Source organism: Schistocerca cancellata, chromosome 12, assembly GCF_023864275.1.
Source record: "Schistocerca cancellata isolate TAMUIC-IGC-003103 chromosome 12, iqSchCanc2.1, whole genome shotgun sequence".
In the NCBI taxonomy this organism is placed as follows: Eukaryota; Metazoa; Arthropoda; class Insecta; order Orthoptera; family Acrididae; genus Schistocerca; species Schistocerca cancellata.
Genome location: NC_064637.1, coordinates 60,986,752 through 61,130,930, shown reverse-complemented (window position 1 = coordinate 61,130,930; position 144,179 = coordinate 60,986,752). Strand labels below are relative to the sequence as shown.

General features: G+C 41.7%; 1 protein-coding gene across 3 annotated transcripts; it reads right to left on the bottom strand.

Annotated features, from left to right (window-relative positions):
- Nucleotides 1–30,199: 30,199 nt before the first annotated feature.
- LOC126109593 (uncharacterized) lies at nucleotides 30,200–122,606 on the bottom strand. 3 transcript variants are annotated; one of them, XM_049914631.1, is made up of 9 exons: nucleotides 122,487–122,533; nucleotides 111,199–111,346; nucleotides 92,256–92,583; nucleotides 63,058–63,283; nucleotides 54,215–54,567; nucleotides 49,742–49,942; nucleotides 37,087–37,266; nucleotides 32,228–32,458; nucleotides 30,200–30,465 (listed from the first exon to the last, which is right to left on the bottom strand). In XM_049914631.1, exons 3-9 carry the CDS (start codon nucleotides 92,510–92,512, stop codon nucleotides 30,318–30,320), a joined length of 1,596 nt encoding a protein of 531 aa, XP_049770588.1. In that variant the 5' UTR covers nucleotides 92,513–92,583; nucleotides 111,199–111,346; nucleotides 122,487–122,533; the 3' UTR covers nucleotides 30,200–30,317. The 3 variants fall into 3 exon arrangements, with proteins under 3 accessions (XP_049770588.1, XP_049770589.1, XP_049770590.1); XM_049914632.1 differs by lacking the exon at nucleotides 111,199–111,346 and having other exon boundaries at nucleotides 122,487–122,606; XM_049914633.1 differs by lacking the exons at nucleotides 111,199–111,346; nucleotides 122,487–122,533 and adding an exon at nucleotides 122,425–122,466.
- Nucleotides 122,607–144,179: the final 21,573 nt, after the last annotated feature.

Here is a 144,179-nt window from a genome sequence, read left to right as displayed (position 1 = left end):
TTAACATAGGGGGGTTATGTAGGGATTTTACTAAAGAGGATCAGGTAGTGATTGTGGGTGGGGCTGGGAATAGTATTGGTAGGGATGGGGAGTATGATATAGATGGTGACCTGGAAAAGATAGCCACTCAGACTGGCAACACGAATGTGCATTTCGTGGAACTGTTTCAGCGTCACGATCGGCCTCATCTTAATACAGCCGTCAGGCATAATAACATGAGACTTGGGGGTGCGCTGATGACAGAAGGCACGGGTCACATTTTAGTGGTGTTGGTGGAGTCTATCAGCAGGACGGGTTTTACTAGACATGGTCTGCACCTCAACAGGTATGGGAAGGGGAGGTTGGCAAAGCTTATAGGTGACAGCATAGGTGGGGGTGGTGGGATCACTCATGGGAAAATTCCTGTAGTAGTGGGTGTTAAAGCTGCACCTTTTTTAGACTGAAGTTAGCTGATACGTATTCCTGCTAAAGCGAAGTCTCTCTCCCAAAGGAACCACTTTCGACAAAGCTTAGGTATCCGAGTAATGAGGGAATTAGTATATTTCATCAAAATATACAAGGTATTAGAGACAAAGTTAAGTGAACTGCTTATAGATGTTGACTCTGAAATTATTGTTATATCTGAACACTTCTTAAATAAGGAAATAATTCAGAGGCTTCCTTTACCAGAATACAGGTTGGCTGACAGCTTTTCTAGGAGCTCTTTGTGGTGTGGGGGAGTAGCCATATATGTGAAAAACGGCATCCCATTTGAGTCAATTGATGTTTCAAAGTACTGCACAGAGAAGGTGTTTGAAGGTTGTGCAGGTGTGGTTAAATTTAGTGGAGCTAAACTTCTAACTGTTGTTATTTATAGATCCCCAAACTCCAATTTCACAACATTTTTGCTAAAGCTAGAGGAGGTTCTTGGTTAACTTTATAGGAAACACAAAAAGTTATATGTGGTGACTTCAATATTAATTGTATAAGTGATTGAGTAAGGAAAATGATGCTGGTAGACCTCCTTAATTCATATAATCTTATGCAAACCGTATTCTTTCCAACGAGAGTGCAAGGGAACAGTAGAACAACCATAGACAACATTTTTGTTCATTCCTCATTACTAGAAGGGCATTCTGTTAGCAAAAAGGTGAATGCCTTTCAGATCATGATGCACAAATTTTAACTCTAAAAGATTTTTGTGCTGCAACACATGTTAAATATAGTTATCGACCGTTTAGGAAAGCTTATTCAGTTGCTGTAGAGACCTTTGTAAACCTTATCAAGGAACGAGAGTGGCAAGATGTTTATAGTGCTGATACAGTAGACGATAAATATAATGCTTTCATCAAGACTTTTCTCGTGCTCTTTGAAAGTTGCTTTCCGTTAGAACGTTCAAAACAGGGCACTAGCACAAACAGGCAGCCTGGGTGGCTGACTAGAGAGATAAGAATATCTTGTAGAACAAAGTGGCAATTATATCAAAACGTTAGAAACAGTCAAAATCTAAATGCAGCAGCCCATTACAAACAGTATTGTAAGGTGCTTAAAAATGTTATTAGGAAGTCAAAAAGTATGTGGTCTGCAGATAGAATAGCTAAGTCTCAGGATAAAATTAAAACCATATGATCAGTCGTAAAGGAAGTTGCTGGTCTGCAGAGACAGGTTGAGGATATAGAATCAGTGCGTAGTGGGAATGTCTGTGTTACTGATAAGTCGCATATATGTACAGTATTTAATAATCCCTTTCTGAATATAGCAGGTGAACTAAATAGAAACCTAGTCCCAACAGGGAATCATATAGCGCTCTTAGAAAAAAGTGTTCTGAGACTGTTCCCTGAAATGCTCCTCCATGATACTGACAAGAGGGAGATTGAGTTAATAATTAAATCACTAAAGACCAAGAACTCATCATGGATATGATAGGGTATCTAGCAGAATACTGAAGTATTGTTCTATGTATGTTAGCTCAGTACTTAGCCATATCTGTAACTTTTCCTTTAGGAGTGGTCGGTTTCCTGACCGATTAAAGTACTCAGTAGTGAAGCCACTTTTTATAAAGGGAGACAGGTATGTTGTTGTTGTGGTCTTCAGTCCTAAGACTGGTTTGATTCAGCTCTCCATGCTACTCTATCCTATGCAAGCTTCTTCATCTCCCAGTACCTACTGCAGCCTACATCCTTCTGAATCTGCTTAGTGTATTCATCTCTTGGTCTCGTTCTGCGATTATTACCCTCCACGCTGCCCTCCAGTACTAAATTGGTGATCCCTTGATGCCTCAGAACATGTCCTACCAACCGATCCCTTCTTATAGTCAAGTTGTGCCACAAACTCCTCTTCTGCCCAATTCTATTCAATACCTCCTCATTAGTTATATGGTCTACCCATCTAATCTTCAGCACTCTTCTGTAGCACCACATTTCAAAAGCTTCTATTCTCTTCTTGTCCAAACTATTTATCGTCGATGCTTGACTTCCACGCATGGCTACACTCCATACAAATACTTTCAGAAATGACTTCATGACACTTAAATCTATACTCAATGTTAACAAATTTCTCTTCTTCAGAAACACTTTCCTTGCCATTGCCAGTCTACATTTTAAATCCTCTCTACTTCGAGCATCATCAGTTATTTTGCTCCCCAAATAGCAAAACTCCTTTGAAGTCTGAGGGAATTTCGCCTGTCTCATACATTTTACTCACCAGATGGTAGAGTTTTGTCAGGACTGGCTCTCCCAAGGCTGTCAGTAGTTCTAATGGAATGTTGTCTACTCCCAACTTAGGTCTTTCAGTGCTCTGTCAAACTCTTCATGCAGTATCATATCTCCCATTTCATCTTCATCTATATCCTATCCATTTCCGTAATATTGTCGCCAAGAACATTGCCCGTGTATAGACCCTCTATATATTCCTTCCACCTTTCTGCTTTCCCTTCTTTGCTTAGATCTGGGTTTCCATCTGAGCTCTTGATATTCATACAAGTGGTTCTTTTTTCTCCAAATGTCTCTTTAATTTTCCTGTAGGCAGTATCTATATTACCCCTTGTGAGATAAGCCTCTACATCCTTACGTTTGTCCTCTAGCCATCCCTGCTGAGCCATTTTGCACTTCCTGTCGATCTCATTTTTGAGACGTTTGTATTCCTTTTTGCCTGCTTCACTTACTGCATTTTTGTATTTTCTCCTTTCATCAATTAAATGCAGTATCTCTTCTGTCTCCCACGGATTTCTAGTAGCCCTCGTCTTTTTACCTACTTGATCCTCTGCTGCCTTCACTATTTCACTCCTCAAAGCTACCCATTCTTCTTCTACTGTATTTCTTTTCTCCATTCTTGTCAATTGTTCTTATGCTTTCCCTGAAACTCTGTACAACCTCTCGTTCTTTCAGTTTATCCATGTCCCATCTCCTCAAATTCCCACCTTTTTGCAGTTTCTTCAGTTTTAATCTACAGTTCATAATCAATAGATTGTGGTCATTTGTCTTACCATTACATAATCTATCTGAAACCTTCTCGTATCTCCAGGGTTTTTCCATGTATAAAACCTTCTTTCATGATACTTGAACCAAGTGTTAGCTATGATTAAGTTATGCTCTGTGCAAAATTCTACCAGACGGCTTCCTCTTTCATCTCTTAGCCCCAATCCATATTCACTTACTACGTTTCCTTCTCTTCCTTTTCCTACTGTCGAATTCCAGTCACCCATGACTATTAAATTTTCGTCTCCCTTCACTACTTGAATAATTTCGTTTATCTCATCACACATTTCATCACTTTCTTCATCATCTGCAGAGCTAGTTGGCATATAAACTTGTACTTCTGTAGTAGGCATGGGCTTCGTGTCTATCTTGGCCACAACAATGCGTTCACTAAGCTGTTTGCAGTAGCTTACCCGCACTCCTATTTTTTATGCATTATTAAACCTACTCCTGCATTACCCCTATTTGATTTTGTATTTATAACCCAGTATTCACCTGACCAAAAGTCTTCACTACTTCCCACTATATCTAGCTTTAACCTATCCATTTCCCTTTTTAAATTTTCTAACCTACCTGCCCGATTAAGGGATCTGACATTCCACACTTCGATCCGTAGAATGCCAGTTTTCTTTCTCCTGATAACGACTATGTCCTGAGTAGTCCCTGCCCGGAGATCCAAATGGGGAATAATGTTGACAATTTTAGACCTATTTCTATGCCATCGGTGTTTGCTAAAGTTATCGAGAAGGTTGTATAGACAAGGTTACTGGAGCATTTAAATTCATGTAATTTGCTGTCAGATATACAGTTTGGTTTTAGAAAAGGTTTAACAACTGAAAATGCTATATTCTCTTTTCTCTGTGAGGTTTTGGACGGATTAAATAAAAGGTTGTGAATGCTAGGTGTTTTCTTTGATTTAACGAAGGCTTTTGACTGTGTTGACCACAAAATATTACTGCAGATGTTGGACCACTATGGAGTAAGGGGAGTAGCGTACAATTGGTTCGCCTCTTACTTTAAGAACAGAAAGCAGAAGGTAATTCTCCGCATTACTAAGAGTGGTAGTGATGTTCAGTCCCAATGGGGCAGTGTTAAGTGGGGCATTCCCCAATGGTCGGTGCTGGGGCCACTGCTGTTTCTTATTTATATAAATGATATGCCTTCTAGTATTACAGGTGATTCAAAAATATTTCTGTTTGCTGATGACACCAGCTTGGTAGTGAAGGATCTTGTGTGTAATATTGAAACAGTATCAAATAATATAGTTCATGAAATAAGTTCGTGGCTTGTGGAAAATAATTTGGTGCTAAATCACAGTAAGACTCAGTTTTTACAGTTTCTAACTCACAATTCAACAAGAACCGATATTTTGATGAGACAGAATGGGCATATAATAAGCGAGACGGAACAGTTAAAGTTCCTAGGCATTCGGATAGATAGTAAGCTGTTGTGGAAAGACCATATTCAGGATCTTGTTCAGAAACTAAATGCTGCTTTATTTACCATTAGAACAGTGTCTGAAATAAGTGACAGTTCAACACAAAAAGTAGTCTACTTCGCATATTTTCATACGCTTATGGTATTATTTTTTGGGGTAATTCTTCTGATTATTTTTGGCTCAAAAACGGGCTGTTCAGGCTATATGTGGTGTAAGTTCGAGAACTTCTTGTCGACCCCTATTCAATAGTCTGGGAATTCTGACATTGCCCTCACAGTATATATTTTCTTTAATGTCGATTGTTGTTAGCAATATTAGCTTATTCCCAAGAGTTAGCAGCTTTCACTCAGTTGATACTAGGCAGAAATCAAATCTGCATGTGGAATGCACTTCCTTGACACTTGTGCAGAAGGGAGTGCAGTATTCTGCTGCATCCATTTTCAATAAGCTACCACAAGAAGTCAAAAATCTTAGCAGTAGCCCAAACGCTTTTAAGTCTAAACTGAAGAATTTCCTCATGGCTCACTTCTTCAATTCTGTCGAGGGGCTCCTGGAAGAGCTGAAAAATTAAGCAAATTCCAGTGTTACATTGTTGATTTTCTTAATTTAAACTTACAACTTGTCACCTGAATATGTTTCTTATATTTGATTTTATCTGTTTCTACTATTGTGTTATAATTTCATGTATTGACTCGTTCCATGACCATGGAGACTTCTCCTTAATTTGGTCCCACAGAACAATAAATAAATAAATAAAAATAAATAAATAACTAAAAATAAATAAATAAATTCTTTAATGTTGGCAGATGACATATGGACAGGTGAACTGTTGTTAAGTTTGCTCCAAAAATGTAGTTCATATTCAGCAGTCAAACATTTTCAAACTGGTCTCAGAGGGGAGTATGTGGGGTCGGGATTCCCCCCTCCCACCCCATCCTTTATACGCTGCGTCCAGCGGGCGCTTGGTCCTGCCTCCTCTGCCACCTGCCCAGGGCATCCCATCCCTCTTTTATCTCTATTTTAAGCTACTTTTAAATGTGGTTAGCCCTGTACCACATTTCAGTTTTCGAGGAATACCCCTTTAGATTGACTCGGATGAAAGCAAGACATTAAGAATTCCTTATCCTTTATGCTATCAAATGCTGACAGTTCAGTTGAACAGGTTTTTATGCTTCCTCAAAGGGGGTGTCTTACATTCCCACATTAAACCCTCAGATGCGTGAGTGGCTGGACTATCAAAAAATCCGTGAGAGGGGTCTGTGAGAGAGTATTATGACACAGAATGAATAAGAAAGCATTTATTATGATGCTGTGACCTTTATTTTAGTATAATATGAAATACAATATTATAAATTATAATTTACCAATGTTTAGTGATGTAAGTGTCAATTTTACTGATCCACACCAGAATATTTGCTAATCAAAAATTGTACTCTTCACAAATAATTTCACTGTATTCTTTGCATAAATTTTTTTCTGCACTTGCAGAATAGTTGACCACTTTTGTTTCTAACTGGTGTAAATGCATGAAGCAGCTTCTTTACAGTACCTTCCTGTTTTCTCAATGTTTGTCTGTCGGTGAATAATCCCACAGTGTGTTGTGGTTTGCAGAACTTCAGTTTGGTGGTGTGGCTTCTTGATTCTCCCCTGCATGTCAGAGAAGGTTTGCTTTATTCAGATCTGTCTTCCATGTAATAGGCATATCACTATGAAAATAATCAGAAAGTACACTGCTGGCCACTGTAAATGCAACACCCTGAAGGAAGCATCCGAATCAAGTGAAATTTACACCATGAGTTTGCAGCGATGAGATATGCAACTGATTAGAATGTCAGCCCAGACGCACATCACGCGCGCCTGTGGCGCCACCTCATAGCGCCATTTAAGGCTTGGCGATTTCGACGAGTGTACGTTCGGCACGTGTGTTTACCTTGTGGTTGTTTCACAAGACGATCAGTTATGCCTCGTAGAAAACAGCGAACATCTTTTGATCAAGTATCAAAGTTCGACAGAGGAAGGATAATGGCTTACCGAGATTGTGGATTATCATACAGAGAAATCGCTAGTCGTGTTGGACGAAACCAAACAACTGTAATGCGGATATGTGACGGTTGGATGCAGGAGGGTACGACGGACCGACGTGGTCGATCGCATTCACCTCGGTGCACCACTGCACGTGCTGATAGGCAAATTGTGCGCATGGCAGTGACGGATCGCTCAGTGACATCCCGAACCGTAGCACAGCACATTGCGTCTGTAACGCATCATCCAGTGTCTGCGCGTACCATTCGACGCCGTTTACAGCAGAGTGGTCTGTCCGCAAGACGTCCATTGCTTCGTCTACCATTGACGCAGAACCACAGACGTCTCCGTCACCAATGGTGTGATGACAGATGGATGTGGACGGCAGAATGGAATGACGTCGTCTTCACTGACGAGGCACGCTTCTGTCTGCAGCACCACGATGGTCGGATTCGAGTGTGGAGACACCGTGGAGAGAGGATGCTGGACAGCTGCATTATGCACAGCCACACTGGTCTTGCACCGGGTATTATGGTATGGGGCGGTATTGGATATTACTCTCGCATGCCTCTAGTACGCATTGCCGATACTTTAAATAGCCGGCGCTACATATCCGAGGTGCTGGAGCCAGTTGTCCTTCCTTACCTTCAGGGCTCGGCCACAGCCATATTTCAACAGGATAATGCGCGACCACACGTGGCACGCATTGTCCAAAGGTTCTTCGTCAATAACCAGATTGAATTGCTTCCCTGGCCGGCTCGCTCTCCGGATCGTTCACCGATAGAAAACATGTGGTCCATGGTTGTTCAATGAGTGACCCAGATTACATCCCCAGCTGCCACACCAGATGATCTTTGGCAACGTGTGGAAGCTCCTTGGGCTGCTGTACCCCAGGAACACATCCAACGTCTCTTTGACTCAATGCCGAGATGTGTGGCAGCGGTGATCTCCAACAATGGCGGCTACTCTGGCTACTGATTCTGGCAGGAACCACATGTCACAGACGTCTGTAAACGTAATCATTTGATACTTGGTCAACATGTTATCTACAAAATAAATTTTGTTGTGCTACCTCTTGTCTTTCTCGGTGTTGCATTTACGGTGGCCAGCAGTGTATTAACTGCTACTACATTCAATACATTTGTGTGGAAGACTAAATACTGTCTTCGTGACTGTCCCTTCTAAGTTTATTTAAGTCCCCTCTGGTCAGGAGAACAAACCCACGATTTATGTTCATTATAGAATAATACTTCCTCTTGCTCGTCTTTACATTTTTCATCTACAGTGGTGCTCTGGTGCAGAGGCTTAGCAATATCACGCATTTGTTCTGTTTGACCACAGAACATACCACTGTCAAATTGTCTTTCAGATGGAAATGATGATTATGTGAAAGTCCTCTGGACATGGAATTCGTCTTAAGTGGATTTTCCATTTTATTCAGTTGCACTACCTTTTACTGAACCCGGGGGTATTTTCATGATGCACTCGGATTTTGCTCATTAGTGACAGTGATTTCTTCTATTGAGATCCACCACGGCCCGTAAGGAAATCAGCAATTTTATATTGACAAGGGGAGGCCACGACGTTGGGATTACAGATTTACTTCAAAATTTGTACGCCTTTAGTAGGCCATTAAAACAATATAATTTGCAAGTAGTAAAGTGCACTATTCTGACAATTCTGAGAAAAATGCAAGAGCAGTTTTATGCTTCTATTATGTAACTGATGTATCTGTGCACAGGTTGTGGACTTCGGAGTTCCACGGTAATGAAGAGCGTACTTTAGCAGCTATATAACATTATGTAATTTACTCTGTCACTTATATATAACAATTGATATATTTTGCACATATTGATTACTACATCTGTTGCATTATTACTTGGTTATCTAATAAATGTTAAAACTATTAATACATTATATAAAATAGAGTACTTCATTTGTGAACTTCACATCTGTTGTAATGGAGATATGTGGTTCCTGGGCAACCTGAATGTAGACTAGAGTGTGCTTTATGTTCATTCCCATTTAATTGCTCTTTTTTACAAGTATTTACATTTTGATGTTATTATGAAGTGTATAAAGATGCAAATGAGAAATAATCTGGACTTGTCTAAATTAGTTTCAATACCCCTGAAATATTGGATGTTACAGTTATAAGGGCAATCCAGATAACCCAATGTGTACACAAGGGTTAATCAGATAACAATTAAAAACCTTACATTTTATGAGGTAAATCACTGTTCAGTTAAACAATAACAATATAAACTTTCATTCTGTCACTCTGTTGTCATGTACAAGTGTTACTGCACAGTAATGGACCTTCAAAGCATTAAACAGCACAGTTGCATCATATCCCAGCCAACCTCTTATTTGATTGCTATTTCATAGACAACTGCCTCTTTGTGGGAGTGTGCTGCTAGCTTGGAATCTGGCACATGTTTCTTGCACGGATTGTAATTTGTTTCTTGTCTAGCTTGTTGTTTCTTTTATATTACTACTGCTCACTTGGACATACGACAAAACAACTTATCAATGTGTTACCTGAAGCAATAATTAAGGTACAGATACAGCCTCACAACTGTGAAACAACAATGGATTGGTACAAGACAAAGTGAATTGCGGGTGGTGCACTTTATACATAGATGTGCTCACTTGAGGGCAAAAATAATAATACATTGTCATGTGGGGCATGATACACTATTTCGGTCCAAAGTGTGCATAACCTTCATGCACATTGCATGTTAGTTACATCATATTTTCTGTAGGTATACACAGTAACCATTTATTTAATTTGCTATTCTTATTAAAAAAAATGCCTTTGTGTATCTTCAAAGTTCCTTTGTTGGTGGTGTTAACATCCTGTAAATAGTGATTGTGAACATATAGATTAACATTTTGGTCTTTCAGGAATTCTAAATTGTAATAGACTTTAATAATTTCTTTTCTGATTTTTATTAACTTTTAAAAAATGTATGTTATGTGAACAACTACAAATCGTCAAAGAAACGCCAGATGATAAAACAGAATGTGTACATCCGATAAAATCTGAACAAGACAATTTAATTCAGATTTTAGAGAAAGAATTATTAGAAACTATAAACATATTACACAAGTTTATAGGTGCAATTTCAGCAATCAGTAGCGAACTAAAACCTAGCTTGCAGAAACTTGAATTACAATGGAATCTTCGAACAAGGTAAACATCAAACCTAACGACCCTTCTGAGACTGAAGAGACAGTATACAGAATCAGTTACAATACTCATAGGTGATAGATCAACAACTAGACTTAATCATAAATTTCCAAAATTACAGCATCAGGAGATATGCATCTTGTTTTATTTCTAAAATCTTTCACAAATATGGAACAGATTGCAATAAAATAAAATTTTTGATAACTCACACAGCACAGTGGGGATTTTCAAAATACTGGGGCGATGGGGCTCAAAAGAAGCTACGTCCAGAACATTTATGTTCCGAGCCTTACAGCAATAATTATTGGTAGGGCTACAGAAACTTCATATAGTGGCATATTAATGAAGCAACAGACTTTGACAGGCCATAACGGAGGAACATTTTTTACAAGTGGTTGTCAGTTGCTGATTATGGAGGGCAAGAGACAGACTTTTTAAAAAGAGACTGGAGTAAAATTAATAGTTTATTAGAATATTTGGAACACATAGACACCATGGAGCAATAATCAGAAAGGTGGGCTAATAGTAATAGAAAAAGTGACCAAGACAATACCACCTATAGTCATCACAATAGAGGAAATGATGGTCAGGATCGTAATAGATTAGGACGAAGATATAATAATAGGAAGAATAACAGGGGACATCAAAATAGGGCATTCAACAACAACATTTGTAATTTAATTAGATTGGTGATGGAATAAGTTTAAGAGTTGGGCTATTATAGGGAAATATACAGTCCATCAAAGATTGTATCAAACATATGCAAGTATGGGAGATTTTAGAATCTTGCAGTGATATTTCAGTAATAGATTACAAATTTATAGAACAAAACAAAATGTTTCAACTTTTTCCATGACTTCCAGCAACCAGAGTCAAGGTCGTAGGAACAACAGGATCTATAAGTAAACTGGTAAGTAAAGAACTATTCATTGCATTTTTGTTAAACAGAAACCTACAACACCAAAGATTTGGTACTGAATGTTATATTTATGTACCTGTGATTTTAGGAATAGATTGGTTAGCAGAGCACAAAGTAACATCAGATTTTGAAAATGCTTCAGTGAGATTTCCATATAGAGCAGATGAAAACATACACTACTGGCCATTAAAATTGCTACACCACGAGTATGACGTGCTACCGACATGAAATTTCACTGACAGGAAGAAGATGCTATGATATGCAAATGATTAGCTTTTCAGAGCATTCACACAAGGTTGGCGCCAGTGCCGACACCTACAATGTACTGACATTAGGAAAGTTTCTAACTGATTTCTCATACACAAACAGCAGTTGACCGGCTTTGCCTGGTGAAACGTTGTGATGCCTCATGTTAGGAGGAGAAATGTGTACCATCACGTTTCCCACTTTGATAAAGGTCGGATTATAGCCTATTGTGATTGTGGTGTAGCGTATCATGACATTGCTGCTCGCGTTGGTCGAGATCCAGTGACTGATAGCAGAAAATGGAATCGGTGGGTTCAGGAGGGTAATATGGAATGCTGTGCTGGATCCCAACAGCCTCATATCACTAGCAGTCGAGATGACAGGCACCTTATCCGCATGGCTGTAATGGATTGTGCAGCCAGTCTCGATCCCTGAGTCAACAGATGGGGACGTTTGCAAGATAACAACCATCTGCATAAACAGTTTGATGATGTTTGCAGCAGCATGGACTATCAGCTCAGAGACCATGGCTGCAGTTACACTTGATGCTACATCACAGACAGGAGTGCCTGCGATGGTGTACTCAATGACGAACCTGGGTGCACGAATGGCAAAAGTCATTTTTCCGGATGAATCCAGATTCTGTTTACAGCATCATAATGGTCGCATCCGTGTTTGGCGACATCGCGGTGAATCCACATTGCAAGGGTGTATTCGTCATTCCCATACGCCATGGCGTATCACCCGGCGTGATGGTATGGGGTGCCATTGGTTACACGTCTGTCATCTCTTGTTCACATTTATGGCACTTTGAACAGTGGACGTTACATTTCAGATGTGTGACGACCCGTGGCTCTAGCCTTCATTCGATCCCTACGAAACCCTACATTTCAGCAGGATAATGCATGACCGCATGTTGTAGGTTCTGTACGGGCCTTTCTGGATACAGAAAATGTTAGACTGCTGCACTGGCCAGCACATTCTACAGATCTCTCACCAATTGAAAACGTCTGGTCAATGGTGGCCGAGCAACTGGCTCGTCACGATACGCAAGTCACTACTCTTCATGAACTGTGGTATCGTGTTGAAGCTGCATGGGCAGCTGTCCCTGTACACGCCATCCAAGCTCTGTTTGACTCAATGCCCAGGTGTATCAAGGCCGTTATTATGGCCAGAGGTGGTTGTTCTGGGTACTGATTTCTCAGGATGTGCGCACCCAAATTGCGTGAAAATGTAATCACATGTCAGTTCTAGAATAATATATTTGTCCAATGAACACCCGTTTATCATCTGCATTTCTTCTTGGTGTTGCAATCTTAATGGCCAGTAGTGTAGTTAACGTATGTTCTGAATTGTTACCTACACAAAAATTGGGTGTAATGCTTGGAAGTTGAACATGTGAGTACAATTAAAGGATTTCATGATAATGATTTACAAATAACGTAAGATGATGCAGTTAGTAATATTACTAAATCAAATAATCCTAACAAAGAAGAAAAGTTTTAATTTATGTTGATGACATTGTAGTTGTATCTACGTAGCAGTGTGAACACATTCAATCTCTGGACGAATTTATTCATAGACTAAATTTGCAAGGCATTACAATTAAACTATGAAAATCACAATTTGGTAGAAATGAAGTAAAAATTTTGGGTTGTTTTTGTTGTAGTCTTCAGTCCTGAGACTGGTTTGATGCAGCTCTCCATGCAACTCTACCCTGTGCAAGCTTCTTCATCTCCCAGTACCTACTGCAACCTACATCCTTCTGAATCTGCTTAGTGTATTCATCTCTTGGTCTCCCTGTACGATTTTTACCCTCCACGCTGCCCTCCAATGCTAAATTTGTGATCCCTTGATGCCTCGGAACATGTCCTACCAACCGGTCCTTTCTTCTCGTCAAGTTATGCCACAAACTCCTCTTCTCCCCAATCATATTCAATACCTCCTCATTAGTTATGTGATCTACCCATATAATCTTCAGCATTCTTCTGTAGCACCACATTTTGAAAGCTTCTATTCTCTTCTTGTCCAAACTATTTATCGTCCATATTTCACTTCCATACATGGCTACACTCCATACAAATACTTTCAGAAACGACTTCCTGACACTTAAATCTATACTCGATGCTAACAAATTTCTCTTCTTCAGAAACGCTTTCGTTGACATTGCCAGTCTACAATTTATATCTTCTCTACTTCAACCATCATCAGTTATTTTGCTCCCCAAATAGCAAAACTCCTGTACTACTTTAAGTGTCTCATTTCCTAATGTAATCCCCTCAGTGTCACCTGACTTAATTTGACTACATTCCATTATCCTCGTTTTGCTTTTGTTGATGTTCATCTTATACCCTCCTTTTAAGACATTGTCCATTCCGTTCAACTGCTCTTCCAAGTCCTTTGCTGTCTCCGACAGAATTACAATGTCATCGGCGAACCTTAAAGTTTTTATTTCTTCTCCAAGGATTTTAATACCTGCTCCGAACTTTTCTTTTGTAAATGCTTGCTCAATATACAGATTGAATAACATCAGGGATAGGCTACAACCCTTTCTCACTCCCTTCCCAACCACTGCTTCCCTTTCATGTCCCTCGACTCTTATAAATGCTATCTGCTTTCTGTACAGATTGTAAATAGCCTTTCACTCCCTGTATTTTACCCCTGCCACTGTTAGAATTTGAAAGAGAGTATTGCAGTCAACATTGTCAAAACCTTTCTCTAAGTCTACAAATGCTAGAAACGTAGGTTTGCCTTTCCTTAATCTTTCTTCTAAGATAAGTTGTAAGGTCAGTATTGCCTCACGTGTTCCAACATTTCTACGGATTCCAAACTGATGTTCCCCGAGGTCAGCTTCTACCAGTTTTTCCATTCCTCTGTAAAGAATTCGCATTAGTATTTTGCAGCTGTGACTCATTAAACTGATAGTTCGGTAATTTTCACATCTGTCAACACCTGCTTTCTTTGGGGATTGGAATTATTATATTCTTCTTGAAGTCTGAGGGAAATTCGCCTGTCTCTTACATCTGGGTCACCAGATGGTAGAGTTTTGTCAGGACTGGCTCTCCCATGGCTGTCAGTAGTTCTAATGGAATGTTGTCTACTCCCAGGGCCTTGTTTCAACTTAGGTCTTTCAGTGCTCTGTCAAACTCTTCATGCAGTATCATATCTCCCATTTCATCTTCATCTATATCCTATCCATTTCCGTAATATTGTCGCCAAGAACATTGCCCGTGTATAGACCCTCTATATATTCCTTCCACCTTTCTGCTTTCCCTTCTTTGCTTAGATCTGGGTTTCCATCTGAGCTCTTGATATTCATGCAAGTGGTTCTCTTTTCTGCAAAGGTCTCTTTAATTTTCCTGTAGGCAGTATCTATCTTACCCCTTGTGAGATAAGCCTCTACATCCTTACATTTGTCCTCTAGCCATCCCTGCTTAGCCATTTTGCACTTCCTGTTGATCTCGTTTTTTAGATGTTTGTATTCCTTTTTGCCTGCTTCATTTATTGCATTTTTATATTTTTTCCTTTCATCAATTAAATTCAATATTTCTTCTGTTACCCAAGGATTTCTACTAGCCCTTGTCTTTTTACCTACTTGATCCTCTGCTGTCTTCACTATTTCATCCCTTAAAGCTACCCATTCTTCTTCTACTGTATTTCTTTCCCCCATTCCTGTCAATTGTTCCCTTATGCTCTCCCTGAAACTCTGTACAACCTCTGGTTCTTTCAGTTTATCCAGGTCCCATCTCCTTAAATTTCCACCTTTTTGCAGTTTCTTCAGTTTTAATCTACAGTTCATAACCAATAGATTGTGGTCAGAGTCCACATCTGCCCATGGAAATATATTACAATTTAAAACCTGGTTCCTAAATCTCTGTCTTACCATTATATAATGTATCTGAAACCTTCTAGTATTTCCAAGGTTCTTCCATGTATACAACCTTCTTTCATGATTCTTGAACCAATTGTTAGCTATGATTAAGTTATTCTCTGTGCAAAATTCTACCAGGCGGCTTGCTCTTTCATTTCTTAATCCCAATCCATATTCACCTACTAAACTACACTATGGGACAACAGCTTTACCAGCGCATTTAACTTGGACAGCACTGGCCGGTCATCTGGTACAGCTAGCCTGCAGTGACGTGGCCAGCTGCAGTTTACGTGTAAAAAGAGACGACCAGGGGAGCAATACAGCTTCGAATGTAATGTAATTTTTATGCATAATGAAATAATACACTGCCATGCTTTGTGTCCCGAATGAGTTTATCGTCCAATAACTATAATTGGGAGAGTTTTTTTGTTGTGCCTATCTGCGACTCGGCATCTCTGCTATATGGTCAATAAAGAATAAACATTTATTGATTTCTGTGGCTTGTGGTTCAGCAAGCCCTCGAGTAATATTCTTCAGGACTGTGCAGGACATGTCACAGATATCTACACTCTCTGCATGTTTATATGTATTCACTATTTGTCCAGTGTCCTTAGGGTGCAAGCCCTTCTAGTTTTTAATAGTGTAACAGCTTACATTTTTGATATGAGCTGAGGAATCTAAACCTGAGTCTGGAATTTCATTTAAAATATTTCTTACTATCCTTACAAAGTACTGATTGAAGGCACCAGGACTATAGGAATTTATGACTGAAGTAGGCTTCTTCCAGTGCTCATTTACCAGATTACGAGCTGTTTTGCACGGACTGTGAGCCTGTTTAATATCCTCAACACCGTTTTTGTCAATCTTCTTGTCTCTTAACTAGTTACAATGAAGCAGATCTCTAGTTGGAAAATCTGAATCTGTCTTCATATGGTCCCTGAACATTAATATGGCACCTTATAATTTGTATAGCTTAGGGTGTTTACTGCATCTTCCCTGTAATAGGTTTTTCCCTTCCTTGTCATTTGCCTGTAGGATACTTCTTGATGATTTTTGGGAACCTGTCATCAAATTTTGTTTTCAAGGTTTGGAACAGACATTCAGATGTGGCACTGGCTCCTGTTACTGAAATTTTTGCTGCCAATTCACACCAGACAGCACTTCTTTGAGATCAGTTAATCTCTCATCTTTAATAACCCTTTTACTGAATGTGTAGCTTGACCATTATGCGCTTGATTGCAATTTACACTCTCTCTCTCTCTCTCTCTCTCTCTCTCTCTCTCTCTATTACTAACACACTGTGATCTGCAATCATTGGTTCAACTACGTTGATATTGTAAACCCAAATATTAAGGTTGTTTCGCTTCCCGAGCACGGAGTCCCGGGTTCGATTCCCGGCGGGGTCAGGGATTTTCACCTGCCTCGAGATGACTGGGTGTTTGTGTTGTTCTCATCATTTCATCATCATCCGGGAATGTGGCGAAATTGGACTGAGCAAAGGTTGGGAAATTGTACGGGCGCTGATAACCACGCAGTTGAGCGCCCCAAAAACCAAACATCATCATCATCATTAAGGTTGTTGATAACTGTGTCTAGACAGGCATCACCCTTAGTTGAGAATTTGTTTGCTGCAAACAGCCCACAATACAGGTTTAGATTTAAGGTGTGTAAGGTAAGATAAACAATTCTCCATCTGTGCAATGAAGTTTTCAAAGTTACCACCTGGTGAATGGTACAAAGAGATAACAATGACATCAATATTTGCTGACACTAGTGAAGCCAGATTGAGATCCAGGTCTGTACATTTTTTTTTAATCAATGTACTTTATACTAAGATTTTTATTTGTAGTCACAGATATGCCATCACAAATTGTAGTGGATCAATACCGTGTATTTACCATATCTAAATATTAGTATAACGAGAAATGAGAAAATTGGTAAGTGCTTATGAAAGACTTATAACAACACTGAGGTAATCAGCAACTGCCGGAAGCTATGTTAATCTGAAATTTTGTGCTGTTTTGTTAGCTTATTGTTGAGCCACATAGTTGGGGAAACAAGTCGTGCCATACACTGAGGTACCACGTGTCACGGAATTGCAGTACGCACATATACACATGGCGGTTGTATCGTGTACACGAGGTTTATAAAAGGGCCGTGCATTGGAGGGATGTGACTTGTACTCAGGTGATCACGAGTGAAAGGTTTCTGACGTGATTATGGCCCCACAGTGGGAATTAACAGACTCTGAATGCATAATTGTAGTTGGAGCTAGACACTTGGGACATTGCATTTCGAAAATTGTTAGGGAATTTAATATTCTGAGATTCACGGCATGAGAAGTGTGATGATAACACCAAATTTTAGGCATTACTTCTCGCAATGGACAACACAGTAGCCAACGGCTTTCACCGAGAGCATTGGCGTTTGCGTAGAGTTGTAACTATTAACAGATGAGCAACACTGCATGAAATAATCACAGAAATCAATGTGGGACCTATAACGAATGCGTACCTGTCTGGACAGTGTGGCAAAATTTAGTGTTATTGGGGTAATGGCCGCAGACATCTAATGTGAGTGCCTTTGCTAACAGCACATAATCACCTGCAATGCTTCTCCAGGCCTCGTGCCCGTGTTGGTTGGACCCGAGACTACTGAAAAATTGTGCCCTGTTCAGATGTGTCCCAATTGCAGTTGGACAGAGCTGACTGTAGGGTTCAAGTGTGGCACAGACCCCACAAAGCCATGGACCCAAACTGTCAGCAAGGCACAGAGCAAGCTGGTCATGGCTCCATAATAGAGTGGGCTACAAAATAGCAGGTCAGCAACTGGAAGCAGTTAATACCATAAATTATCTGGGAGTACGCATTAGGAGTGATTTAAAATGGAATGATCATATAATGTTGATTGTCGGTAAAGCAGATGCCAGACTGAGATTCATTGGAAGAATCCTAAGGAAATGCAATCCGAAAACAAAGGAAGTAGGTTACAGTACGCTTGTTCGCCCACTGCTTGAATACTGCTCAGCAGTGTGGGATCCGTACCAGATAGGGTTGATAGAAGAGATAGAGAAGATCCAACGGAGAGCAGCGCGCTTCGTTACAGGATCATTTAGTAATCGCAAAAGCGTTACGGAGATGATAGATAAACTCCAGTGGAAGACTCTGCAGGAGAGACGCTCAGTAGCTCGGTATGGGCTTTTGACAAAGTTTCGAGAACATACCTTCACCGAAGAGTCAAGCAGTATATTGCTCCCTCCTACGTATATCTCGCGAAGAGACCACGAGGATAAAATCAGAGAGATTAGAGCCCACACAGAGGCATACCGACAATCCTTCTTTCCACGAACAATACGAGACTGGAATAGAAGGGAGAACCGATAGAGGTACTGAAGGTACCCTCCGCCACACACCGTCAGGTGGCTTGCGGAGTATGGATGTAGATGTAGATGTAGATGTAGAATGGACTGGGTCCCTGGGCCCACTGAACAGATCATTGGCTGGAAATGATTACGATTGGTTACTCGGAGACCATTTGCTCAGATAACCTGACAGGAACGCCTTCTAATGTTTACGGAACAAAATCGAGAGGTCAGTTCGTGCACAACATCCTGCACTGACAACACTGATGCAATTATGGATGGCTGAGGAGGCAGCATGCCTCAATATTTCTGCAGGGGACTTCTAACGACTTTGAGTCCACACCACACGGAGTTGCTGCACTGTGCTGGACAAAAGTAGATTTGACAAGATATTACGAGGTACTCCACGACTTTTGTTACCTCAGTGTGAAGTACTGAAGCATTTAAACTGGTCTGCACATCTGGTCTGTGTCAATTCGAGGGCCGCCACGCTTCGCACAGGCCGAACACTGACAAATTTTTCAATTATCGATTCATTCACGTGCAACTATTTGTCTGGGCAAACACTGCCCGCATAGACGAGTCGGCGCAAGTATTGCAGTGTGTAAGAGGCCCTCAATGCTCTCGTGCCGATTGAACAATCCCGTGATGAAGCGTGCCATTCTTTGTCAGATCTACCCTATCTCTTCTGTTAAATCAACATGTTAAGAGACCTAGACTAGTGAGCAATACTGCAGAATTGGTTGAACGTGTGCCTTGTAGGCCACTTCTCTCTTGGATGAATTATATTTCCTTAAGATTCTTCCTATGAATCTGTCTCGGGCATCTGCCAATATCTACACTGCAGTGGGTCTCGTGGTGGAACAGAGCAAGCTGATTATCGCAAGATCTCTTGTCTGCAGAATCTGTGTAGATTTCTATAGGGAAGATATTTGTTCTCCAAAAATGTCATATTACATGAGCAAAAAGCATCTTCAACAGATTGATGTTAATGTTATAGGTCTATAAATATGTGCCTCTGTCCTAAAACCCTTTAGGAAATAGAAATGACCTGCACTTTTTTGTCCGGACACTAAATACTCTTCTTTGCTTGAGAACTACAATAAGTTGCTGCTAGAAATGGTGCACGTGTTTTCACTTAATCTCTGTAGAATCGCACAAGATATCTCGTCTGGTTCACGTGCCTTTCTAATACTAAATGATCGCAGTGCTTTTCTCTTCCGTGATCACTTACCTCGATATCTGATGTTGCAGTTTGTGTGCAGTGATTGAAAGCAGGTACTGTATTGTGATCTTCTGTAGTGAAACAGTTTCAAAAGACCAAATTCAGCATTTTGGTCTTCTGTCACCTTCCATTTCACCGCCAGTATGGTTACGACAAGTGAAAGAGAGTGAGATAGTGAGAGGAATTTACGTGTGTGATGAATCCCTTTCCTCAAAATTTCTTTCCTTCATACCTTCTCTGTGTTACCACAGATAACGGTGTCACTGATATTATTCATACTGAGATTGCAGTACACGTGAGTTGCCTAGTTGCTTCCTCCACCTTGAGTGGAATGCATAAGTTCTGAATAACGCTCACCAACTTCCGATCTTCTATAGTTGCTGTGCCCTGCACAGATTACAGCACGTAGGTAATGAATCCATTATCTTGAGGCTGCAATAAACAATTAGTGAGGAACAGGTATTGTATAAATAATTAAATTTTGAATTAGTTTGTTTAAATGAGATACCACTTGCTTTTAATTAGCAGACTATGAAAAACTGTACAGTTATAGTCCGCTTTATGAATCACAAATAAGTTTCATTCTTCGCACTTTCACTGCGTGCTTGTGTAATTGCTAACAGATTAGTTCTTATGTCCAAAAACCGTAGATTACTAATAAAGTTCTTAACCAGTGCTGAATGTGGCACACAATAGTTCTATCCTACGAGATTGCCAATGGAGCTCTGAGCTGACAGTTGAACCACTTTGCCCACCGTCCAGATTAGGTGCATCTCGAAGATCTCTGAAGTGCTTTGTCTACCTTTTTCTTTAGCAATTGTTTATTATTATGCTGGTAATTAACACTTTTGAAATAATGGAATGATAGCCTGCTATTGAGACAAGCATTTTATATGAAATGCAAGTAAATTAACTGTTCAGTTTATCATTTCGGCGTGCTACTTCCGAACACAGTAGCCAATAGTGGAGAAGGATTACAATTTGGGCGGTCGTTCTCGTGATACACGTACCCCATAAACCACTTTTCACCAGTGCTTCACACAACGTTGCGTCATCTTCCCACTGCTGCCTTCTCGACTGCTCTAATAAGGCTGTCTATAAAGCCAGAAATATAACATGGTCCCTGGCTGACTGACTAGATGATTTCGATCCACTTACTTATTTGATGTAAGTCCAAAACTTCTTACCTGATGGCCAATTATATGGATAATTCAGTGCATCTAAATGACATTCAGAGTCCCTCGCAAGCTGCCATGTCTGTTTGCATGTGTATTGTGTTTATAATATACTGACTGGACCAGGTTGAACAGAAGTGGGAGGATTTTTTAAAAAAAAAAAAAAAAAAAAAAAAAAAACTGATAGCAAAATGCCAAAATAGAAATGAAAAAATGTCATTCTGATGTTTATCAAATGATTCCGTCTAATCAAAGAATTATGAAACTGACATTGGGTTCTGTCTAGGTATGTATCAATGTATCTTTATCCATTTTCTCTACATGTAAATATATATGATCACTCTGCAATTCACAATTAAGTGCCTGGCAGAGGGTTCATCAAACCACATTTAAGCTACTTCTCTACGGCTCCACTCTTGAGCAGTCCATGGAAATGAACAATTAAATCTTTCCAAGCAAGTTCGGATTTCTCTTACTTTAATGTAATGATCATTTCTCCCTATGTAAGTGAGCACCAGCAAAATATTTTCATACCCTGAGGAAAAAGATGGTGACTTTCATGAGAAGGTCCTGATGCAGAAAAAAAACACCTTTGTTTTACTGACTGCCACCCCAGTTCGTGTATCATGTCCATGGCATTCTCCTCCCTATTTTGCGATAGTACAAAATGAGCTGCTGCACTTTTCTGAGTTTTTTCGATGTTCTCCATCAGTCCTATCTGATGCGGATATCACACCATGCAGCAGTACTCCAGAAGAGCATGGAAAAGCATAGTGTAGGCAGTCTCTGTAGTAGAACTGCTTTATTTTCTAAATTTCTGCCAATGAATCACAGTCTCTGGTTTACTTTCCCCACAGCGTTTTCCTTGTGATTGTTCGAATTTAGCTTAGTTGTAATTGTAATCGCTCAGTATTTATTTGAGTTTACAGCCTTTAGATCTGTATGATCTATCATGTAACTGAAATTTAGTGGCTTTCTTTTAGTACTCATGAAAATGACTTCATACCATTTGCCATTTGCCATTTTTTCCACCATATAGATATCCTGCCCAAATCATTCTGCAATTTGTTTTGATCATCTGATGATTTTATATGGTGGTAAATTACAGTATTGCTGTCAAAAAATCTAAGAGGACTGCTCAAGTTCTCTTAAATTCTTTGTGTAGATCAGTGGCAACAGAGGGCCTATAACACTTACTTGGGGAATGGCAGATATTACTTCTGTTTACATAACTTTCCATTGGTTATTTCAGACTGTAACCTTCCCCACAGGAAATCATATATTCAGTGACTCATCTGAAATGATATTCCATAGGCATGCAATTTAATTACAAGTCACTTGTGAGGATTAGTATCAAAAGCCTTCTGGAAATCTAAATATATGGAATCAGTTTGACATACCCTGTCAGTAGCATTCATTACTTCATGTGAGTAAAGAGCTAGTTGTGTTTCATAAGACTGATATTTTTCTAAATCTGTGTTGGCTATTTTTCACTTAATCATTTTCTTGAGGATGATTCATAATGTTCGAGCACTGTATATGTACTAAAATCCTACTGCAAATTGACATTTGTGATATCGGTCTGTAATTCTGTGGATTACTCCTATTTCCTTTCTTAGGTATTGCTGTGACTTGCTCAACTGCTGTATCTTTGGATACAGATCTTTCTACAAGTGAGAAGTTCTGTATGATTGCCAAGTATGGAGCTATTGTATCAGCATACTCTGAAAGGAACCTGACTGGTATACAATCTGGACTTGAGGCCTTGCCTTTATTAAGTGATTTAAGCTGCTTTGCTACATTGAGGATATCAACTTCTAAGTTATTCATGCTGGCAGTTGGTTTTGATTCAAATTCAGGAGTATTTACTTTGCCTTCTTTTGTGAAGAAATTTTGCAAAACCATGTTCAGCAACCCTGCTTTAGTGGCACTGTCATCAATAACACCACTATTGTCATCATGCAGTGAATGTATTGATTACATCTATCTGCTGGTGTACTTTACATATGGCCAGAATCTCTTTGGGTTTTCTGCTGGATTTTGAGGTAGAGTTTTGTTGCAGAAACTATTAAAAGTACCACAATAGAAAAAACTAGTTTCAGAACAGAGATATTTTGACTTTGTGCTTTGCTTGATACACTTCAACTAATTCACAAGGCTTTTCTGAAAATGTATTAAAATTAAGAAATGATGTATCTCCTAGAGAACCTATTATGTCACTGCAAATGAGAGGTGATTTTGACTTCCAGTACATGTTAGTAAAGATTGGGGATAACTTCTAAAAGAGAAGCAAAAATTACATAAATTTTTTTGAAGCAATTTGTAAGCATTTTCTTCTGATTATTCATTTGTTTCCAGAAGGCAAAATTTAAGTGAATGTGACATTTTGAGACACTGTCTATTATATATTAAATAGTTTTTATTATTTCACAAGCAATTTTGACTTTCTAAGCTATTATCCAGTGATAAGTATTAGAGTTGAGAAACTGCTGAGATCATTAAATCTAAACAAGACTTCAGGCCCGATGGAATCCCTATCAGATTCTATACTGAATTTGACCCTCTTCTAACTGTAATCTGTCGTAGACTCCTTGAACAAAAAACTGTGCAGAGTTATTGGAAAAAGCAAGGGTCACACCCGTCTACAGATCCACAAAACTGCTTTCCAGTATCAATGACATCAGTTTTTGCTGTGGAACCTTATAACATATTCTGAGCTCAGATAAAACAAGGTATCTCTAACAAAAGACATCCTCCAGGCTAACCACTATGGATTCTGAAAACACCGATCATGTGAAACCAGACTCGCACTTTTCTCACATGACATACTAAAAGTTTTGGATCAAGGCAACCCGGTAGAAGTAGTATTTCTTGATTTCCAAAACGTATTTGACTCAGTACTACACCTATGATTATTGTCAAATATATGATCATATGTGGTATAAAGTGAAATTAGTGGCTCGATTGAGGACTTTTTGGTAGAGAGGATGCAGCATGCTATCTTGGATGGAGAGCCATTGTCAGATGTAGAAGTAACGGCCAGTGTGCCCCAGCGAAGTGTGTTGGGACCTTTGCTCTTCGTGTCGTACATTATGACCTTGCAGACAATACTAATAGTAAAATTAGAATTTTTGATGTTGCAGTTACCTATAATGAAGTACTATCTGAAGGAAGGTCCGCCGCTCGTGGTCTCGCGGTAGCGTTCTCGCTTCCCGAGCACGGGGTCCCGGGTTCGATTCCCGGCGGGGTCAGGGATTTTCACCTGCCTCGAGATGACTGGGTGTTTGTGTTGTCCTCATCATTTCATCATCATCCAGGAAAGTGGCGAAATGGGACTGAGCAAAGATTGGGTAATTGTACGGGCGCTGATAACCACGCAGTTGAGCGCCCCACAAACCAAACATCATCATCTATCTGAAGGAAGCTGCATAAATATTCAGTCACATCTTGATAAGATTTAAAAGTGGTGCAAAGATTGGCAACTTGCTTTAAATGTCTGGAAATGTAGAACTGTGCACTTCACAAAATGGAAAAACGTGGTATCCTATGACTGTACTATCAATGAATCACTGTTGGAATCGGCCAACTCGTTCAAATATCTGGCTGTAACACTTTGTAGGGATACGAGATAGAATGATCACATAGGCTTTGTTGTGGGTAATGCAGGTTGTAGACTTCAGTTTATTGGTAGTGTAATGGGAAAGTGCAATCAGTCTACAAAGGAAAGTGCTTAAAAATCACTTGTGTGACCACTTCTAGAATATAGCTCAAGTGCGTGGGACCAATACCAGATAGGACTAATAGGAGATACTGAACGTATACAGAATAGGGCAGCACGAATGTCCGCAGGTTTGTTTAATCCGTGGAAGATTGTTACAGAGATACTGAAGGACTCGAATAGGAAGACTCTTGAGGACAGACGTAAACTATCTTGAGAAAATCTACTGACAAAGTTTAAAGAACCAGCTTGAAATAATGACTCTAGTAATATACTACAACCCCCTATGTATTGCTCACAAAAGGATCGTGAGGATAAGATTAGAACAATTACAGCATGCACCGAGGCATTCAGAGAATCATTCTCCCTGGGCTTCATATGTGAATGGAACACGAAGAAACCCTAATAACTAGTAAAATGTGACGTACGCTCTGCCACATGTCCACAGTGGTTTGCGGAGTATAGATGCAGATATATAGATAAGCTAGAAGTGTTGCCACATGTAGAAAAAGGCAACGAATTTCAGCTTGTGTTTCCATTCATTTTCGTTTACAAATTTAACTGTTCTTGACATTTTAAGAGTTAACTGGCGCACTTAAGGTCCTTACAACACATTCTCTACTCCCGTAATTATCCCGGCCTCAACCTACACTAACATACTGTCCCCACACCTTCCACCCAACAGTTTCCACCTCCTCTGTCCTCTCACCTCCTCCCCATTCTCATCTCCCACCCCCTTTGGTTGCCGCCCACTGTCAACACACCCACCCATCTTTCCCCACTCCTCTCTGTTTTTCCTCACCTCTCCGGTCCACCCCCTCCTGACACTGCTGCTGTTGGCATTCTAGTCCCTGTACACTCTGCCAGGCACTGTTCCTCTGCCCCCCACCCCCACCCTGTACACTACTATCCCTTCCCCTTCCCCATTGCTGCTACCATCCCGTGTAATAGTTGCACTCTGGCCTGAGCTGCTGGAGTTGGCAGTTGTGAGCGTGATATGTGTACGAATGGTGTGTTTCTCTGTTCCTCTTTTGCTGATGAAGGCCGTGGCCAAAAGCTTTTTGCAAGTGGTGTCTTTTAATTGTGCCTGTCTGCAACTCAATGTGTCTTCTTTACAGTAAGTAGCAACCTATCTTTTCCTACATTGTTACAATACATGAGTATTCCTTCATCTTATCTGTTGTTCTGTTTCCACCAATCATCATAAATGTTTTTGGCGTAGTTGTCTAATTGACGATTCGTGCTTGCAAAATGGATATCGGGGTTCTGATTAATCCCATAAACATTACTAATTGAAAGATCAGAGGCCATTTGAAATGTTCTTCGATATGTTTCATCCCTTGTTATGTGTTTTAGCGTCAATCCAATACAATGGACACACAGTACTTTTGCAACACTTCCACAGTAGACAAAGTCCAACCTAGAACTCTGCTGTTAAAAGGCTTTGCACAAGGATGCGACTTAACAAAAAAAACCTCATAGGTCATTGAGGGATTTTTCCAACCAGTAACTTTTGTTTATATAATTCCAATTAAAATTTACATCGTAATTAATGTACTCTATTTCTGTTAGGGTCAAAATTTTTCATAATGATAATTTTATATTTGTGTTATCTATAAATAACAGTTGTTACTTTAATTTTAGTAATTTCATTCAATGCAAACATATTATGAGGATGTAAGAATTTAAAATACACGACATTTATTTCTGGTTGATCATTTTCAAATGTTTAAACAGCCAATAATATTACTTACAAATATAACAAAATATTTAAAAAATGTAATACATAAACAATAGCAAAAGCAAACAAAACTTTCATAAAGAACCATAACTTACATTGTTTTCAGAAGGATTTTATACTGGTCCTTTCATGTTGTTGTTGTTGTTGTTGTGGTATTCAGTCCAGAGACTGGTTTGATGCAGCTCTCCATGCTACTCTATCCTGTGCACAGTTCATCATCTCCCAGTGCCTACTGCAACCTACATCATCCTTCTGAATCTGTGTAGTGTATTCATCTCTTGGTCTCCCTCTACGATTTTTACTCTCCACGCCGCCCTCCGATACTAAATTGGGGATCCCTTGATGCCTCAGAATATGCCCTACCAACCAGTCCCTTCTTGTAGTCAAGTTGTGCCACAAATTTCTCTTTTCTCCAATTCTATTCAATACCCCCTTTCATATAAACAGCAAAAGGCTAACCCAATATATCACACATGTAATATTTTTGTACTGTGTCGTATACCAAAGTGAGTGCAAGACCTTGTCCAGGATCATTACAAGTCTCACGGGCAGCACATATCCTGTGACAGGGAAGTTTCCGTAGTGGAAGCGCATTCTCGTAATGGACCTTAGATGTTGACTGTCGTGTGACTGATCCGTAATCCACAATCTTGTGGGATGAGCAAATTTCTGCTCTTCTTCGTATGTGTTGTATTGCTTTGCTGTAAGTTCTGTGATGTGGTCAGATGCACTGAAATTTTGAATTGCTATGTGCTGTGATGAAATTTCATCCAACACCTGTTGTGTATTAGTTAGATGCATGTTTCCGCCCCTCAACACTGTTACAGGGTTGAGAACTGAGATTACAGTTAATGACTCACATATGATGTGCATCTTGGTCAACTACAGCAGTTCCTGCCCGCCATCCATGTGGAGCACGTGTTGGTCTCACCACGGACTTTTAAACTGAGCCACACACAACTGATTTCATCAAAGTGTACGGGCCTGAAGATGGTGTTGACGCAACATCGAAACTAGTAGTGAAGTAAATACAGAATCTTAATTACAACTGGAGGAATTTCATTTTTAATAAAAATAAAATGTTGGTTCTACTACATCCGTTATTGTCAGTTATCACCCACTGTGTTATGTTTATTATTTTACAGGTATTGTTTGATTTTTCTTTAAAGAAATATGAGTACATAGCGTACAAACTGCCAACGACTGCCATAATTTTCTTCTTCTTATCGTCCATACTTTCCAATATATGAAATACTTTCGAGGTGCAAAAATGTACTAGGATAAATAAAATGTCTATAAAACACCGCACTGTACAATGTACTTGTGGTGAGGCAGTCGCAATTCCTGAAATCCATCACCCGTGGCCTCTGGCCTGCCGAGGAGCATCGCAGTCCTGGATGTGAGGATAAATCGTGAAAATCCACCGCATTATGCAGTCACATTTTAAAAATGCAGTACATAAGTACTGTTGACGACTATTCAGGCTGCTTTAGTTTTATTTCTAGACCATGCCCTTTTAGACATATTATAGATTCAGGTATATCTTCTGAAGAAGGCTCAATTACTTGGGCTGAAGCCTAGGTAAAGGTTGGTTTCATTAGCGCAATCGAGGTTGGTAGTTTCTTATATATTATGCAATTGAAAAGCCTGTGGCACCAGATGTACTGTGTGGCCTGATACATGGTGAAGAGTGCTGCTGCTAAAGACTAAGCAGTGTTATATACACTGATACCAGGAAACATCGGTGCCAATGACAAAGGCACACCTGACACCACGATCAGTGTACACAAAGGTACTATCGCGAAGTTCTGTGCGAAGGTTGTGAAACTGAAGGTGATAGAGTGAGGTTTGCTTGGTATCCTTAGAAGCAAATAAAGTCCAAGGTGAACACGGGCCACAGTGTGAAACTGAGGTGCTGAAGGGTTGACACCAACCAGGAAAGCAGCAGATAGCATGAAGTTAAACTGCCGGAGCAAGATCCGAAAGCGAACTCCTGTGGAGGTGGGGTGGGCAATGGAACACAGCTTTAGGAGGGGTGGGAAGGATGTTCCTCATTTCAGGGCACAATGCTAGATAGAGCCCAGACGAACCTATATGGGAGGGATTTTATGGTGTGGAAGGGATGGCAACTGTCAAAATGCAAGTACTGTTGGTGGATTTAATGTGGGGAGATGGAGCCTTCCCTTCGAAGGAAATTTAGGTGTATGAGCTAGAGAGTTTGGGGTTTGAAACACATTGGGGAAGGAAGTGTCAAAATTGCAGCAAGACCATGGGCTTGAGGCTGTTGATGTATAGGGACATGGCATCAACAGAGATAAGCAGGAATCCAGGAGGTAAAGAGGTGGGGATGGTGCAGAGTTAGTGAAGGAACCGATTGGTATCTTTGACATGGGAGGCTATATTAAGGGCAAATGGTTGAATATTTTGTGTAATGTGTGCCAAAATCCATCCTACGGGGGCACATTAACCAGCTAGAGTGCAGCATCCAGGATTGTTGGGTTTGTGAATTTTGGGGAGCATGTAGAAGGTGTGTGTGTGTGTGTGTGTGTGTGTGTGTGTGTGTGTGTGTGTGTGTGTGTGTGTGTGTGTGCAGTGTCATAGAAGTGAGGAGGCAAATGGATTCTAGCAAGTGCCTACGGCTTTAAGTAGGGATTGGAGGTTATGTTGTGCTTCTGGGATGGCACTCTGGCAGACTTTATAGGTCAATCAGCAGAGGCCTTCCACCAGAAAGTCATTGTGACTCATCATGAACAGTGGCACAGGCTTCATCTACAGGGAAGATGACTAGGCGAGGATCTGTTTTTGTGACTGTGTATGGCCGTCTTTACCTCTGCGGAAAGGATGGTGTACGTAGGAAGGGACCTGGGGAAGGATGGTGAGGCCAAGTTGGAGATAAGGAATTCCTGAATGTGACCAGGGGGTGGTTAGGTGTGGAGGATCAGGTCTGGATGGTAGTATGAACTGGGAATTATATTGGCTTTGGTTGGAGGCATTGATGGCAAGTAGGTTTTTCCATTGCAGGGATTGGGAGAAGAAGAGTAGGTCTTTGAAAAGTCGAATGTGGTTAAACTTGAGTGTAGAGCAAAAGAGGTGGCCCTTGGATAGAACTGAAACTTCGTGGAACTGAGAATTTTGGTGAAAAGGTTGATGACAGCGTTGTGGGATAGTTTAAGCTCTGGAACTGGAACGTTGGCTGGAAGTTTTAGGAGCTGTGGCAGGTTGAAAAGGCCCACTAGGTAGGGTCTGGGTGCTACGAGGGATCGACCAACGGGGACACTGTGGGTGGGATAGTGGTGCTCAGAGGTGGCTGCAGGATGTCAGCTGTTAACCTGTTAAAAAAATTTTTACTTTTGGGAATCCCTTTCACAATGAACTGTTTTTCCATAAAAGTAGTACCAATAATTTTGCCATTTTCCAACTACAGAGATTAGCTACGCTCACTTAAATGTCTTGTATTTTCTTTTTTATAGGCAGCATGTAATATGCTCATATTTTATCATTTGATGACTCCTGTAATACGCACATCTACAAAGAGGCACTGCGTGAAACCTTACTCAGTCCAAGCTATGTAATCCAAATATAAAAATATTATTTGGCAATTCCTGTTTGGTATTTAAACAGTAATTATGCAGGTCAGTCAGCATCCAACAGTCCGAAAATATAAACCTGTGCGAGTGAGGCCCTAGCTGGGATATCACGCGTAGAGGAGGTGAACTTTGTCATACTTTATGTGAGGTAGCTTACTGACCTGTATCAAATATTGAAGATCCTGCTTGCTGGAAAGGTGATGAAAGAGAGGAACATTGGGTGGCAACAAATACAAAGACATTGCAAATCAAGTTACTATAGTGTTATGTACTTTATTTAACTTAAGGTGCATCAAATCCATTAACAGCAGATGGACATTCAGAGAATAAATACCAAGAGACATCAAAGACATAATTATAGATCAGCTAAGCAACAAAGTTGCGAACAAAACTTCTTCCATTGTCTGTTGAATACTCGTGTGTCAGTCGAAAAGTAGTAATGAGTTTGAGCCGAGGCATGCTACGTAGCAGCTCAGAGAAAGCATTTCCTCCCTCATATGCCACATGTAGCTCCCTGTTAATCGAGGAGAGAGAAAAAGGCATATTAGAACAACACTTGAATTTCTATAATTTGTTAAAACTTATTTATTGTAATACTCACATAGAGTACACAACACCAACTCTCAGTGTTGTGTTGTAAAGGGGGTGCCAAGGAAATTTATCAGGATATCTGAAACTGGTGAACTGAAGTCTCCGTAACTTCAGAAGCACACAGACCAGCCAATAGTATTCTGCATGAAGTTCTATAAATTCTTAGTTTGTCATTTTGGATAAAACATTAGTTGACCATGTAAGCGGAAGCCTTAATGTCTCATACTAAACTGCACTGGCTCTGTTGTTCTAAAATACTTTGCAGTGTTCTTAAGACATGTCTGAGGGAATGGGCAATGCAGCGATCAAAAGCTGCACGAAATCTAGGAATCATATTCACAGCTGAGGATACAGCTAAATTTTTATCGGGATACGCACTGGTAACAACTGGACCTTCCACTCGATGCTAGCTGTCGCCTCTGCTACCCGAGCACACTCTCCGGACCGATTCGAAGTTCCACATGTCACCACTGTGGTCTGCATCATATGCTTGCATTCCCATAATTTCCCTGTATTCCTCTCCCTTTCACAACTGCTGGGTAGGAGAACAATCGTCGGTAAGCCTCCATACGATGTCTGACTTCCCATGTAGCAGAAAATTATATACTATCTGATTCTTTTTGGTATGCACATTCTTAGAATTCAGTGGCACGCTGCAAGATTTTTTACCAGTACGTTTGATTAACAGGTGACTATTGTGGAAATGCTCCGTCAACTTGAAGCACAACCCGTGGAGCAAAGATGACATTCTTTTCTCGAATCACTTAAGAGTTTAGAGAATAGTAGTTGCAAAAAATTGTAGAACGATTCTACTGCCACTGACATATCGTGTAATGTATGTAGATGGTGTAAGGACAAATGCACACGATGGTCAATGGGAGCTGGTGATCTGCACCCTTAATGCCGATGCACAGCTTGGTTTACTGACGAAGCCCACTTTCATTTGGACGGGTTCATCTATGACCAAAATTTGTGCATTTGGGGCACCGAGAATCCACATTTTGCGATCGAGAAGTGTCTTCACCTTCGACGGGTGATCGTGTGATGTGGAACTTCCAGTCGATCGGTGCAATATTCTTTGACGGCTCAGTGAGTATCAAATCGTAGTGAAGATTTTGGAAGACGATTTCTTCCTCATTATCCAAAGTGACCATCATTTTGACAAGATGTGGTTCGTGCAAGACTGAGCTCGACCCCACCAAAGCAGGAGAGTGATGTCCTGGGGAAGTACTTTGGAGACCGTATTCTGGCTCTGAGGTACCCAGAGGCCACTGACACTGGCCTGGATAGGCCGCCAAATTCTCCAGATCTGAATGTGTGCGACTCCTTTTTGCGGGGCTATATTAAAGAGGTGTACAGCAATAACCCCAAAACCATTGCTGAGCTGAAAACAGCCATTCAGGAGATCATGAGGGCATCAATGTTCTAACACTCGAGTGGGTCATGCAGAATCTCGCTATTTGTTTATGCCACATCATTGCCAATGATGGCAGGCATATCGACTGTGTCAGAATATCTGTAGTGATGTGTGTGCACGGAGTAGTTTTTAACAATTTTTTGTTTTGTTCATATACTTCAATAATTGTAAATCGCCACTGTGTTTTCACACAGGGATAGGTGCCAAATATACACACACTGATTAGTACTTTACTCGTGCAGAGGACAGATGCAGCAGTACTACGCACCTGAGCTTCTTTAGTCTGCCAGGAAATTCACGGAACGGCACAGCTCCGATGTTGGAGCTGTGCACAATATCCAGGCACCGCAGTTCCTTCATGTCCAAGATCCTGCGAAGGCTCGGTTGCAGCACAGACAAGTCGTCGAGTGCCCGGAGGACCAATGTGTGCAGAGCTGGTAGCTGTGATATAAAAGCCATGCAAGCTCCACCCAACCTTTGGCACCCAGAAAGCTCCAATCTGCAAAAAACAAAACGTAAAGGTACCAAAAAGTTAATTACACATTGTGAGAGCTGTGACTGTCCAGTCCAGAAGAACTGGTGGTCTCCAAACCGTGGTGTGCAGAGCGACATCCTGTCAGCTGGTGGATACTCAGTGGCGAAATTACAGTAACAGAAAACTGCTTTGCACATGTTAGTTTACTAATTACTACATTCCCAAAAATAATTCCAAACTGACGTGTGTGTTGCGATGACATTTGCAATGAAACTGGGCAATGCTACACTCATTTTGAAGTTAACAAAATACACAACTTACTTAACTATACGATACACCACTTCATTAAATAATGTGACACTGTAATGCCACACACGGGTCTGAGGTTTCCGAATTACTACTAGAAAGTTATTTATACTGTGTACACGTATACATCCATATGAAATGTTCCTACATGTAAATGATGTTAACTGATAATAATTTTTATACCTTGTCGTTTCTTTACAGATTTTCTTTATTCTATTACATCTGTTACTAATGTTATCAATTACTAAAACTTTTGTATACAATAAACGAAAAAGGTAAGACAAAACTGCACTGCTAGACAGACACACCTAAATACATTTGTTTCCTAGACAAAATCACATACACTCGTCACTCACTGGCTATCACTTTTACAGTTTTAAGTCTACAACAGTGCATTTCTGACCTGTAGTTCTCTGGGAAAATTTTCTGAATTTGAAGTCCTCTGTCCTGGTCTCAACTTATCAGCTTGTTTCATTCCATCCTATGTAATATAAAACAGAACAAATTAACATACATTAATAAGGGAAGCGTGTGCACGAATAATGCTGTATGGCACATTTTGCAGTTTTTAGGAAATTGACAAAAATTAATTCCACAGAATTCTTGCGAAACAATTTTATAGCAGATATGTATTGTTTGTACATACAGACTCTTGAAAATACTTCATTGTGCTTTTTAAAATTGCACTAAGCACACTTTTTTTTTTTGAAAATAAGTACGTATTAAAATGGGAAAAATACTGTATAGCAATGAATGGGCAGATCATTCTGTATTCTACTGCAATGGTGAAGTTGTCTAGAATCTAAAAGTTGTAAGAAAGAAAATTATAACAAGACATAAAATACTTATTGTAAACTGATTTCTTTGGTCCTCAAAAAAGTAAGAGAACACGAGCTTTTATCAAGTTGAGACACACATCTGTTACATAAAACTCAGTCATAATGTCCAAGGGATCCCTTTTCTTCTCTTTATGAAGTTTCAGTGCCCCACTGTAGAGCAGTTCGAAACCAGAAGGCAATGGAAATTTTTTTTTAGTTGATGTTCAAAACCACATTTTAGAACAGCACGTGTGTCCATGACGCACACTTACATCTTACAGGGTCGTCACTACACAGCTTTGATCTGAGTACATCAAAACTTTTCAAACCATATGGCTTTCTTAAAACCAACTCAATGGATCCCATGCCCTCGATGGGCAGTTTTTAAGGACTGACAAAGGATTCGGCAATGACATACTTCTATCCAGAAGGAACCATAACTCTTAACACTTTCTTTCTTTTCTTGATCATTGCGATGTTCCAGTCGTTACGTAGGAAACTGTGACTTGAACATAACTTCTGATGTATTCCTGTAAAGTACATGCATCAAAATAAGTTTTGCCTCACCTCGGTTCCAAGACTTCCGGAACCCGTACATAAAATTGGAATTGAGATCAACATAAACATCATTTCCGTCCTTTTTATTGCTCATGAAAACCACACATTGCATGTTGTACCACCCTACAGTGAGACCTTGAGGCGGTGGTCCAGATTGTTGTACCTCTAATACCAAGTAGCACGCCCTCTTGCACTGATGCATGCTTGCGTTTGTCATAGCATACTATTCAGAAGTTCATCAACGCACTGTCGGTCCAGATTGTCCCTCCCTTCAATGGCAATTCGGTGTAGATCCCTCATAGTGGTTGGATAGGGTTCATGTCTGGAGAACATGCCGGCCACTCTAGTTGGGTGATGTCATTATCCTGAAGGAAGTTATTCACAAGATGTGCACCAATGGAGGTGCAAATTGTTGTCCATGAAGACAAATGCCTCGTCAATATGCTGCCGACACGGTTGCATTATCGGTCAGAGGATGACATTCACGTATTGTACAGCTGTTATGGCACTTCCATGACCACCAGCAGCATACGTCGGCCCCACATAATGCCATCCCAAAACAGCAGGGAACCTTCTCCACCTTGCTGCACTCGCTGGACAGTGTGTCTCATGCGTTCAGCCTGACCAGGTCACCTCCAAACACGTCCCCGATGATTATCTGGTTGAAGGCATATGTGACACTCATCTCTGAAGAGAACAGGATGCTAATCCCGAGCGGTCCATTCGGCATGTTGTTGGGCCCATCTTTACCGCGACGCATGATGTCATGGTTGCAAAGATGGACCTCGCTGTGGGCGTTGTCAGTGCAGTTGCGCATTGTGCAGCCTACTGCACACATTTTGAGTCTTTACACAACATCCTGTCACTGCATGAAAAGCATTATTCAACACGGTAGCGTTGCTGTCAGTGTTTGTCTGAGCCATAATCCGTACATAGCAGTCATCCACTGCAGTAGTAGCCCTTGGGCGGCCAGAGTAAGGCATATCATTGACGGTTCCTGTCTCAGTGAATCTCCTCCATGTCCAAACAATATCACTTGGGTTCACTCCGAGACACCCGGACACTTCCCTTGTTGAGAGCCCTTCCTGACACAAAGTAACAATGTGGACGCGTTCGAACCAAGGTACTGACCGTTTAGGCATGATTGAACTACAGACAACGTGAGCTGTGTACCTCCTTCCTGGTGGAATGACTGGAAGTGATCGGCTGTCGCCCCCCTCCGTCTAATAGGCGCTGCTCATGCAAGTTTTCCGTGCCCATTTTTAGGAGGGGCCATCCCATCTTTTAGTTTATGTTGAAGAGCTTGTATTCATTGTTGGATAATGCAGAATATTTCAAGCAATGTTCTTTGACACACTTCTTTTGACAGGACTTTGTATTTGAAAGTAGCTCCTTTCCATGAAGTATCTTCTGTCTTTCTTTCGTCTGGCTGGCACATGTATTTCCACAGATTTTATCCAGTAAATGGACTCGTACCATGACATGATATTCTTTCGACAGCTTTAACTTAATTTCCAGTCTATGTTCTCGCATCTTTCTTTTGAGGATACTTCTGGATTGCATACACGAGCCTGAATATGCAGACAATATCATTCAACTGGATTCCAATATTTCACATTCTCTTTTAATAATATAGCAGTGCTCAGATTGAGCATTATACTTTTTCATTGATGATAACTACAGAACTGTAGTTAATTTTATTCATGTTACATATTCCTACTGTAATGTTTTCGGAAAATTCAAATAATGTATGTTGCCAGAGCCATGTACTCCACAGGGCACATATGCTACTCTATATACATACATCTTTTTACAAAACCCATACAGCATTATTCCACTCACATGCGGCAGAGGCTGTTTCACAGGAACTAACTTTCCTTTTCACAATTTATTTTGCAATCTGGCATCACAAAGCCTATCGGTCTTAATATCCTGCCAATTACTGATGTTAATTTTCTGTTTCCACGCATTATTTGCACATTTCAAACCACTGACAGTAAGTGTCGCCTCACTATACTCAGCCATTCTCATAACATACAGCACTGTTCACACAGAGGAGCGAAAACTGTTTAGTGCTGCCCTCAGATAGTAAATGGATCAACTATTACAGCAGGTGATGTATGCTACATTTTTCTCCACAATTATATAAAATGTCAAAATTTGCCATACAGCATTATTCGTGCGCACGCTACAATAAATGAAAACTACCTCAGCTGCGATACTATGCATTTGTCGTGTTAGACCAGTCTATCATGACTGGGTTGGCAAGTTACGCTTAAGTCGTGACACGAATGGTCTGTCTGCTGGATGTAATGTTAAAGACCAAATCGAAAAACACCCTGCTGACTGCCGAGCAGAAGTATGGCGAGCAAACATGTCACATACATGCAGTAAACTCAGAACCAGCAGATTCCTGTTTCCAAAATGATATTTTCACTTTGCAGCAGAGTGTGCGCTAATAGACAAACTTCCTGGCACATTAAAACTGTGTGTCGGACCGAGACTCGAACTCGAGTTCAAGTCTCTGTCAGACACACAGTTTTAATCTGCCAGGAAGTTTCATATCAGCACACACTCCACTCCAGAGTGAAAATCTCATCCTGGAAACGTCCCCCAGGCTGTGGCTATGTCTCTGCAATATCCTTTTTCCAGGAGTGCTAGTTCTGCAAGGTTCGCAGGAGAGCTTCTGTAAAGTTTGGATGGTAGGGGAGGAGGTACTGGCAGAAGTAAAGCTGTGAGGACGGGGCATGAGTTGTGCTCGGGTAGCTCAGATGGTAGAGCACTTGCCCGCAACAGGCAAAGGTCCCGAGTTCGAGTCTCAGTCCGGCACACAGTTTCAATCTACCTGGAAGTTTCACAGATTCCTGTTAATTACTCTACAGAAGGAGCCTGTCCTGGCTGCCTCTGGCAGTTACTGTGAAATTTAACACCCGTGGGACCTAACATTCACCAGTCAGATATACTACTCACATTTCCAAATGTTCCAGACGGTTGATCATGGCCAGTGCTCTGTCAGTAATTCTCAGTGAAAACCTCAACCTCAGTTCACGCAGATTAGGACAGCCCTCCGATATGGCAAGCACTGTGTCGTCCTCGAGGTCACTGGCAAACGGCAGCTGCAGCCGTCGGAGCTGTGTCAGACATCCGGGCCTGGAATCGCAAAAAAGAAAGATGTATAATGGAGTTTCGGGTAGGACTACGTACTCCACAAAAAAATGTGGATGTCTCCACTGATGTCCACAGAAAGAGAAAGTGCGTCCCATAAAGAATGCAATTTATAAATTGAGCAGCCCTTTCAGCTTGTTAGGTAGCTGGACCTGAAATTTAAGCGACTGTTACCAGTCGGTACTGCAATTACCTATCGTCACAGCGAGTTGGCATTTGCGCTTATTGGTGTCAGCTAAAATGGAGCGATACACGACGGACCGACATGTCAGGAGTTTGAAAGTGCATGTTGAGTTCGGTGAATGCTATGCAGAGACAGTCTGAAGACTGTAATTTTTGGTAGGCAAAATGCACCTATGTGTCAACAGTGCAGAGACTGGTGAGGAAATTTGAACATACAGGATTGACAGAACATGAAGTCACCTGGACATCCAAGTCCACGTCCTCGTTCCCATCGTTCAGTAGATAATATCACTGTCGTCAGTGAGAGCATCACTACGAGGCGTTCTCGAGGGTCGGCCGTTCCGAGAAGCAGTTTGTATCAAATTTTAACAAAACACCTGCATTTGCATCCTTCTACAACCCAACTAACACGAGAACTGTAACCGATGGACCGTTTGAAGTAACGAACATTTTCCGACTGGATAGTCACAAAACAAGAATTCGATAGCAATTTTTGTTACAAAAATAATATTCAGTGATGAGGCACACTTCCAGGTTAATGGTTATGTGAATAAACAAAATTTCTGGATTTAGGGCACGGAGATTCCTAGCACGGTCTGCGAGAAGTCTCTCTTATCTGGAGCATGTCACCGTTTGGTACCGGTTATGGGGTGGCGGATTAATTAGGAAAAAATTTTTTTTAAGACAGTGACAGGTGATCATTATCGCCATGTGATAAAACAGTTTTTATGGCTGCAAATGCAAGAACTGAATACGGAAAACATGTGGTTCAAACAGGATGGGGTAACCTACTACACTGCCAGGGAAATAACGAGGTTGCCGAGAGAAAGATTCTCCGCTCACCTTATCTCTCACAATGGCGATCAGAACTGACTACTGAGATCATCTGATTTGACACTGTGTGACTTTTTTTGTAGCGGTGTGTCAAATCTTGTACTTATGTAAACAATCCACAAACCATCCCTCTACCCGAGGCAGGGATTAGACGTGTCATGGGTCAAATTCAAACAGAACTTTGCTCCAGAGTCATTGAAAATTTCGCCAACAGAGTAGATGTGTGCAGATGTAGCCGTGGATATTTGCCTGACATTTTGTTTCAAGTATAATTGTAGTCTGTATGTTTCATATTGACATAATACTACCAGTAATCTTAAAATATATTGCGTGTTTTATTATTAAATTAAAAAATGCAGTCTTCATGGGACACCCTATACTATTCTACACTGTCATAATTGATACACTCCAAATGCTTCCATTCTTTACACTGTCAAACGGCAGAATCATTCATCACAGAATTTGAATTTAACATAATCAAATATGAATTCTCCATCACAAGTGAATGTGAGTGTTCATTGTTATCAATCTAAAAATACATAATTTACTCCTACTTCTTGACCTTTCAACAATTATGGCACTCTTAACACAGCCAGCCCTCAGCCATTTTTGAGTATATTATTTCACACAAAAAAAAAAGTGCAAAACTGTAGAAATATTATCCGTTTATCATTTACGCAACCAAAGCCAACATTTCACAATTTTGAATCCAACAATGAAGCACATAACATAATGACGCACCGCCGACGATCGAAATTCACACTCACTGTTCTTCCTGTCTCCAAATACATCTCACATAATCTTGGTCCTAAAACCGGCGATGTTATACGTAATGCAGTCACGAAGATATTAGCAAAAGCACTTCATCACTCCTCACTGCAGTGCTTTCTCCAGATCTCTGACATTATGTAATCTTCCAGTAGTATTCCTTGATCCCACAGGATGTGTACTAACAGCATATCCCTTATTTTAGTCAAGTTGTACCATAAAGCACTTTTATCCCTAATGTGATGCAGTATTGTTTTATTAGTTACTCAATCCAATCCTCCTGCCTTCCAGTGGTGGTCTACAATGGACTTCTTCACGAACATTAGTATGACTATCTCCAAATGTTCTAACCCTTTTCTTCCCATTCCACCACTCATACTGTCATACTGTTTCCTTCATAAACACCTCTAAGTTGTCAATGAATTTTGAAACCTTCATGCAATATGCACATGGAGACTGGATCACTGTGCATTGCTCACACATGGCAGGATTTTCAATAAATTGTGGCACTTTCAATAAACACAAAAAAAGTGCAACGACAAATGCTTCTGTCATGTCACTACCAGTAGCCAGTCAGTGAAGGGTAACAGAATGCACCCTTGGATCACTGAACACAGGATCACAGCTGCCATATTTAAATAAAAAATTACATCTATATCTGCCAGGTGAACCGGTATGAAATGAGCGTTTTTTTCTGAAAATGAAACACTAATTTTGAATTGAAAAGTAAAAATATTTTATTCAAAGTACTGATCATTGCTTTCTATACATTTTGACCACCTTTCTGGCAATTTGTGGACACCACGCGAATAGAAATGTTCATCTTTTGAAGCAAACCAATCAGACACCCAATTTTCAACTTCTTCGTACGAATCGAAGTGTTCCTCAGCCAATACGTGTCCCATTGATGAAAACAAATGGTAGTCAGAAGGGGCCAAGTCTGGTGAATACGGCAGGGTGGGGTGGCAGCTCCCAGCCAAGTGTTTTGATTGTATCCTGAACCAGTTTTGCTTTGTGTGAAAGGTGCACTGTCATGTAAAAAATTTACTTTGCCATGTCTTCTGGACCATTCTGGTCTTTTTTTCGATCAATGCATAGTTCAAATTGATCATTTGTTGTCTGTAGCGAATAGTATTCACAGTTTCACTGGGTTTTAGAACCTCATGATACACCACACCTTTCGGATCCCACCAAACACAAAGCATTGTCTTCTTGCCGAATCGGTCTGGTTTTGCAGTCAATGTTTATGGTTGTCCCGGATTAATCCACGATTTTTCCCATTTAGGATTTTTAAAATAAATCCATTTTTCATCGCCAGTAACAATTTGATGCAAAATTAATTTTCTTTCATGTCTTCGAAAAACCATTTGTCAAATTTTGCTTCAGTTTTCCATCTGTCTTTCATTCAAACCAGGTGGCACCCATTTTCCACACTTTTGGATCTTTCCCATAGCTTTCAAACGGTCAGAAATTGTTTGTTGTACAACATTTAGTACTGCTGCCGTTTGCTTCTGACTCAAAGTCCAATATTGCTTGCAATTCGCTGTCTTCGAACTTTTTCGGTGGTCTTCCACGTTCTTCATTTCTGAACAGTTTAAACCATCTTTTGCATGTTGCTTCTGATAGAGCATGATCACCATATGCCTCGACAAGCATTCAATGTGACTCTGCAGCACTTTTCTTCAAATGAAAACAAAAAATTAATGATTTCCGCAAATCATTACTTTCTGGTACAAAATTGAACACTGTTAACACGATGAAAACATATGATGATGTTTGTTACATGACTTGATGTATACTAAATATCTTTGACAGATGTCATACCAACCAAACAAAAACAAATTAAGGCTCGTTCACAACAAATGTTCCCTATTGACACATTTGTATCTTAATGCTCATTTCACAGAGGTACACCTGGTATACGGTACAAACAACATAAATGTGCAGCAGAGAGTACTTTCATTTTTCTACTTATTAGGGCTTCTACCAATTTCATTCGCATAAGAAGCACACGAAGAAGTAATGCTTAAATACACAGTAATCAATCTAATTTTGTGTAATAGTTGAGACCTACCTTCAAGCGTCCACCAGTTCAGGTTTATGAGCATTTCTGTTACACTTCTTCCCAGATCACGCAAACTTGTGACGATATGCATTGTTGTTATTGTCATTGTCCTCATCATTGCCTTCAGTCCAAAGACTGGTTTGATGCAGCTCTCCATGCTAATCTATCCTGTGCAAGCCTCTTCATTTCCTAGTAACTACTGCAACCTACATTCTTCTGAATTTGCTCCTGTACTCATCCATTGGGTTGCCTCTACAGTTATACAGAGGGAGAGTATGTCCCACCAAACAATCTCTTCCTTTTGCCAAGTTATGTCATAAATTTATTTTCTCTCCAATTCTATTCAGTACCCCCTCATTAGTTACATAATCTATCCATCTAGTCTTCGGCATTCTTCTGTAGCACCACATTTCAAAAGCCTCTATTCTCGTCTCACCTAAACTATTTACCATCTGCGTTTCACTTTCAGATGAGGCTATACTCCAGGCAGATGCCTGAGAAGAGACTTCCAAACGCTTAAATTCATATTCAATGTCAACAAATTTATGTTCTTGAGAAACACATATCCTTGCCATTGCCATTCCACATTTTATATCCTCTACTTCAACTAACCATCGTAAGTTATTTCATTGCCCCAATAGCAAAACAATTACTTCTAGTGTCTCATTTCCTCATTTAATCCCCTCAGCTTTGCCCGACTTAGTTCGACTACATTCCATTTCGCTCATTTTACTTTTGTCAATCTTCATATTACAATCTACTTTCGAGACACTGTCAATTCCGCTTGGCCGATCTTCTCTGTACAGGTTCACTATCCATTGACAGTACTACATTGTACGAATCCCACACATTTGAGCAATATTCTACGATGGGTGGCAAGAGTATATTGTAACCAGTCTGCTTTGTAGGCTTGTTGCATTTTTCTATTATCTGACATGTGAATTTAACTCTGTCACTTGTTTCAGCTACAACTGAGCCTATGTGAATATTAGCATTTGAATACATTTCAACCCAGTTGTGACTCACTATTACAGTCATAGGATGCTACACTTTTTTTGTTTTCTGAAGAGGACAATTTTAGATTTCATATTTGAAGCAAGTTTCCTGTCTTCACACCACTTTGAAATCTTATCAAAAGGTGACTCAATATTTGTTTAGCTTTAACAGGCAATACCTTGTTACAGATAAATGCAAGATGTGCAAATATTCTGAGGTTAATATTAATATTGCTCCCAGGTCATTCACACACACACACCATGAACAGCAAAGGTCCCAACACACTTCCCTGGGGCATGCCTAGAGTTACTTCACCTCTCAATGCCTACTATGTGGACTGGTACTACAAGACAACTCAACACATTCTTGAAAAACTTAAACGGTCAACATAAAAATATCCAGTTCACTATGGAAATTGGCAACAAATCCATAAACTTCTTAGATCTCACCATTGACATCAGTACACACACACATTGTTTCAAAATTTACAGAAAAACAACTACTACAGCCACAGTAATACCTTCTTGCTCACAACACCCCATAGCTCACAAACATGCAGCTTTCCACTCAATGGTACACCGTCTCATATCCATCCCCATGTCCAGAGATGATTTTAAAGCAGAGTTAGATACAATAAAATTTATTGCCTCAGCCAATGGCTACAATCTAGTTCTTATTGACCACATCTTGCACAGGAAACAAAAACGGAAAATTATACCCCTCCTCTATGCCCCACCTGCTTCCCCATCCACTGTCTGCAAGAAATGGTGTACTATACCATTTCTAGGTCAGGTATCACAGACTATAGCCAAAGCACTGAAATCCTGCAAGTATAGGGTTTCCTACTATGTCAGGAACACTACAGCGTTTTTAATAGCAAAGATAAGATCCAGTTATTAGCCAACAGTGGGGTATACAAAATCACCTGTTCTGATTGTGACAAATTTTACATTGGTCAGTCAGGCAGAGACATATCAACTAGGCTGGCTGAACATGAACGCAGCTGGAGGTTGCAGAATTCAGACTCTGCATTTGCTGAGCATGTACTGAGTGAGGGTCACAACTACCAGCCAGTGTCCCATGTACTTCACTTAGCAAACAAAGGCCATAAACTCAACCTGCTGGAAGCCCTGGAAATTAACAAACATCTTGCTCACAGTCCAGATCTCATCCTAAATGACCAGACACAACTCAACACTTCCCCTCTCCTAAACTTCATATAATCATCTTTGTTGTTCATTACTTCCCACACTCTCTCTTCCTACATATTCCCATTTTCCTGTAGTCATTAAGTTGTTTTATTTGTTGCAGTTGTCTTTGTATTCCACATATGCTGTAGTTTCAATAGTTAAGGGTTTGATTTTAACTTGTACTTGTATTACTGTCCATGTTTAACTCCACTTGTAGTTGTCTCATCAAATACTGTTCATATTTTACTTTGCTCATTTATTTAATGTAAACTGGTATACAGCCACTGCTTTGATTATACTGTTAATGTTAAAATGCAGTACCACCACACTCTCAAACTGTAGGTTCCCTCAAACACCTCAATTTTCCTGCATTTATTAATTTCTGTTTATTGTATTGATATGGCTTAAGTTCCTCGTGTATTCTGTATTTACATTGACAACTGTCTCTTCTTTTTTAATTGGTTGTGTATTACTCTCCATGTTTCATACCTCTTGATGCAGCCTTGCCTAGTACTAATTTTATCTTATTTCAATAGTTTTGTTTATCAATAGAAACTGTTATGTAGGCATGCTATTCTTATTTTGTGCTAAAGGTTTTCCTGTCAACTCCATTGTTATTTATGTACTGTTCCGTTTTTACTATTTCATTGCAAAGATGTTATTCACTGTATGTTTCTACTTCACTCTAGATGTGTTACTTCTCTTCCAATGTTGTCTGCTAACATTTAACTTCTTTGGTGATAATACTCAGTAAATGCCTGAAGATGGCCTTGTAAGCCGAAAACCGGTTAGCAATAAAAATAATATTGTAGAACAAAAGCAAACTGGTGCTTTTCATTTATTATTATAATGTTGTTCTACCAAGAACCGACGGAATATTCTGTTAATATGATAAAGAAGACACTTCAGGTTGCAGACAGATACAATTAAAACACACTCACATATAGCTTTCAGCCACAGCCTTTGTCAGGACACACACACACACACACACACACACACACACACACACACACACACACACGCCAACTCCAGCATCTTGGGCCAGACTGCAACATCTTCGGGCAAGGAGGGGGAGAGGGGGGGCGGTGCAGTGCTCAGGTGGGGAGAGAGACTAACACTATCTGGTGGAGTGTGCAAACAGGTGCAGTGTCAGTAGGTTGTGGGGCAGGAGGGTGATATATATATATATATAGAGGGAAACATTCCACGTGGGAAAAATATATCTAAAAAGAAAGATGATGAGACTTACCAAACAAAAGCGCTGGCAGGTCGATAGACACACAAACAAATATTTGTGTGTATGTTTGTGTGTCTATCGACCTGCCAGCGTTTTTGTTCGGTAAGTCTCATCATCTTTCTTTTTATATATATATATATATATATATATATATATATATATATATATATAGGAGAAGACAAGAAGAAGAGCAGAGAAATACAGGTGGATGCATTGGCCGAGGGCTGCAGATAAACAGGCTGGGAGACGAGAATGGGGAGAAGATGATAGCGTGGAAACTGTTGGGTGGAGGGTGTGGGGACTGTTTGATACCTTTGGTTGAGGCCGGGATAATTACACGAGTGGAGAATGTGTTGTAAGGATAGCTCCCATCTGTGCAATTCAGAAAAGCTGGTGGTGGAGGGAAGGAACCAGATGGCTCCTGAGCTGTGCTAAAATTTGCTGTTTTGAAGAACACATCGCAGCACATAGTGTAAAGCAGTCGCCTTCCGTTTCTGGCGGTGGCACCGCTGTGGCAATCGCAGCTTTGGTGTCTCCCTCTGGTGGGAAAGGGGAAAAGTTGCCTGTTCACGTGCATTTAAGGGGTGCTACGAGCTCAGCAGTCATTCAGTCTGGCAGTCGGGACGAGTCTGGTCAGTCGGTCAGCCAGGTCAGTGTCTGTCCGTCGTCCGGAGTGCAAGTGTGTGTTGGGCCGCTGGTCTGCTGGAGTTAGTCCGGGCAGTGTTTGTTGGCGGTTGGATCGATCAGTTGGTCGGTTGTGCGCTGAGACAGGGGATGACTCGTCCGTCTTGGGCGTTGGTGTGTGTGAGGTCGCCACGTCAGTCCAGTGGGCCGTGCCATGTAGCGGGACGAGTGGCTTCGCAACCGTCACAAGAGCGGCAGGGGTCAGCCCATGACGTCGGTCTGGCTGGTGCGAGCTGCGATGCCGTGAGACGGGAGATCGGCACGCCTTCCTGCGTCCATTGAAGCGGCTGGCAGCGAACGGTTCAGAGAGCGTTTTGTGGGTGCTGTGCCAGGTCTTTGCCAGACATTGCAGTTTATTAGAAGTTAAGTGATTTGAGATATGTTGTTTCATTTCACTTGTTAAATTCGACTTGTTTTCTTGGTCAGTCTTTTGTCCCCAGCTTGCTCGTCTGTCTCTCGTCCGCATTTATTAGGCAGGTAATGTATGTATGTATGTCTGTCTGTCTGTCTGTCGGCCATACATTACAAGCTGCCTCTGTCGGATTCGGTGTTAACAAATTTATAGAATTAAGGTGTAAAGGCTGAATTCCTGAAATATGTTATTATCTTGCCTATCATCTTGTGAGGCGGTATATGTGTAATGTAGAGCACATTGTTCATTTCATGGTTTTTTTTTTAAATAGTCATTTTTATAAAGTTGCCATCCTTCCAACATAAGAGTCCTTTTAAAAACAAATTGCACTTTTGGTGGCATAGTTTGTGTGTTGTGTGAGTTGTTAAAATTTTTAGTTTAAAGTAATCTGGTGTGTTGCAGATTTGCACTAGTGTAGTCTTTCAGAGGTTGTTGTGAGCGGTCGTAACTACGGCCGTGTTGAAAGGGAGCGGCAAGCTTCTCATCCCGAAGGCTCGTACTGTCAATATTGTAGTTTCTGCCTCTAAATAACATTGTAAGTTGATATTTTGAGGGCGCTTTTCTGCTTATAAATTTTAAATCTGTTTTCAAAAAGGCTTTTATGAATAAAATTCACATTTGTTAAATGTAATTTCATTTTCATCAGTTACTTCCTGGCAAATACTTCCACACTCATCTAGTGTGATTAAATGTGTTAATGTTCTTGGCTAGTAAATAAAGTAAATTCTTTAAGAAAAGATTTTGAAAGTAAATTCACGGTTCAGCTCCGGTAGTGAAGCAGCAATTGAAATCAAGTGTGTTGTGTTCAGCTGCGCTTTGAGCCCCACAGTTTGGCAGTGGCCGTTCATCCTGGTGGTTAGCTGGTCGGTAGTCATACCAATATAAAAAGCTGTGCAGTGACTGCAGCAAAGCTGGTAAATGATGTGGTTGCTTTCACAGGTGGCCCGGACCCTGATGGTGTAGGACAAAGCTGTAACAGGACTGGAGTAGGAAGTGCTTGGTGGGTGGATTGGACAGGTTTTGCACCTTAGTCTTCCCTTGTGGCAAGGGGTTGGGACTGGGAGCAGCGTAGGGATGGACTGGAATGTTGTCGAGGTTGGGTGGGTGACAGAACACCACTTTAGGAGGGGTGGAGAGTATTTCGGGTAGAATGTCCCTCATTTCAGAGCACGGTGACAGGTAATCTAAGCCCTGTCGAAGGGTGCAGTTCACCTATTTCGGTCCAGGGTGATATTGGGTGACGAAGGGGATAGTCCTTTGTAGCTGGTTCTTGGGGGTGGTGCGAGGATTGGGGTTGTGATGGGAAATGGCACAGGGTATCTGTTTGCGGACTACACCTGGGCGATAGTGCCTGTCTGTGAAAGCCTTGGTGAGACCCTCAGCATAATGAGCATGGGAGTTTTGGCACTACAGATATGCATTCCCCAGGTAGTGAGGCTATATGGGAGGAATTTTTTGGTGTGGGAGGGATGAGGCTGTTAAAATACAGGTACTGTTGCTGGTTGGTGGGTTTAATGTGGCCAGAGGTGCAGATGGGGTCATCAGAGAGGAGGAGATGAACATCTCAGAAGGTGGCACACTGGGTTGAGGACGATCACAGAAAGTGGATGGGAGAGAAGGTGTTAAGGATGTGAAGGAGCAAAGATAGGCTGTTTTGGGCCAATCATGAAGATATCACCAATGAACCTGAACTAGATTAGGGGTTTGGTGTTTAGGGAGGCTAGGAAGGTCTCCTCTAGAAGGCCCTTAAAAAGTTTGGCACAGGAGGGTGCCATGTGGATGATGTTCTGGGAAAGAGCTAAGTCTTGAACGTCTTCCCAGAAAATGTCCCACAAATCCATTTCCTCCTCGCCCCTACACCCACCTTCTACATGCTCCCAAAATCCACAAACCCAACAATCCTGGATGCCCCACTGTGGCTGGTTATTGTGCCCCCAAGCGAAGAATTTCAGCACTAACTGACCGAGATGTCCGTAATCTAGCCTCCCGCATCAAAGACACCAACCATTTCCTTCACCGACTCTCCGCAATCCCCATCCCTTTACTTCCTGGATCCCTTCTCATCACTGCTGACACCACCTCCCTATACACTAACATACCTTACATCCATGGTCTTACCGCTATTGAGCACTACCTTTCCCAACATCGTACAAACTCCAAACCCACTATCTCATTCCTCATACATCTTATTAACTTTATCCTAACCCACAACTATTCTCATTTGAAGGGAAGGTATATAAACAAATCTGTGGCACAGCCATGGGCACCTGCATGGCACCTTCCTATGCCAACCTTTTTATGGCCCATCTAGTGGAGACCTTCCTAGCATCCTTATAGACCAAAGCCCTATCTAATTCAGGTTTATTATTGATATCTTCATGACCTGGACCCAGGCCCAAAACACCCTATTTTTGTTCCTTCACAATCTCAACACCTCTCCCATCCACTTCATGTAGTCCACTATCAACCTAGCATGCTGCGATCGTAGACGCTGACCACTCCTCTCTGATGGCTCAAACTGCACATCTGTCCACATTAAACCCACCACCCACCACAGAACTCGCATTCTGACAGCTGTCGTCCCTTCCACACCAAAAAATTCCTCCCATATAGCTTGGCTACCCAGTGACAGCATATCTGTAGTGACAAAAACTACCATGCTCAGTATGCTGAGGGTCTCACAAAGGCTTTCACACACAGGCACTATCCCCCAGATGTAGTCCGCAAACAGATACCCAGTGTCATTTCCCCTCACAACCCCAATGCACCCACCACCCCCAAGAACCAGCCACAAAGGACTGGCCCCTTCGTCACCCAATATCACCCCAGACTGAAACAGGTGAACTGTGCACGCTTCGACAGGGCTTCGATTACGTATTGTCGTGCACTGAAATGAGGGACATCCTACCCGAAACACTTTCCATCCCTCACGAAGTGGTGTTCCATCACCCACCCAACCTCCACAACATCATAGTGCATCCATATGCCACACCCAATCCCAACCCCCTGCCACAAGGGTTGTATCCCTGTGGAAGAATCGGGTGCAAAACCTGCCCAATCCACCCACCGAGCACCTCCTACTCCAGTCCTGTTACAGGTTTATCCTACACCATCAGGGTCCGGGCCACCTGTGAAAGCAGCCATGTCATTTACCAGCTCTGCTGCAGTCACTGCACAGCTTTTTATGTTGGTGTGACTACCAACCAGCTGACCACCAGGATGAACGGCCACTGCCAAACTGTGGCCACCGTGTGGCACAACGTGCAGCTGAACACAACACACTCGATTTCAATTGCTGCTCCATTACCGGAGCCATGTGGATCCTCCCTTCCACCATCAGCTTTCCTGAACTGCGCATATGGGAATTAGCTTTACAACACATTATCCACTCCTGCATGTATCCCAGCCTCAAACTAAGGTAACATACTGTCTCCACACCCTCCACCCAACGGTTTCCACCTTGTCTGTCCTATCATCTCTTCCCCATTCTCGTTTCCCACCTTGTTTATTTGCTCCTCTCTGCCAATGCATCTGCCCGTCTTTCTACACCACCCTCCTTTTTTGTTCGTATATCTGCCCACCTCCCTGTCCCACAATCTACTGACACTGCGCCTGTTTACAATCTAGTTCTGGCACACTCCACCAGACAGTGTTCGTCTTTCCCCCAACTGTGCACGGCTATCCCAACCCCCTCCATATTGCTGCTTGCAACCCATGTCCGGCCCAAGATGCTGGATTTGGCTGTCGTGTGCGGTGTGCGTGCGGGGAGGGGGTGTGTGTGAGAGTTTGTGTGAGTGTTTACTGATGAAGTATTTAGCCAAAAGCTATATGTGTGTGTCTTTCAATCGTGCTTGTCTGCAACTTGGCATGTCTTCTTTACAGCAAGTAGCAATCTATCTTCTCCTACAATGCCGGTATTCCTACCTGGAGTTTCCATTGTTTGCTTTTCAGAATATGACACGTACGCAGAAAACATTCCTCGTATCCACCTCTGGTCACCTCAAAGACAGAAATTTTGGGAATATAAACTATAACAGTGCCAAACTTAACAATGTTGATATCTAAAACAGTAATAATGACAAGTGACTTACTGAAATGCATAAGATACTGTAAGTGGTACACGTGGGAAGAGGCGCTCAATGCACAGCTCCTCCAGAGTGTGTAGCTCTCCGAGGGCTCGAAACGCCGCGGTTTCGTGACGCTCGGCATCCAACTCGTTTGTCACATTAAAATTGACCAGCCGCAGTTTTTTAAGTGAAGTGTTATACTTTCTCAGCAGCTGCACAGTGCACCTGTGGGCAGACCACACAGTTCATTTTTTTATTTCATTTACACACACAAATGTCAAAGATATGGAGGCTACAGAATAATACTACCGAGAACTCTGGACTGAGGGACACTATAAAGAAGAAGAAATAGCGAATTCAGAGGATGACAGGGACTAATTTGTGCATCGAGGAAATGACAAAACACTAGGCAAGATACGGGAGAGGCCCTGAAACAGATGAAAAACAGAAAATCTGCAGGACGTGCAATCGACATACTACTTCTTCAGTATACAGGATTAAAGCTACAACTGGGGCTCTACAAGACAAGGGTGGTACCTTAGTTATGGAAGCCAGTAGAGGTGATACCACTCTACAAAGAATGGTGACGAAATGTCCGTGAGACCTACAGAGGAATAACTCTATGCGATTATCACCTACATTCGACGTCACAACAACCGTTCACAAATGGGAAGCAGTACTATAATTCAATTCTTTTTCTTAGCGGCTCGCGCACGCCCGCCCAGACGTGAGAGATTGCTGCATTGCCAGTTGCAAACGACACACGTGCCAAGAGAAGCAGCGCCATAGTATAGTGGTAGTATAGTACAGTTTGCAAACTTACGTTTAGGGGGGAGCGTGCAGTTTATGAAGTAAAGCCACCACAGCTGCATTAACCCTTTCGCTGCTACAGAGACACGCTCCCCGCATTCTGCGCTGTGTGCGATTTTGTCATAATTGCACTGCTCGCCTGTGCAGACACATGGTGTTCCGACTGCTTTGACACACTTGACCCCAAAATTAGAAAAACTGAAAACTTATTATGATTATAATGAAGAGACAAAGCACTAGAAATTTCAAAAAATTACATTCAAACGAATAAAATTCATGAAGTAAGACACTTCAATATTGTTTTTAAATAAAGAAAATATTAAACACCGATCAAGGTTTGAACTCAGAACCTTTCGCTATGCAGCCAAACACCTTAACCATTATGCTAACACAGCTCCTCATTCAACAGAACTCCTGGAGGACTCTAAAATATCACGCAAAATAACGACAAACACTGTTAGTATGACTATGAATTACCCACGTTTCGTTGAAGTACAATAGGAAATAAACAATTACTGCTGTTCTTTATTAAGAAAAAGCGCTTCGTGAGAATGATACAAACACCTTTCTTTGCTATCGCCTGAATTAGGAGGCTTATTGCTTGTTTGGTTTAATTAATTAATAGAATATGAAGCAATTGGTATAAAGAATGCTTTTTCCAAACTTTTGTACAAAAAAGTCTGCTATCAAGACATTGCTTTTGTTCAATTACTTTATTTATGACTGAACGTTTCTAAAACTGAAGACACTCGTCCGTGCTCTGCACTGCAGTCGAGCTCTGGCAACGTCGTTCTCTGTTCATTGGCTGACTGTGTTCTGTGACGTCAGATGCGCAGAACGAACCTAAACTCGGCCGCCGTCGTAAATGACGCGCACTGTAGTAGTGGAGGGTACATAAAGATGTCAGGGGATACAGAAAACGGGGCATTCGTCATCTTAACGCAGAAACGAAGCGATTTACCGTAAGTCCAAAAGCAGTCCATTGGCTTCTGGACCAAGAGTGGAACCATTTCCAAAATGACTAAGTTTGTAAACTCTCCGCAGGGGTAAGAATGAGATTTTCACTCTGCAGTGTGTGCTGATATGAAACTTCCTGGCAGATTAAAACTGTGTGCTGGGCCGAGACTCGAACTCGGGAAGGTAGGAGACGAGGTACTGGCAGAAGTAAAGCTGTGAGGACGGGGTGTGAGTCGTGCTTGGGTAGCTCAGTTGGTAGAGCACTTGCCCGCAAAAGGAAAGGTCCCGAGTTCAAGTCTCGGCCCGGCACACAGTTTTAATCTGCCAGGAAGTTTCTCCACAGGGTGTCAGATAGTGCGGTCGTAACAGTAGTCATATGTTGTACGTGATTTGAGATATCAGAATGAGACTTTTGCAAATGATAGTACACAACAAGGCACATATGTCTACGTCTACATCTACATCTACATCTACATCCATACTCCGCTAGCCACCTGACCATGTGTGGCGGAGGGTACCTTGAGTACCTCTATCGGTTCTCTCTTCCATTCCAGTTTTGTATTGTTCGTGGAAAGAAAGATTGTCAGTATGCTTCTGTGTGCGCTCTAATCTCTCCGATTTTATCCTCATGGTCTCTTCGCGAGATATACGTAGGAGGGAGCAATATACTGCTTTATGCCTCGGTGAAGGTATGTTCTCGAAACTTCAACAAAAGCCCGTACCGAGCTACTGAGTGTCTCTCTTGCAGAGTCTTCCACTGGAGTTTATGTATCATCTCCATAACACTCTTGCAATTACTAAATGATCCTGTAACGAAGTGCACTGCTCTCTGTTGGATCTTCTCTCTCTCTTCTACCAACCCCATCTGGTATGGATCCCACACTGGTGAGCAATATTCAAGCAGTGGGGGAACAAGTGTACTGTAACCTACTTCCTTTGTTTTCGGATTGCATTCCCTTAGGATTTTTCCAATGAATCTCAGTCTGGCATCTGCTTTACTGACGATCAACTTTATATGATCATTCCATTTAAAATCACTTCTAATGCCTACTCCCAGATAATTTATGGAATTAACTGCTTCCAGTTGCTGACCTGCTATGTTGTAGCTAAATGATAAAGGATCTTTCTTTCTATGTATTCGCAGCACATTACACTTTTCTACTTTGAGATTCAATTGTCATTCCCTGCACCATGCGTCAATTCGTTGCAGATCCTCCTGCATTTCAGTACAATTTTCCATTGTTATAACCTCTCGATATACCACAGCATCATCCGCAAAAAACCTCAGTGAACTTCTGATGTTATCCGCAAGGTCATTTATGTAGATTGTGAATAGCAACGGTCCTACAACACTCCCCTGCGGCACACCTGAAATCACTCTTACTTCGGAAGACTTCACTCCACTGAGAATGACATGCTGCGTTCTGCCATCTAGGAACTCTTCAATCCAATCACACAATTGGTCTGATAGTCCTTATGCTCTTACTTTGTTTATTAAACAACTGTGCGGAACTGTATCGAACACCTTGCAGAAGTCAATAAACACGGCATCTACCTGGGAACCCGTGTCTATGGCCCTCCGAGTCTCGTGGACGAATAGCGCGAGCTGGATTTCACACGATCGTCTTTTTCGAAACCCATGCTGATTCCTACAAAGTAAATTTCTAGTCTCCAGAAAAGTCATTATACTCTAACATAATATGTGTTCCAAAATTCTACAACTGATCGACATTAGAGATATAGGTCTATAGTTCTGCACATCTGTTTGACGTCCCTTCTTGAAAACAGGGATGACGTGTGCCCTTTTCCAATCCTTTGGAATGCTACGCTTTTCTAGAGACCTACGGTACACCACTGCAAGAAGAGGAGAAAGTTCCTTCGCGTACTCTGTGTAAAATCAAACTGGTATCCCATTAGGTCCAGCGGCCTTTCCTCTTTTGAGCGATTTTAATTGTTTCTCCATCCCTCTGTCGTCTATTTCGATATCTACCATTTTGTCATCTGTGCGACAATCTAGAGAAGGAACTACAGTGCGGTCTTCCTCTGTGAAACAGCTTTGGAAAAAGACATTTAGTATTTCGGCCTTTAGTCTGTCATCCTCTGTTTCAGTACCATTTTGGTCACAGAGTGTCTGGACATTTTGTTTTGTTCCACCTACCGCTTCTTTACTTTCGAATTCACTGAACGACTCTCGCATAGCCCTCCTCACACTACATTTCACTTCGTGTAATTTTTGTTTGTTTGCAGGGCTTTGGCTATGTCTATGTTTGCTTTGAAGTTCCCTTTGCTTCCGCAGCAGTTTTCTAACTCGATTGTTGTACCACGATGGCTCTTTTCCATCTCTTACGATCTTGCTTGGCACATATTCATCTAATGCTTGTATGAGATTTGAGGTATCAAAATGAGATTTTTGCGAGCGATAGCACACAACAAGGCACACAGGTCGTGGGTTTAATACTCAAAACTCTTATTTGGCGAGATACAGAAGTAACTCTCCCACAGCAGTGAGAGGTCGGCAACTCGGGATGCGTGCAGATGTCTGTGAACTGTAGGAAAACTCCAGCACAGAGCACGTACGTGTCTGCAACACTCGGGGGAACGGCTCAGCACGACGCATATACGTTCCCGCGGCAGTGAAAGTGTTTAAAAGATGTACTTGCTTCAATATTTCAGTTATTAGAAGAGTGAACTAAATATGCTACAAAATTTTGTGCCCCTCCACATGCTCACCTCGTTTCCTGAACTTCCTCCATCATCCAGGGCAGTGTGGCAGAAGTGAGAATGTGCCTCTTCACCTTCAGGAAGTATTCTAAGTCAAACACGGTGTAACAGCTCGAGTCAATGTGTATCTCCTGCAGCTGGGGACAGGAATTGGCCAGGACGCGCAGCTTTACGAATCCCATAGGGCCAAAGGTCGTGCGCATTCCCAGGCTGTGGAGGTCCGGGCGCAGCCCCAGGCTGGTCACACTGCTCAGATGTTGCAGGTTGGACAGCAGTTGCACGTACTGTCCATCCGACAGGAGACTGCTCCCCAGTGTCAGCTTCTGTATCTTCGGACACTTCTCGAATACGTACTTCATAAGCTGCGGGAAGAAAAAATTGCAGCACATCTGTTGGGAAGCCAGTTAAACTTTCCACAGCAAAAACTACAAGGAAACATTTACTAATGCGTACCACAATTAATTTGTTCTCTCGTTTCTAGTTCGTTCCAGGGGCAGTGTTCAGAATCGTAGCAATGAAAATGGCAAATTTTCTTCATAATCCTAAAGCAATAGTGGAGTTTACTTAATGTAATTGTTAACCCTCAGCTCTCAACCAGGGGGCAGCCCCGACAACGTAAACAATAAATTAGACTCGCACGCCTGCCGTCGCCCGATGTGAACTCCAGTTCACTGTAACTGGTATACTGGGGCTTTCACTGCCTTACGTCTTGTAGTGAAGAGTTCTGACATCTACCGGCAAGCGATGTAACTACAAGGAAATGCATCTAGCGAATGCACACCACTATTAAGTTTGACTACGAAGTCTTTCGCGACGGAGTCCTTGCATAAAAAGTTCTCGGTTTACTTGCCGCGTCAAATTTGGATAAAATCCCAAGCTTTCAATGACTACCTCCGTCATCTTTGTCAGGGGTAAAACTGACTGTCGTGGACCGGTGAGGCTTCCACTTTTATAAGCAGTGGACGGCTTCTCATTGGCTGGATGACGACACGGTGAAACCGATGCGTACTGAGGTGGCGGCCTCTATATCCATAGATTTTGTTTGCGTGCTTTATCCAGCGTTGCTTGCAGCGCCATCCATCGCAACAAGCGGAGAACTGCGAGGAATGTAAGAAGTCTCCCTCTGCGCTATTTCTATATCAATTGCGCGCTTCCATGCATTGCTGAGTGCATAACCGGAATCTCTGTTGAAATTATTTCCACAGTCTAATTTCAACTGCTTCCCTGATGACAGAGTCCCAATAGTTTGAAGCGTGAGCAAGTAGTCTTGTTTCATCAAATAAAATATTATGTTTATTTAACAAACTGTGCTCAGCCACCAATGATTTTTCTAGATACTTGTATTTCAGGTGACGCTGATGTTCCACACTGCGATCGGCGACAGTTCTTATAGACTGGCCCACATAACTTTTGCCACACTCGCAAGGAATGCTGTAAATTCCCGGTTACTCTCAGGCCAAGATTATCTTTCACGGGTCGCAGCATTTCCTTAATCTTCCTGGGTGGCCGGAAGACTGGTCTGATTCCTTGCCGGCTCAGGACTCTGCCGATCTTGCTGGTCGTTGCACCGCAGAATGGTAGCCGCGCGATGTGTTGGTCCTCTTGATCTGTTCGAACAGCATCCTTTCTTGGTTTCTTCGCCAGAGTAGATCTGATATCACGATCAGAATAACCATTTTTTATGAATACCGTCGTCAGATGGTTAATCTCGGAGCCAAGATGATCCTTGTCTGAAATAGTCCTTGCTCTGTGTACCAAGGTGTTCAGCATAGCTCTCTTCTGAGCTGGGTGGTGGAAACTACGCGCATTTAGATATAAATCTGTATGCGTTGGTTTTCTGTGCACAGAATGTCCGAGACGTCCATCTGATTTTCGCTCCACCAGTACATCTAAGAAGGGTAACTTTCCATCCTTCTCCACCTCCACTGTAAATCTTATGTTCTGATGTATACCATTCAAATGTTCAACAAACTGCTGCAGTGCCTCATTACCAGGTGGCCAGATTAAAAATGTATCGTCAACATACCTGAAGAAGCAGGATGGACGTAAGGGAGCACTGTTCAACGCCCATTCTTCGAAATCCTCCATGAAGAAGTTAGGTATGGCTGGTGACAGTGGCGAACCCATGGCTGTTCCGTCAATCATTTCATAATATTTTCCACCATACAAAAAATAGGTGGTCGTTAAAGTGTGTCGAAATAACTTCAATATTTCAGGAGAGAAATGAGCAGCCAACATTTTTAACGTATCTTCCACTAGAACCTTTGTAAACAAAGAGACCACATCTAGGCTGATCATGATGTCATTCGGACCTATCCTCATCTGCTTTATAATGTCAACAAACATTTTTGAGTTAGTAATATGATGGCTACAGTGGCCAACTATAGGTGCTAATAATTTGGTTAAGTATTTTGCCAACCGATATGTAGGAGACCCAATAGCACTAACAATAGGTCTCAACGGAACCCCATCCTTATGGACTTTGGGTAGACCATATAACCTGGGTGGCCTTGGTGCTCTTGGTCGTAGATGTCACGTTCCCGATTCGTTCCGAGTGTTCAGAATCGTAGCAACAAGAATGGCTAGTTTACTTCACAATCCTAAAGCAATAGTGGAGATACTAGACAAAAGTGTGAATGATACGAGTGATTTTAGCAATGACAGCAGTAACAAAACAGTGACAGTTGTCAACTGCTTCATTCTGTACAATTTGGATGTTACTTCCAACCACCAACCCAACTGAGCCGCTAGACATATAGGAGTGGCGTTTCTGAAAGACCATTCACTTTCGATGATGAGGAGAGACGGTCGAAGCAGCCACACTACATTTGCCCGAACGAAAAGATTGACAGTAAGGGATGTGCTGTTTGCAATAACAGGAAGGTAAAAGATTGTACAAGAGAAACTGTCCATTACTGCAACATGTGTTCCAGAAAACCAGAAATCCATCTGGATGAATACTTTGAAAAGTACTGCCCACTGAAGAAATGTAGGGCATAAATAATGATGATGATGATGATGATTGGTTTGTGGGGCGCTCAATTGTGTGATCATCAGCAGCCGTATAAAGTCCCAATTTTTCCACAGTCCAAGTTTTATACACAGTACAATTGAGCCACTGTCATGAAAGATGATGAAGGGGAGGATGAAATGATGAGGACAACATGAATACCCAGTCCCCAGGCAGAAAAAAATCCCCCAACCCGGCCAGGAATCGAACCCGGGAACCCGTGATCCACAGGCAGCAACGCTAGCAACTGGACCACGAGCTGCAGAGTAGGGCATAAATGACGAAATACGTGAAATGAAAGACAAAATGTGACATGTTTAGTGTTACAATGTATGTGTAATTTGTTTTATTGTTTAGTTTTACTCATACTGAGTAAGAGAGATTATTCAGTGCAAATATTACAAGTACAGGGCTATTACAAATGATTGAAGCGATTTCATAGATTCACTGTAGCTCCATTCATTGACATATGGTCACGACACACTACAGATACGTAGAAAAACTCATAAAGTTTTGTTCGGCTGAAGCCGCACTTCAGGTTTCTGCCGTCAGAGCGCTCGAGAGCGCAGTGAGACAAAATGGCGATAGGAGCCGAGAAAGCGTATGTCGTGCTTGAAATGCACTCACATCAGTCAGTCATAACAGTGCAACGACACTTCAGGACGAAGTTCAACAAAGATCCACCAACTGCTAACTCCATTCGGCGATGGTATGCGTAGTTTAAAGCTTCTGGATGCCTCTGTAAGGATAAATCAGTGTGAAACTTGTTTTCAGTGATGAAGCAACATTTTTCCTTAATGGTGAAGTGAACAGACACAATGTGCGAATCTGGGCGGTAGAGAATCCTCACGCATTCGTGCAGCAAATTCGCAATTCACCAAAAGTTAACGTGTTTTGTGCAATCTCAAGGTTTAAAGTTTATGGCCCCTTTTTCTTCTGCGAAAAAAACGTTACAGGACCCGTGTATCTGGACATGCTGGAAAATTGGCTCGTGCCACAACTGGAGACAGACAGTGCCGACTTCATCTTTCAACAGGATGGTGCTCCACTGCACTTCCATCACGATGTTCGGCATTTCTTAAACAGGAGATTCGAAAACCGATGGGTCGGTCGTGGTGGAGATCATGATCAGCAATTCATGTCATGCCCTCCACGCTCTCCCGACTTAACCCCATGTGATTTCTTTCTGTGGGGTTATGTGAAAGATTCAGTGTTTAAACCTCCTCTACCAAGGAACGTGCCAGAACTGCGAGCTCACATCAATGATGCTTTCGAACTCATTGATGGGGACATGCTGCGCCGAGTGTGGGAGGAACTTGATTATCGGCTTGATGTCTGCCGAATCACTAAAGGGGCACACATCGAACGTTTGTGAATGCCTAAAAAAACTTTTTGAGTTTTTGTATGTGTGTGCAAAGCATTGTGAAAATATCTCAAATAATAAAGTTATTGTAGAGCTGTGAAATCGCTTCAATCATTTGTAATAACCCTGTACAGTGACAGTACGGGGTGAAAAAAAATTGAGAGGGAAGGGTTGCTGCAGTCATCTTTTAAAGACTGAGGTGAGTGAGGTATCATTATCTGTTAATGCATTCCAACTTCTCTAGTTAGTACTAAACCAATTTGGTATGCAAGAATATTTCTCCGCACTTGGAAAACAAATAACATAGAGAGATTAGAATTCTTATAATTTCTTCTGTTTGTTGTTCAGCTATTATTCATTTTAACTCTTGGCACAGTTAATTCAATGGTACAGCCCTGCTTTCAAAATACATTTCAGGGTTTGTTTTCCAATGCATGAGGGGCATTCAATAATAATTAGTTCAACAATTTGTTTCTTAAAGTAGATCGATTTTATTCAAGATTCCAATACACCATATTATTCCCCACTGTTTTCGCTACAGAATCTTATTTTTTGACACAATCTCTGTTCAATGGACAGTCTTATGCCACCTTACTGGCTGGGCCACTCTATTGCTCGATGTGAGAGCTGATGTCTTGCCGCATTGATAAGCTCCCATCGTCAGAGTATTGAAGCGTCCTTCGTCGAGCCAAACAGGTGGAAGTCGGAAGACGCGAGATCTGAGCTGTAGGGTGGCTAGGGAATCCAGTGGCCATGCACGTTCAAATACTGTGACTGGTGGACAACTGTGCCGGCACTAGACACAGCGATGTGCCGTTGTGCAGGGAGGTGTTTAGTTGTGATCCATCGATCACCTCGAATGACAGTGTCTGCACACTCTGACACCACAGGAATCACGGTGTGTGTGGCCGGCCAGCACGCCGGAGATCAGACAGGGTTTTGTGACTTGGCTGCGATGAGGATAGATGCCTCTCCCAGCAACTCATCGTCGAGTCCCTGCAGACATTCTGCAAGCACCTACGAATATCTGCAATGCTCTAGTTTTCTGCCAAAAGGAACTCTGACAGCTCTCTACTCTGACTGCACCTCTATTACAGGTGCCATTTCACAGGCTATGTATAGTGCTGTCACCTATCAGAACATCACAAAACTACAGGGGCTGAAGCGGAAATATTCCACAACAAATTCCACATTTTTTAACTGGAATTGGCTGATAAAAAAAATCGTGTTGCATCACTTATCCACTGCCCTTCGTACACTTCAGGGTTTCAGTTTTTCAATGTATGTAGTTTGTTATGTGAAATGTTACTGGTAGTTTTTCAACTTTTTCCCATTGTTGTGTACATAGTTCCACGCAGTCAGCGCGTACACAACTGTCCCACTAGAGCGCGCCCCGCTAAGCACAACAGCGCAGGCGCAGCGCTCGTCCGTCTCCGCACTACGAGATGGCGCTGTCACAGAGACGGACCAAATTCTGCTTCCGCCGATCCGCGTATTAATATGTAATGCAGCCAATGAGATTGCTGCTAACGTAGAACCTTTTCTCCTCATGGATCACACTCGCGCAGTGATACCTGAATGCTCGAGGTATTATAACGAGTGTACAGACCTCCGATTAGTCAGTCTGCATTAGTCTGTACCAGTCTATAGTCAAGTTTCAGTCTGCACCTAATAAGATTACCATATTCCTGTACATAGCCATGAAGATAAATGACTAGACGCTTTGTCAAGTATCAGAGATATGTGAGAATAAGATTAATGTACCAAGACCAAAGGAATTTCAGATTGTCAATTGTAAACAGCATCCAGAATCAAGTTACATAATGTCTATGATTTTTATTATTTTAATAAATGTGTGTGAAAATTAATCAAGTTCTGTTTAAAGCTGGTCACCGTCAATCTGCTACTCTAAGCGTGCAAGTGGCATTTCTATCGTCTGACCCAACGGCAGAAGATAAACACGCCACGATCGGACCACGAGACCTATTGCTGACACTCGCCTACTTCGTTAGAGCGACAAGTCAAATAATCAGATGGTGTGTGTACCAAAGGTCTTACAGTATGCACACCACACCCATATATTATTAATCTTGTCTGAAAGTCACATCAAGTTAACACAAGCTCCAAAACACAACACCAATGTGCTCTACAACACGAGTCAGCAAACTGGTGGCCCATCGGTTGGATCCATCCTGCACATGGAAGAAATATGTTGGACTGAGAGGAAGGGGGTCACCCCATACTCTGCTCAGGCTGCATTTATTTATATTTGCCCTGCATTTCTTTATATTTGCCATGCCGCGCAGTCTGAGGCGTCTCGTCACGGTCGGTCTGCACATCCCCCCCCCCCCTCGGAGGCTCGAGTCCTCCCTCGGGTGTGTGTGTGTGTGTGTGTGTGTTTTTTGTCCTTAGCGGAAGTTAGCTTAAGTAGTGTGTAAATCTAGGGACCGATGACCTCAGCAGTTTGGTCCTGTACGACCTTACCACAAATTTCCTAATTTCTTCCCTTTATATTTCCGCTGACACTAGGCTCGTTAATTCATGGCCCGTGTGCTTACATGGATGTCTAGAACTTTCAGAAATGCCACTCCTATATCTCCTGCGGCTCAACTGATTTGGTAGTTAGAAGTAACATCCAAATTGTACAGAATGAAGCAGTTGACTACTGTCAGTTTTGTTACTGCTGTCATTTCTAAAATCACTTTTATCAATCACACTTTCGTCCCATATCTCCAATATTGTTTCAGGATTGTGAAGTAAATTAGCCATTTTTGTTGCTACGATTCTGAACACTACCTCCGGAATGTACCAGAAACATAACAACTTAATAGTGAGGTGCATTCAGCAAATACATTTCCTAGTAGCTGTATCGCTTGCTGGTAGATGTCAGAACTCTCCAGTACAAGACATAAGGCAGTGAGAGCCCCATTATACCAGTTATAGTGAACTGAAGTTTGTGTCGGAACCATTTGCTTTGTTCGTGTCGGGCGATGACTACCTTGAGGGAGAAGCATTTTCAGGACTGGATCAGTGCTAAAAAAAAACACACACACACACACACACACACACACACACACACACACACACACAGAGGCTGTTACAAAAAGGTACGGCCAAACTTTCAGAAAACATTCCTCACACACAAAGAAAGAAAATACGTTATGTGGACATGTGTCCAGAAACGCTTACTTTTCATGTTAGAGCTCATTTTATTACTTCTCTTCAAATCACATTAATCATGGAATGTAAACACACAGCAACAGAACGTACCAGCGTGACTTCAAACATTTTGTTACAGGAAATGTTCAAAATGTCCTCCGTTAGCGAGGATACCTGCATCCACCCTCCATCGCATGGAATCCCTGATGCGCTGATGCAGCCCTGGAGAATGGCGTATTGTATCACAGCCGTCCACAATACGAGCACGAAGAGTCTCTACATTTGGTACCGGGGTTGTGTAGACAAGAGCTTTCAAATGCCCTCATAAATGAAAGTCAAGAGGGTTGAGGTCAGGAGAGCGTGGAGGCCACAGAATTGGTCCACCTGTACCACTCCATCGGTCACCGAATCTGTTGTTGAGAAGTGTACGAACACTTTGACTGAAATGTGCAGGAGCTCCATTGTGCATGAACCACTTGTTGTGTCGCACTTGTAAAGGCACATGTTCTAGCAGCACAGGTAGAGTATCCCGTATGAAATCATGATAACGTGCTCCATTGAGCGTAGGTGGAAGAACATGGGGCCCAATCAAGACACTAACCTGTTGATGCTACGTACTAATGTGCTTGATGCTAGTACTGTAGAGCAATGAGTCGCATGTCAACACAAGCATTGAAGTCAACATTACCTTCCTCCAATTGGGCCAACTGGCGGTGAATCGAGGAAGTACAGTACATACTGACGAAACTAAAATGAACTCTAACATGGAAATTAAGCGTTTCCAGACACATGTCCACATAACATCTTTTCTTTATTTGTGTGTGAGGAATGTTTCCTGAAAGTTTGGCCGTAACTTTTCGTAACACCCTGTATATATATATTTACTAGTGCTAGTAAGCACTAGTAAGAGTGTGTGTGTGTGTGTGTGTGTGTGTGTGTGTGTGTGTGTGTGTTTTTAGCACTGCCTACGTCTCTGCTGCACATTAGCAGATTGCATGGGGGTAAACAACAATGGCTTGACAATAATCAACCAATAGACAAATGTGCAGATTTGAACAATGGCAGAAGGAAAACAACTTCATAAAAGAACTATTTATCTGCTGTTCGTGGACGCATTAGCCGATCACTGAAAAATGGGCATATGGGCCAAAACTAGCTGGCTCCGTTAGAATATACAATTTTGTCTAATAATTACAGCATAACAAAGGAAAAACTGTCAGATTTATACAGGCTGAAGATTTCAATTCTTTAAAATTATTAAATACACAAAATTTACTGTGAAACAATTACAATCAAACTTGAAAGAAAGGTCAAACTTACTGAGTAAGTCATCTCCTGTCGGCTATCAATCTGTAGGCTCGTGAGGTTAGGACAACTTGCGCAAACCTTTTGCAGGATATAGGGTTTAACGCCGCGCATCAGTGTCAATGTTCGCAGCTGCGGCATGGTTGGCGCTGCCCGCAGAATCTCTTCGTCCTTCCCTTCAAATTTGCAGTTGACGCACTCTGTGCAGACGACTCCAGAGCAACTCCACTCTTTCACTGGGCTACAGGCGTGACAGAGACACACATTTTTTAATACCGGTAACAATTCAGACTCTTACATTCTAACATCTGCTTATAATGGTACTTTATTTAAGTAACCATTACGACACTCCAACCCCAGTTCTCGATACCAGTAATATTGTACTACTTTTCTGTGAAGTAACAGACATATTTTTGTGACAATATTCACATTTGGTTTTATTAATCTATAGGTACTCTGATGTATTGATATATTACAGTGATATGGTTCTCATGTGTATTCATTTCTGTGAGACTGTAATAACCTTTGTCTTACTTGTAACCGTTTTGGCGCAAATGCGCACAGACAGTAGTCTTTGTTTCACTTTGCAGAAATTAAGTCTTTTTTCGCTTTGTAAAAGAACAGTCAAGTCTTGTGTTTGGTTAAAGTGGAAATTAAATATGTGAAGATTGATACAAAACTGTTTTCTTGATGATGTGACAATTAAGAAGTATATGTGAATTTACAAGAAGTTTAACAAAAATGTGGATCGTGAACACCAAGTCAAAAATTATTACTACCATACCATTGTTCTGATCTGGGACTGAAACACTCAAGTGTTAGGTCTTCAAATATTGCTAAAATACAGATCTGGATCTTCTAGCAGTCAAAGTGGAATCATCCTAGAATCAAGATGAGCCATAACAACTTCGACGAAATTTACGTGGGAATCCATTCGAGATAAGTGCAAAATTAATGACTTTTTTACAGTGACTTCATTATTTCCATTCTGACGATACCATCCACAGTCAATAACATTGTTGTTGCCCGATAAAGCGAACATATGCTGCGTGAGCAAAATTATTAATCTGATTTCTAACCTACTTTGCAAGTGGTGGTATTGTTAGAAGCTGTCAGTCAGTTTTATCCCACATACAGAATAAGTCACACGACACCCACAAAGGATAGTCATAACCTTTTAGTTGTAACACAATGTTGCAGACCATCTCAAGTTATCGATGGTCCACCTCACTCGGTTTTCGTTCCTGTGGCACAGGGATTTTAATATTACTTCGAAACGATGCTCAAGTTTTTCACTCTCAGGGGTACATTAATCCTAGAGAGCACACGACTAGATGCAGATCTGCGAATGCTCGTCAGCATCTCCTGCCTGTACAAGGGCAGGAGGGAAATAAAGTATCTCCCGTGGACCAGAAAGCCAGGGAGAAAAACTGTCAACATATCCAGTTACAACAGTCCCTGCAAGCCAGTAGTGAATAAAATATGTGCTTTCAGATATGCCTCAGAAAGAATGGAAAACAAACCAGCTATTCCCAATCATTAAGATTTGGTACACAGAACATACTCACTGACGGGGAAGATGGAGAAAGTGGTGGATTTGATGAATGGGAGGGGACTAGATATTCTAGGACTGCCAGAAACCACGTGGAAGGGTAAAGGAGGCAGAGAACTCAAGACTGCATACAAGTTGTACTGGAATGGGAATAAGGCAGACGGAAGACAAGGAGTGGCAGTAGTTCTGAGAGGAAGGTTGAAAAGGAGGTCAAGGCAGTAAGTGGCACGATGATGACCGTCAGAGTGGTAGCGAAAGGAAAGGATGTGGAAACTGTACAAGCTGGATGTCCTTTGATGATTTCACTTTCCTGAGATCGACACTGAACTGATTCTGCAAACTGTGCATTTTTGTATGACAGTCTTTGCTTGCTTTGCAAAACTTGTGAGAGCTTCTCCGCAAAAATATTTAAAATAATGGTTCATGCTTTTTTCTATACATAAACATGGTTCCTTCCTATACAGACACATCAAAGCATCGACTGCTTCCTCAGTTCACAGCAGTGCCATATACGACAACAGGTGAAAGGACAAAAGCGAGTAGCGACAAAAGGGCGCTGGCTGTGCTTCCGGGGCACGATGTCAGAGGTGGAAAAGTCTTAAGAGAGGCCTGCGGGCAGCATTCAAAGAATATTACAAGCAAAACAGCAGTGGATCTATGAAGGAAAAGGTAGCTGGCTAGCAGCTGTCGATTCTTATTCCGTGTGAGATAGCTTAGTGCTGAGGAGGGAGTTATTACTATGGAGGTTGTAAGAATTAGTAGTCATTGAGGTAACTGATTGTGAGGATCATGATGCAGTGCAAACAGTTGTAAAAAAGGGAAGAATTACTGAATTTGGCTATCAACACGTATTCCACATGTAGTATGCAAAAAAAAAAAAAAAAATTGAAATCCAAAGGTTTCTGCAAAATATGGAACAGCTGCAATAAATGGACCATCAATTCTTGAATTTCAGTACTAAATATGTTTCATTTCTGGCTCTTGAATAACTCTGAATACATGACAATAAACTCAATCCATTTGAGTAAGCTGTAATTATAGCTAAATTCTGTGTCAATCTTAAACTTTGAAACGAGGAGTGTTAAACAAGAAATCAAAAAGTTTGTGGATAATGTCTGAAATTAACAGCTCCAACAACAAAATCAAATCAATCTGGAATGTCAAAAAGGTACACAGCAGCTGTACACTCCAGCAATATCAAAAGGAATGTTCTGAACAATGATAATTCAAGAAAAGCTGGAACTTTTAGCAATCTTTTTTGACTGTCACCTCAAACAGGTTGCAGTGCTTTGTTAGATGGTGTAATAAGTATATTAAAACACAATAAATTAGAATATTATGGTGTCACTGGCAGTGATGATGCAGCTGTCGCAGTATTCAGACAAGAACCTTCCGTGTACAGTGTATCATGGACTTTTCGAACCATACTTACAGTATGGAGTGACTGTGTGGGGAAACTCAAACAAACAAGAGACAGAACGAGTGTTCACATTACAAAAAAAAGCAATTAGGACCATTTTAAGAAGAAAGACCTCTGAAACGGGCAGAAACTGTTTCAAGAATTTAGGTATCTTAACTTTTTCATCGTTGTATATATACAAAACAATAATGTCCATCACAAATGCTAGTGTACACATCCACAATACAAGAAGGAAGAATGAAGTACGGAGCATACCCTACTGACTGGCAATGCTAGAAAAAGGACCCCAGTACTCTGGTATCAGACTACTAAGAAGTCTGCCCAAAAACCTGCAAGATAGTGTACTTCACAATGACTTTCCAAAGAAACTTAAAGACAGAATACTTATGCCATTAAATTTGTATATATTGTTACTCATTATCAGTGATGTAAAAATGTAAGCTAAAGGTATAGAAAAATAAGTGATAAAGAATGTTAATACTTTGACATATCCTATATTACATATACATTTACTGTACACAATGTAATCTTACAGGATCAAATAAATTCAATTCAAGTGCTGTGAAATGTTTCGAGCCTTATCTAACAGAAAACAAAGGGCATCGTTGCGAAATATCTGTGCAGTAGGCAGTCAGTCTTCATCTGAGTGGGAATTAATTACATGTGGTGTTCCTCAAGGTTCCATCTTGAGTCCATTGCTTTTTCTTATGTACATTAATGACCTCTTGTCTATTACATTGCCAGATGCTAAGTTTGTTTTGTTTGCTGATAATACAAACATTGCAGTAAGTAGCAAGTATAGTACGATTTAGAAATGGCTACTAATCAAATTTTCACTGACATCAATAAATAGTTTGAAGCTAATTCAGTGTCATTAAACTTTGAAAAGATTCACTATATGCAGTTCAGAACCCGTAAGAGATTTCCTTCCAGCATGTGTATACCATATGGAGACATGCAGATCAAAGAGGTTGATAGAGTTAAATTACTGGGATTACAACTCAATAACAAATTCTGCTGGGCAGGGCATGCCACAGAATTGCTGAAGCACCTAAACAAGTCTGTATTTGCAGTGAGGAATGATGTCAGATGTAGGAGATATAAAAACGTTGCACACTTTGCTTACTTTCATTCTATTATGTCATACAGGATCATATTCTGGGATAACCCATCAAACCGAGCAAAAGTTTTTAGCATTCCAAAGCATGTAATATGACTCCATTTTTGGTGTCAATTCAAGATCATCGTGAAGAAACCTGTTCAAGGAACTTAGTATTCTAACCACTGCTTCTCGGTATATATGTTGCAAGTAATATAGCTTATCTCTATTTCCAACCAATAGCTCAACAAAAGTATCAATACTAGGAATAAGAACAACCTACATAAAGACATATAATCAGTCACCTTGGTCCAAAACGTGATTCAGTATTCAAGAACACACATTTTCATTAAATTGCCAGTGACCATTAAAACTTTATTTCTGATAAAGCACAGTTTAAACCGTTTGAGAGAGTTTTTGATAGCCAATTTCTCCTATTCTACAGATGAATATCTTAGCAGGTAATTTTAGACCAGCTTAAATAAAAATGACTGTTATATTTCAGTTCTGACAGCACTTTGTCACAATAGTCAAGATTAGGTATTTTGTGTATGATGAATTTATTAAAAGTGCATAACTGTGTTTCATTGTGACAGTGGATTAATTCTGTAAAAGTTAGCAGTTCCAGTTTATGTAATGCATTCACCTATTTTGACTAACTCTTGACATTTATCAGGGCAGTGAGTACTATATTCAAATGTTTTATGTTTTTTATGTTCTACTTACTAAATTGTTCCACACCCATGAGAATAATCTAATTTTGGGTCCATGGAATGAAAACTGAATGTAATCTAATTTAACCTAACATAAACAGCTCATCTGTACCTTTTCATTAGACAGGAGTTCCTCAATAATCCTTAAAGAAATAAGAAAAGTCATTTATACTTTTGAAGAATAACAATTTTTCAGGTATTGACAGTATTTCCAGAAAGCTATTTAAGGCATGCTGTAATGAAATTAGCAGTGTCCTAGCTCTCACACACAACACATCGCAGCACCAATAGGGTGGCTACTCAAACTTGGTTATGAGTAGGGGAAAAAAGAAAAAAAAGATTCAAGGTAAGGGGAGGAACATGTCATAAGATGCTCCGTACAGGTTAACATGGCTGGGGGTACCACAATAACAACTTTTTCCTCGCTACTGAGACATACTAGCCAATACGCAACAGTTCAATTGTGGTTCTTAAACTTACCTAATTTATATTGAATAATTTTGTACACTTAACACAGTTTGAAATATAAGTATTTACAAATATGTGATTAACACTACTGGCCATTAAAATTGTTACACCAAGAAGAAATGCAGATGATAAACAGATATTTATTGGACAAATATATCATACTAGAACTGACATGTGATTACATTTTCACGCAATTTGGGTGCATAGACCCTGAGAAATCAGTACCCAGAACAACCACCTCCGGGCATAATAACGGCCTTGATACGCATGGGCATTGAGTTAAACAGAGCTTAGATGGCGTGTACAGGTACAGCTACCCATGCAACTTCAACACGATACCACAGTTCATCAAGAGTAGTGACTGGCGTATTGTGACGAGCCAGTTGCTCGGCCACCATTGACCAGACGTTTTCAATTGGTGAGAAATCTGGAGAATGTGCTGGCCAGGGCAGCAGTCAAACATTTTCTGTATCCAGAAAGGCCCATACAGGACCTGCAACATGTGCTTGTGCATTATCCTGCTGAAATGTAGGGTTTCACAGGGATCAAATGAAGGGTAGAGATACGGGTCATAATACATCTGAAATGTAACATCCACTGTTCAGAGTGCCATCAATGCACCTCATAACATCATGTTGGGTGATACGCCAGTATGGCGATGACGAATACACGAATCCAATGTGCGTTCACCGCGATGTCGCCAAACACGGATGTGACCACCATGATGCTGTAAACAGAACATGGATTCATCCGAAAAAATGACGTTTTGCCATTCCTGCACCCAGGTTTGTCGTCGAGTACACCATCACAGGCGCTCCTCTCTGTGATGCAGCGTCAAGGGTAACCGCAGCCGTGGTCTCCGAGATGATAGTCCATACTGCTGCGAACATCGTCTAACTGTACGTGCAGATGGTTGTTGTCTTGCAAGTGCCCCCATCTGTTGACTCAGGGATCAAGACGTGGCTGCACGATCCATTACAGCCATGTGGATAAGATGCCTGTCATCTTGACAGCTAGTGGTACGAGGCTGTTGGGATCTAGCACGGGTGTTCTGTATTACCCTCCTGAACCCACCAATTCCATATTCTGCTAACAGTCATTGAATCTCGACCAACGCGAGCAGCAATGTCACGATACGATAAACCACAATCCCGATAGGCTAAATCCGACCTTTATCAAAGTCGGAAACGTGATTGTACGCATTTCTCCTCCTTACACGAGGCATCACAACAATGTTTCACCAGGCAACACTGGTCAACTGCTGTTGTGTATGAGAAATCGGTTAGAAACTTTCCTCACGTCAGCACGTTGTAGGTGTCGCCACTGGTGCCAACCCTATGTGAATTCTCTGAAATGGTAATCATTTGCATATCACAGCACCTTCTTCCCGTCGGTCAAATTTCATGTCTGTAGCACGTCATCTTCGTGATGCAGCAATTTTAATGGGCAGTAGTGTATAAAGCCCGATAAAATTAGGTTACAACGATAGGTTAAAAGCACAAAATTACCTGCAATTTTATGAAATTCCGTGAGATTTCCGGGTAAAATGTAATTCCATGGTTTTCTGGAAAAATTGCCACCCTAACCAAAGAGTGAGTCCGCAGAAAATGAAGTATGCTGTAGTCAGACCTGCTCAAAATTTTCCTTCAATGACAGTGATTGCGGCAGTGGAGGTCACAACTTCGATTGATATACCATTTTATTTTCCTTTTTCACTGGCATAGTTTCGGCTACGTAGTAATTTTCAAGTACCTAAACCACACTGCTGACCAATAAAATTGCAACTATGTGGACAGTGTGGGCAATAGGTGTCAAACTGGCAAGACACATTCTACATCCTTCGATACATACACAGATCAGTCAGAAAATTATGTCCAGTTAGCTAATAGCCAGTATGTCCACCTTTGGCACCAATAACAACAGCAATGCATCGCAGTGCGGAAGCAATGAGGCCTCGGTAGGTCATTGGAGGGAGTTGGCACCACATCAATCACCTAATTCCCGTAAACTCCGGGAAAGGGGGGCGATGAGCTCTGACATCACATTCAATCACGTCCCAAATGTGTTCGATCGAGTTCAGATCTGTAGAGTTGGAGGGCTTGTACATCAATTGGAACTCACCACTGTGTTCCTCGAACCACTCCATCACGCTTCTGGCCTTGTGACACGGTGCGTTATCTTGCTGAAAAATGACTGCCTTAGAGAAAGGTGATCATCAAGAAGGGGTGTGTACATGGTCTGCAACCAGTCTATGATTCTCTGTGGGCATCACAGTGCCTCGCATTAGCTCCACTGAACACAGAGTTACTCATGCGAACATTCCCCAGAGCATAAAGGCGCATTTACATTGAGCTCAGAACATGTTTCTGTCCGGAACATTGTGTGCAACTTGTTCCCTCAACATGTTGGCAACATTGTTTGTTGTTCGCATTCCCGTTCATACTAGCGACCAACATTTCTACGTATTCGCATAGTCTGCTGTGGTGAACTGATAGGTTACTTTGTGTATTGACATCAAGAGATACGCTATGTCAAGTGAAGAGGAAGAATTAATGACATTTGGTGCTGCATTGATAATACTTAACGAAATAAACAGATGAAGAAAACGACTTAGTCCTCGTCGTTGGACCAAAACATACTATAGAAGACGTGCCAGGAATGACATGCTTTGTGAACTGAAATTGGAAGACGGTTCTGGCTTTCACAACTTCAGTAGGATGTCGCCGTCAGATTTTGAAATGTAGTTGAATATTATAGGACCAATTGTTTCAAAGAAAGTCACAAATTTCAGAAAAGCAATCCCTGTGAACCAAAGACTTGCTGTTACTTTTTGTTTTCTGTCATCAGGATACTCCTATCAAAGACAGCCATGTTCCAAATAGTTCCATATCATCCAGGAAACGTAGATATTTAAATCCAAACCACTTCACTTCATTTCGTAAAGTGTTAGTACCGCATCCAGATTTTTTACTTTCCTCCATTTTTCTTTTCTCTCATCGGTACTGAGACAAGTGAGATTTAATTTATTTGTCCACGTCACTGCTGCTGGTGCTGAGTGCCACAGCAACTTTTTGTAATGAATCATGTTTGATTTTAGTATTTTTGTAACCCGCACAACGTACATTCCACAGGTACTCCTCTGCCTCAGAGCAACATCAGCCGGAAAATTTTGTCTTGTGATCACTCCATTTCAAATAAAATGAAGGGATATATAATAAACACACCACTATACTCCAGCAAAACAAACAGCAAAGCACTCACTCAGAGCAAACGAACACTAGCGCTGCATACGGGAATTTAAGGTAGCAGACCACGAACAATGTTTCTTTGATCTCTACCGACACAGCTGTGGAACACTGATTTTGTGTTGCGAACATTGGTAGTCCATTAACACTCATGGGCAATGTCGTGCTGCGGGCAATGTCGTGCTGCGGGCAATGTCGTGCTGCGGGCAATGTCGTGCTGCGGGCAATGTCGTGCTGCGGGCAATGTCGTGCTGCGGGCAATGTCGTGCTGCGGGCAATGTCGTGCTGCGGGCAATGTCGTGCTGCGGGCAATGTCGTGCTGCGGGCAATGTCGTGCTGCGGGCAATGTCGTGCTGCGGACTCAGTGTAAATGTGCCTTAATGTAGTCACCACCAGCTCGTCTCTGTCCCACAGTACAGGTACGAAGGAGCTGTCACCCCGATAGATGGTGGATTAGCGCCCTCCCATCTGCACGATGAAGAAGGTATTGGGATTCACCAGACCATGCAATGCTCTGCCACTGTGCCGATGTCCAGTGCTAATGGTCATGAACCCATCAGTCATAGTTGCCAATTGGCACACGCTCAGGTCGTTGGCTACAGAGTCCCGTCTATCAGAATGTTCGGTGCAATGTGTGTTCACACACACTTGTACTCCATCCAGCTTTAAAATCTGATGTTAGTACCACCACAGTTCACCACCTTGTACTCTGCCCAGCCTACGATCTCTGACATCTGCAATAAAGGGTGGCCACCCAACCCCACAATGTCTGGATGTGGTTTTGCCTCGTTTTCGCCATGTATTGAAATCACTCACCATAGCACTCCGCCCACACTCAACAAGTAGTGCAGTTTCCGAAATGAGAATCTGCCCGTGCTCAAACTCAGAATGTATGCCTTCCCTACTTCACACACACACACACACACACACACACACAGCAGAGAGAGAGAGAGAGAGAGAGAGAGAGAGAGAGAGAGAGAGAGGTGTACCCAATAACAACGAACATATGACTGGCACCACATCACCTTTCCAGCCAGGTCCCGATTATCTGTACAGCACCACAAAGTATCTGTCTGCATATGGGAGCTTTGAAGCAAACAAATATTGCCAGATTCCTTTTGTCATTGTCACAGGGTTCTGGCACCTGCGGTGATGCTGCAGTGTGCCACTGGGTGCACAACACGAGCGCATCTGGTTCACATTGCTGGTAATTTGGACAGCAGCTTGGGGTGTATTTTTCCTTTTTTTTTCCTGCTGTTGTTTATTTTGTAAGATTTGTGGTGAGTCTTATACCATCACTTTCGTAGCCGATATGACAGGGCAATATTTTGCTGACCCCAATTCGCCACCAGATGAAGGTAGTATTACTTTTATCCTCTGAAGGTAGTATTACTTTTATCCTCTGAAGGTAGTATTACTTTTATCCTCTCTTTTCAGAGTAATTTTTTTGATGGTCCGGATCCTTCCGTGAAGCCACCTCCCTGTCGGTCCAGCTGCAGTGAAGATTCCTGGAATGCTTCTGTAAGTTCTCTCTACTGCACTACTAAATAAATAGCCCCATTTCTCACACACAGGGGTATATTTTGTCCAGTGTTTTCACTATTACTTTTAACAACACAACTAAAAATTGTTCCAGAAATACTACTCTCTCGAGTACATTCAAACGTCTGTACACACATACTGTAGCATCTGAGAGAAAAACCAGAAAAATCAACTACCACTCTTCAATTTTCATTATGCCATTGAGAGTGTGTCATTTACTCTGTGGCTCTCAGATTCAGGCACTTGCTGCACTCTGGCACAAATGACTCCCGGATGACCAGTGGTTGTGATACCATTTTTACTCGTCCCCTTCTTGCCAGCTCTACCACTGCTCCACATTCGCTGCATGTTGTTGTTGTTGTGGTCTTCAGTCCTGAGACTGGTTTGATGCAGCTCTCCATGCTACTCTATCCTGTGCAAGCTTCTTCATCTCCCAGTACCTACTGCAACCTACATCCTTCTGAATCTGCTTAGTGTATTCATCTCTTGGTCTCCCCCTATGATTTTTACCCTCCACGCTGCCCTCCAATACTAAATTGGTGATCCCTTGATGCCTCAGAACATGTCCTACCAACTGATCCCTTCTTCTGGTCAAGTTGTGCCACAAACTTTTCTTCTCCCCAATCCTATTCAATACTTCCTCATTAGTTATGTGATCTACCCATCTAATCTTCAGCATTCTTCTGTAGCACCACATTTCAAAAGCTTCTATTCTCTTCTTGTCCAAACTATTTACCGTCCATGTTTCACTTCCATACATGGCTACACTCCATACAAATACTTTCAGAAATAACTTCCTGACACTTAAATCTATACTCGATGTTAACAAATTTCTCTTCTTCAGAAACGCTTTCCTTGCCATTGCCAGTCTACATTTTATATCCTCTCTACTTCGTCCATCATCAGTTATTTTGCTCCTAAATAGCAAAACTGCTTTACTACTTTAAGTGTCTCATTTCCTAATCTAATACCCTCAGCATCACCCGACTTAATTCGACTACATTCCATTATCCTCGTTTTGCTTTTGTTGATGTTCATCTTATATCCTCCCTTCAAGACACCATCCATTCCATTCAACTGCTCTTCCAAGTCCTTTGCTGTCTTTGACAGAATTACAATGTCATCGGCGAACCTCAAAGTTTTTATTTCTTCTCCATGGATTTTAATACCTACTCCAAATTTTTCTTTTGTTTCCTTTACTGCTTGCTCAATATAGAGATTGAATAACATCGGGGAGAGGCTACAACCCTGTCTTACTCCCTTCCCAACCACTGCTTCCCTTTCATGTCCTTCGACTCTTATAACTGCCATCTGGATTCTGTGCAACTTGTAATTAGCCTTTCGCTCCCTGTATTTTACCCCTGCCACCTTTAGAATTTGAAAGAGAGTATTCCAGTCAACATTGTCAAAAGCTTTCTCTAAGTCTACAAATGCTAGAAACGTAGGTTTGCCTTTCCTTAATCTTTCTTCTAAGATAAGTCGTAAGGTCAGTATTGCCTCACGTGTTCCAGTATTTCTACGGAATCCAAACTGATCTTCCCCGAGGTCGGCTTCTACTAGTTTTTCCATTTGTCTGTAAAGAATTCGTGTTCGTACTTTGCAGTTGTGGCTTATTAAACTGATTGTTCGGTAATTTTCACATCTGTCAACACCTGCTTTCTTTGGGATTGGAATTATTATATTCTTCTTGAAGTCTGAGGGTATTTCGCCTGTTTCATGCATCTTGCTCACCAGATGGTAGAGTTTTGTCAGGACTGGCTCCCCCAAGGCCGTCAGTAGTTCCAATGGAATGTTGTCTACTCCGGGGGCCTTGTTTCGACTCAGGTCCTTCAGTGCTCTGTCAAACTCTTCACGCAGTATCGTATCTCCCATTTCATCTTCATCTACATCCTCTTCCATTTCCATAATATTGTCCTCAAGTGCATCGCCCTTGTATAGACCCTCTATATACTCCTTCCACCTTTCTGCTTTCCCTTCTTTGCTTAGAACTGGGTTTCCATCTGAGCTGTTGATGTTCATACAAGTGGTTCTCTTATCTCCAAAGGTCTCTTTAATTTTCCTGTAGGCAGTATCTATCTTACCCCTAGTGAGATAAGCCTCTACATCCTTACATTTGTCTTCTAGCCATCTCTGCTTAGCCATTTTGCACTTCCTGTTGATCTCATTTTTGAGACGTTTGTATTCCTTTTTGCCTGCTTCATTTACTGCATTTTTATATTTTCTCCTTTCATCAATTAAATTCAATATTTCTTCTGTTGCCCAAGGGTTTCTACTAGCCCTCCTCTGTTTACCTATTTGATCCCCTGCTGCCTTCCTCAAAGTTACCCATTCTTCTTCTACTGTATTTCTTTCCCCAATTCCTGTCAATTGTTCCCTTATGCTCTCCCTGAAACTCTGTACAACCTCTGGTTCTTTCAGTTTATCCAAGTCCCATCTCCTTAAATTCCCACCTTTTTGCAGTTTCTTCAGTTTTAATCTACAGTTCATAACCAATAGATTGTGGTCAGAGTCCACATCAGCCCCTGGAAATGTCTTACAATTTAAAACCTGGTTCCTAAATCTCTGTCTTACCATTATATAATCTATCTGATACCTTTTAGTATCTCCAGGGTTCTTCCACGTATACAACCTTCTATCATGATTCTTAAACCAAGTGTTAGCTATGATTAAGTTTTGCTCTGTGCAAAATTCTATCAGGCGGCTTCCTCTTTCATTTCTTAGCCCCAATCCATATTCACCTACTACGTTTCCTTCTCTCCCTTTTCATACACTCGAATTCCAGTCACCCATGACTATTGAATTTTCATCTCCCTTCACTATCTGAATAATTTCTTTTATTTCATCATACATTTCTTCAATTTCTTCGTCATCTGCAGAGCTAGTTGGCATATAAACTTGTACTACTGTAGTAGGTGTGGGCTTCATATCTATCTTGGCCACAATAATGCGTTCACTATGCTGTTTGTAGTAGCTTACCCGCATTCCTATTTTCCTATTCATTATTAAACCTACTCCTGCATTACCCCTATTTGACTTTGTGTTTATAACCCTGTAGTCACCTGACCAGAAGTCTTGTTCCTCCTGCCACCGAACTTCACTAATTCCCACTATATCTAACTTTAACCTGTCCATTTCCCTTTTTAAATTTTCTAACCTACCTGCCCGATTAAGGGATCTGACATTCCATGCTCCGATCCGTAGAACGCCAGTTTTCTTTCTCCTGATAACGACATCCTTTTGAGTAGTTCCCGCCCGGAGATCCGAATGGGGGACTATTTTACCTCCGGAATATTTTACCCAAGAAGACGCCATCATCATTTAATCATACAGTAAAGCTGCATGCCCTCGGGAAAAATTACGGCCGTAGTTTCCCCTTGCTTTCAGCCGTTCGCAGTACCAGCACAGCAAGGCCATTTTGGTTATTGTTACAAGGCCAGATCAGTCAATCATCCAGAATGTTGCCCTTGCAACTACTGAAAAGGCTGCTGCCCCTCTTCAGGAACCACACGTTTGTCTGGCCTCTCAACAGATACCCCTCCATTGTGGTTGTACCTACGGTACGGCTATCTGTATTGCTGAGGCACACCAGCCTCCCCACCAATGGCAAGGTCCATGGTTCATGGGGGGGATTTCGCTGCATACAAGAAAGGAAAACACACAGTTTTCCTTTCCCACTACATTTATCCTTATTCAATTTACCCACGAGCATCTCTTGTGGACTGCTTTCCAATGGTATGTTGGGATGTTTACAAATATCCCGAAACACTACATATAGCACCACTCAGACAAGAGATCTTGTGCTTAAGTCTCTAGTTACATACACATTTTTATTAACAATTCTATTATTATTATTATTATTATTATTATTATTATTATCCTACTCTTACATCTGACTTTACATAATCGCTCTAATATAACTTTTTATAATCGTTACTGATCACTCGTGACTATGTTCAGTTAATTACTTAACTACTTTGTTCCTATTTGGCAGGATTCATTCATTTTCTTCATACTTGTAATATTATTTCTCATATCTTCTTACTTTCTTTAATACTATGGCTGTCTTTTTCTAGATCACCTGAAGTATCTGAGGAATGTACATAGTAATACAAACATATTACTTGTCATTAATGTTGTTCTTAAGTTCCTTTTATTTGTGATCCTCTTGACCTCATAATTGGTTAACCATTTTCATTTTCTATTTTAGAGAATTTTACTATCTAAATACTGAATACTTGTGAGACATTTATTCTGATATACTTAGATATCATAATATTATTCCTCTTTAAATATGGTACTGCAATATTAACCTTCTTTACATAACTAACTCACCTTTCATTATTATACTGATTATAAACTTTATGATTTTCCATTATATTGAGATCTAAGTCTTCTCTTTTTAGAGAACTTAACTTCCTTAATATCCCACCTTCCAAGAGTTCGGACTTGTATTCCAAAGCTTTTGTGCACAGTTATGTTGAGGTGTAAATTGTCTCCACCACTGCACTCAAATCATTTCACCTCTTTACTGTAAACCATTGGGAAAAACCTCTTGTTGTTTATAACCAATTTTAAGAATAATCTATGGATTATCCTTTTAACAAAACTTATCCTCACTTCCACCAAAGACCACTTCTGCATCTTAGTACTGTAAAATGTTTCTATTTCCTTCAGTGTAGTAGTGCTCCATATTAATTCCTATTCTGCTAAGGTACAGTCAATCCCTTTCTTGGTGCCCTTTCTGGCAAAGTAAAGGTCAGCCTCTCTTGGGTCTATCTATCTGCCTTTTTTCCCATCATTCCTAATTAGAGTACACTCCACATTTCATATACATTTATATCTTCCATTACTTTTCCTTCTACTTTCTACCATATTACTTTGAGGTTCCTTTTTGACTTCCATGTCTGTACTCTATTTCAGGTGTTAAGTCTTTTGCTTACTACCTTCTCCATATCTTAATTCATTTATTGACGACACTACATGTCCAAGTGTTATTAGCAAAGTTTGATTATATTTCTTTAGTTTGTCGGCACTACATAAACCTTTTGCCTGACCAGTGTGTGGTTCAATTAAATAGTATGCTTTCAGGTGTGGACTATCTATGATCTTAAATGGGTCTGCATATTTTGGAAAAAACTTCCTGCAAGTCCTGTTTTATATTGATAGGTACAGGGTAAGGTCTGCAGGAAAAAATTTCCTTTGTTTTTAATCTTAAAACTACACACACAATCTCCTATACTGTCTGAAAATTCATCTGAATATCTGAACAATATTCAAAATAGCTCCTCCTTTTGAGTAAGTGTTAACAGTTCTGCTTCATAAGCCTTTGCATACAAATCAGCTTTATTTGCAGTTTGTTGTAGATTCCTTACAAACTTCTCCATTGAACTTGTATTCGTTATTAATCATAAATTACTCCCAATTAGTACTTGACTGTGATCTGTCTTAACTAAGATCTCTTTTATTATAGTTATCAAGATTGCACTTAAAAGAACCACTCTAAGTCAATTACCACTGCATATTTCAATAACCTGTCTACTCCTAGTAATACTTGCATATTTATTTTAGGGACTATTAACATGGTTTGTTCACACTCCAACTGATGTATTCCAAAGGTACTCCCATAACAGGTAACTTGGGAAATTCCTTTATGCTTCCACTTAATAGCAGTTCCTTTGTAATTATTGATACTTTACTTCCTGAATCAATGTAAATTTTTACTCCTCTATTTTCTATTCTTCTGATTTCAATTGGTTTGCGTTGCACCTTTTTAAATTTTCCTCTTCTGCTAATAATCAATTGTTAATAGGTGACATTTTACTATAAGTGATCATTGTACTTATATATGAGCCAAGTACTGTTCTGCGTCGTCCTGGAGTTTGCCCCTTGACCCAGGATTGTTCTCTTTATCTGTCATTATGACTGGATACTGGTTGGAACTTACTTCAATAATATGCTGAATTGCTTATTGGTCATTACTTGGTTGTATATTTATTTGTCAGTTGTGAGGTGTGAACATCTGCGAGTTTATGTTATCAGTCTGATTTCTTCCCCCTCTAGGGTTATTGTGATTTAGTCTGTTACCCGTCCTGTGAACAGTTTCATTACTGCTTACTTTACAGTAATTGGATTCCTTCATCTGTGGTAAGGATTTAGGAAAGGATTTGTTATTCCTATTCCCCGTATTTTGGTCACACGCTGAATAATTTTCATTTCTTTCAATATTCAGACTGTCTAAACCTTCAAGAAATATTAATAACTCGTTCAGTTTTCCACCCTCTATACAATATCCCTTGTCGAGTGTGGTATGGTAAAAGTCTAAGTTCATTTCATCTATTGGATCATCTATGTACGTCAATTTTGTCAATTGCCATTCTATGCACTTTTTATATGTGCCCCATGTATTATAGTGTGGAGTAGGGTCTAATAACTTAAAGATTAATTTGTCCTGAGTACTTTATGACCAGTACTTCCTCTTAAAGCTTTCCTCGAAATCTTTCCAAGACACAAATTCTTCTGCACGACCATTTCCTCATTCCACAGCATCTCCCATTAAATATCCTAATGTGAAATAGATTTTCTTTAAGTCATCCCACTTTTTAGGTAAAGATCTAGCAAACATTCTTAAAAAATAAATTGGGTGTACATCACCATCTGGTTTATACTTTGGAAATTGCTTTGCTAAATCAAACCCATTTCCTATATATAAATCCTCTATTACATCTTTAACAACTCCTATCATAGTTTCGGGTTTACTGTTTTCTAATTTCTTTTTTTATTGTCTATTGCTTCCCATATTCTATCAAGTTCTTGTTTACTGTTAATTGCACTTTCCCCGGAAGTGATTTTGTCATTATGTGTTTCTGTTCTGTCTTTTACTTCTAGTTCTACGAGTAATTGTGAACGTTTTTCCAAATGTTTTGTAGCATCAGGTGTCCCTATTACAGCATTTTTCTGTATGGACCTGATACGCTTATTTGCATCTGAAATACTAGCTCGTACTGCTTGGAATCAGGAATTCACATTAGCTACATAGCCTGTCCACTGTCAGACTGTTATTCCATGTGCACTTTCTTGAAAATCATCTGCTAACATTTGTTTAGCTACTTGTTGTACCTCTACTGGCACTGATTCTCGTAATTCATTTACTTTATTTCCATTATTTTAATGTTTTGATTATTATCTTGCGTGTTAAAGTTAGATTCTAAGTAAGCGTTAACCTCTCGTATTTTATGGCTTAATAGGTCATCTACTGATTAAGTAATCTGTTGCTCAATGGGCTTAATTAATTCTACTTGTCCCCCTTTCTGTCCTTCCTTATCCTTCTCTGCTTGTTCTTTAATTATTCCTTCTAGTATCGATCTTAACTCCTTTTGCATTGCCATCTTGCTTGTGATCGGCACTAATTATTACCAATCGACAATACTAACATTAAACTATATACTCCCAGAACTCTTTCTACTTTTTAAATGTTCACGGCTTACCCTTCCGTGGAACTGAACTGCCGAAACCAGCGCCGAAGCTGAAATTGACGTCTTCCCCTGTTGCTGCGCACTGCCACTGGCCGGACAATACTACACTCCGTACTCACATAACTGCTCGCTGCTCTGTGTTGATAACTCCCACTGGACTGTGTGTGTCCGCCGTATGCAGTATCAGTCGAAACGGTTTTGTCAAGTTTTTAACTAATTCTATGCACCCGTTGCTTATAGTACGGGTGCACTTTCTGCTGCCACTGTCCTCCTTTCTTTCAGTTTCAGACTTCCAACAGTAAATTATATTTTCCGTTCATTAGTTGTTTACTATTCTTTCTTAGGAAATTCATTCAAAAGAAGCTCTTAATTATTTTTGATTTCTTGTTACGTGCATTATAAGGCACTGTTGTTGATCGCTGGTTGCCAGGGGCTACTTCTGTGTCATATGTTCTTTGGTGTCTTAATTCTGACTCAATTTTTTTGCACTTACATGCTGGTGCATTCTCCATTCACATTTACCTGGGTCAACATATGGGGTGCATTTTTCCCTCTTTTCCTGCTGCTGTTTACTTTGTAAGATTTGTGGTGGGTCTTTAGCAGCACTAGTGGGAAGTGGTGTCCATGGCCGATATAACAGGGCAATATTTTGCTAACTCCAATACACCACCACATGAAAGTAGTATTACCTTTACCCGCTCTTCTCAGAGTAGGTCTTTTGGTGGTCCGGATCCTTCCGTACTGCCTCCCTGTCAATTCAACTGCAGTGAAGACTCCTGGAATGCTTCTGCTAGTTCTCTCTACTGCACTACTAAATAAATAGCCACACTTCTCACAAACAGCAGTATATTTTGCCCAACATTTTCACTATGACTTTTAACAACACAACTAACAATTGCTATGGTAATACCACTCTCTTGAGTACATTCAAACATCCGATAGAGGGAAAATTCCACGTCGGAAACATATAATAGAGGGAAACATTCCACGTGGGAAAAATATATCTAAAAACAAAGATGAAGAGACTTACCAAACAAAAGCGCTGGCAGGTCGATAGACACACAAACAAACACAAACACACACACACACACACACAAAATTCAAGCTTTCGCAAAAAACGGTTGCTTCGTCAGGAAAGAGGGAAGGAGAGGGAAAGACGAAAGGATGTGGGTTTTAAGGGAGAGGGTAAGGAGTCATTCCAGTCCCGGGAGCGGAAAGACTTACCTTAGGGGGAAAAAAGGACAGGTATACACTCGCGCGCGCGCGCACGCACACGCGCGCACACACACACACACACACACACACACACATATATACAGACACAAGCAGACATATTTAAAGACCATATCTTTAAATATGTCTGCTTGTGTCTGTATATGTGTGGATGGATATGTGTGTGTGTGCGCGCGAGTGTATACCCGTCCTTTTTTCCCCCCTAAGGTAAGTCTTTCCGCTCCCGGGACTGGAATGACTCCTTACCCTCTCCCTTAAAACCCACATCCTTTCGTCTTTCCCTCTCCTTCCCTCTTTCCTGATGAGGCAACCGTTTGTTGTGAAAGCTTGAATTTTGTGTGTATTTTTGTGTTCGTTTGTGTGTCTGTCGACCTGCCAGCACTTTCATTTGGTAAATCACATCATCTTTGTTTTTTTATATATATATATATATATATATATATATATATATATATATAAAGAAAGATGATGAGACTTACTTACCAAACAAAAGCGCTGGCAGGTCGATACACACACAAACAAACACAAACATACACACAAAATTCTAGCTTTCGCAACCAACGGTTGCCTCGTCAGTAAAGAGGGAAGGAGAAGGAAAGACAAAAGGATATGGGTTTTAAGGGAGAGGATAAGGAGTCATTCCAATCCCGGGAGCGGAAAGACTTACCTTAGGGGGGGGAAAAAGGACAGGTACACACTCGCACACACACACATATCCATCCGCATATACACAGACACAAGCAGACCTTTCACACCGATCACCTGCCACCCTACCTAAAACCTCTTTCCTCATTACCTTAGCCAGCTTCATCCTGACCCACAACTTCTTCACTTTTGAAAACCAGACATACCAACAATTAAAGGGAACAGCCATGGGTACCAGGATGGCCCCCTCGTATGCCAACCTATTCATGGGTCACTTAGAGGAAGCCTTCTTGGTTACCCAGGCCTGCCAACCCAAAGTTTGGTACAGATTTATTGATGACATCTTCATGATCTGGACTCACAGTGAAGAAGAACTCCAGAATTTCCTCTCCAACCTCAACTCCTTTGGTTCCATCAGATTCACCTGGTCCTACTCCAAATCCCATGCCACTTTCCTTGATGTTGACCTTCACCTGTCCAATGGCCAGCTTCACACGTCCGTCCACATCAAACCCACCAACAAGCAACAGTACCTCCATTACGACAGCTGCCACCCATTCCACATCAAACGGTCCCTTCCCTACAGCCTAGGTCTTCGTGGCAAACGAATCTGCTCCAGTCCGGAATCCCTGAAGCATTACACCAACAACCTGACAACAGCTTTCGCATCCCGCAACTACCCTCCCGACCTGGTACAGAAGCAAATAACCAGAGCCACTTCCTCATCCTCTCAAACCCAGAACCTCCCACAGAAGAACCACAAAAGTGCCCCACTTGTGACAGGATACTTTCCGGGACTGGATCAGATTCTGAATGTGGCTCTCCAGCAGGGATACGACTTCCTCAAATCCTGCCCTGAAATGAGATCCATCCTTCATGAAATCCTCCCCACTCCACCAAGAGTGTCTTTCCGCCGTCCACCTAACCTTCGTAACCTCTTAGTTCATCCCTATGAAATCCCCAAACCACCTTCCCTACCCTCTGGCTCCTACCCTTGTAACCGCCCCCGGTGTAAAACCTGTCCCATGCACCCTCCCACCACCACCTACTCCAGTCCTGTAACCCGGAAGGTGTACACAATCAAAGGCAGAGCCACGTGTGAAAGCACCCACGTGATCTACCAACTGACCTGCCTACACTGTGATGCATTCTATGTGGGAATGACCAACAACAAACTGTCCATTCGCATGAATGGACACAGACAGACAGTGTTTGTTGGTAATGAGGATCACCCTGTGGCTAAACATGCCTTGGTGCACGACCAGCACATCTTGGCACAGTGTTACACCGTCCGGGTTATCTGGATACTTCCTACTAACACCAACCTATCCGAACTCCGGAGATGGGAACTTGTTCTTCAATATATCCATCTTCCCGTTATCCACCATGCCTCAATCTCCTCTAATTTCAAGTTGCCGCCACTCATACCTCACCTGTCATTCAACAACATCTTTGCCTCTGCACTTCTGCCTCGACTGACATCTCTGCCCAAACTCTTTGTCTTTAAATAGGTCTGCTTGTGTCTGTATATGTGTGGACGGATATGTGTGTGTGTGTGCGCGAGTGTGTACCCGTCCTTTTTTCCCCCTAAGGTAAGTCTTTCCGCTCCCGGGACTGGAATGACTCCTTACCCTCTCCCTTAAAACCCACATCCTTTCGTCTTTCCCTCTCCTTCCCTCTTTCCTGATGAGGAACAGTTTGTTGCGAAAGCTTGAATTTTGTGTGTATGTTTGTGTTCGTTTGTGTGTCTGTCGACCTGCCAGCACTTTCATTTGGTAAGTCACATCATCTTTGTGTTATATATATATATATATATATATATATATATATATATATATATATATATATATATATATATATATATATATATAATAGGGAAACATTCCACGTGGGAAAAATATATTTAAAAAGAAAGATGATGAGACTTACCAAACAAAAGCGCAACCAACGGTTGCCTCGTCAGGAAAGAGGGAAGGAGAAGGAAAGACAAAAGGATATGGGTTTTAAGGGAGAGGGTAAGGAGTCATTCCAATCCCGGGAGCGGAAAGACTTACCTTAGGGGTAAAAAAAGGACAGGTATACACTCGCACACACACACATATCCATCCGCATATACACAGATACAAGCAGACATTATATATATATATATATATATATAAGGAGAAAACAAGAAGAAGAGCAGAGAAATACAGGTGGATGCATTGGCAGAGGGCTGCAGATAAACAGGCTGGGAGACGAGAATGGGGAGAAGATGATAGCGTGGAAACTGTGGGGACTGTTTGATACCTTTGGTTGAGGCCGGGATAATTACACGAGTGGAGAATGTGTTGTAAGGATAGCTGCCATCTGTGCAATTCAGAAAAGCTGGTGGTGGAGGGAAGGAACCAGATGGCTCCTGAGCTGTGGTAAAATTTGCTGTTTTGAAGAACACATCGCAGCACGTAGTGTAAAGCAGTCGCCTTCTGTTTCTGGTGGTGGCGCTGCTGTGGTGTCTCCCTCTGGTGGGAAAAGGGAAAAGTTGCCTGTTCACGTGCATTTAAGGGGTGCTACGAGCTCGGCAGTCGTTCAGTCTGGCAGTCGGGGCGAGTCTGGTCAGTCAGTCAGCCAGGTCAGTGTGGGGCGGTCAGTGGTTGTCCGTCGTCCGGCCTTTACAAATGTCTGCTTTTGTCTGTGTATATGCGGATGGATATGTGTGTGTGTGTGTGTGCGCGAGTGTATACCTGTCCTTTTTTCCCCCTAAGGTAAGTCTTTCCGCTCCCGGGATTGGAATGACTCCTTACCCTCTCCCTTAAAACCCAAATCCTTTTGTCTTTCCCTCTCCTTCCCTCTTTCCTGACGAGGCAACCGTTGGTTGCGAAAGCTAGAATTTTGTGTGTATGTTTGTGTTTGTGTGTCTATTGACCTGCCAGTGCTTAACACACAAACACACACACACAAATATTCAATCTTTCGCAACCAATGGTTGCTTCATCAGGAAAGAGGGAAGGAGAGGGAAAGACGAAAGGATGTGGATTTTAAGGGAGAGGGTAAGGAGTCATCCCAATCCCGGGAGCGGAAAGATTTACCTAGGGGGGAAAAAAAAGGACAGGTATACACGTGCATGCGCGTGCCCACACACACACACACACACACACACACACACACACACACACACACACACACACACACAAAACCGCACATATACAGACACACGCAGACATATGTAAATGCAAAGAGGTTGGGCAGAGATGTCAATCGAGGCGGAAGTACAGAGCCAAAGATGATGTAGAATGACAGGTGAGGTGCGTGGGGCGACAACTTGAAATTAGCGGAGGTTGAGGCCTGGTGGGTAACGGGAAGAGAGAATATATTGAAGGGCAAGTTCCCATCTCCGGAGTTCTGATAGGTTGGTGTCGGTGGGAAGTATCCAGATAACCCGGACGGTGTAACACTGCGCCAAGATGTGCGGGCCGTGCACCGAGGCATGTTTAGCCACAGGGTGATCCTCATTACCAACAAACACTGTCTGCCTGTGTCCATTCATGCAAATGGACAGTTTGTTGCTGGTTGAGCAGTATATATATTCTGGAAATAACCTGCTGGTACTTAATTTGCCAATGTAAATCTGATTCTATGGTTGCATGTGGGTATGTATGGTGACTCACAGTTTCTACAAGAAGATGCTGAAAAATTTGGGATGACAACGTTAAAGCTATGAGAACAAGGTGTCTTTGACAGTTATTGTGGGCAAATTCCTCTGTCCATCCTTGTGGTTTCCTGACCTGAAATGTTCAAGTCAGTTCAGTTGCTCTAAAGTCTGAGTTTGAATTGTAAAGAAATAATGACGTTTGGTCCTACAAGTGGTACAGCCATGATGTCTACATGCATTTCAACAGTTAAAAACTGACATACTTTTTCCATGAAAATAGATGTCTGAAAGCCTAACAATTACTGTTTCTTATAAATTGCTTGGCAACTACCTTTACATGATATTTGCACACTATAATCAACTGTTTAATCTGGTCTATCTAGACTTAATACAATGATATACTGTTACATGCAATAAAATTATTTATAATCACCTATTGTCAATGTATTCTCAAACTTACGAGTGTTTATTCATATGCACTGCTGCTTGAAATATCTTCTACCTCTACTTAACACAATGATATACTGTCACGTGCAACATGGTTCTCAGTAACCACTCATTATCAATACTCTCTTCCCTTCAAAAGAAATATATTTACTTTAATTAGATCTACAATTTACAGGCACAAAATTAGAACTAGCGATGTATTAACATATATTATACCATGATATAATGTTTCATGCAACCTAATTATCTGTAATCGCTCATTGTCAAAATATTCTCAAACTTACTTCTGTTGTTTATATGAGCTGCCACTTGAAATAATTTTCTTACAGGTACTTAATGAAATAGTCCTTGGACCTTCATATGCATTGTCAGTTGAGAAGAGAACATATATGATGTTTGGATGAGAATCCAGAAAATTAAATTTTATATCTCAGACCTGCCTGCTGTTTAATTTTGAAAATGTGACTTTTTTTTGTCATTTTCAGACTTAACTTTATGGTGTTTAGCAAATATATTGATGCATGAGAAAGCACTTATAATGTGAGCTTTATAACACTTGGATGATCCGCCCGAAGAGGCATCTCACTTTGTTTATTTATCAACATGGGATATGCAGTAATTCAATATGATATTTGTGCATCTTATTTCTATATTTTCATGTTTATGTACTAACTTATGTTTGAGCAGCAACAGATATCAGAGCAACACAGTAATTCTGTACCTCGCTTTAGTTTTTCCATGTTTATGTCTAAGATATGTCACAGGTTTCTATATTTTCATATTTATGTAATTATCTGTGTTTAATCAAATTAGGGGGTCTGCTTGTAAGTCAGCTGGTTGTATCTCGCATTTGTTATTTCAATTAATCAATACAGTGTTAAATATGTCAATTACTTTGTCTTGCAGAAGGCTAATTGTTACCCTTCGTCGGTCAGTCGATAGGGAGTGTTGGGGTTAATTTTCGGGGACTGGGAAGGTGAAGCTGTGGCAAGTCCATTCTGTACGGAATGCCGAACACACTTATCCCTCTGGCACCACAGTGAAGTACTGGAACAGTAGGGGTCCTGGGGCAGGGGGGCGGGGTAGAGGGTTATCCTGTCTTTGGGGTCTGTCATCTTTTCTTCTTCAGCTCAAACACTCTGAATCTTCTATTTAATTTCTTACTTCTCATCAGAGTACCAAGCTATCCTGCCCTCTGACCACATGCATATGCCTCTATTGCTGAGATCCTTCTAATTTACTGTGGTACCACTTGTTGTTGTTGTTCACTAAAGCCTATTATATAGGAGGATCTGGGAAACAAGCTAGTATTTCTGCACTATTGAAGATACTGAAAAAAAAGAATATATAATATATAAACAAAGTTGCTTTAACTTACCAAACGAGAAAGCACTGGTATGTTGATAGACACAATAAAATAAAAAACACACAAACACACACACACAAATATTCAATCTTTCGCAACCAACGGTTGCTTCATCAGGAAAGAGGTAAGGAGAGGGAAAGACGAAAGGATGTGGGTTTTAAGGGAGACGGTAAGGAGTCATTCCAATCCCGGGAGCGGAAAGACTTACCTTAGGGGGAAAAAAGGACAGGTATACACTCACGCACACGCACACACACACATATCCATCTGCACATATACAGACACAGGCAGACATATGTAAATGCAAAGAGATTGGGCAGAGATGTCAGTCGAGGCGGAAGTACAGAGCCAAAGATGTTGTAGAATGACAGGTGATGTGCGAGGGGTGACAACTTGAAATTAGCGGAGGTTGAGGCCTGGTGGGTAACGGGAAGAGAGGATATATTGAAGGGCAAGTTCCCCTCTCCGGAGTTCTGATAGGTTGGTGTCAGTGGGAAGTGTCCAGGTAACCCGGATGGTGTAACACTGTGCCAAGATGTGCTGGCCGTGCGCTAAGGCATGTGTTAGCCACAGGGTGATCCTCATTACCAACAAACACTGTCTGCCTGTGTCCATTCATGCGAATGGACAGTTTGTTGCTGGTCATTCCCACGTAGAAGGCTTCACAGTGTAGGCAGGTCAGTTGGTAAATCACGTGGGTGCTTTCACACGTGGCTCTGCCTTTGATCGTGTACACCTTCTGGGTTACAGGACTGGAGTAGGTGGTGGTGGGATGCTGTGTGTGTGTGTGTGTGTGTGTGTGTGTGTGTGTGTGTGTGTGTGTGCGCGCGCGCACGTAAGTGTATACCTGTCCCTTTTCCCCCCTAAGGTAAGTCTTTCCGCTCCCGGGATTGGAATGACTCCTTACCCTCTCCCTTGAAACCCACATCCTTTCGTCTTTCCCTCTCCTTCCCTCTTTCCTGATGAAGGAACTGTGGGTTGCGAAATCTTTAAATTTGTGTGTGTGTGTGTGTGTGTTTTTATTTTATTGTGTCTATCAACATACCAGCTCTTTCTCGTATGGATATACTCAAACCAACTTACCAATGTATAAAGCCTATTCATATTTTTGTCATGATGTACCAGTGATTCATTTATCTACATCTACATCCATACTCCACAAGCCACCTGACAGTGTGTGGCGGAGGGTACCCTGAGTACCTCTATCGGTTCTCCCTTCTATTCCAGTCTCTTATTGTTCGTGGAAAGAAGGATTTATTGTGTATGCACACCTATGTTAGATAATACAAATCTCCTTCATCATAACCAACATGGATTCCGCAAACAGAGATCATGTGAAACTCAGCTCGCCCTATTTGCCCAAGAAATTCACAGTGCCGTAGACACTGGCGAGCAGATTGATGCCGTATTCCTGGACTTCAGGAAGGCATTTGATACGGTTCCGCACTTACGTTTAGTGAAAAAAATACGAGCTTACGGAATATCGGACCAGGTTTGTGATTGGATTCAGGATTTCCTAGAAGAAAGAACACAACATGTCATTCTTAACGGTTCAAAATCTGCAGATGTAGAGGTAATTTCGGGAGTACCGCAAGGAAGCGTGATAGGACCTTTATTGTTTACAATATACATAAATGACTTAGTTGACAACATCGGTAGCTCCGTGAGGCTATTTGCAGATGACACGGTTGTCTACAAGAAAGTAGCAACATCAGAAGACTCGTACGTACTCCAGGAAGACCTGCAGAGGATTAATGCATGGTGCGACAGCTGGCAGCTTTCCCTAAACGTAGATAAATGTAATATAATGCGCATACATAGGGGCAGAAATCCATTCCAGTACGATTATGCCATAGGTGGTAAATCATTGGAAGCGGTAACGACCGTAAAATACTTAGGAGTTACTATCCGGAGCGATCTGAAGTGGAATGATCACATAAAACAAATAGTGGGAAAAGCAGGCGACAGGTTGAGATTCATAGGAAGAATTCTAAGAAAATGTGACTCATCGACGAAAGAAGTAGCTTACAAAACGCTTGTTCGTCCGATTCTTGAGTATTGCTCATCAGTATGGGACCCTTACCAGGTTGGATTAATAGAAGAGATAGACATGATCCAGCGAAAAGCAGCGCGATTCGTCATGGGGACATTTAGTCAGCGCGAGAGCGTTACGGAGATGCTGAACAAGCTCCAGTGGCGGACACTTCAAGAAAGGCGTTACGCAATACGGAGAGGTTTATTATCGAAATTACGAGAGAGCACATTCCGGGAAGAGATGGGCAACATATTACTACCACCCACATATATCTCGCGTAATGATCACAACGAAAAGATCCGAGAAATTAGAGCAAATACGGAGACTTACAAGCAGTCGTTCTTCCCACGCACAATTCGTGAATGGAACAGGGAAGGGGGGATCAGATAGTGGTACAATAAGTACCCTCCGCCACACACCGTAAGGTGGCTCGCAGAGTATAGATGTAGATGTAGATGTAGATGTGGTGAACACTTACCAATGTATAATGCCTAACCATGTTTTGTCATGATGTACCACTCACTTATGATTCATTTATTGTGTATTCACACCCAAGTGGTGAACACGTACCTGTGTATAAGGCTCAACCACATAATTGTTGGTGATGTTTCAATCATTTATAAAACACAACCAATATGATGTATTAGTCACTTATTCAAGTTTTTGTATACTCTTACGTATCATTCCGTTATATGCTAGCACTTACTGTGAAGGGAAAAGCCACAACTTCGTTGCGCGTATATTCCTGAAAAAATACATTATTAATGTTTGAATGATTGTAAAGGTGGGAAGGAGGTGTTGGAAGTGTCTTGACAAATGAAAAATAGTAAGATTGGGCATTGGTCAGACATTTCATTCAACAAAGCAGTCTGCATACTGCAAACATGCAGACTATGTACAAAACAGTCAGTGTGCTGAATTCTCAATGTTCATACAGTTAAGAAATAACTTCTTCTTTCCTTGTACTATTGAGTAATAATGTTTGCATAATGTTTCATATTTAATTTACACATTTAATCAAACACAGGACTTATCCCATACCATAAATAGAATGCCTGTTCCTCCAGTTTACTGCAAAATGTGTACTGTTACACAGATCTATCAGAAAATGTTTCGTTCAACTTTCAGTTTCACAAATCCTTTTAGGGGGTGCTGAAATGTAACAGCTCATTAAGACTCACTTAAAACAAACATTTTCCAGTCTAATTCAGGATCGCACATGCGAACAAAATATGTAATTTGTCTGAAAAAATTATAGCTACAAAACTAACTATTACATCCCAATTACCTTAAAGTATAGAAGCCCTGTAAATGTAGGGAACATTTTCCATAAAGGGAGCCTCTAGTAATTAATAAAATATGAAAATGCATTATTGTAATTTCATATTCGACAAGTTATACTCGAATAAAATAACGAACACAAACTAATACAGAATTGTACTTGCTGTTCTGGAGCAAACATACGTTTATATCGTTTATATATGTATTTTCAGTTTTTATATGTTAATTTTAATTGTTACTTAATCGAAAAATCATTTTAAACAATGCCGAGGATTGTTCGGGATTGTTTAGATTATATATATAGGGGTAGCCATATTGGCATAGTGAGTCAGTACTTTGTGTATATTTGGACAGAAGACTTGTAGCTTGCTGAGCAAGATTCATTTCATTATTGTAAGTATGTTACTGCTTATTTCAGATTTGTCAAGATGCTTTTATTTACTTTGAGACCATAATAAATATTCAGCTGAAACATTATACTGGATTAAATATTCATTTAACTTTATAGTTAAATTTTACAGTAGCTGTTATCCAGGACTTTGGCTGCGACAGATCGTCTGCAACGATGAGCACACAAACCCCAATATAAAAGTCAAACTTATTCATAGATACTTTTTAGACCTGATGTCAATATTTCCCTCCCCCCCCCCCCCCCCCCCTCCCCCGTCAAGATGCTCCATAAGAAAGAAACATAACCCCTTATTTTAGATTTTTTAAATAAGCAAAATTTAAATTGTTATTTCATAGTTTGAATGATATAAAGATAATGATAGAGTAATTTACTTATTTTTGACTGTTGTGTGTCCTATGCTTCCCTTAATTTTACAATTTTTTGGATAAGTCTGCTGAAAAGTGTAAAAAGCAGGTCTTATCGGAATTATAAAGCAAATTGGACACAGGAATAAAAATAGGGATAATAGAAGATGTAACATAGTTAAAATACAAATAGAATATTACTAATGGTTGTTAATTCATCAGACCAAAAATGCAAATTGAATAAAATGAAAGAGCTCTTGCAGTGCTCAGACTAGTCACCCCGAATAGCAGTAACAGCCACTGTCACTTACCTCGCTGTGACGACATACTCTTTGTCGAGCCAGAGCATCGGGTCTTGCGCCAGCCTCCTCCAGCGCACACAAACATTCTGCACGATGTCTACGAGGTCGCTGAAGCTCAAGGAGGAAAATATATTGATTATAACTTCATCTGGGAGGTGGTGAAAATGCGCCCCTCCTTCATCAGCCGAATCATTTTTCTCAGCCATCTCACTGTTGCGACGGACCTTCGTCGACGGCTCGCCCCACTTGCGTCTGCCCTCTGCCATTCGTCCCGTGCCGACAGAGGCGCACAATTGGGCGTTACGGAAGTCTCAGATTAAGAGTGTGCTTCCTGCCACTGAAACCAATATTATTCACTCTTCCCAATCACAGATTTCTCATTAACAATAATAGATCGACATTGCGTTAAAATATGACATTGAAACATTAACAATATTATAAATGGATAGATTGCTACTCACAGTTGAAGACAAGCGCGACAAGACTGTTCCGCGTAAGCTTTTGGCAAAATCCTTCTTCAGAAAGAGATACACACACACATTCATCCGAGGTAGGACACCTCACACACAATGACGACAACCTCCGGCCTCAGCAGCGGTCACGCGTGTGTGAGGTGTGCTTGCGTTTGTGAATGTGTCTGAATTTCTCTTTTATGAAGAAGGCTTTGTCTGAAAGTTTACATGAAACTGTCTTTATTTTGTCTGCCTGAAACTCAATGTAAACTTTTCTAACATTGTTGATATTCCTACCTCTAATTTCCATTGTTTATATTGAAATGCTACGTCACAAATGATACCCTACAGCAGGGCTTCTCAAATTTTTTTCCATCAGCATTCTGTTTTACACAGCCACTTTTCTCTGCTGCCCCTATTGACTGTCATAAAGGTAATTAGTATTGTGTTGGTGCATAAGTTTGTTGCATTTTTCCGTAAGTTTAATAAACGTAACACAAACACATAAGAGACACAAGTCACCAATGATATATACTCCTTCACTATTTACAACAATCTTCCAAGGCTGGGGTAACTCTTCAATTCTGCAACTGTAGAAATTATATGGTTTCGAGGCAAAGAACTTTTTGTTCAACGTTCAGAGAGCATTTTCATCCAGAAAGGAAATTCCTCTAAGATTGTTCGATAGAGAATGGAAAAGGTGAAAATCTGAGGCAAGATGGGGGGGGAATAATGTGGATGCAGAATGACTTCCCAACCCAACTCCTGTTAGCACGTTTTGTCAGTCTAGCAGAATGTGGGCAGGCACTGTCGTAGAGGACAATTTTTCACGCAGTCTTCCCGGTCACCATTCTTCGACTGCATCTACAATAAGTCTGAGTTGTTGACAATAAATGTCAGCAGTGATGATTACACCTCGGGGAAGCAGTTAGTAGTACACCACACCGTTGCTGTTCCAATAGATGCGCAATATTATCTTCCAAGGATGCATGCATGTCTTTGTATGGGGAGTATTAGTTTTGTTTGGGCTCATACAGACTTTCTCACCAGCAGTAATGGAACAGGATGGGAATGGTCAGTGTCGTTCACGAGCTAATTGATGATGAGCAAGCACACATGCACGTATGGGCACCTGCTGATTTTTGTGATCTTAACTTCGACCATGCGGTACCCGTACAGCCGATTTCTGAACATTGCCAATCAGATGCAAACGTCATACGATAGTAGAATGATCACAATTCACCACATCTGCCAGTTTTTCGAGTACAATGACATGGATCATTGTGGGTTAATGTGTTTAAATGGCCTTCACTGGTCTTCCCAAATGTGGAGAGTGACTATTATCGAAACAATCCTCCTTAAAATGAGAAAACCATTTTCTTGCTGTGCTGTATCCAGTGGCTTTATCCGCATACTAGGTGCATATGTTTCTGGCTGCTTCTGCTGATCTCAAACGGAAGAACATGTCGGAAATGTTCCGATTTCTCAACTTGGCACTCGATTTTCTAGTGTCCACAGCTCCACTCACTATCTCCAAATGACAATATGTAAACTAAAATAGCAACAGTTAATTACAAATAACAAATCACAACCAATAATAAAGCCACAGCAGCTCTAATACCAACACACAAAACAAAATGCTACAAACTTATGCACCAAACGAACCGTAGTAAATAACTTTACAAGTTAAGGTGATGCGAGCAGAAGTGATAACTTTGCTTACCTTTAGGACAAATTCTTGTAGACAAGAAGTTCATTGGGAGGGGAGATAGAGCAATTGGCTGCAGGGGGAGTTGTGTCCAGTGCACAACGATGGGTATGTGTTCATTGGGAGGGGAGATAGAGCAGAGGAATGGGAGACTGCAAGGGTGGGGGGTGTGGGTGCAGGATGAGTGAAGTCACAGTCCTGTTGTAAAGAGGAAAGGCTGGTGTGGGGCAATGGGCTAGCAGAGACTAGCCAGAAGGATTTAAGGGGCCAAAGGACGTCTTGTAAGGACAACTCCTACCTACGTACTTCAGACAAGACGGTGCCGTGGGGAAGTTCCCGCATGGCAAACGTTATGAAGCAGCCATTTAAAACCACCACATTGTGTTCTGTACCATATTCTGCTGCCAGGTAGTCTGCGGTACTCTTGTCCAGTTTTGAACGTGACCTTTCGTCAGGGTTGACAGCTGGTTGCTTGTCATGTCCACATAAAAAGCTGTGCATAAATGGCATCACAGCTGGTATACCAAGTGAATTTCTGCAGTTCCCCCTGTCTGTGGTACGACAAGCCCATGACGGGACTTGAGTCGGATGTGAAGAGTGGGTGTATTGGAAAGGTCTTGCAGCTGGGTATCCCACATAGGTATGCTACACGAGGTGTGCGGTTGGCGGTAGGTCTGTCATTGGGTGGAGTAGAATACTGCATATGTTGGGTGGGTAGTGGAATACCATTTTCAGAGTTTTGAACAGTTGTACAGTCAGTATAGCATCTTTAATGATTAAAGATGCTATAAGTTTCAATGTCCCAGATAGTAGAATACAGGAAGAGATCTTGAAATACTCTGACCCATCACTTTCTCAAGTGTTGCGAATCTTAGAGCAATATGATTTCGGTGCCGTAGCGGCCGATAAGTTTGACCGGGTCCCGATTTATAGGGGCGAGTCGCCCCCTGTTCGCAACTTCCCCGAGCAGCCACAAGAACAACCACGTACACAGACAAGCAGGCAGGTAAGCAGACCTGTGAACTTACTGAAGTCTTACACTAGATGTCTTGCTCGCCATAAAAGACAGGATTGCCCATCACGTAGTGCAACGTTTTACACTTACGGAAAAAAAGGCCACGTCCAAGCAGTTTGTTTGCAACGGCACAAAAATGCCAATTTTGACCACTTCCAGAAAAACAGGTTCGTACACATGCAATGAACATTTGTGTTTTCTAAATCTATGACAGATTAAGGTTGTGCTTCCTTCTCGCCCTAGTGCTGTGCAACGACATTCTAACAAACTTTGTCTCACTACGAATGTCGTGTGAACATTCAGTTACACACAGGTATCTCAGTAACTTTACATAAGTGTGCCACGTATGAACAGTTAGGCTCACCACACCTTTCTAAATCTTGCAAGCACCTCACTGCTTACAACGGACAGGAAATACCAGTGCTTGGACACTGAGACTTACAAATCTCACACCAGAACAGTGAATTTTACTGCTAAGTCTACAGAGTGAGAACCAAATTGTATTGCCAACTTTTTATTAAGGAAACTGCAATAAGCCACCATCGGTACCACACTCTTCAAAACTAAAAAAAAAAAAAACAATAAGGATCCTTTCTTCGGATCAAGGAAATAACAACAAATTCCTATAATCAGAGTTCCCTTCGACTCTATACCCGTACAACTGTTCCAAGTCAAAGTCGGCTGATAGTAGCTGGTAGACAGCCTAACACGATGGAAGCGACGTATCACAATTGTTGCAGAAGAGAGGATGGTTGAGGTGGCACACTGCTGGAGATCTTCTCTGCACTCGGTGAGTCGAGAACTGCCTGCCGAACGGCCAGCACCGGCTTATCTGGCCCTGGGTGGAAGCATATTTCCGGGACTATTTGCACACACGTGAACACCAGGAAATGGTTCGTTGTTCACTGCGCCCCCTTCCTCTGCTGTTAGTTGATGCCCTCTGACGGATGTTCGCCACACCTACGTGTCAGTTGTTAACTGCGGTACTCGAGTGTAAACACTCGTGTCGGCCAGACTTCACAGCGGAGTCGGCAACCCGCATCACTGGTCTGTCTGCAGTGTTGCCACTACAGTAGGCATCTGTAGTGACTGCAGCATTTACTGTGTTGAAATCAAGAGACAGTGAGAACATTTTCGGATTAGATGCCTTTGATTTGTTTGGACTTGGCATCCACAACAATGTACTTCCCATATCGGCTTGAGATCCAAAAGACAGTGTCAATAGCTTGCTTAAAGAATTTCCTGGACTATTTTCAGAAGGAATGGGAAAAGCTAATACCTTCTCAGCATGTATTACATTGAAAGACAATGCACAGCTTAATTTTTTCTGGGCCCGCCCTGTTCCAATTGCTTTATGAGACAAAGTAGCCAGTGAACTGAAAGAATTGCAGGATAATGGTGTAATTGGCCCCATTCAAGCTAGTCAAAGGGCAAGTCCACTAGTTTTGTTGCCTAAGCCTTCTGGCCACATTCGCATTTGTGTTTACTTCAAAGTCTACCATCCACAGCCACTAGCGGATACTTATTCGTCACCTCGCCCTGATGAACTCGTGGACAGGCTTGGTGCAGGACATTACTTTTCTAAGATAGATTTGTGTGATGCCTACTTGCAAATTTCATTGGATGAAGAACTGCAGAAAGTGTTTGTTGTAAATACCCACGTTCAAGTATTTGCATTTGCCCTTCAGCAGTTCTTCCACACCTGACATTTTTCAACATTACTTGGAACAGCTGACTGCAAATGTGCCATTTTGTTCAAACTACCTTGATGTTACTGTCATCTCAGGTCGTACACCAGAGGAACACACTGCCAATTTGTATACTCATTTTCGAGTGTTGTCAGAAGCTGGACTCAAGTGTTGTCTTGAAAAGTGTGGCTTTTTTTCAAACTGAACTACATGTTGTTTAGGTCATGTGATAAACAATCGGTGTGCACCCCGTACAACCTCATTTGCTTGCAATCCATGACCAGACTGTTTCTTGCAATGTGTCTGAACTGCGGCCAGTACTGGGCAAGGTGACACTACATTCAGTTTATACGAAATGTAGCTCAGATCACAGCTCCACTGCATCGCTTGGGTTGCAAAAATGTACCTTTTGTTTGGACTAAAAACTGTCAAGATCCATTCTTACGGAGTCGGCACGGTGCTTTCGCACAGAATTGGTGCAGAACACAGATCTATTCCTTTTGCCTCAAAGTTGTTAACTCAAGCCCACTGCAATTATTCTCAAACAGATAAAGAGGTTCTTGCTACTGTGTATGGTATGGCGAAATTCCATCACTATTTGTATTGTCACAAGTTCTATTTTGTGACAGTTCACAAGCCTTTGCAGTCCTTGTTTCATCTGTCAAAGCCGGTTCCTACACGCACTGCTCAAAAACAGCAACTTTGGGCTTTGTTGCTTTTGCAGTATGTGTATGAAATTGTGTAGAGACCTATGGCAATGCAGATGCCGTATCTCACCTCCCAATTGGTCCAGACTCTGATTTTGATGCATCTACCGCACCTTGCTACCAAATCGATTCTGAATTGCTGGAATCTTTTCCCTTGCACTGCAGAAAAATTGCACAGACCACAGAAGCAGACCCAGATCTCAAGATTTTGTTGTATTACATTCGCACATCTTGGCTTTGTTCATTGACCAGTGCCCAGCTGATATTTTGCCCATCAGCACAATCTTTCAGGGTGTGATTCTAGTTCAAAACGACAGTAGACAATCATGTGGGCTTATTCCCAAAGTGTTGCAAAAGGATGTGTTGTTATTGCCCCACCAAAGACAGTTGCGAAATGTTCACACCAAACATTTAGTGTGCCAGCACTGTAATTGGCAGGGCATGGGCGCCCACATATGACAGATGGCGCCACAGTGTCACGCATGCGCAGAGAGCCATCCGCTCCATCACAGACATTCTCAACTTGGCTTAAGACTCAATTGCCATGGCAACGAGTACACACTGGCTTTAAGGACCATTTTGGGACACCCATTGGCTCATAGTGGTAGACTCTTTTAGCAAGTTCCCTTTTGACGGTTCCTACAAACTACCGCATCACACAGCACCATTCAAGCATTGTCCTCCATATTTTACATCGAAGGTTTGCCAGAAGTACGTGTGTCGGACAACGAACTGCAATTCACCTCACGTACTTTTGGACGGTTTTGTGAACAAAATGGTTCAAATGGCTCTGAGCACTATGGGACTTAACAGCTATAGTCATCAGTCCCCTAGAACTTAGAACTACTTAAACCTAACTAATCTAAGGACTGCCCGAGGCAGGATTCGAACCTGCGACCGTAGCGGTCGTGCAGATCCAGACTGAAGTGCCTAGAACCGCTCGGCCACATCGGCCGGTGGTTTTGTGAACAGAATGGCATTCACCATCTCATAAAATCAGCTGTTCCTCCCACAGTCCAATGGAGAAACAGAATGCTTTGTACACACTTTGAAGCAACAGGTGGCCGAGCTTCGCATCTCCCACACACGGGAATAGGCGCTGCAACTCTTTCTCGCCTCCTATGGCTCTCACCCACAAAATGTACCAGCACTGGCAGAACTTCCGCATGGCCACCGCCATCAGACACTGCTACACTCGCAACAGCGACCGCAGCATCCGGCCCTGCCAATAGTCCAATGTATCACTTTGCACCATGTGATCTTGTTCTTTTCAGGGTTTATGAAAACTGGGGGCACTGGGAAAGAGGCATGATCCAAGAATGCATTGGGACTTTGATTGCAGGTCCTGATGCTTTCCAGCACTGTCACCAGAACCAAATTCGCGCATGTCATTTGCCCCGTGATTCTGCTGCTTTTCTTTCCCCAGCTTTGTGTGTTCATGGGACTGCGTGGCCTTTGCAGCTGCCCACTGGTGCCACCAGGGCACCCCAGGAGAAGCGAATGGATGATACGCTCTCGCCCCTACCATCTCTTCACCAACCCAATGGACGTGGCCACACTGTCACCGTTTTAACAATACGAGTCAAGATAGATGTAATGGAACTTGAATAGCGTATTTGCCTCTATTGGTTACAGTAGAGAGATCGATCTTTCGGTCCTGTCTGTATATTTACATATAATATTGCACGAATAAAGGCTCGGCGAGTGTAAAGCTATCGTTAAAAACACATGCCGTGCGATTTGTTATGATTTGGTCGATCATAATAACAATAACGTGCTTTTGAATACAATTAAAACATAACTGCGATACCTGTCTAGTGTTATTGGAAATAATATGTAGTAAATTAATGAGTAAGGTAGCCGATCCTATAAGAAGAGGTAAAATTGGGCATATTAAGGTGTTTTGCTTCATATTGACGAAGCCGATGATACGGCGTCATTTTTTCGTTTACTCTTAGAAATAAACAAGTAAAGAAGTGCTAATTGTGCGTTGTGAAAAAATATAAGGGTGAGTTTTAAATAACTACGGTATACGATCAGAGTACCAAAAGGACAATTAGTTACACGAAATCGTGGATAGCGAAGTGTGGTCATTAAATTGAGTACACCTACAGAGCGGTCAATTCCAGGATAAATCTATACGCATCTCACGAGTGACACAGTATTGAGACAGTTTTTTTTTTTTTTTTTATTATATCACAGAGAGCGGGCACCAATTTATGAAAAGGAGAAAAACGTTAACTTTTACGTGAACTCTTAATAACAGCGGATCGGAGAGAAAAGTGTGTAATTGTCTTATGCCTAACAAACATTTGTGGAGAGCGGTGGCTAAACTAGAAGAGTCAATTAGAAAATACTGTATCATTATCACTGACTGTTGGTGTCGAGCAACCAAAACTGTTCATCAAAGGGATTTGATGGAACTTGGGAGTTAGGGTTCAGACACTCGCATATACTCCACATCAGAGTGTGAATGAGTGGTGAATGCAAAATAAAACTGTGAACAAAGTTACGTTAAATAAAACAGAAGAAACAAGACAGTTTGGTCGTACCTGTTATTATTCCATAAATTGTAACATTTCTTATCGTTGTACGACGCCTTTATAGATGATCTTTATGACAATTTGCTTCGAAGGGATCTCGTTACGAGTTAAGTTTTGGGGACCTGGTCAAGAGGGGGTTGTTCGTAGATCTTAACTACTGCAGCTATTCCGGAATCAGGTGCTACCGTGACTTGTGTGTTGTCAATGACTTAAGGTTACAATATCTCATGCTCTAAGATCGACGCGTCTTTCCACTTGGTATAACGGTGCCTCACGGCAACAACGACAACGCCAACGACAGAGGAAGATACAGTAGACCATCATCGCCCGAGGACAAACCCTCATACCTGGACATGTCCCCTGGCACCTGTTTTCTGGAAGATGTTCATGTTGCCTCATAATACAGATGGCAGGGTATAGTCGGGAGTTCGCCATCCTTCACAGTCACAGCTCCTGGCTCATCTCTACATCTAGCATCCTGCCTACCTCCCCGTTGTTGTTCGCAACCTCACTAAACGGCAACAGTGCGGCAATTCAGTGTGGAAGAATGTGATGGCGTAAGCAAAAATTGTGATAAGGCTCTTCTGTCATGTTAGGCTATCTACAAGCTGCTAACAGCCGACTTTGACGTGGAACAGTTGTACAGCTATAGAGTCGAAGGGAACTCTGATTAAAGGAATTAGTAGTTGTTTGCTTGATCCATAGAAGGGATCCTTTTTTTTTTTTTTTTTTTTTTTTGTAGTTTCCTTAACAAAAAGTTGGCAACACGATTTGGTTCTTGCTCTGTAGATTTAACAGTAAAATTCACTGTTCTGGTGTGAGATTTGTAAGTCTCAGGCAAACTACACTGTCCAAGCACTGGTATTTCCTGTCCATTGTAAGCAGTGAAGTGCTTGCTAGATTTAAAAAGGTGTGGTGAGGCTAAATGTTCATACGTGGCACAGTTATGTAAAGTTACTGAGGTACATGTGTGTAACTGAAAGTTCACACAACTTTTGTAGTGAGACATAGTTTGTTAGAATGTCACTGCACAGCACTAGGGCAAGGAGGAGGCACAATCTTAGTCTGTCATCAGTTGCAGCCCTGTCGAGTTGCAGAATCAGGCAGCACATAGCAACCAGAATAGTGTACATAGTGAACTTTGTACTTCGCCAGCAGTGAGGCTAACATGGACAACTACAGAGAGCTTGCAACACAACGACTGTCTAGAGCTAAGTAATTTCCTATTCTTATGAATAAAGAACCCAGTTAATAAATGTGTGCAGTTTATGTTATAGAAAGAGGATACGGGCCACCAGTCAACATCATCTCCTGGCTTCCCTTGGTACAGCTCTACACAGACAACGAGACAACAGACGACGTTGGGGAGGGGAGGGGGGGGGGGGGGGGGGGGGCAAGGTAATGTCCGTCTTTGAATTCTCTGGTGTGGTACACATAGCACATCAAAAAGCACATGCTGTCGACAGCTAATGGGCTAGATACAGCCAGAGGTTGGGTGGAGCCATTGGAGGTCAACATATTGAAAGGTGGCTCACTAGGTCGAAGAGAACTGCATGAAGCAGTCGGGAAGGAAGGTGTCGAGGGCGCGGAAACAGATTGAAAATACCCAAAAGAATATCCCCGTGCCACACAACTACCCTACGGCCACAGAACAATTTCCTCCCACATTCCCATTTTTCAAACCCTCCAGCCCCATCATGGCCTTATCTTATCCTATCAGAGGCAGGATAATGGGTGAATACCAACTCTACATCTACATGGTTACTCCGCAGTTCACACTTGCCTGGCAGAGGGTTCATCGAACCATTTTCATACTACTACTCTACCACTTCACTCTCGAATGAAACGTGGGAAAAAGGAACACCTAAATCTTTCCATTCGAGCTCAGATTTCTCTTATTTTATTATGATGATCATTTCTCCCTACGTAAGTGGGTGTCAACAAAATATTTTCGCATTCCGAAGAGAAAGTTGGTGATTGAAATTTCATGAATACATCTCGCTGCAAACAAAACCACCTTTGTTTCAGTGACTGGCACCCCAACTCGCGTATCATATCAGCGACACTTTCACCCCTATTGCCCGATAACACGAAATTAGCTGCCCTTCTTTGCACTTTTTCCGATATCTTCCGTCAATCCTATCTGGTAAGGACCCCATAGAAAAAATACCACACAGCAATATTCCAGCAGAGGGCAGACAAGTGTAATGTACGCTGTATCTTTAGTGGGTTTGTCACATCTTCTAAGTGTCCTGCCAACAAAGCGCAGTCTTTGATTCGCCTTCCCCACAATATTATCTATATGGTTTTTCCAATTTAAGTTGCTCATAATTGAAATTCCTAGGTATTCAGTCGAATTGACAGCCCTTATTTTTGTGTGATTTATCGTATACCCAAAATTTATTGGATTTCTTTTAGTACCCATGTGGATGACCTCGCACTTTTCTTTGTTTGGTGCCAATTGCCACTTTTCACACCATACAGAAATTCTCTCTAGATCATTTTGTAATTGGAATTGATCGTCTGATGATTTTACTAGACGGTAAATTACAGCGTCATCTGCAGACAATCCAAGGGGGCTGCTCAGATTATCACCTAGATCATTTGTGTAAATCAGGAACAGCAGAGGGCCTACGACACTACCTCGCAGAATGCCAGATATCACTTCTATTCTATTCGATGATTTACCATCTATCACTACGAACTGTGACCTCTCAGAGTAAATCATGAGTCCAGTCACACAACTGAGACGATACTCCATATGCACGCAATTTGATTAATAGTCCCTTGTGAGGAACGGTATCAAAAGCCTTCTGGAAATCTAGGAATATGGAATCGATCTGAGATCCCTTGTCTACATCACTCATTACTTCATGGGAATAAAGAGCTAGCTCTGTTGCACAAGGACGATATTTTCTGAATCCGTGTTGGTTATGTATCAATAAGTCATTTCCTTCAAGGTGATTCATAATGTTCGAGTACAGTATATTCTCCAAAATCCTACTGCAAATTGAGGTAAGTGATATGGGTCTGTAATTCGGTGGGTTACTCCTATTTCCCTTCTTGAATATTGGTGTGATCTGTCCTACTTTCCAGTCTTTGGGAACAGACCTTTCATCAAGTGAGCGGTTGCATACGATTGCTAAGAAAGGCACTATTGTGTCGACATACTCTGAAAGGAACCTGATTGGTATACCATCTGGACTGGAAGACTTGCCTTTCTTAAGTCATTTAAGTTGTTTCGCAACACCTAAGAATCTACTTTTATGTCACACATGCTAACAGCTGTTCTGGTTTTGAATTGTGGAATATTTACTTTGACTTCTTTCATGAAGGAATTATGGAAAACTGTATTAAGTAACTCCGCTTTAGTGGCACCATCATCGGTAACATTTCCATCGCTATCCCACAGTGACGGTATTGACTGTTTTTTGCCAGTGGTGTACTTTACTTTTGGGTTTTCAACCATATTTTGAGACAATGTTTCATAGTGGAAACTATTAAATGCATCTCTCATTTATGTCTGCACTAAATCTCGAGCTTCTGCGAAACTCAGCCAGTCTTGGGGATTTTGCATTGTTCTGAATTTAGCATGATTTTTTCGTTACTTCTGCAACAGTGTTCTGATGTGTTTTGTGTACCATGGTGGATCAGTCCCGTCTCTTATTAACTTATGCGGTATGAATCTACCTATAGCTGTCAATAGTGTATCTTTGAATTTGGGCCATATCTGGTCTACACATACATAATTAGCTTGGAAGAAATAGAGACTATCTCTTAGGAAGGCATCAAGCAAATGTTTATCTGCTGATTTAAATAGATATATTCCGCATTTATTTTTAGTGGTTTTGGTTGATATGGTTTTGAGCCTCGCTACAGTGACCTTGTGTTTACTAATCCCTGTATCTGTCATGACGCGCTCTATTAGATCAAGTGCGTTTTCACAACAATTTACAATTCATGTGGGCTCGTGAACTAATTGTTCAAAGTAATTCTCAGAGAAAGCATTTACCCATAGTAATTTGCAGGAACTATCTATTTCAACTTCACTACAAGGTAAACTACTACCAACAGACACAAACACACCACCACCTATTTTATTTAATCTATCCTTTCTGAGCACGGTTTGCACCTCTGCAAGAATTTCGACAAATTTATCTCCGGCTTTAGCCAGCTTTATGTTCCTATAACGATTTCAGCTTCAGTGCTTTCTATCATTGCTTGAAGTTCTATTACTTTTCTAACACAGCTACGACAATTTACAACTACAATACCAACTGTTGCTTGGTCAATTCTAGTCATTTCTTTGCCCTGTACCCTTTGAGACTGGAGCCTTTTTTTTATCTTTCCCGAGACTGTCTAACCTAAAAAACTGCCCAGTCCACAGCACACAGGCCCTGCTACCCATGTAGCCACCTCCTGTGTGTAGTGGACACCAGACCTATTTAGCGGAACCCGAAACCCCATCACCCTATGGTGCAAGTCGAGGAATCTGCAGCCTACACAGTCGCAGAACTGTCTAAGCCTCCGATTCAGACCCTCCACTCGCCTCTGTACCAAACGTCCGCAATCGGTCCTGTCGATTATGCTGCAGATGGAGAGCTCTGTCTTCATCTTGCTAGCAAGACTGGCAGTGTTCACCAACTGAGATAGCCGCCGGAAACCGGAGAGAATCTCTTCCGATCCATAGCGACACACGTCATTACTGCCGACATGAGCCACCACCTGCAGTTGACTGCACCCTGTACCCTTCATGGCACCTGGAAGGACCCTTTTCACATCTTTGATGACTCCCACAGTATGCACACGGAGTGCACATTGGCTTTCTTCCCGTCCTTAGCTGCCATGTCCGTAAGTGGCTCCATCACCCGCCTAACATTGGAGCTCCCAATGACAAGCAATCCTACCCTCTGCACTTGTCCAGACCTCTCAGGAAGACCGGCCACTGCCGCAACAGGTGAGGCTGCACTTGCTGGCTCAGAAGTACTTTCAGCAGTGGGCAGTACCTCAAACCTGTTGCGGAGGCGTAAGGGTACAGCCTTCCAGCCAGCACCAACTCTGGTGCAATTTCTGGACAGCATTTTATTTGAGGATGGCTATCCGTTACCCACCGTAAGAAATGGTAAACAGGAGTTGACCGTCAGTGACAGAAAACACTTCTAAGCTCAAGATGGTGGATTTAAAGGGCTGCTTCACAACCCGTGCCATGTGGATCCTTCCCCACAACACCAGCTTCTCTGAAGAATACATCTGAGCTGTCCTTGCAACATGCCCTTCAATTCAACACCTGTTTGCTCCACAACCACTTTTCCACACTATACCAAGAACATAACTTTACTCATCTCGCATCCATGTGTCATTTCCATACAGTCTCCCCTTCTTCAGTCCTATCTGCTCCTGTCAATGAACATCTGCACGCCATCGTGCACTGCACACGAGCCCTCTCGCTTAAGAAAGATTTATCTGAAAGCTAGGGAAAGTTCTCACTCTTCTGCACATCCCTACTGACGGCTCAGCACTTCGACTATATGGTGAGTTGTTCTTGTACTCCTAAAATAATTTGTATTTCATAGAGGATCTTCCATTATTGTATTAGTAGTAACAACACACAAAAACAATGTATATATACTACCTGACCACGATATTATTGCACTCGGCCTCCCATGGCTGTTACTGGAAACATGCGGAGACGTTACAGTAAACTCGTACAGTGGACGCTAAGGTAAATGCTCGCACTGTTATATATTTCAAGACAACTGTTTGGCCATCTGTTGCTTGAAAGTGCGTACAAAGTTTTCTGCTTCTCCACTGGACTGTGGGTGAAATAGATCACTTTTGATGTGGCAAATACCATTCCGTTCACAAAACTGTCCAAAATCATGTGAGGTGAACTGCAGTCCTTTGCCCGACCCAAGTACTTCTGGCAAACCTCTGATGCAAAATATGGAGGACAACGCTTGAATGGAGCTGTGTGATGTGGTAGAGTTCATAGGAACTTCAAATGGGAACTTTCTAAAACAGTCTGCTACTTTGATGAGTGCTTTAGCATGTCCTGCTGGAATATCACAATAAAAACTCACGATAAGGCGAGTGAAGTGCCCTCACTTCTAAGTGCAATAATACTGTGGTCAACTAATAGCAGTTTTTGAAGATATTTGAACGCAATCCCAATGGCCCTCTTTTCTGAAAGCCTGATCTGTTAAACACTTTGACACGAACAATATCTGAGAAAAAAATACTTGAAACAGATTAATAAATAGTTAAAGAACTACAATTAACATACCGAATTAAAACATTGGCAATGCAAACAAAAACAAGTAGGTAATAAATCTTACACAGTAAGCTGTTAATTTATCTCACACAATTGAAGATACAAAAAGACGTGTTACTGAATATCGTAAGAAAGATAAATTTACCATTAAGGCTAAGGGTGTGGCAAATTTACCATTAAGGCAAAGGATAAGGCAAACTTATAATTAAGGCAATGGATATGACAAATTTACCGTTAAGGTGATGACAGCTTATTCTGACAATTGCTTTAAGTGTAGCTGTTTTTTCAGTCTCTGACAGGTTAACCCACTTTATTTGTTGCTAATATTTCTGAATTATTCTTTGAGATGAAACAGTTTCAGCCCATAACTCTTCACAAATCACCTATTCATTTCCAGCTTCATACATTGAAGTGTGTAACAAACACTCAACTACATGAAACACTATTCCATATACCGTGCATTAAACTGCTCAATAGATAAACACTGGCACTGAAGCCGAGTACCTCGACAGAGCACTGAACTGTTACTAATCGCCTGCGCAGAAGCACGTACACACAAAATCGCAAACTTCGACACAGCTAGTTTGTGAGAGCAATTTTTAAAGGCGGTGAGAGTTCCCGTAATACATACTGACTGGCAACAGTGCCAAAATGTCCCAAAAATGAATCCCAATGCTTCTTGTCACTGACAACTGACTATTAGCAGTAAACTAAAAAAATCTATAATGACCAGCCAGCAAGTGGTTGCGGTTCTACTTTTACTGCAGAACAAACAATACTAACCCTGTTGTCCAAAGTGAAAATTACGATTATAAATTACAAAAAGCAGTTTCTTCATATTATTATGCTCCCACCAAAAATGTTTGCCTTATAACCATGTTATTCAATCTGTATATTGAGCAAGCAGTAAAGGAAACAAAAGAAAAATTCGGAGTAGGTATTAAAATTCATGGAGAAGAAGTAAAAACTTTGAGGTTCGCCGAGAACATTGTAATTATGTCAGAGACAGCAAAGGACTTGGAAGAGCAGTTGAACGGAATGGACAGTGTCTTGAAAGGAGGATATAAGATGAACATCAACAAAAGCAAAACGAGGATAATGGAATGTAGTCAAATTAAGTCGGGTGATGCCGAGGGAATTAGATTAGGAAATGAGACACTTAAAGTAGTAAAGGAGTTTTGCTATTTAGGGAGTAAAATAACCAATGATGGTCGAAGTAGAGAGGATATAAAATGTAGACTGGCAATGGCAAGGAAAGCGTTTCTCAAGAAGAGAAATTTGTTAACATCGAATATAGATTTAGGTGTCAGGAAGTCGTTTCTGAAAGTATTTGTATGGAGTGTAGCCATGTATGGAAGTGAGACATGGAAGATAACTAGTTTGGACAAGAAGAGAATAGAAGCTTTCGAAATGTGGTGCTACAGAAGAATGCTGAAGATAAGGTGGGTAGATCACGTAACTAATGAGAAGGTATTGAATAGGATTGGGGAAAAGAGAAGTTTGTGGCACAACTTGACTAGAAGAAGGGATCGGTTGGTAGGACATGTTCTGAGGCATCAAGGGATCACAAATTTAGCATTGGAGGGCAGCGTGGAGGGTAAAAATCATAGAGGGAGACCAAGAGATCAATACACTAAGCAGATTCAGAAGGATGTAGGTTGCAGTAGGTACTGGGAGATGAAGAAGCTTGCACAGGATAGAGTAGCATGGAGAGCTGCATCAAACCAGTCTCAGGACTGAAGACCACAACAACAACAACATAACCATGGGGTTGCAACACCAAGACTGAAAAGCCCACTGTACATGGACTGCAATCTGGTCATCTATATGTAATGACTACCGGCTCTGCACACATCTATTTCCCAGTTGCTGCTTATTCTGCATCTGATTTAACAGTTACTTAGTTGGCTATTTCCATATTCCAGAGATCATAACTGCCATCTCTTATAATCATGAGGAGGGGTATTCCACGTAAAGTAGGACACACTAACAATATTTAAAAGTTTAAAATTTGGTACTTTTTATATATGTTTTGAAAAGGCTGGACTTCTTACTGTATGGCAACAACAGTTTGTGGCCCATTATTGCTTTTCCTCCATAATTTGTAGTCATTTTTATAATGCCATATGTTTTTCACATGATGTGAGTGTGAGTTATTGGAAATTTTGGATCTTCATTTCAACTAATTGGCAGGTAAGAATCAGCATATCATGATTTATATTACTGTTACATACCCTAATGTATTACATAAAGAGTATAAAACTGAAGTAGGTAAATTATAGGTTGGCGTAAATAACATAATACAACAGCATGAACTTTCATGTAACGTGAGTCACTTTCAAGTAACTAAGTTTTTATACCAAGAGAGATATTAGTAATTTACTTCTTAGTGTGAATGTGTAACTAATATCACTACTAAAAATTTTCCAATTTAAACCAATATTGTAAAAACAGCAAATTAAATGTGTAACACAAGTCACATTATCTGAGTCACAGTTGTATTATTTTAAGATTAGAAGAAAGGATGCCCTTAGCAGCAGCAGAAAGACAGAGTCGGAGGAGGGAAAAATTAAAGATCGAAGGAAAATATGAAGAATTTAAGACAAAGCACCTGGAAGAAGCTTGAAAAGGCCAGCAGAAGCAGAAACAAAAGTTTCTACAGTTGAGTAAGGACTATTACTAGAAGAAAAAAAGAGCTAAAAAGGGAGAGGGTCACAAAACATAGGCTACATAAGATGCAAGATCAGCAACCTAGTAAAACAAGTTTGTCACCGTATAAGTCACTTAGTACTCTGGATAAAGCCATGGCTCGAGTGTGGCAATTGCTTACATTAGCCTGAAAATGTGACGGTAGTTTCAATCTGGTCAGATGGACCTGCCTCACAATTTAAAAACAAATATATTACTGCTGCTGTACCTCAAATTCAAACATTTCATAATGTGGAAATCTATTGGAACTTATTTGCTATATCCCATGGTAAAAAAGCTGTAAATGGAATTGGTGCAGTTGCAGAACAGCTGAGGAATGCAGTAAAAAAATCAAACCATTCATAGTAGGTGATGCATCAACTTTCGCTCTGGTAGCTGCAAGTACCTCAACTATGCAGGTTTTTCATGGGTCTATTAATGAAATTCAGGGAATCAATGTGAAACTTAATCTGGCTCAAACATTTTCTTCAGCACCATCAGTACCAAACACAAAAAGCATTCACTGCTTTCACCGCAAGAAAGGAGAACTACAAACATATCGGCTGTCTCCAAAGAATTTCGCTGCTGCAGATCATCATACTGAAGAAACTATATAAAGTGTGAATATTTGAGACAGGTACAAAGTAGGATATGACAGTAAATTCAATGCTGGAGAAGTACATGCAGTTTTTAGAAATTCTTACCTAATCAGTGCAATGGAGCGCGCTGGTCACTATTGGAAATGGCTTGTAAAATGAGATGAAATTACTAAGAAAATTAATCCACTTGATGTTGTCAATGCAAGAGGATATTTCCAGTTCTCTGACTTAACTGCATTTACAGTTAATTTTCCCAGATGTGATGCTCTTATAATTTTTCATAGTGTTTGTAAAGTGAAATGTTAATGTGAAGTTTACCTTACTTGGCACATAAGGTCATATTTTCATTTCTCCACATGCAGGAAAACAGTTTTTCCAACAAAAAGTATCAAGTAGCACGAGTCACGTAACATTGAGTCATGCGCCTTTTTCAATATATTACAATATTTCACATGGTACAAATATTTTTAAAAATCTGTAACTCTGGCATCTGAATGCCAACCTAATATGCATTTTCTGTAATAAAAACCAGATCCATACTCCCAATAGTTTGAGGACAATTTTGACCTAAAATGCACATTAGGAATAGGACTTCCCAAATTTGTAACATAAGTCACAACATAAATTACATTCTTGTTCTTTAATTTTAATGCTCTTCCCTACTTAAATAACACTTCAAAATCTTTGTCTGAATAACACAATTTATGATGATTTACAAAAGAAAATATGGGTTTACACATTGATAAGAAGTCAACAAAATAAAATATTGATTTCAAAATGTAACGCGAGTCACCATGGAATGTCCCACGATCATGTCAGTTACTTTAAAAATGTAACACATATTCTACATGTTGACTACTTACACGGTTATCTTTTAAGTTACCATCAATTTTTTAGCATATGCTGGCCTATATTTATCTCGATTCTACGAAACTGAAAGTATTATGTTGTTCTTCAAGTCAGAGTACAAATGAAGTTATCATTCGACCATTCACCAAAGCGATTGACCACCACCTGGAAGCATCTGTGATCTAGCTGCCAGCATCACTGGCTACTCGCACAACTAGTCTCGAAGCTACATTTAGTGAGAGGACAGATCCTACAACCTGTGGCTGTTCACCTGCACATTAATCCCCAACTGTCACTGTGTCCATGCAGACAATGCCTACTGTAATGTAATAGACTAAAGAGCTCTACAGAAGTATACGATACACTTATTTACCTAACAACTCAATACATTATGATTTTTGTTATCTACATTTACATCTATACTCTACAAACCATGGTGAACTGCACGGCAGAGGAGGCATCCCACTGTACCAGTTATTCGAATTTCTTCCTGTTCCACCCACTTATGGAACACAAGAAGAATGACTGACTGAATGCCTCTGTCCATGCTGTAATTATTGTAGTCTTGTCCTCTGGATCCCTGTGTGACCAATAGATAGGGTGGTGTTGTAAAATCCTAGAGTCATAAATTAAAGCCAGTGCTTGAAACTGTGTTAGTAGACTTTCTCAGGATTGCTTACATGTGTCTACAACAGGCTGCCAGTTCGATTTATTCATCTCTGTGACACTCTCCCAAGGATCAAACAGACCTTTGATCATTCGTGCCACCTTTCTCTGTATATGTTCAATATCCCATGTTAGTCCAATTTGCTATGAGTCCCACACACACGAACAATATTCTAGAATGGGTCGTATGAGTTATTTGTATGCACCCTCCTTTGTACAATGATTGCACTTCCCCAACATTCTACCGATAAACCAATCTAGACCACCTGCTTTATCCATAGATGAACCTATGTGATCAGTCCATCTCATATCCCGACAAAGTGTTACACCCAGGTTTTTTTGAGAGCTGGCCAATTCCAACTGTGACTCATTGATATTGTAATAAAAAGGTTTTTTTTTCATTTTGTGAAGTGCACAGTTTTACATTTCTGAACATTTAAAGCAAGCTGCCAATCTTTGCACCACATTGAAATCTTAGCAGCTTCATTCAGACAGTACATCATCATAGATAATTGCATAATCTGCAATGTTGTCTGCAAGGTCATTAATATACAACATGAGGAGCAAGGGTTCCAACACACTTCCCTGGGGCACACCAGTAGCTAGTTCTATGTCTGACGATCACTCTCCATCCAACATAACAGGCTGCATCCTCCCTGCCAAAAAGTCCTCAATCCAGTCACAAATTTCACAGGATACCCCATATGATCGTACTTTTCACAATAAATGTAGGTGTGGTACTGAGCCAAATGCTTTTCAGAAATCAAGAAATACTGCCTCGATCCAATGCTTTCAGTACGCCATGTGAGAAAAGTGAGGTTAGGTTTCATATGATTGATATTTTCAGAATCCCTGCTGGTTGGGATGGAGGATATCATTCTGTTCAAGATATCTCATTATGAGTCAATCCAAATGAAGTGGTTGCTTGACCATTTTAAATACTTCAATTTTTTATATGTGTGTACCCTATAATGGAGAAGTTTAAAACTGTTTTTAAAAAAATTTTACCTTTCACCTTTACTGAATGGCGGCCATTTTCATTCATAAGTGTGCAACGATGTTTCAGTTTAGAGACATTAGCAAAAATATGAATATCTCTGCAGTGGGTGAAGTTACAACATTGCAATTGACATGATTGTTTTTAGAAAAGTGTTCTCTACAACATTGTCTATTACACTAAACAAAAAGGTAAGCTTTTTCAAAGCTGGCCGAAATATTCTACATACAAAGTTTAGGGGGTGGGGGGGAGCAATATCTCAACTGTGTCTTGTTCAATTCCTTTTTTCCTGTAACAGCTGGATGAACATGCTTTAAGCTTTCCAAGCTATATTGTTTAATTTCTGGATCTTGCATTTTGATAAGTAAGAATATGTTTCAAAAATTATTTTAGCACTCTGAGGAGATTGGAAAGTGAAATATTTGCTGATTAAGTCCCAAAATTAATTTTTTTTTTATTCCAGTATATAAATCAGTTACAAACTTTAATTTAATACATGCCATAAAACAATATAATACCCAAAACAGTAAATTTAAAACAAAAATACTAAGGTTCAGTTCCATTTTTGGTTAAACAGTTCTACAATTTTGTCAAAGGTAGATTGTGGATAACTGTTCTGTCTTCCTGATGATGATGGTGAGGCATCACAAGGTGATTTACCGTGGCTTGTTCCAAAAAAATTCCATTCAGCAGCGATGCCAAAATCCTTTTCATGCAGACATAAACTGATGAAATTTTTGAAATTCTTATACTGAGCAGCTGAACCATCACTAAAGTAATAAATGTTCTTAATGTTTGCAATCTTTGTCTTTAAATGTGCTATTAACTTTATATGAAAGGCATGAACAGCAGTGGTAGCATGACGGAGACAGTTGCTGATCATACAAATGCATTCTTTGCCACTAAAACAGGCAATAAATGGATGTAATGTGGCCTGACTATCATCCCAATGAAATCCTTGCAGAGCATCTTGAACAACACATGAATAATTCTCAGCAAAATCCATCAATATAATTAATTCATTTTCTGCAAGATTTCATTTTAGCTGCTTAAGGCATACACCCAATCCCAAAGAAAGCAGACATTGACAGATGTGAAAATTACCAAACTATCAGTTTAGTAAGTCACGGCTCCAAAATACTAACGCGAATTCTTTACAGACGAATGGAAAAACTGGTAGAAGCCGACCTCAGGGAAGATCAATTTGGATTCCGTAGAAATATGGGAACACGTGAGGAAATACTGACCCTACGACTTATTTTAGAAGCTAGATTAAGAAAAGGCAAACCTACATTTCTAGCATTTGTAGATTTAGAGAAAGCTTTTGACAATGTTGACTGGAATACTCTCTTTCAAATTATGAAGGTGGCAGGTGTAAAATACAGTGAGTGAAAGGCTATTTACAATTTGTACAGAAACCACATGGCAGTTATAAGAGTCGAGGAACATGAAAGGGAAGCAGTGGTTGGGAAGGGAGTGAGACAGGGTTGTAGCCTCTCCCCGACGTTGTTCAATCTGTATATTGAGCAAGCAGTAAAAGAAACAAAAGAAAAATTCGGAGTAGGTATTAAAATCCATGGAAAAGAAATAAAAACTTTAAGGTTCCCCAATGACATTGTAATTCTGCCAGAGACAGCAAAGGACTTGGAAGAGCAGTTGAACGGAATGGACAGTGTCTTGAAAGGAGGATATAAGATGAACATCAACAAAAGCAAAACGAGGATAATGGAATGTAGTCGAATTAAGTCGGGTGATGCTGAGGGAATTCGATTGGGAAATGAGACACTTAAAGTAGTAAAGGAGTTTTGCTATTTGGGGAGCAAAATAACTGATGATGGTCAAAGTAGAGAGGATAAAAAATGTAGACTGGCCATGGCAAGGAAAGTGTTTCTGAACAAGAAAAATTTGTTAACATCAAGTATAGATTTAAGTGTCAGGAAGTCTTTTCTGTAGGTATTTGTATGGAGTGTAGCCATGTATGGAAGTGAAACATGGACGATAAATAGTTTGGACAAGAAGAGAATAAGAAGCTTTCGAAATGTGGTGCTACAGAAGAATTCTGAAGATTGGATGGGTATATCACATAACTAACGAGGAGGTATTGAATAGAATTGGGGAGAAGAGGAGTTTGTGGCACAACTTGACTAGAAGAAGGGATCGGTTGGTAGGACATGTTCTGAGGCATCAAGGGATCACCAATTTGGTATTGGAGGGCAGAGTGGAGGGTAAAAATCGTAGAGGGAGACAAAGAGATGAATACACTAAGCAGATTCAGAAGATGTACTGCAATAGGTACTGGGAGATGAAGAAACTTGCACAGGATAGAGTAGCATGAAGAGCTGCATCAAACCAGTCTCAGGACTGAAGACCACAATAACAACAACAACAACAACAAGGTATACACTTTAATGTTTTGACACAAAGTGATGGCTTCTTAACCCAGTAATTTCGAAATTAGTGCCTCCATGAAATCTTCAACAGTTCTCTGACATGTTTCTAATGTAGCTCTGTCAGTATGGACCCCATGCTTGTACTCCATTGTTTCTTCAGGATCATAGTCTTTAAAAGCATCTTTAAGAAAAGCTTCTAGTTGCCTTTTTCTTGGACATTCCTAACAACGCTGCATACAATCTTTTGATTCCACACTGCATACAGTTTTTTCATCAAACCCTTGTAGTCAACTTGGATGGACATTGTTCAAGTCAACATTAATTTGGCATTTTAATGAATTGCACATGCACATATGGAAAGTGATGCAGAAGCTCCAACTGTAGTACACCATTTCGGCCTGAGTTCACAAAATTTTGAGAAGCTTACTTGATTTCCATATTGTTTACAATAAGCAACGAACATTTCTTTCAGGTTACAAAGGAGCAGGCATTTCTGCTTGTGAATCTTTTCCCCATTTATTCTGACTGCAAGACCATCCTTTTTGTCGGGACATAAATGAGAAAAAAAGTGAGGACATTTTGTTTTACTTCAACACTGAGCTTTTTCTCTTTTTCTGATGGCAGGTGTTACCAAACTCCCATCTTTCTCGCCTTCTTCACCAGATTAGTTGAAACAGCAAATTCTTTCGATCTTTTTTCAATAGTCCAGCTATTTGGGGCTAGGGTCAAAATTTGGACTTTACTGCATTTGCTTGAAATCTGAAACTTAATCTTAAGTTCTTCAATTAAGATGTCCATATCTTCACATTTTTGGCGCTCTCCTGTTTGTATGTGCACAATATCTACTTAGCTCACGCCAGCAGCTGTGGCAATTACCTTAGTAATGCTGCCTGGGGCTTTCAGAACGTTGCGCTTTATGTACCCCGCTGAATCCCTTTTGCTGATCCGTTGAAGCTTAAATGGTGACTCTCCAAGTGGTGGTGATGAAGTGTTAGCAGTAAAGCAAGCATCAACAACTATCATGTCTTCAGCGAATGGTGATTCTTGCTTAACCTGGTGGGAAGATTCTTTCTGGGCCATTTCATGTCCACATTTGGTACAAATTTTCTGACCAAGTTTAAAAACTTATTGAAGTTACTGTTAGTAACTTCAATCTTTCAGAGACTGCAATGGTTATTGGTGTTAAAGCCTTCTTTATTACATGTTTTTCTTTACTAGACAGTTACAGCAAGTCTTCTACAGGAACAGAAATTTTGTCATCAACAGGCATTATGGTATGGGCAAATTTGGGCATCTTCAGTAAAATCAAGCCCAAACCTACATTGTACAAGCTCATAGTCCACTGGTGAAACTTCCTTAACTGAGCTTAGTTGACTTCCCTAATAGAATGATAATGACTCATGACAATCAGCTCCATCTGATCCACCAAAGTAGCAAGGTGCAAGCATCTCTTTGTTCATTTTATACAATAGTTTATTAACCTACAACAAGCAATTTTGAAAGCTCATGGATATCCTGGTTTGAAGCATAGTAGATTCAGACTTATTTATATATAAAATATACAAATTAGCATATAAAAGTATATTGTTTTGGTGCATACCTTCAGCTACAACAATGATTATGTATTATCCAAACACTCAGTACTCAACACTAAGATTGTACAATGTCAACATCGAAGATTACACTGCACAGAAGACAGACTGTGAAAATTGCCAATAAAAAAGGCAACAATTGAAAGTGGTGATTCAGTAATGTATCAATACTGCACAAATAGAGCCTTAAAAAGACCATCGCTTCTTTATAATGATGATTGAAACTATCTGATGGTGCATATATGCATCACCATGCATTGTAAGATTAAAATGTTCTATAGCAAGATGGCATTCCATTATGATCTTCTGGATTTTATACTCTATACTGGAAAAAAATGTAAAAACACTTATTAGCATGGTCACATTACCTAAACCACAGGCAAATCTTACTATTAAAAGATACTGCAATTACACATTTTTTTGATATACTAATTCAAATTGTATTGATTTTTTGTCTTTATCAATAATCCTTTTCTCCACTTTTGATAGGTATTCTTACTCATCAATATGCAAGATCCAGAAACAATTGAGATATTGCCGCCCCCCCCCCCCCCCTCCCAAATACCCTAAAATTTGAATGTAGAAATTTTTGGCCAACTTTGCAAATGCACATCTTTTCATCTAGCCATCCAATGTTAATTAAATTTGATCCACATATAGACATCATAGGTATGAATAACCCTCTGAAGTTCTGGTGTGATTGGTTCATACAAAAAGTAGCAGTGGTCAGTCAAACCTTGGCTCTCAGAACAGCACAATGAATTTTTTAGCCACTTTAGAGGCTTGTATCTATATTTAGGTGTGGCTAGATCCCTAACTTTTGCCATTGTGTGATTCAGCATAAAAAGTTGTCTATGTATATTAAAGCAAATGACTAAATGTCTGCTAGAACTTTTAAAAAAAGCCTAGCAAACTTGGCACATTTGCACCTTCATATGCGATGCATAGATGAGTAGCCTCTCTTTAAAAGCCCCTACAAATTCTGGAGATTGTTGTTGTTGTGGTGGTGGTCTTCAGTCCTGAGACTGGTTTGATGCAGCTCTCCATGCTACTCTATCCTGTGCAAGCTTCTTCATCTCCCAGTACTTACTGCAGCCTACATCCTTCTGAATCCGCTTAGTGTATTCATCTCTTGGTCTCCCTCTACACTTCCCTCCATCACGAAATTGGTGATCCCTTGATGCCGCAAAATGTGTCCTACTAACCGATCCCTTCTTCTAGTCAAGTTCTGCCACAAACTCCTCTTTTCCCCAATTGTATTCAATACCTCCTCATTAGTTATGTGATCTACCCATCTAATCTTTAGCATTCTTCTGTAGCACCACATTTCAAAAGCTTCTATTCTCTACTTGTTCAAACTATTTATTGTCCATGTTTCACTTCCATACATGGCTACACTCCATACAAATACTTTCAGAAACAACTTCCTGACACTTAAATCTATACTCAATGTTAACAAATTTCACTTCTTCAGAAACATTTTCCTTGCCATTGCCAGTATACATTTTTTATCCTCTCTACTTCGACCATCATCAGTTACTTTGCTCCCCCAATAGCAAAACTCCTTTACTACTTTAAGTGTCTCATTTCCCAATTTAATTCCCTCAGCATCACCCGACTTAATTCGACTACATTCCATTATCCTCATTTTGCTTTTGTTGATGTTCATCTTATATCCTCCTTTCAAGACACTGTCCATTCCGTTCAACTGTTCTTCCAAGTCCTTTGCTGTCTCTGACAGAACTGCAATGTCATCAGCGAACTTCAAAGTTTTTATTTCTTTTCCATGGATTTTAATACCTACTCCGAATTTTTCTTTTGTTTCCTTTATTACATGCTCAATATACAGATTGAATAACATTGGGGATAGGCTACAACCCTGTCTCACTCCCTTCCCAACCACTGCTTCCCTGCATGCCTGTTTAGCCATTTTGCACTTCCTGTTGATCTCATTTTTGAGACGTTTGTATTCCTTTTTGCCTGCTTCATTTACTGCATTTTTATATTTTGTCCTTTCACCAATTATATTCAATATTTCTTCTGTCACCCAAGTATTTCTACTAGCCCTCGTTTTTTTATCTACTTGATCCTATGTTGCCTTCACTACTTCATCCTTCAAAGCTACCCATTCTTCTTCTACTGTATTTCTTTCCCTCATTCTTGTCAATTGTTCCCCAATGCTTTCCCTGAAACTCTGTACAACCTCTGGTTTAATCAGTTTATCCAGGTCCCATCCATCATACCAAATTTTATTAGATTTGGAGAGGGTCAAGTGGGGACACTTTTTAATATCGATCCCTATGACATGGAATGACCCAGTTGCTATGAGTTAAAAATGCTGTGAGGTGTTGCTAGTCAAAATTGTTTGTAAATGAAAAAAAAAGAAGAAACTTTGCTATAAAAAATATTTGAGAAAAATAAATTCCATATTGACGTAAAAATATAAAAAAGTGAGACAGATTTCTCGAGTAAGCAGTCTAAGGCTCTGCAGTCATGGACTGTGCGGCTGGTCCCAGCGGAGGTTCGAGTCATCCCTCGGGCATGGGTGTGTGTGTTTGTCCTTAGGGTAATTCAGGTTATGTAGTGTGTAAGCTTAGGGACTGATGACCTTAGCAGTTAAGTCCCATAAGATTTCACACATTTCTTCACCAGTAAACAAGAACGATGTACGACTACAATCAGCCATCATCTTCACACTTGATTCTTTGAAGTTTCCTCCTCAAACTTTTACTATTTGCATTAAAATCTCTTATTTATTGGGAAGACTGCTATGTACAAGTAAATTTTTGTCTTCACTGAAAGCAGGAGCATTTACATTTTCTAAATATTAGTTCAGGAGATGTGAGTTACTAGTGTGTGGTGTGCAGTGGAAAGTCACGTGTCTTTCAGATGCCTTTTTGAAGGTTTCCGATTTCTTAACAGGGTGATGACTTTGGTTCATCGAAGTTGAAATTACAAGGTTTCCATTAAGTTATATTTGCTGCAGGCGAGAGTGAGTTTTCCTTTACTAGTTTATGCAACTGCAGTTGGATGTGCTTTGATTTATTACCTCACTTATTAGCGATTATTCCCGTTTAAGCTATATTTTGTAAACCCCGCCTCCTTCTTGAAAGGCTGCCATCCTATGTCAGTGTTCTGAGCTTCCACAAAAGTAGAACTGACATAACGGTCATAGGGATTGTGATTCCTTTTGTTGTGGTCACAGTCACACTTGGATCCCTTTATGCAATAGGATTAGTCTCTTCACTATAAAAAATAAAATCCTTAACACAAAGCACACGGTAGAGGCTACTGCACAATTTTACACTGCAGCCGGCAGCAGTAGTTCAGACCCAATCTTACACAACCTTAATTCGCAACACTCCCATCTAAAACTGCCAGGACATAGTGTCCGCATAATAGCAACAACATGTTTCAAACCAAATGTCCTTCACACTATATTTACTTTTATTATTTGACGTCATGACCAGTTGCTTCCAAAGCAGAATCTCAGGAGTGATATGTAACATTCCTTTCCATCAACTAACAGTTCAACTCCATCACGAATGTCTCTGAATTCCATGAGGCTTTCAGGATTCCTTGAAAACTTTCTGACTTTTCCTGTACATTCAATTTCCCTGAGAATTCCGCATTTTCCAGAAAAGTCTGGTTCAAATAGCTGAGCACTACGGGACTTAACTTCTGAGGTCATCAGTCCCCTAGAACTTAGAACTACTTAAACCTAACTAACCTCAGGACATCACACACATCCATGCCCAAGGCAGGATTCGAACCTGCGACCATAGTGGTTGCGAGGTTCCAGACGACAGAAAAGTCTGTTTGAACCTGTAAAGACCTTAATATTTTCTGCTGCTAATGACAGAACTCATTCACAGTTTAACTGTTATATTTAATATAATATGCACATGGAATTTGTGTGTAGACTTTGCATCCCTGCCTGTGCTTTAATGTTGGGTTAATTAATTAGATTTCCTAAAATGCTAAGTGGAAAGTTGTGAAATACTACCAACTCCCAAGATAATTAAAAACATACTGTATAGGCTATTCCTTCTACAAACTGTTTTATTATTTTGAGTAGGTATTGAAAGTTCCATCGGTTTCACAGTAAGTAGCTATCAGTATTCATGGTCAGGCTAGATAACTGGTGATGTTTTATTGGAGACAGAACATTGTTGCTGTAGATTAGGTTAGCAGTCTTCTCTGAGAAAGCTATTGTGGACAAATGAGTATTGGGCTGCTAATGGAGGATATCCAGCAGGTATTTGGTGTAAAAGGGGAAGTTGAAATATTTTTCAAAGTAATAGCTATCCTCCTGATCTATTGGAAGCAGGAATAGCTTCAGATTGTGTTAACAAGGTAGCATAGTTGTATTTACTGTAATTCCACTTCTAACTTAAATATTTCTTTTGGCACTGTTCCTAAAGGAGACTTAGCTATTGTGAACTTTGCTGAGCTAATGGTTTGTTAAGTAGATTATGTTATTTGAGTTTGATGGCAATGAATATCATTGTTCAGTTGGAAGGAATGCAGAATCCTTGGCCAAAGTGCAATTGGCATATCAATAACTCTTATGCTGATATTAGCAACTCCGTCACATTGGTCACAACTGATCAGGTGATAGTATGTGGTAGCCAAGAAACAGGGTGGAGTAAGGATTTCTTTTGGCAAAAGATAGAGATTGATTATATTTGTTCTCCATACTGATTGCCATTTGACGAAACCAATGATTGTGAAGGGAAGGAAGCTAGTTTTGCTAACATACTGGCCTGTAGCATGGCCTTAGGATAGGTTAAGATGGAATGTAATAATCCTGCCAGCAAGTCTGTGAAGCCAATGGATATCCAAAGGAAAAATGACATCCCAGAACAAAATACCATCTAACTTTACCAATGAACTGTAAGATATTACTAACGAGAATGTCACTGTCTACCTACATATGGTCCATGGTTTGTTGTGTGTTACTACCCATAATTCATCGTCCGAACTGTTACTAACAGCAACAGGCAACACGAAAGTCGCGAACACCGTAAGTGCACTTTCATCACCGACCGACTATATGAATTACTATACAGAGGCCACTTTGTATTAAAATTAAACTTCCCATCTGTCTTCTCACATATAATCCCTATATATTCTTATGGTAATAGTTACAGTAAATGACTATTCTACTGTCTTGCATGTGACATTCTTGTATGCAGATACTGACAAGGCACAGGCAAGACAAAGATGTTATATCCTTGTACTATATGTAATTACTTTACAGCTTCCAACAAAATAGTTCAAATGGCTCTGAGCAGTATGGGACTTAACATTTGAGGTCATCAGTCCCCTAGAACTTCAAACTACTTAAACCTAACTAACCTAAGGACATCACACACATCCATGCTCGAGGCAGGATTCGAACTTGCGACCGTAGCAGTCGCGCGGTACCAGACTGAAGCGCCTAGAACCGCTCGGCCACACCGGCCGGCCAACTTCCAACAGTTCAAATGTTGGAACGAGTCTCTCGCACTAATGAACGACAACGTGAATTGTTTTCACTCGAACATGGTAGGACTTATACACAACAAACAAGTATAAAAGAAAAGACAACGTAAAATATCCTCGCATGAAATCTAATTGAACTACATACGATAAAACTGAGCAAATATTTCGAAAAATGTGTTAAAATTGCGTTTATAACAGCAGAAAATTCATGGTTTCCGCTCTGACACGACATATGAACTATAAATAATAAATTTACCACTGCCGGTGTGTACATAATTACGTGAGATAGCCGTGGAAAGCATTAAACAGGCCAAGCAGGAATAAAGTTTCTGACACATTAATGAGCATCCATACTTAGGTAACAAGGAATCGTTTTGTTTTCACATGCAAATTGCAAATTATAACATTACTAACAACGAGAAACGTCTTAAAAATTTTTTGCACATAATCCACTAAGGACATTATCTGGACATAGTTGATGTGCTAGAAATTTATACAGTAAGCAATATGGAACTAAAAAGGTTACCCGGTGGACAAAGTGAATGCATTTCGTGCGCGTATTTTAATACACTAACAACGTAGGCCTACCTGTTACCCTGTCGCTCGATGGGCGCGTCCAAGTATTGACATTTCACAGGGAAGCAAGCGATATATCGATGTTGCGTAAAATCGAGATTTCGCCCGTAAACGTAGAGTTTACCATCGATGTTTCGAAGGTCGGTGCATCAACAGCAAAAGTCCAAAAACATCGATATCCTTCAACAATGCATATGTAGCGACAACGTTCACTTTGCGTTAGTGTCGCGTGTATTGCGAGCGAGCATTGTTTTGTTTACGTCGAGGCTGTCAGTTGGCTTCCGAAATATTCAATCGACATTGAATATTTCGCAGCCGTCACGAAGCGTACATATTGTTTTGATATCTGTTGTTATTTGCTGTCAGTTATTATTCTGTTAGTTTCACCTAGTAAAAGTAACGTCTGTCTCGGAGGTACTTTCATCTACGTGTGTATTTATCCGATCTGTATACGCTAATTCCTCTGCGCCGCCTCATTCCTCCGGCGGACGCAAATAAAGTTTTGTTCTGGAAGCCCGAAGTGACAATTTCTTGCGCCCCCAAGCTATTAACATACCGATCGACACTGATAAGTCAGTAAAGGCAAAGGTGCGGCCCCTACGTGATTAAAGCGTGAAAAACAATGAGAGGCGCAACTACATTGATGATGATGGAGTCCCATACTCATTGACAGAGCGTAGCAGAAAGAGAACCGCACCGCCGTACTAGGCAAAGTCTAGTGGAGGTTGTTTGCTATTGCCTTCCTCCGACCGTAATGGGGATGAATGATGATCTTGAAGACGACACAACAATACCCAGTCATCTCGAGGCAGGTTAAAATCCCTGACCCCGCCGGGAATCGAACCCGGGACCCCGTGCTCGGAAAGCAAGAACGCTACCGCGAGATCACGAGCTGCAGACTAACTACACTCGTTTCGACATTACAGATCGTCAGAAGAAATAATTCATCGCAGTGCGCTCACCCCCGTTCTTGCCGCACACCCCGGCGCTTTGGTTTGCGCAAGTCGAAGCCAGCTTCCTCTGCGGCGGAATTAACACAGTCTAATATAGAGGGTGTCCCAGCTATATTGTCCACCCAAAATATCTCTGGAACAATAACAGCTATTGGAAAACGACTTTCACCGGTATCAATGTAGGGCTGGGGCTCATGAACATTCAAAAGCGAAAGCATGTGTGTTTTTTAACACAAACTTATGTTTTTTTTAAATGGACCTCCTATATTTTTTCTTCAGCAATCCATAGCATGACAAAGCACATACACAATGGCGTTGATTGCATCGCAATATTCCCATAACATCCCAAGATATTGAGACGCGAAGTTGACGCTTGAAACACCCGACATGCGCTGCTAGCGCACGTCCTGAGGCTCAGACGTGAACCCCATGCTGCACGTAATCGCGATGTGATTGACAAGTAAGTGTCCCTCTTGATAAGTATGGAGGTGTGATTACACATGTCCTTTGCTGTCTCTGAAAGAATTACAATGTCATCGGCGAACCTCAGTTTTTATTTCTTCTCCATGGATTTTTATACCTGCTCCGAATTTTTCTTTTGTTTCCTTCACTGCTTGCTCAATATACAGATTGAATAACATTTGGGAGAGGCTATAACCCTGTCTCACTCCCTTCCCAACCACTGCTTCCCCTTCATGTCCCTCGACTCTTATAACTGCCATCTGATTTCTGTACAAATTGTAAATAGCCTTTCGTTCCCTGTATTTTACCCCTGCCACCTTTAGAATTTGGAAGAGAGTATTCCAGTCAACATTGTCAAAAGCTTTCTCTAAGTCTACAAATGCTAGAAACATAGGTTTGCCTTTCCTTAATCTTTCTTCTAAGATAAGTCGTAAGGTCAGTATTGCCTCACGTGTTCCAATATTTCTACGGAATCCAAACTGATCTTCCCCAAGGTCCGCTTCTACCAGTTTTTCCATTCATCTGTACAGAATTCGCGTTAGTATTTTGGAGCCGTGACTTATTAAACTGATAGTTCGGTAATTTTCACATCTGTCAACACCTGCTTTCTTTGAGATTGGAATTATTATATTCTTCTTGAAGTCTGAGGGTATTTCACCTGTCTCATACATCTTCCTCACCAGATGGTAGAGTTTTGTCAGGACTGGCTCTCCCAAGGCCGTCAGTAGTTCTAATGGAATGTTGTCTACTCCCGGGGCCTTGTTTCGGCTCAGGTCTTTCAGTGCTCTGTCAAACTCTTCACGCAGTATCGCATCTCCCATTTCATCTTCTCTTCCATTTCTATAATATTGTCCTCAAATACATCGCCCTTGTATAGACCCTCTATATACTACTTCCATCTTTCTGCTTTCCCTTCTTTGGTTTGAACTGGGTTTCCATCTGAGCTCTTGATATTCATACAAGTGGTTCTCTTTACTCCAAAGGTCTCTTTAATTTTCCTGTAGGCAGTATCTATCTTACCCCTAGTGAGATAAGCCTCTACATCCTTAGATTTGTCCTCTAGCCATCCCTGCTTAGCCATTTTGCACTTCCTGTCGATCTCATTTTTGAGACGTTTGTATTCCTTTTTGCCTGCTTCATTTACTGCATTTTTATATTTTCTTCTTTCATCAATTAAATTCAATATTTCTTCTGTTACCCAAGGATTTCTACTAGCCCTCGTCTTTTTACCGACTTGATCCTCTGCTGCCTTCACTACTTCATTCCTCACAGCTATCCATTCTTCTTCTACTGTACTTCTTTTCCCCACTGCTGTCAATTGTTCCCTTATGCTCTCCCTGAAACTCTGTACAATCTCTGGTTTAGTCAGCTTATCCAGGTCCCATCTCCTTAAATCCCCACATTTTTGCAGTTTCTTCAGTTTTAATCTGCAGTTCATAACCAATAGATTGTGGTCAGAGTCCACATCTGCCCCTGGAAAAGTCTTACAATTTAACACCTGGTTCCTAAATCTCTGCCTTACCATTATATAATCTATCTGATACCTTTTAGTATCTCCGGGACTCTTCCGTGTATACAACCTTCTTTTATGATTCTTGAAGCAAATGATAGCTATGATTAAGTTATGCTCTGTGCAGAATTCTACCAGACGGCTTCCTCTTTCATTTCTTAGCCTCAATCCATATTCACCTACTATGTTTCCTTCTCTCCCTTTTCCTACACTCGAATTCCAGTCACCCATGACTATTAAATTTTCGTCTCCCTTCACTATCTGAATAATTTCTTTTATCTCATCATACATTTCATCAATTTCTTCATCATCTGCAGAGCTAGTTGGCATGTAAACTTGTACTACTGTAGTAGGTGTGGGCTTCGTGTCTATCTTGGCCACAATAATGCGTTCACTATGCTGTTTGTAGTAGCTTACCCGCACGCCTATTTTTTTATTCATTATTAAACCTACTCCTGCATTACCTCTATCTGATTTTGTATTTATAACCCTGTATTCACCTGACCAAAAGTCTTGTTCCTCCTGCCACCGAACTTCACTAATTCACACTATATCTAGCTTTAACCTATCCATTTCCCTTTTTAAATTTTCTAACCTACCTGCTCGATTAAGGGATCTGACATTCCACGCTCCGATCAGTAGAACGCCAGTTTTCTTTCTCCTGATAACAGCGTCCCCGCCCGTAGATCCGAATGGGGGACTATTTTACCTCCAGAATATTTTACCCAAGAGGACGCCATCATCATTTAACCATACAGTAAAGCTGCATGCCCTCGGGAAAAATTATGGCTGTAGTTTCCCCTTGCTTCCAGCCGTTCGCATTACCAGCACAGCAAGGCCGCTTTGGTTATTGTTACAAGGCCAGATCAGTCAATCATCCAGACTGTTGTCCCCGCAATTACTGAAAAGGCTCCTGCACCTCTTCAGGAACCATACGTTTGTCTGGCCTCTCACCCTCCGTCGTTGTGGTTGCACCTACGGTACGGCCATCTGTATCACTGAGGCACGCCAGCCTCCCCACCAACGGCAAGGTCCATGGTTCATGGAGGGGAGGGTAAAAACCATGTAAACAATGAATATAAGCGATACTGTTTACATTTACTGAATACCGTATTCAGCAGCGTAGCTTCTCTACCGCTTGGGGCGCTGTTGTCGCGGTGTATAACAAAAATCAGCGAGAGTGTCGCGAATGTATATATTAGACTGTGGTATTACTACAGAATCCTCCAAATTTGCGCTGGTCATCAGTCAATTAGACCGTAGTTACGCCGCGGAAGTGCAAGATGTAAGCGCCGCACCACCAGCAATCAACGCATGTGATGGACTGAAGGCAGAGTTGATACGACGAGTTGCCACATCAGAAGAGGAGCGCATACGACAGGCGATAACTCAAAGAGACGAGTTCTTTGACAATGTTATAAATACAAGCTGCAAGAAGGGTCGAGAGGCAGTCGGAATGTCACTTTGGTAAAGTGTGTTTGTGTGTTATTGTTTGAGGTGGATAAACAATGCAAAGAACATGTAACGGAAATACTACTTTGTGTTGTGTCATGGTCTTTGGTGGACAGTGGAATTAAAATGGCCACCAGAGTAATAAATATTTGAAGTTTACATATTTGTTGGTTTCGCTCGTTCTTTATCATCAAAAGCACATAAAAAACACGGGACCTCATGTTTTTAACCCTAGACAACCAGATTTAGAGCCAGCATCAGCATCGAGACAGAGCAGCGATCCAGCAAGTAGCAGCGATTACCACAACACAATGCATTTTAATGGCGCCAACCTAACATCAAGCGCTAACAAGCTCCGTAAATGGGAGTGAAATAGTGCGATTATAGCAATTAGCTATATCTACGACCAGGCGACCATTACAACCGGTAGCGCAGGAAGTCGTGAAGCCGTGCCTTAGCGCAGGAGATCGTGAAGTAGTGCCTCGACTACGTCTTCCACCACAGGACAAGAACGCACCTCCATCTGTTGGTACCGTAAGAAATTCGGAAACCAGGCACTTACAGGGTGTTGCAAAAATGACCGGTATATTTGAAACGGTAATAAAAACTAAACGAGCAGCGATAGAAATACACCGTTTGTTGCAATATGCTTGGGACAACAGTACATTTTCAGGCAGACAAACTTTCGAAATTACAGTGGTTACAATTTTCAACAACAGATGGCGCTGCGGTCTGGGAAACTCTATAGTACGATATTTTCCTCATATCCACCATGCGTAGCAATAATATGGCGTAAAACCTTTGACAACGTGTCTGGCGGAATGGCTCCATATGCAGATGAGATGTACTGTTTCAGCTGTTCAATTGTTTCTGGATTCTGGCGGTACACCTGGTCTTTCACGTGTCCCCGCAGAAAGAAGTCACAGGGGTTCATATCTGGCGAATAGGGAGGCCAATCCACGCCGCCTCCTGTATGTTTCGGATAGCCCAAAGCAATCACACGATCATCGAAATATTCATTCAGGAAATTAAAGACGTCGGCCGTGCGATGTGGCCGGGCACCATCTTGCATAAACCACGAGGTGTTCGCAGTGTCGTCTAAGGCAGTTTGTACCGCCACAAATTCACGAAGAATGTCCAGATAGCGTGATGCAGTAATCGTTTCGGATCTGAAAAATGGGCCAATGATTCCTTTGGAAGTAATGGCGGCCCAGACCAGTACTTTTTGAGGATGCAGCGACGATGGGACTGCAACGTGGGGCTTTTCGGTTCCCCATATGCGCCAGTTCTGTTTATTGACGAAGCCGTCCAGGTAAAAATAAGCTTCGTCAATAAACCAAATGCTGCCCACATGCATATCGCCGTCATCAATCCTGTGCACTATATCGTTAGCGAATGTCTCTCGTGCAGCAATGGTAGCGGCACTGAGGGGTTGCCGCGTTTGAATTTTGTATGGATAGAGGTGTAAACTCTGGCGCACGAGACAATACGTGGACGTTGGCGTCATTTGGACTGCAGCTGCAACACGGCGAACGGAAACCCGAGGCCGCTGTCGGATCACCTGCTGCACTAGCTGCGCGTTGCCCTCTGTGGTTGCCGTACGCGGTCGCCCTACCTTTCCAGCACGTTCGTCCGTCACGTTCCCAGTCCGTTGAAATTTTTCAAACAGATCCTTTATTGTATCGCTTTTCGGTCCTTTGGTTACATTAAACCTCCGTTGAAAACTTCGTCTTGTTGCAACAACACTGTGTTCTAGGCGGTGGAATTCCAGCACCAGAAAAATCCTCTGTTCTAAGGAATAAACCATGTTGTCCACAGCACATTTGCACGTTGTGAACAGCACACGCTTACAGCAGAAAGACGACGTACAGAATGGCGCACCCACAGACTGCGTTGTCTTCTATATCTTTCACATCACTTGCAGCGCCATCTGTTGTTGAAAATTGTAACTACTGTCATTTCGAAAGTTTGTCCGCCTGAAAATGTACTGTTGTCCCAAGCATATTGCAACAAACGGTGTATTTCTATCGCTGCTCGTTTAGTTTTTATTGCCATTTCAAATATACCGGTCATTTTTGAAACACCCTGTAAGTGCACAACTCCTCGCAGCTACACAAATGCTAACAGACGTCACACGTCAGACACTTTCTCTGATTGAGAAACGAAATCCCGACGCCTCTTCATCAGCGACAGGAAGACGGGCTATAAATACACTACTGGCCATTAAAATTGCCACCCCAAAGAAAAATGCAGATGATAACGGATATTCATTGGACAAATATATTATACTAAAACTGACATATGATTACATTTTCACGCAGTTTGGGTGCATAGATCCTGAGAAATCAGTACCCAGTACAACCACCTCTGGTCGTCATAATGGCCTTGATACGCCTCGGCATTGAGTGAAACAGAGCTTTGATGGCGTGTACAGGAACAGCTGCCCATGCAGCTTCAACACGATACCACAGTTCATCAAGAGTAGTGACTGGCCTATTGTGACGAGCCAGTTGCTCGGCCACCATTGACCAGACGTTTTCAGTTGGTGAGAGATCTGGAGAATGTGCCGGCCAGGGCAGCAGTCGAACATTTCCTGTATCCAGAAAGGCCCTGCAACATGCGGTCGTGCATTATCCTACTGAAATGTAGGGTTTCGCAGGGATCGAACGAAAGGTAGATCCACGGGTCGTAACACATCTGACATGTAACGTCCACTGTTCAAAGTGCCGTCAATGCGAACAAGAGGTGAGCGAGATGTGTAACCAATGGCACCCCACACCATCACGCCGCGTGATACGTCAGTATGGCGATGACGAATACACGCTTCCAACGTGCGTTCACCGCGATGTTGCCAAACACGGATGCGACGATCTGCTGTAAACAGAACCTGGATTCATCCGAAAAAATGACGTTTTGCATTTCCTGTACCCAGGTTTGTCGTTTAGTACACCATCGCAGGCGCTCCTGTCTGTGATGCAGCGTCAAGGGTAACCGTAGCCACGGTCTCCGAGCTGATAGTCCGTGCTGCTGCAAACGTCGTCGAACTGTTCGTGTAGATGTTTGTTGTCTTGCAAAAGTCCCCATCTGTTGACTCAGGGATCGAGACGTGGCTGCACGATCCGTTACAGCCTTGCGGATAAGAAGCCCGTCATCTCGACTGCTAATGATACGAGGCCGTTGGGATCCAGCACGGCGTTCCGTATTACCCTCCTGAACCCACCGATTCCATATTCTGCTATCAGTCATTGGATCTCGACCAGCACGAGCAGCAATGTCGCGATACGATAAACCGCAATCGCGATAGTCTACAATCCGACCTTTATCAAAGTCGGAAACGTGTTGGTACGCATTTCTCCTCCTTACACGAGGCATCACAACAACGTTTCACCAGGCAACGCCAGTCAACTGCTGTTTGTGTATGAGAAATCGTTTGGAAACGTTGTAGGTGTCGCCACCGTTGCCAACCTTGTGTGAATGCTCTGAAAAGCTTGTCATTTGCATACCACAGCATCTTCTTCCTGTCGGTTAAATTTCGCGTCTGTAGCATGTCATCTTCGTGGTGTAGCAATTTTAATGGCCAGTAGTGCATCTAGTAGATACAGATTTACGTATTCTTACCCGGAGACTGCTACGTTGTCATAAACCTGCAACATTGCTCTACCTGTCTGCTGCTGACACTTCGTCGATCAAACTTTATGGCCCCCAGTGCACATAGCTGGACTCGGAGAGTACGCCGAACATTCACGTGAGACTTTACCGTAACAGACGCCACCGAGTCTATCATTCGGCGGCGATCTATGTCGCACTACAATTTACTATCAGATGTTAGGAACGTCCGGTTGCTCTGTGGCATCACTGGGCTGCCGACTTCTGGGTTTCGCCGCCATTCAGCCGAGCAATCTGCCCGAGTCATACGAGTAGGTGCTGGGAAGCATGCCCGCCTGCTCGAACGGGAGCACACAGAGAGGTATGTCAGGACACCTTACATTATATCGAGCCCACAGATACCCTGACATGCTCTCGTCATCTCGGCATCTAGCGCCTGACCGGTTGTTGTTGTTGTTGGTGTTGTGGTCTTCAGTCCAGAGACTGGTTTGATGGAGCTCTCCATGCTACTCTGTGCAAGCTTCTTCATCTCCCAGTACCTACTGCAACCTACATCCTTCTGAATCTGCTTAGTGTACTCATCTCTTGGTCTCCCTCTACGATTTTTACCCTCCACGCTGCCCTCCAGTGCTAAATTTGTGATCCCTTGATGCCTCAGAACATGTCCTACCAACCGGTCCCTTCTTCTTGTCAGGTTGTGCCACAAACTCCTCTTCTCCCCAATCCTATTCAATACTTCCTCATTAGTTATGTGATCTACCCATCTAATCTTCAGCATTCATCTGTAACACCACATTTCAAAAGCTGCTGTTCCCTTCTTGTCTAAACTATTTATCGTCCACGTTTCACTTCCATACATGGCTACACTCCATACAAATACTTCCAGAAACGACTTACTGACACTTAAATCTATACCAGGTGTTAACAAATTTCTCTTCTTCAGAAACGCTTTCCTTCCCATTGCCAGTCTACACTTTATATCCTCTCTACTTCGTCCATCATCAGTTATTTTGCTCCCCATATAGCAAAACTCCTTTACTACTTTAAGTGTCTCATTTCCTAATCTAATTCCCTCAGCATGACACGACTTAATTCGACTACATTCCATTATCCTCGTTTTGCTTTTGTTGATGTTCATCTTATATCCTCCTTTCAAGACACTGTCCACTTCATTCAACTGCTCTTCCAAGTCCTTTGCTTTCTCTGACAGAATTACAATGTCATCGGCGAACGTCAAAGTTTTTATTTCTTCTCCATGTATTTTAATACCTACTGCGAATTTTTCTTTTGTTTCCTTCACTGTTTGCTCAATATACAGATTGAATAACATTGGGGAGAGGCTACAACCCTGTCTCACTCCCTTCCCAACCACTGCTTCCCTTTCATGTCCCTCGACTATTATAACTGCCATCTGGTTTCTGTACAAACTGTAAATAGCCTTTCGCTCCCTGTATTTTACCCTTGCCACCTTTAGAATTTGAAAGAGAGTATTCCAGTCAACATTGTCAAAAGCTTTCTCTGAGTCTACAAATGCTAGAAATGTGGGTTTGCCTTTTCTTAATCTATCTTCTAAGATAAGTCGTACGGTCAGTATTGTTTCGCGTGTTCCAACATTTCTACGGACAGCTATCGCAAAAGCAGAATTCGACATTATGCAGAGAGAAGGAGTCATAAGACCGTCTAGAAGTCCTCGGTCTTCCCCTCTACACCTCTTGTGACTTCCCTAACTCACTTCAGGCAAATGCCGGGATGGTTTCTCTGAAAGGGCACGGCCGACTTCCTTCCCAATCCTTCCCTAATCCGATGAGACCGATGACCACGTTGTCTGGTCTCCTTCCCCAAACCAACCAACAACAACCCTCTACACCTCTTGACTAAGAAAAAGCGGCGCCTGACGCTCATATGCAGATCACCGCACTCTCAGTGACTAGACAGTACCAGATAGATTACACTGTGCCTATACTGCGCGACAAGCCACGACGATTTTTATTGTATTCGACTGCACTGACGCCATGTTCCCAGATACCAGTTGCAGAGGAAGACATTCCGAAAATGGAAAATGTCTTGGCTTATTTGAAAGCAGGTACATGACATTTGACTTGAGGAACGTTGCACAAACTTAGCAACGTTTTATCGAAAGTACATCTGTAGATCCATACTCCGCAAGCCACCTGACGGTGTGTGGCGGAGGGTACCTTGAGTATCTCTATCATTAATCCCATCTACGAGGTGCATTCAAGTTCTAAGGCCTCCGATTTTTTTTCGAATTAACTACTCACCCGAAATCGATGAAACTGGCGTTACTTCTCGACGTAATCGCCCTGCAGACGTACACATTTTTCACAACGCTGACGTCATGATTCCATGGCAGCGGCGAAGGCTTCTTTAGCAGTCTGTTTTGACCACTGGAAAATCGCTGAGGCAATAGCAGCACGGCTGGTGAATGTGCAGCCACGGAGAGTGTCTTTCATTGTTGGAAAAAGCCAAAAGTCACTAGGAGCCAGGTCAGGTGAGTAGGGAGCACGAGGAATCACTTCAAAGTTGTTATCACGAAGAAACTGTTGCGTAACGTTAGCTCGATGTGCGGGTGCGTTGTCTTGGTGAAACAGCGCACGCGCAGCCCTTCCCGGACGTTTTTGTTGCAGTGCAGGAAGGAATTTGTTCTTCAAAACATTTTCGTAGGATGCACCTGTTACCGTAGTGCCCTTTGGAACGCAATGGGTAACGATTATGCCCTCGCTGTCCCAGAACATGGACACCATCATTTTTTCAGCACTGGCGGTTACCCGAAATTTTTTTTGGTGGCGGTGAAACTGTGTGCTTCCATTGAGCTGACTGGCGCTTTGTTTCTGGATTGAAAAATGGCATCCACGTCTCATCCATTGTTACAACCGACGAAAAGAAAGTCCCATTCGTGCTGTCGTTGCACGTCAACATTGTTTGGCAACATGCCACACGGGCAGCCATGTGGTCATCCGTCAGCGTTCATGGCACCCACCTGGATGACACTTTTCGCATTTTCAGGTCGTCATGCAGAATTGTGTGCACAGAACCCACAGAAATGCCAACTCTGGGGCGATCTGTTCAACAGTCATTCGGCGATCCCCCAAAACAACTCCATCCACTTTCTCGATCATGTCGTCAGACCGGCTTATGCGAGCCCGAGGTTGTTTCGGTTTGTTGTCACACGATGTTCTGCCTTCATTAAACTGTCACACCCACGAACGCACTTTTGACACATCCATAACTCCATCACCACATGTCTCCTTCAACTGTCGATGAATTTCAATTGGTTTCACACCACGCAAATTCAGAAAACGAATGATTGCACACTGTTCAAGTAAGGAAAACGTCGCCATTTTAAGTATTTAAAACAGTTCTCATTCTCGCCGCTGGCAGTAAAATTCCATCTGCCGTACGGTGCTGCCATCTCTGGGACGTATTGACAATGAACGCGGCCTCATTTTAAAACAATGCGCATGTTTCTATGTCTTTCCAGTCCGGAGAAAAAAAATCGGAGGCCTTAGAACTTGAATGCACCTCGTATTTCAGTCTCGTATTGTTTGTGGAAAGAAGGATTGTCAGTATGCCTCCGTGTGGGCTATAATCTCTTGATTTTATCATCATGGTCTCTTCGAGAGATATACGGAGGAGGGAGCAATATACTGCTTGACTCCTCGGTGAAAGTATGTTCTCGAAACTTCAACAAAAGCCCGTACCGAGCTACTGAGCGTCTTTCTTGCAGAGTCCTCCACTGGAGTTTATCTATCATCTCTGTAATGCTTTTGCGATTACTAAATGACCCTGTAACGAAGCGCGCTGCTCTCCGTTGGATCTTCTCTATCTCTTCTATCAACCCCATCTGGTACAGATCCCACACTGCTGAGCAGTATTCAAGCAGTGGGCGAACAAGCGTACTGTAACCTATTTCCTTTTTTTTTCGGACTGCTTTTCCTTTGGTTTCTTCCAACGAATCTCAGTCTGGCATCTGCTTTACTGACGATTAATTTTATATGGTCATTCCATTTCAAATCACTCCTAATGCCTACTCCCATTTAATTTATAGAATTAAATTCTTCCAGTAGCTGACCTGCTATATTGTAGCTAAATGATAAAGGATCTTTCTTTCTATGTATTCGCGGCACAGTACACTTGTCTACATTGAGATTCAATTGCCATTCCCTGCACCATGTGTCAATTCCTTGCAGATCCTCCTGTATTTCAGTACAATTTTCCATTGTTACAACCTCTCGATATACTACAGCATCATCCGCAAAAAGCATCAGTGAACATCCGATGTTATCGACAAGGTCATTGTGAATAGCAATGGTCCTACGACACTCCCCTGCGGCACACCTGAAATCACTCTTACTTCGGAGAATGACATGCTGCATTCTGTTATCTAGGAACTCTTCAATCCAATCACACAATTGGTCTGATAGTCCCTATGCTCTTACTTTGTTCATTAAACGACTGTGGGGAACTGTATCAAACGTCTTGCGGAAGTCAAGAAACACGGCATCTACCTGGGAACCCGTGTCTATGGCCCTCTGAGTCTCGTGGACGAATAGCGCGAGCTGGGTTCACACGATCGTCTCTTTCGAAACCCATGCTAATTCCTGCAGAATAGATTTCTAGTCTCCAGAAAAGTCATTATACTCGAACATAATACGTGTTCCAAAATTCTACAATTGATTGACGTTAGAGATATAGGTCTAGAGTTCTGCACACCTGTTCGACGTCCCTTCTTGAAGACAGGGATGACCTGTGCCCTTTTTCAATCTTTTGGAACGCTAGGCTCTTCTAGAGACCTACGGTACACCGCTACAAGAAGGGGGGCAAGTTCCTTCGCGTACTCTGTGTAAAATCGAACTGGTATCCCATTAGGTCCAGCGGCCTTTCCTCTTTTGATCGATTTTAATTGTTTTTCTATCCCGCTGTCATCTATTTCGATATCTAGCATTCTGTCTTCTGTGCGACAATCTAGAGAAGAAACTACAGTGCAGTCGTCCTCTGTGTAACAGCTTTGGAAAAAGACATTTGGTATTTCGGCCTTTAGTCTGTCGTCCTCTGTTTTAGTACCATTTTGGTCACAGAGTGTCTGGACATTTTGTTTTCATTCACCTACCGCTTTGACATAAGACCAAAATTTCTTAGGATTTTCTGCTAAGTCAGTACATAGAACTTTGCTTTCCAATTCGTTAAATGCCTCTCGCATAGCCCTCCTCACACTACATTTCGCTTCGTGTAATTTTTGTTTGTCTGCAAGGCTTTGGCTATTTTTATGTTTGCTGTGAAGTTCCCTTTGCTTCGGTAGCAGTTTTCTAACTCGGTTGTTGTACCACGGTTGCTCTTTTCCATCTCTTACGATCTTGTTTGGCACATACTCATGTAATGCATATTCTACGATGGTTTTGAACTTTGTCCACTGATCCTCAACACCATCTGTACTTGGGATAAAACTTTTGTGTTGAGCCGCCAAGTACTCTGAAATCTACTTTTTGTCACTTTTGCTAAACAGAAAAATCTCCCTACTTTTTTAATATTTCTATTTACGACTGAAATCATCGATGCTGTAACCGCTTTATGATCGCTGATTCCCTGTTCTGCGTTAACTGTTTCAAATAGTTCGGGTCTGTTTGTCACCAGAAGGTCAAATATGTTATCGCCACATGCCGGCCGGAGTGGCCGAGCGGTTAAAGGCGCTACAGTCTGGAAACGCACGACCGCTACGGTCGCAGGTTCGAATCCTGCCTCGGGCATGGATGTATGTGATGTCCTTAGGTTAGTTAGGTTTAAGTAGTTCTAAGTTCTAGGGGACTTATGACCACAGCAGTTGAGTCCCATAGTGCTCAGAGCCATTTGAACCATTTTTTTGTTATCGCCACAAGTCGGTTCTCTGTTTAACTAAATGGCTCTGAGCACTATGGGACTCAACATCTTAGGTCATAAGTCCCCTAGAACTTAGAACTACTTAAACCTAACTAACCTAAGGACATCACACACACCTATGCCCGAGGCAGGATTCGAACCTGCGACCGTAGCAGTCCCGCGGTTCCGGACTGCAGCGCCAGAACCGCTAGACCACCGCGGCCGGCTCTCTGTTTAACTGCTCAAGGTAGTTTTCAGATAATGCACTTAAAAAAATTTCGCCGGATTTTTTGTCCCTGCCACCAGTGATAAACGTTTGAGTCTCCCAGTCTATATCTGTTAAATTAAAATCTCCACCCAAAACTATAACATTGTCGGGAAATCTACTCGAAATATTTTCCAAATTTTCCTTCAGGAGTTCTGCCACAACAGCTGCTGAGCCAGGGGGGCTATAGAGACATCCAATTACCATGTTTGAGCCTGCTTTAACCGTAACCTTCACCTAAATTATTTCATATTTCGGATCTCCGTCAATTTCCTTCGATACTATTGCACTTTTTATCGCTATAAACACGCCTCCCCCTTCACTGTCCAGCCTGTCTCTGCGGTATACATTCCAATCTGTGTTTAGGATTTCATTACTGTTTACATCTGGTTTCAGCCAACTTTCCGTCCCTAGTACTATGTGGGCATTGTGACCGTTTAGTAACGAGAGCAGTTCTGGGACCTTTCTATAGACGCTCCTGCTGTTTAGTATTACCACATTAATATTGTCACTCCGTGTTGCGTTTTGCCTACTGCTATCTTGTCGCGTCTCAGGATGCGTCTTGTCGTGCTTAGGGAGGGAATTCCCACATGTGCACTTGTAACATTATGTGATTGTCTTATCATTTTAAATCATTCACTAATCGAGCAGTCGCTCGGCAACAGCTACAGTTAGCAAATAATGTTGCGAGAATGTAAAAGGTGAACGACCTGTGACGTAACTTGTTTATTGTCGAAGCGCCGTCAGAGATGGAGTGAGTTATTGACTTTGAAAACCGCGGCGCGAAAAACAGACAGAAGAAGAACACTTTTACACATTTTTTTTTGAGGTACGAGATATTCTCGATGAACAGTTACTCATTCTTCTCTTGTCTCCTGTAACTTGTGTCGGACGCGCATGTCTTGCCGCCGTATTATTATTGTTAAAATTAATATTGTTCTAGTGTAAATGTGTAATACTAAAAGTGCCTAGCAGTAGATTTATTGTGCGACGTGTATGTGAAAACGTCGAAGGAATTGTTTTCATTAAGAGAAGTGCCAGTCAAAACGTCATCCATGTTAAATCCTTCATTGCAGTGTAAGTTCGTCTATTAATTGCCATAAATTCAGAGTTTCATGGAACTGGTGTATGGACTATTTATTTAATATAGAATCTATGTCTCACTCCTTCATGAAGTTATTTAATTTTTTTTATGTTTCTGCCAAATAGAGAGTTCACAGTCACGAATTCTTTCGTCGAGTTCGGACGGAAGTTGCATGCGGCGAAATATTTTCTCCGCGCCATACTCTACTGATAAATGCATGATAAACTACGGTCCCTTAGGAAATTCATGTTGAGCTATCCAAAATAATTATATTTTGAATAGGCATTTACTCTCCTATGCAATGCAACTTCCGACTGATCAGACGATCAAAGAAGAATCAGCCGCACACGGTCGGCGTTCGCAAATATGTTTCCACCGCTGATTATAGCTATATGTTACAGCACAAAAGTAAACATATTGTTATAATTAGCGACTACGAACGGGGCGTTTATAACTGTATGTTTATGTATACTCATTACGTAAACATATCGTTATACACTCCACACGTACTGGACTGTCTTGCTGTTTAGCATATCTAGATGACGTTTCAATTTCTTCATCAACTGCAGAATGAAGTGAAGAACATCTGTTACGAGTTTTAGAGCGGCACAACAAATACGAGGTAGTGTTAAATACAACCAAATGTGTGTTTGGGCAGTCGCAGATTGATTTTTTAGGACACTGAATCTCTTCTAGAGGCTCACTTGCCCGACCAGAAAAAGTGGAAGTCATACTGCAGATTAGACGCCCGCACACAGCTCATGAGCTGCGTCAGTTTCTTGGTATGCTCAGTTTCTACCATCGAGATCTGCCAAACTCCGCTGAAGTACCAGAACCACTCACTGCAGCACTGGTCGGTCCGGAAATCGAGGCAACTTCGCCGATTCAACATAATAGATCCAGCGCTTGCATTAGTAATGGGTGCGAGCCAGACAGCGATCGCAGTCGTGCTGCAACAACTACAGAAAGGAACGTGGGGCGGCCTCTGGCGCTTTACTCACACAAGCTGTCGGCATCTCTATGTCTGTGGAGTGCATACGATCTTGAACACCTCGTGATGTATGTTGTTGTGGTCTTCAGTCCACGGAATCCAAACTGATCTTCCCCGAGGTCGGCTTCTACCAGTTTTTCCATTCGTCTGTAAAGAACTCGTGTTATTATTTTGCAGCCGTGGCTTATTAAACTGATTGTTCGGTAATTTTCACATCTGTCATCCCCTTCTTACTTTGGGACCAGATGGTAGAGTTTTGTCGGGACTGGCTCTCCCAAGGCTATCAGTAGCTCTAAAGGAATGCTGTCTACTTCTGGGGCCTTGTTGCTACTTACGTCTTTCAGTGCTCTGTTAAACTCTTCACGCAGTATCATATCTCCCATTTCATCTTCATCTAATCCTCTTCCAATTTTATAATATTGTCCTCAAGTACATCGTCCTTGTATGGACCCTCTACATACTCCTTCCACCTTTCTGCTTTCCCGTCTTTCCTTAGAACTGGGTTTCCATCTGAGCTCTTGATATTCATACAAGTGGTTCTCTTTTCTCCAAAGGTCTCTTTAATTTTCCTGTAGGCAGTATCTACACTCCTGGAAATGGAAAAAAGAACACATTGACACCGGTGTGTCAGACCCACCATACTTGCTCCGGACACTGCGAGAGGGCTGTACAAGCAATGATCACACGCACGGCACAGCGGACACACCACGAACCGCGGTGTTGGCCGTCGAATGGCGCTAGCTGCGCAGCATTTGTGCACCGCCGCCGTCAGTGTCAGCCAGTTTGCCGTGGCATACGGAGCTCCATCGCAGTCTTTAACACTGGTAGCATGCAGCGACAGCGTGGACGTGAACCGTATGTGCAGTTGACGGACTTTGAGCGAGGGCGTATAGTGGGCATGCGGGAGGCCGGGTGGACGTACCGCCGAATTGCTCAACACGTGGGGCGTGAGGTCTCCACAGTACATCGATTTTGTCGCCAGTGGTCGGCGGAAGGTGCACGTGCCCGTCGACCTGGGACCGGACCGCAGCGACTCACGGATGCACGCCGAGACCGTAGGATCCTACGCAGTGCCGTAGGGGACCGCACCGCCACTTCCCAGCAAATTAGGGACACTGTTGCTCCTGGGGTATCGGCGAGGACCATTCGCAACCGTCTCCATGAAGCTGGGCTACGGTCCCGCACACCGTTAGGCCGTCTTCCGCTCACGCCCCAACATCGTGCAGCCCGCCTCCAGTGGTGTCGCGACAGGCGTGAATGGAGGGACGAATGGAGACGTGTCGTCTTCAGCGATGAGAGTCGCTTCTGCCTTGGTGCCAATGATGGTCGTATGCGTGTTTGGCGCCGTGCAGGTGAGCGCCACAATCAGGACTGCATACGACCGAGGCACACAGGGCCAACACCCGGCATCATGGTGTGGGGAGCGATCTCCTACACTGGCCGTACACCACTGGTGATCGTCGAGGGGACACTGAATAGTGCACGGTACATCCAAACCGTCATCGAACCCATCGTTCTACCATTCCTAGACCGGCAAGGGAACTTGCTGTTCCAACAGGACAATGCACGTCCGCATGTATCCCGTGCCACCCAACGTGCTCTAGAAGGTGTAAGTCAACTACCCTGGCCAGCAAGATCTCCGGATCTGTCCCCCATTGAGCATGTTTGGGACTGGATGAAGCGTCGTCTCACGCGGTCTGCACGTCCAGCACGAACGCTGGTCCAAGTGAGGCGCCAGGTGGAAATGGAATGGCAAGCCGTTCCACAGGACTACATCCAGCATCTCTACGATCGTCTCCATGGGAGAATAGCAGCCTGCATTGCTGCGAAAGGTGGATATACACTGTACTAGTGTCGACATTGTGCATGCTCTGTTGCCTGTGTCTATGTGCCTGTGGTTCTGTCAGTGTGATCATGTGATGTATCTGACCCCAGGAATGTGTCAATAAAGTTTCCCCTTCCTGGGACAATGAATTCACGGTGTTCTTATTTCAATTTCCAGGAGTGTATTTTGTTAACGCCGATCTACATTGTTAGAAACGGTCACCATGATGAAATAAGGGAAATTAGAACTCGCACGGAAAGATGTAGGTGTTTTTTATTTTTTCCGCGCGCTGTACGGGATTGGAATAATAGAGAATTATTGTGAAGGTGGTTCGATGAACCGTCTGCCAGGCACTTGTGGTTTGCAGAGTATCCATGTGGCTGTAGACGTAGATGCCCCATAGACCTCGTGCAAAACGCTGCGTTCAAGAATCCTGGGCTGGTTCCCATCAGCGCTCGTTAGTGTCCACGTGTCTCACACGCAGGTCACAACCGGCCTGATCGTGACCTTATAAATTTGAAGTTTCAGTGGTCTTTTTAGTAACCTAGAGGCGAACAATCTCTTAAACGTGTGGAAGTATATATTACCGCCTAGGATGCACTGTTTTCTTTCAGTTGAGATGGAATTTGTCCTGTTAATATTAGAGGCCAGATAATCAACATTCTGCACATGTTCAAAATCGAAACCAGCTGGTGATACATTATCCAAGCTATTTTCCTTCCTGGTGAAATTCATGCATGTGGTCACCTTTTCATTAATAGCAAGGTCTTTAGGTAGCGTGGCTTCTTTCAGATCACCTACTGTTCTCTATAGTCAAACTCCTATTAATAATTGCTAGATTGTCAACACATTCACATATCTGGATTGGCTTTGCTCTTATGTAACCGGATATTCGAAGCTTTTGAATGAATACTTCAAGGGTCAAATTAAAAGGCACTGTAGAGAAGGCATCCCCTTGCCTGACTCCTTCAATAATCCTGAACCGTTTACCGAGTTCTCCATCCGCTCCCACTGCAGTGGTATCTGAACGTATCAGGGATCCCATATCACTCCAACTGCTTACGCCCGACACCATTACAGAACCTCCATCAGCTTGAACAGTCCCGTGCTGACATACAGGGTCGATGGATTCACGAGGTTGTCTCCATACCCGTACACGTCCATCCGCTCGATACAATTTGAAACGAGACTCGTCTGACAAGGCAACATGTTTCCAGTCATCAACAGTCGAATGTCGGTGTTGACGGGCCCAGGCAAGGCGTAAAGCTTTGTGTCGTGCAGTCATCAAGGGTACACGAGTGGGCCTTCGGCTCCGAGAGCCAAAATCGATTGTGTTTCGTTGAACGGGTCGCACGCTGACACTTGTTGATGGCCCAGCATTGAAATCTGCAGCAATTTGCGGAAGGGCTGCACTTCTTCACGTTGAACGATTCTCTCGGTCCCGTTCTTGCAGGGTCTTTTTCTGGCCCCAGCGATATCGCAGATTTGATTTTTTTTACCGGATTCCTGATATTCACGGTACACTCGTGAAATGGTCGTACAGGAAAATCCCCACTTCATCGCTGCATCGGAGATGCTGTGTACCATCGCTCGTGCGCCGACTATAACACCACGTTCAGACTCACTTAAATCTAGATAACTGCCATTGTAGCAGCAGTAACCGATCTAAGAACTGCGCCAGACGTTTCTGATATATAGGTGTTGCCGACCGCGATGCAGTATTCTGCCTGTCTTCATATCTCTGTATTTGAATACGCATGCCTATACCAGTTTCTTGAGCGCTTCAGTGTATTTGAAGAGCGCACTTTCTCTGATTGACACATTACAACATAAGGCAATTTTTCATAGTATCCGATTACAATCATAAAAACACTACAAACCTTCTGCAACGACTGTTTACAGTCGACCTTCATGACATGCTTTCCAGCAACCATTCGATAGTTACGAATACTGTTGTATTCTCCCACAGTTTATTGAACGTAACTTCTTCTACAATACAATAGCTGGCTGTACAATAGATGTAGACGTCCGTCGATCTAGCCGGAGATGTGGTTCCTCTCGGTCGGCTGGTACTTCGATCGGCGGTGCAGTACAGCGGCTTCGGTGATATCTTCTCGCAGACTCTGCTATAGCGGTTGCCATTAGCAGCGGACGAAGACTGCTCTGCCTTTTTTTTTCCTTTATTGGGTTTCGATTCCCCCTAAAGGGGGCGGGCTGGCAGCAGCTTATTACGCCGCCCTTCAGCCTACAGAATTTGTTTTAAAAAGATGAAGATAATAAAAAATAATAACAGTTGGCGATAAAATCGGTGACTTAAAGGTAAAAATGGCAGAAAATTCTGGAGCGTAAAACATAAAACACAGGGTTGATGAAGCTAATAAAACACACAGGAAGCAGAAAAACAATAGACAGACAATTAAAAAAAACACGGCGACAGTCTGGGTTCTGTTCGCAAGAGATATAAAAAGCACGCCCAGCGACAGCATGATTTCTGTTCGCAACACTGTGGAAGGACGCACAAGACCGAGCACTCACTTAAACACTGCGCTAAAAGTTGGCACAAATACAACATACCACACCCGAGAGCAGGTGGGGGGAAACTGGTCAGATGACGGGAAAAAGGGGGGGGGAAGGAGAGGAAAAGTGAAGGGGGAGGGGGGAAAGGAGCCAATGGAAGAGGAGGATCCATAAGAGGGGTGGGGGTGCTGAGCAGACGGGCCAGAGATTGGGGAAGGCAGAGGAGGGGAGTACAAAAGGACTCGGGGGGGAGGGGGGGAGAGAAAGGAGATGATAGGCGGGGAGAAAACGCAGGATGGAATGGGGGAGGAAGAGGGAGCCCAGGGAAAGGACGGAGGAAAGGAGGGGGGGTTGAGGATCAGAGTTGATAGGAAGGATAAATGGAAGGAGAGAGGGCATCATCCGAGAGGGGGAGCTGATGGAAGCCACCTTGGGAAAGGAGATCTAGGGTGTAGAGATGGAGGGTAGGGGGGACACAACGGTGAAGACGTGGCAGGGGGCGGGAGGTGTAGAGGATGCGGATATGTTCGAGGAATAGGAGCAGATGGGGGAAAGGAATGAGATCATAGAGGATCCGCGTGGGGGACGGGAGGCGTATACGGAAGGCGAGGCGGAGTGCATGACGCTCAAGGATTTGGAGGGACTTATAGAATTTGGGGGGGGGGGCAGATATCCCGGCAGGACTGGCATAACAGAGGATGGAATGGATTAAGGATTTGTAGGTGTGGAGGATGGTAGAGGGGTGCAACCCCCACGTCCGGCCAGAGAGGAGTTTGAGGAGTCGGAGGCGGTTGTGGGCTTTGGATTGGATGGAGCGGAGATGAGGGATCCAGGTGAGGTGACGGTCAATGGTGAGGCCAAGGTAGGTGAGGGTGGGGGTGAGGCAGACAGGACGTGCGCAGACAGTAAGGGAGAAATCCAGGAGCTGGAAGGAGCGAGTGGTACAACCTACGATGATTGCCTGGGTCTTGGAAGGATTGAGTTTAAGGAGCCACTGGTTACACCAAGCAGCAAAAAGGTCAAGGTGATTCTGGAGAAGGCGTTGGGACCGTTGGAGGGTAGGAGCGAGGGCGAGGAATGCGGTGTCATCAGCATATAGCAAGAGGTGTACTGGAGGGGGGGGGGCTGGGGCATATCTGCCATGTACAGGAGGTAGAGGAGAGGGGAGA

Bases quoted from the DNA above. Each gene is read 5' to 3' on its own strand.
- LOC126109593 (XM_049914632.1), bottom strand. From the start codon at position 92,512: ATGGCAGAGGGCAGACGCAAGTGGGGCGAGCCGTCGACGAAGGTCCGT. The intron at 54,568-63,057 runs GTAAGTTTGACC...TTCTTCCCGCAG, and splicing joins GACAGGAGATGACTTACTCA to CTTATGAAGTACGTATTCGA. The intron at 37,267-49,741 runs GTAAGTCACTTG...TTGCGATTCCAG, and splicing joins ACAGTATCTTATGCATTTCA to GCCCGGATGTCTGACACAGC.